Raw genomic sequence first — 126,688 nt, 5'->3', positions numbered from 1 at the left:
TGATCACCATCAGAGAGAATTGTGCAGGAGTAGATCACATACCCTTTGGGATGCAGGAGTAGATCACATACCCTTTGGGATGACTCTCTCTCACCTGGCCTTTAAAAATGCTTTGCTGAAATGCTTCAGGGAGGTCGGGGGGGTTTTGGGCAGAGCCCTGCAATAATCCCTTCTCTGCTCCAAACTCCAACTTTTCGGTTTGTTTGGCCTCACTGTGTGTTGGGCACACAAACTTGTGTTCGGTAACAAATCTACCATTTTAACCATTTGTAACTGTACAGTTCTATGGCATTAAGTGCATTCACACTGTTCTATAACCATCACCATCATTCATTTCCAGAACTTTTTCAACATCCCGCAATGAAACTCTGTATCCAATAATTTCCTATTACCCCCTTCCCCAGTCCCTGGTAAACACTAGCCTACTTTCTGTTTTTTTGTGTTTGGCTATTCTAGGTATTTCATATAAATGGAGATCTTTATTATTTTATTTTTAAAATAAATTTATTTATTTATTTTTGGCTGTGTTAGGTCTTCGTTGCTGCACACGGGCTTTCTCTAGTTGCGGCGAGTGGGGGCTACTCTTTGTTGTGGTGCGTGGGCTTCTCATTGGGTGGCTTCTCTTATCGTGGAGCACAGACTCTAGGCGCACAGGCTTCAGTAGTTGTGGCACACGGGCTCAGTAGTTGTGGCTCGCGAGCTCTAGAGTGCAGGCTTAGTAGTTGTGGGCTTAGTTGCCCACAGCATGTGGGATCTTCCTGGACCAGGGATCAAACTTCTGTCCCCTGCCTTGGTAGGTGGATTCTTAACCACTGTGCCACCAGTGAAGTCCCTGGAGGTCTTTATTTTTTGAAGTAACATGTTATTTCTTTAAACATTAAAGTAAGAAAATATGTTCTTACAGATAGAGTAAACCAAGAAATGTTTTTAAAGAATAATTAATGTTGGAATGCATGTTGATATGTGCAGATGAAAGGCACTGAAGTAACAAATTATGACTATTACACATACATATCTGAGGGAGATGATCACCATGAAGGTTTTTCTTTACTTTTTAAAAGGAACTCTATGAAAATATATGCACATGAATATAAATTAGGACGTCTGCATAAGACCATTGCTCATAAATGTCATAAATAATCAAAATGTTCATGAATATCAGAAATCTCTCTGGTTTACAGATCCTTGGGTTCCAACCTTGGCTGTGTCACTAGTGTGCCATTTGGCCTAAGCTTAGGACCTGATCCTCTCAAGTCCCTCCTATCTTCATCTGTAAAATGCAGATACTAATAGCTGCCCTTCCTACATCATAGGGTTGATGTGAAGATCAAACAAGATAATCAAAGTGAAAGAGCTTTGAGAATACAAAGCCCTGTAGAAATGCAAGGCATTATTAAAGACTGTGGAGAGATTGCTAACACAATTTGATTCAAGGCCAAAGTTTTGTACTTCCAAAAGTTAAAAAGATATTCAGCATTTGCAAGTTATTTAGAAAACCAAATTCCTGCTGTGGTGACCCAGTACTATGACTGAATTATATGCTAAGTGCTGTACATTTGATACCTACTGCTTGCTATAAGTCACATAACCACATTACCACACTGGATGTAATTGTACGGCATTTTGCAATATCTTCCATTTTTGGTGGGTAAGAGGTTATAAATCAACATAGCTTAAAGACAAACTCATGTCTTCACTAGAAGATTTGGTTTTTAATTTGTTTTACTTTTCCATGGTGGCAACAGTGCTACTCTCTGTAACATGTCTACTATGAGATGCAATTTAGCAAGCATTAATTAAGTGCCTATGGTGTACAGTCATTTGGGGTAGAGATGGGGTTGAAGGAAGGGTGGAGGTCACGAGAAGAAACACAAAGCAAAAAGGGGTCCTTGAATTGGGGGAGATTTAAAACTGGTGGGGAGTGGCATATCCTGTGACAACTAACTATAAAGACACAATGAAATCAATGCCAAGAAAAGGCTTAAGGGGCTTCCCTGGTGGCGCAGTGGTTAAGAATCTGCCTGCCAATGCAGGGGACACGGGTTCGAGCCCTGGTCTGGGAAGATCCCACATCTGCGGAGCAACTAAGCCCGTGAGCCACAACTACTGAGCCTGCACTCTATAGCCAGCGAGCCACAACTACTGAGCCCGTGAGCCACAACTACTGAAGCCTGCGTGCATAGAGCCTGAGCTCCACAGCAAGAGAAGCCACCGCAATGAGAAGCCTGCGCACTGCAATGAAGGGTGGCCCGTGCTCGCTACAACTAGAGAAAGCCCACGTGCAGCAACGAAGACCCAACGCAGCCAATAAATAAATAAATAAATAATAAATTCTTTTTAAAAAAAGAAAAAGAAAAGGCTTAAGTAATACATCATGCGGGTTCAAAGGATTGATTGAGATGTTCAAAGGATTGATTCATTCAACTAGGAGGGCAGAATCTTGTGAGATTTGTCCCTGGTCCTGATGCCTGAGAAGGATTCCTTGGGTCAGAAATAGAGGTGAGGATGTCCTGAGCCTGCAGGAACCATACCTAGCCTATCCCACAAATATTTACCCGCTAACTGGCTGATAAAACTAAACAGCTTGGCAATGTGCCTGTGACTCTACAAAGTAACAGCTGGGTGGTGTTAGGGGTTAAATCCCAGATTCTCATTTGAAAGCAAGAGCCTTTGGAATTCCACCATCCCAGGAGGCCTGTTCAGAGGGCAGTCATACACACCTCTGCAAACAACACTTCATTTTATTTCAGTTCCATAGAGTTGCAAGAATTTAATCTTTGTTCAAATGGAGGTTCCAAATTTAAATAACCCACGCGCAGCTGGAGAACTCTCCAGGCCTAAGTTCCACCTGCTTGTTTCTAAGCTAACTTCTGCTTGTGTCCCAGTCAGTTTTCACAGATCCAGCACCAACCTTTATGTTTGAGTTTAGTTTGGGTGGAGGGATTACACTTCCCCTTCCAATTCATTACTGTTAGATTACTTTTCCCTCTCCCCAAAGTATAAGAACTCTCTTCTAACCATTATCATACTATTAGCTAACATTTATTGAGATCTTACCTTGGGCCAGGCAGTGTGCTATGCGTATTACACATCTCCCTTACACAGGACAGGTAATATTACTATTTCTATTTAATTGCAGAGGAACAGAGGCTTAAAGAGGCTATGTAACTTTTCCCAAGTCACCTGGCTAGTTTAGCGTTGGAGTCCAGTGGAGTCAGGACACGCACATATAACCACTGCACTGTATTATCCCTACCCACTTGTCTTTCTCTTCAATATCAACAGAGAATTCTGTGAAACTTAAGTGTCACTTGTATGCAAACCATTTTGAAGGGTGGCAATCTGTAGGTTAAGAGGAAGAAGCCGTCCCTGACTTGCTAGCATCATGTTAACTAAGATTTATTCAGCACTCTCTATGTGCAAGACACTGCTAAACACAGGCACTTTCTCATTTTAACCTTCACAGTAGCCTTAGAGAGGGGCATAATTATCATCTCTTTAACAGATGAACAAACTGAGGCACAGAGAGGTTAAGCAACTGAGCTCAGGTCCTCTTAGAAAGTGGTGGGGACAGTATTTGAACCTTGGCCGTTTGATGTCAGAGCTCTAGCTTTTAAGCTCTGAGCGATATGGCCACTTCGGATGAGTTGAGGGTCCCTGACAAGACCCTACTTCAAAATTTCTCCCCCACTTGCCTGCCCCAGAACTTGAAGTGAGAAGCCTTAGATCCTCCTTTGCAGTTGGGAGTTGCTGTTTGTTTGCTGGAGAGGAGTGACACTGGGAGTAGCAAGCATCGGTTTCCCTCAAAGCCCTGTACCAGGTGATGCAAGGCAACGATGGCGGGGGAGCGGGCAGGGCAAGACCCAGTGCCTGCCCTCTAGGCTGGAGAGGAGCAGGAAGGAGATAAACAAGGCAGGTGCAATCGATACTGAAATTGAGGTACCAAAAGCAAATGAAGTCATGCCACTCCTTTGCTTAAAATCATTCACCAGCAGTCATCACCAAGAGGATGATGACAGCCTGCTTCCCTCAGCAAGACAGGCACAGCTACTCCTCCTGCATCTGTCTGTCTTCCTTCTTAGCTTCATCTCTGCCCCCCTGTCACTCACTCTGTGCAATAGCCAGGCATATGACAGGCATCTTCATGTCCTCTTTGCGTCCACCTGACCTAAGTTATAGCGCTTCTTCAAGACTTATCTTGGTCGCACTTGTATTCAAGCTTTTACTGCTCTCCTCTCCCCAGTGTATGCGACTCTATAACACTTTGTACACCTATTATAGCAGTTATTACCCTAAATTGAAATCGTTTACAAATTTGTCTCTTCAAAGGCTTAATCCTCTTTTGCATCCGGAGTGCTCACTCAGCACGGGGGACACACTAGGCTCTCAAAGCTAGGGTGAAAGCCAAAATACGCACATTAACCCCATGCAAGGATTCCTAGGTCGATTAGTAGTCCTGCACCCAGCGCTAAACGAAGGCACTTGGGGATCAGTACTTGTAAGTTCGGGAGAAGAAAGATCTTTGGAAGGACCCAAGGCAGACCTGGGCTACGCTCAACTGGATGTTCAACAGTAACTGGGGAGATGATGAGGAAGCAGAAGGCCTTGAAGTTCACCAATTTCGGAAATCTGCCGGGTCTGGCTCCACCATCGGTAACTTTTTTTTCAGCTGGCCTTGATACAATATTGTATTTATATGCGTGCCTGCCTTTCCACCAGCCAGCACCTTCCAGGAGTTTACCAGTCCTCACTCCGCACCCATTAGGTGGCTCAGGCCGTACACATCACCCTCACCGTTTATCCAGGTATTATTGTATTAGATATTTTAAAATCATCAGCTCGTTTAATCCTCTCAACAACCTGTGAGATATTTTTGTTTATTTTTCTCGTGAGGAAACTAACGTTCGGAGTGCTGAAAGCACCTTGTTCCGTACCACTGCGCGCCCCTTTCCACTGCGCCGGGGCTGACCCCGCTCTCTGAGTGGAAGAGGTCCCGGCGCTCCACGCTCTCGGGCTCCAAGGACCCCTAAAGCAGAGTGGTCAAAAAATGTATTGCATTCTTTATCTGCACAGTGAAAAAGTTGTTTCGGGGTAAAAGTTGTTGAGAAGGAAGCCAAGATGGGGAGCTAAGGGGTAGAGAAGAAGCAGGAGGGGGGCGGGGAGGAGTGGGAGAAAGACCCGAGAGAGGACTGGAGTCCAAGGGAGCTGAGGTCGGGGCGGGGCGGGGCGGGGCGCGGGGGCGGGCCGGGCGCGGGCGCAGAGCTATTGGCCCGTGCGTCGGGGAGTGGCCCCTGAGCGCCCGCACGCCGCTCCACGGGGAACCCGCACGCACCTCCCATCGCTGACAGCGGCCGGGCGGCACCTGGACCGCAGGGCGAGCAGGTCGGGCAGAGCCGCCAGCACCCCGCCGGGGGAGAGGAGGCTCGCAGCGCCCAGTCCGGAGGAAGGTAACGCGCCGCACCGCGCTCGGGGTTGCGGGGTTTGCTCCAACCGGCCGGGGTCTGCGGCCAAGAGGACGAGGGAGGCGGCGAAAGGCTGTCAGCGCGCCCGGCTCTAGCCTCGACTAATCTGCCCACTCGCTGTGTTACCTCGGGCAACTTTCTTTCCCTCTCTGGGTCTGTGTTTCCTCCTCCGTTAAATGAGGGAGTTGGTGTTGAATGGTGATGCTTTTCTGGTCTTCTGAGTTCTAAAACGTGAACTTCGTTTTGACACCCGGCAAGCGCCCTTTCTCAATTTCGCACTCACGAAAGAGCCGGCTCCGCTGCCCAGGGGGCGGTCTCCAGGAAGCCGAGGTGCTTGGGTAGGCGGCGGTTCCGTGGGCTGTCGCGTTTCCTGGGGCTTTCGAGGACTGAGCCTGGGCTTGGGACTGGCTGCTGGGTGGCCCTGACTACAGAGTAACTGTCCCTAGATTGCTCAGGTGGAGTAAGGTAGGGCGTTAGGACCTATCTGCAGGCGGGGGGTTGGGAAGGGGGAGTTGGGTGCCGATGATTTCTACCTGGAAAATAAGCAGATTTGTTTTGGAGTTCTCCTCCTACACCCAGACCTTGTCCCGTGGTGAGTTATAAATTACAGGAATGAGATTTATTATCTTTCAAAGTAGAAAACCAACTGCTTCAGCAGCTAGGACATAGGGCTCTCCCAGCATGTAGGAAGTGGGCCTCTCTCTCTGCAGCTATCCTCCTCCCTCTTCCTTTTCCTCCCTCCTCCCTTTCTAAATCCCCTTTGACTTTGAGGGGCTCCACTTCCTGCCTGAATGAAAAGTCCTCATTTTCGTGGAGTGCTGGTTTGTGACCAGCAGCCTCCAGGGCTTTGGGTTCTGGGTTGAGATGGAAGCCTAGATAAGAACAGACTATGAATCATACTGTCAGCCTCTACCATGCAAGGATGTGCAGAGGAAGCCCCATTGGGTTTCAGACAGACAGACAGACAGAAAGACAACACTGGAAGGTGGGATGGATTCCAACTGCTGTTCAGCTTCCCGTCCCCTTCTTGGCAGCCATCCTCAGCTAGGCAGCCAACTGTCAGAGGAGGGTGCTTGAAAGGAGCAGAGGACTTTGGTGGGTTCTATGGAAGGTCTCCAGCAATTCTCTCCCTTCTCTGTCCCTCAGCCCTTAGTGTGGGATCCAGGTGAAAGTAGATTCCAGGGTCCATCAAGAGCAGCGGAGGAGGGGGGCAGGGCAGTGGCAATATTGACTTTTTTGGGGGCACTTATGGGCCAGACACTCTTCTTTGCATGTAACACGTCCTTAGTTCTCACAAAGCCACGTGAGGGCTGGTATCCTGATATCTACCCCATTTTACAAATGAGAAACTGAGGCTCAGAAAGATGGCTTCCCTTAGTCACATAGCTAGTAAGTGGCAGAGCTGGGATTCAAATCCAGTCTTTGTGACTCTAAAACCTGTGTTCTTTTCCCTTTTTTGGTGCTCCTTGAGTAAGGGCAAGTTGGAATAGTGACAGCAAAAATGATTGTTATTGAGTTCTCACGAGGTGACAGACTCCATTCAAAGCACTCTAGAGGTGTTATGTCATTTATGGTGCAGGCGTTTCAGTCATTCCGGTGGGCATCAGTGATGCCTTAGCCTCTCTCAAGCAGCAGTCCCGTTCCAGAACGCCTGCCTGATCCCACCCAGCTGCTGGTGAGTGGGTTGGGTGAGGACCCTGTTTGCTTTATCCTAGAGGTGGTTTGAGGTCTCATGAAAGATTGATTGTCCACAGCTGATCCGTTAGACCTGACCGTTGGCTTGTGAATGATCCCACTGTCCCCTAAGAGGGCTTTCTCAGGCTTCGCTCAATAAACATTTGTGGAATGAATGAATTAGCACCTTGTGCAGAGTGGTCTGCTGTCCTGAAGAAATGTGAGGCGGCCCCTGGGGCAGCCCGGGCCCTCACCATCCTCAGAACCCAGGATGCCAGGCCAGATCGTTCTCCCCCTCGGGCAAGGAAGGTAGGGTGAACTGTGCCCCCGTGGACTTACAGATTTCCCTGATAATGTGTTGGCTGCCACCTGTTTTATAAGGGAGTTTTTAAAGATAGTAGATGAAGGGCTTCCCTGGTGGCGCAGTGGTTGAGAGTCCGCCTGCCAATGCAGGGGACATGGGTTCGTGCCCCGGTCCGGGAAGATCCCACATGCCGCAGAGCGGCTGGGCCCGTGGGCCATGGCTGCTGAGCCTGCGCGTCTGGAGCCTGTGCTCTGCAACGGGAGAGGCCACAACAGTGAGAGGCCCGCGTACAGCAAAAAAAAAAAAAAAAAAAGATAGTAGATGAAGACAAATTTGACTTTTGAAAAACATTAAAAGGAAAAGTGACTTAGTTTTAATCAGGTTTCTGCTCTCTCAAAAAGGGGGGGAAATAAGATGGTACTATTTGCCTTAGGGCTTCCCAAACTTCTCCATTAGAAGAGCCTCTAATAGCAAAAGAAGCCTGACAAGTGCTCCTGGGGGTTGGGTTATAGTTCAGATTGGCCCCAGCGAGCATGGAAATTGTTTTAAGGATTTATGCAGGTTTTTTCATTTGATTCCATATGTCTGTCAAATTTAGTTTTTCTGATAAATCTTTATGTATAGTTTTCTTCTCCAAAATATTTGTGTAAAATTGGTGTCCTGGCATATTGCTTTATATTCTTGCGGGGCTGAGAGTACCCAAATGGAGAAACAGGGCAAAGGTTCTGGTCTGGGAACTTTAAGTATTGTTTGCATTTTCTAGTCACTTGGTTCATAGTGACAGAGCTTCCCAGCCTCCTGTGGTGATAACCTCTTTTCCTATTTTTCAGAGTGAAGAACATACTTAAAAAATAAAAACAATCATTGTTTTCCCTCCCCCCAGACTTATTAAGATATAAAAGACATTGCATAAGTCTAGGGTGTACACATGATGATTTCATACATGTATATATCACTACTATTTTTCTTGTAGTGAGGACGTTTAAGATTTAGTCTCTTAGCAACTTTCAAGTATGTAATACATACTATAGTCACCATGCTGTATATTAGATCCTAAGAATTTATTCATCTTATAACTGGAAATCTGTATGCTTTGACCAAGGTCTCCCTATTTCCCCCACTCCCCAGCCTTTGGCAATCATCCTTTTACTCTCTGTTTCTATGAGTTTAGCTTTTGTAAGATTCCACGTGTAAGTGATATCATTATTGTTTGTTTTCTTATTACCAAAACTATACCTATTTGTTGTAGAAAAAGATAAAATACAGATTAGCATTAATAATAATACATCTGTACTCAGAAACAACTAATGCAAAACTTGGGATACAGCCTTCCAAATCTTTTCTCTGTACGTTAAAAAGAAAAAAACAAATGAATATAACCCTTACTTTTGATTGTATTATTGTCAGGGCTAAGAGCCATCTCAGGTTACTTTTGAAAGAATGTTGAGAGTAAATCATGAATAATTAAAGACATCATAAAGGTTAATCCTGTTTGTGAACCCCAAAGTTCACCCCCTATAGTTCCCCTGTGTCATTTAGTTTCCAGCAGAAAGAAGTGCCGGCAGTGGGGCTGCTACTGAAGTTACGGGGTCAAGTTGTGCTCCTTGTTAAAGTGACTCAAGTATCTTAAATGTCTCAGATGTAACAAAAAGGTAGCTCTTCAGTGTTGTTGATGTGCAACACGTGAGCAGAAAGTTCTAAAGCTAAATAGCACAGTGAGGAGGAGAGAGCCTTAGATAAGGTCCTTGCTCCAACATTGCATTTTAGTACCTGTGTGACTTTGGGTAGCTTCTGTGAACCAGTTTTCCCTCCCGTAAATTGGAAATAATGACACCTACTTGATTTTTCTCTACCGAAGTCACTAGGAGGACCAAGTGGCAGGTGTTATTGTTTGTTACTTGAATCGCATGTCAGTGTGTATGCAGTTTAAAAAAAATTTAAAGGTAGAATAAAACAAAAACATTGTCGGTCTTTATAAAAATGCTGAAATCTAACTCCTGGGCCTAACGTTAGTAGGACTTAATTATGATGCAGATGCTCTGTTGGATCCCTACTCTGTTTTCTTCAAAGAATATAGGATTCCTACGTGGCTGGTGTCTCACTGATCTTCATCACAGTCCTGAAGCGAAGAAAAGGACGGAAAATAGTCCCATTTCACAGAATAAAAACAGGCTGGCCATTCAAGGGAGCTGTTCCTTTGCACAGGGAGTCCCAGAGCTCCTGAGGGCTGTCTCTAGATGCCTAAATCAAGGCCGAAGCATGCTGGGAGGAAGCAGTGAGAGCAGCCGGAAAGGTGATGATGTACCCCTGGCGGCACTCACCCAGCTCGGAGCAGCTCTGCGGAGAGGAATGGGCCCTGTATTGGGAGGCAGGTGGCTTGGCTTCTACTCCTATCTCACAGATAGGCTGTGAGCTCTGGGTTTAGTCATGTCCTCTCCCGGAGCCTTGTTTTGTTTTTTTTTAATCTATAGAGGGAGTTGGACTAGATGAAGTTCTTTCCAGTCTTAAAAATCTATGATTCTGGGTTATTTTTCATTCACATTTGCCCACATAAAAGTTTGGTAGAGCATCTAAATGAATCAGGTGTCAGAAAATGTTCCCACTTCCTGTTGCTTTCAGTGCGCCCTCATTATTTTCTAAGGGTCTCCCCAGCTGACTGCCCTCATGCAGAACACATGATCCATAGATCATTGAGAGGAGAATTGTTTCTGCTCATCTATTTGTTAATGTTAATCTAGAACATCCTCAGATTGTAGGAGGGAGAACTGCTTTGAGGCAACTTTTGGGAAGGTAGGTTGACAGAAGCCTAATGAAAGCAGGTTATTTATGTTAATAAGGCTGTGTGTGTCACAAAGTACTCACTTCTGAAATCACTAACTACAGTACTTTTCTTTAGTGCCCACTGGGTATTGGTCCTGTGCTGGGACTCTTGCAGAACGTGAGAGAGCACACTCTAGAGTGGTTTAGAACCATAGGCTAGGACGAGGAAGGGAGAGAGGAGACTGGAGAGAGGAGAGAGCGCCAGGTGTGGCTGGAACACCTTGGAGATGAAAAGGCCAATTCGGGAAAAGATTGAGGCTCTAAGGGCTTGGAATCTCTGGTTTAATTCTTCATCCAATTGCCTGGCACTCAATGGGAACTTAGTATTTTCAATGAATTAATAAATGAACAAATGGAGGAATGAATGAATCACTCTTCTGAAATGAAGTCTATGCTGAAATGTGGTGTAATGATCCTCAGGTGGTTGCAGTGACTTTACATATGTGAAGTACTCACCACTTACAAAAACACGTTGCTATGCATTATCCCTCAAAATGTTGATAGAGATTAAAGAAAGCCAAAATAAAAGCATTTCCTAATGTCATACTTTCTAGATATTTTGCAGCAACTAGTAGAACAGATTTGGTTTGCTATTTATAGATAAGTCTTCTTTCTATAAATGCATCAAGAAATGTTTGAGAGGGGGGTATAAGACCTAGTAAACAATTCCACAAATTTGCATTGTGAGTTAGAGGGAGAAAGAAAGGCATTGCTTAACTTCTGAGTGAATAGACATTCTTTTTTCCCTTGTAGAGCATTGTTTTACTGTAACTCCTGGTGTAACTGACACCATCAGCTTCTGATTAGACAGATGTGTTTTGTGCTGCCATTATTCACGGCCACAGGCGCCTGGTCTCTCCTGCCACTGGCTGAGTCAGTTGATTAAAACACAGGGCTCTGAGGCTGAGGGCATGGGCTGGATCCCAGGCCAAGCCAAGGCGCCCTGTCATATCTGTGCCTCAACCACTCTGCCCCCTCTGCCAGCCATCTGCGCTAGGAGGAAGACTGAACTCTGGCATGTTAGATTCTTTAGGTCAGAATCTTCACCACTGCTGGTTTTAGACTAATCATTTGAGTTTTAGAAATAAAGGGTCTGGCTCACAGACTTAGAAAATGAACTTATGGTTACCAGGGGCTAATGGTGAGGGGGACAGATAGACTGGGAGTTTGGGATTGACATGCACACACTACTCTGTGTACACACACACACACACACACATACATACATATATATATACACACATATATATTTTATTTTATTTATTTATTTATTTATTTTTTGCGTTACACGGGCCTCTCACTGTTGTGGCCTCTCCCGTTGCGGAGCACAGGCTCCGGACGGGCAGGCTCCGGACGGGCAGGCTCAGCAGCCATGGCTCACGGGCCCAGCCGCTCCGTGGCACGTGGGATCTTCCCGGACCGGGGCACGAACCTGTGTCCCCTGCATCGGCAGGCGGACTCTCAACCACTGCACCACCAGGGAAGCCCAACATGCACACACCGCTATATTTAAAATGGCTAACCAACATGGACCTACTGTAGAGCACAGGGAACTCTGCTCAATATTCTGTAAAACCTAAATGGGAAAAGAATTTGAAAAAGAATTTGAAAAAAAAGAAATGAAGGGTCTGGGTTTTCAGTTTAATTCTTTAATTCTTTATAGAATGGATTCTAGGGTTGTTTTAGGTCTGCCATCTTGGGACATGTTGAAGGGCGCATCCTGAGACCTTGTGTCCCCCAAGTCTGCAACTATCACCATAGCATATCACTTCCTCAATGTGTCTGTAAAATGGGAAAGATCAGACCTGCCTCACAGTTTGTTCAGAGGATTAAATGAGGGCGTATATTTAATGGTCATATATTTAACGTGGGGGGCTGATGCCCAAAGGTGAAACCAGGCTAAAAACTTGTCCCTTATCTTGAAGGCAGCAAGGAACTAATGGAAGTGTCTCAATATCGTGTGTGAAATAACTAGACTTTAGGACAGTAACACTGTCCACAGTATGGAAGGTGGATTTGAGGTTGATCGAAGGCACGCTTGTTTGGACTTGTGGGAACAGATAAGATATTTTAAAGCTTTTGGTAAAAGGCACCTGTAGGAGCAGAGATGGTGCTGCTGTTTAATTCAAGACTTCTGGAGGAAGGTACACATGTGTTGGAAAACAGTGGCTCCATATACTAATTTATGGGCTGGACCACATTGGGGCTGAATTCCAAGATGATAACTATGCCTGCCTTGGAGTTAAGCATATTTATCACTTTTAATAAGGACCCAGGTGTCCTTCTGGCACAAACGATTGAAGCTTGGACCCAGTAAGAATGTGTAAGGGCCGTATTTCCAGAATTGAAGTTCTCCAGAATTGAAGTTCTGGGAATTGTTGAAACCCAGTACGTGCTGAATTTGGTTCGTGCTTTGCAGAATTTCTCATGCTCAGCAGGCACTGCTGCGGTTAACAGTCTCTGAGTTTCCTGGTGGGGGAGGAGCAGGGAGGCGTGGGCCACAAAACTCTCATCTGTGGGCAAATCGCAAGAAACTGAGTGGCCCTTTTCCCCAAGCCGTCAGCGTCAGGCACAAGTACACACAAGTGTGTGTTTGTTTGTTTCTGGGCCTGTGTTTCTGTTTCCCTGAGTGTTGTCGGCTTTATCCAGACCAACGGGAAAACCTGACATATACCCGGAGTTCCTCAGGGAAGAGCCCCTGGGGAGATCAGCCTCCGTTGCTAGAGTTGCCTAAACGTGGAGAGGATCACCCGCTTCCCACATGAACTGGGTGGTGGCCCGAGCCAAGGGTGTGGAGGAGATGTGGCTCCACCTGTCAGAAGCTTCCGGGAACAGATGTTCGTGGAATGGAGCACAGGTGTTTGCTTGGTGTGTGAGGAACTGCGGATGCAGTGGACGTGCTCCCTTTCTCCCTTCTCTGGTAACCTTTCCCCACGATCACTCTGAGTCGTCGGGAACTGAAAGCTAGTCTCAGGCTGACAGGTGGAACACAGGTTGTAAGATGTACCCTTTAACTTCGTGGAGGTACCTTACTTTGGGCTTTTGGATGTGAGACCTTTGAACCTATCTTCCTCACGTGCCAAGCCCCAGGTCCTTCTCAGTGGGTTAATCAAGCGGAAGAGGAATCCTTTGATAGATTCGGGTTTGGTCTCTCTCCTTTGAGACCACAGGCACCAAGACAGATGAGCTGTGGGTGGGAATGGTCAGCTCTTTGAAGGGTGTGTTTGTGTGCTTCACTCCCTGTAGGTACAATGACCACGTGTTTAAGTTTAGTTTGATATTTAAGTATAGTATGACTGGTTGATCTTTGGTGAAATTTTGTCGCTACTCTTTTTAAACTATTATTAAACAGCGAACGTTTGTTGATAAAGGGGCAGCATGCTCTGGGGGAAAGAATATCAGACTTAGAGACAAGAGTTAGTTCATTCAGTAAATACTCAGTGTTTACTGTGTGCCAGAAATTGTTTTAGGCTCGGAGTCCAGTGGGGAAAGCAGATGTCTATAATTACACATGGTGTGATGTTAATAGTCAGATGTGAGTATAGAAGGAGGTGGGGTGGTGAGAGGGAAGAGGGAGCAAGTGCCAAGAGCTTCCTGGAAGAGGTGACACTTGAGAGGAGACTTGAGGGATGAATAGGGATCAGAAAGTTAAGAGGGGCAAGAAATAGTGTGGCGGGCACAGTTTCACATTCAAGGCAAGGTTGGCAGGAACTGAGGCCAGGGAGGTAGCGGGTGGGCTGAACGTGGAGAGCTTTGTAAATCTCATTAAGGAGACTGGACTTTATACACCCCTAACTTGTATTCTGCACTGTGTGAAAATTGGGCAAGTATTTCCTCTCTGAGCCTCAGTTTCCTCATTAGTAATACGGAGATGATAATGATTGCCTGGCTTTATCTCATGACATTATAGTGAGACTCAAGATAATAATAGTGGCCAACAATTCTGAACACTCACTATGTGCCAGACAGACTTTGCATTAAGCTCTTTACATGAGTTAACTCGTTGAATCCTCACCACAACTTTATGAGATAAGGTACTATTATTGAGCCCATTTTATAGATGGGAAATCAGAGGCATAGAAGTTAAGTAACTTGTCTCAGATCAGAAAGCTAATACATGGTGGAGTCAGGATCTGAACCGAGGCACTCTGGCCACAGAGCACTTCTCAGTAGTGTGCACATGTGTGTGTGTGTGTGTGTGTGTGTGTGTGTGTGTGTGTGCGCGCGTGTGTGTGCATGCTTATGTTTATAGTGCTCTCTGTCAAGCTTAAGAGCCTAGTTATGTTTGCTTGAGGCAGAAGAAGTGCATAGCTCTTGACTTGCCGCGTGTAGTGTTTGGCTTCTCCTCTGCTACAGCTGAGCCTCTAAGCTGGCTTCCTCCACATTTGCCATTCAAGTCGCCACCTCCTTCCTGAGCACTGGTTCCTCATCTCCACTGGAGTTCTAGACACAGCCACTGAATTTTCTGCCCTGCTGTTAGTTTTTACCTTTAACCTGGCTGCCCTTCCAGGCACTTGTGGTTGAATGCACTAATCCTGCAATTGACTTAAGAACTTTGAGTCTTGTTTGATTCCTGCATCTCCTGAGGAGCATTGTTACTGCTTCCTTCTCAATGTTGTTCCCAGATGACATTTATATTTCACCTCTTTGCACCTTCTAGCTCTCTGCGGCTTTTGTGACATCTGTGGCAAAAGCCCTGGTCCTTTTGATTATAGTGACTCCTCTCATTCATGCTAAAGTAACATGTTTAGAAAAGTAACAAAACTCACAGATTCCCCCATTACCCACTGCATAAAACACCTTAGTTTGACATTTGAGACTCCTTAGTTTGACATTTGAGACCTGTGTTTTAGGTTCATATCCTCCACTGTCCCCTTCTATGAACTCAGTCTTCCATTCAAACCGTGTTCCCCTTTCCCTATAGCAGCCTCTGTGCATTGTTCACATAGCTTCCTGTCTGTGCCTGGAACGATACTTTTTTTTTTTTTTTTAAGATGTTGGGGGTAGGAGTTTACTTATTTATTTATTTATTTTTGCTGTGTTGGGTCTTCGTTTCTGTGCGAGGGCTTTCTCTAGTTGTGGCAAGCGGGGGCCCTCTCTTCATCGCGGTGCGCGGGCCTCTCACTGTCGCGGCCTCTCTTGTTGCGGAGCACGGGCTCCAGACGCGCAGGCTCAGTAGTTGTGGCTCACAGGCCTAGTTGCTCCGCGGCATGTGGGATCCTCCCAGACCAGGGCTCGAACCCGTGTCCCCTGCATTAGCAGGCAGATTCTCAACCACTGCACCACCAGGGAAGCCCTGGAACGATCCTTTTATTCCCCTTCTTGAGCTCTTCCCTGCCCTGCCACTTACTCTCAAAATCTTACCTGTTCTTAAAACTGCAGCTCTGTGGTAATTCTTACCAAAACCTTCCTGGTTCATCACAGCAGGAAGTTTCCTCTCCCTTCTCTAACTGGTTTAGTGTTTGGCTTATACCTCTTTTATGGTCGTCATCGCATACCACCTTGTGTTAATGCTCTTTGTGTACTCATCTTATCGTCTCTATTGGTCTGAAATGTCTTAGAGGGCAGGCACTTATTGTTATTTCCTTATTGTCTGGAGCCCAGCAGGCTGACACAGTACAAATGTGCTGAATGAATATATTTTGAAGCACTGAGTTATATTCACTATCTTTTTTTTTTATATACGAATTTCAACATGTCAATTAGCTATAAGAATTTAGCGGTCATAGGGCAGTTATTAATTAGATATTTGGGTTTTCGTTTTGTGTGTGCGGGAAGGGATGAACATAGTGAGCCTGAGACTGTTTGTCCTTAGAAATGCCTGCTTGCAAGGCTGGTCTTTGACTGGTATCTGAACTTGGATTGCAGAAGGGTTCCCACCACTCTAAATGATACCAGTAGCTCACTGTATCTAAACTGTGCAAACAATGCAGTTTATGTTCAGCACCTGCTTTCCCTCTGGGAGTCTGGAATTTGGGTACATGCAGGCAGGGGGTATCTACATGACCAGTCCCCAGTAAAAACCCCTGGACGCTGACTCTCTAATGAGCTTCCATGGTTGTTAACATTCCACACATGTTGTCACAACTTGTGTGTATGACTCAGCTGAGATAGGCCTCTTCGAAGCCCATGCCTGGTTTTCCCCAGACTTCACCCCATCTGCCTCTTTTCCTTGCTGATTTTGCTTTGTATTCATCACTGTAATAAATCACGGCTGTATGATTGTATGCTGTCCTATGAGTCCTCCCACTGAACCATGAGAAATCTGGGGCTGCTCTTGGGGATCCACTCAACACACCATGAAATGCCACAAATGCAGACCCAATCCTTTTTGTTTTCTTGTTTCTTTTAGCTAAGACTTCAGAGTTATTAAAGTTTTGGAGAGGTTATTGGTCCTCACATAAGAGAAGAACCCAGTTCTTAAGACTGCATGCATATGGGCATGTGAATGAACATAATGCTCTGTGAGATAAAGCTGAAGGCTTCTTGACTGCTCTCTGTAAAATTTGGGTGAGAAAGAGCTATTGGAGGAGGCTTGGTTGGATTTTTCATAACATCTCAAGTACTGTCAGAGTCCTAAAAGTATTAGTTATCAGAACTAGGCTCTTAGAAAAACTAGGGGCAGTATTAGCCTGGGATCCACGCATTCTTATTATTCCTCTAAATCAGGAGTTGAGTTCCTTGGGACATTTTTCCTGCCTGAAAATAAGGGGTGGGCAGGAGGGCATCCATAATGTTGAGATTCTATTGTGTCGGACATCAGCTAGGTATTTAACATGAATCATTTCCTTTAGTCCTCACAAAGATCCTCAAAGGTAGGAATTTTAAGCTGTACAAATATAGTTAAGGAAAATGAAACTTAGAAGAGGTGAAATACTTGTCAAGAGTCGCACAGCTAGTGAGTGCTAACCCTGGAGTTCAAGCCTAGGTCCAAACTCCCAAGTCAGTGCTTTTTTATTTTTTCCCCATTGTGCTCCCTGAACACAATGGTGTGACTTCATAAAATAATTAATAATCAGTCACTATATCAGCTCTTTTACAAGTGGCTAAGCCTTACCTGGGCCTCAGTAAATGTTAAGTTTTGAGAAGTTTTATCTTCTGGTGCCTAGCTGGAAGGTTTAGAGAAGGAGAAAGTTTCCCTGGCAATGGTGGCTCCTGTGCATGCCCTAGGCTTGTGTATTGCCTTTCCAGGGTCCTGGCTCTATTCACAGGGCCCAGGAGTGTGCTGCAGTCCATGAGTGGGTGGAGGCAGGAATGGCCTGCTCTGTCATTTTGTCAGTTTCAGAGCAAGTGTGCCTGAAATCTTTCTTTCTGATAATCTTGGATAAAAGCTTGTCTGGGAACAATCTGCTTTATGAAATTTGAAAGTAAATGGAGAGTTGTGTTTTTTTTAAAGAACAGAACTAGAAGGAGGAAAATAGAAATAGGTGATTTGGGGTACCCTCTTCTATGCTTATTAGTTTCATCCTAGGAAATGCTTTTATACCACATTGCTTTTAGATGATAAGCATATTTCAGTAAGGAAACAAGGCCTTGGGCTCCACAGAGTACAGTGGGAAGCGCTGGGTGTGAGCAAATAAATTTAGCATCCGGTACAGGGCCCAGCACAGACTAGGTACACAATGAACATTTGTTGAATAAATGCAACTGGGGGTAAGTGTCTTACCTCTTTTGCTGCCCAAAGGACAGAGTACCTTGGGCCCCAGTTCCCATTAGTGTGCTCCTTCTGAGGAAGGGAAGATTCACTTTTTTTAGATCAGATGTTGAACCTGGGGCCAGGCCATCATCATTTCAGAGAATGAAATGCCAATGGTTTCTCCTTGGTGGGATGAGATTTTATTTGTGATGCTGAGAATAGATTTAGTGGTGGAGGTCGTAATAATAAGAGCTAGTACTTAGGTAGTGTTTATTATGCGAGACTAAATGCTTTACACATACAAACCCATCTCATCCTCACATCATACCTTTAAGTAGATATTTTACCAATGAGGAAGCTGAAATGCAGAGAGACTAAGTAACTTGCCCAAGGTCACATATAAGTGGTAATTCTGAAATGTACATGTGGATACCAAAGAGCAGCCACTTAACTGCTCTTCAGTGATAGAAAGGAATAGGAACCTAGGCATTTTCCCCCCATTTTTTTTTATTGTGGTAAAATACACATAAAAGTTATCATCCTAACCTTTCCTAAGTGTTCAGTGGCATCAAACACATTCACAATGTTGTGCGGCCATCACATCATCCATCTCGTAACTCTTTTCATCTTATAAAACGGAAATTCTATACCCATTGAACAATAAATCCCCATTTCAACCTACTCCTACCCCCTGGCCACTACCATTCTACTTTCTGCTTCTGTGATTTGATTACTCTAAGTACCTCATGTGAGTGGCATCATACAGTATTTCTTTTTTGGGGACTGGCTTATTTCACTTAGCATAATGTCCTCAAAGATCTCCCATATTGTAGCATATGTCAAAATTTCCTTCCTTTTTAAAGGCCAGTAATATTCCATTATATGTATATACCACATTTTGTTTATCCATGCATCTATCAATGGATACTTGTGTTGCTTCCACTTTTTAGCTGTTGTGAAAAAATGCTGCTGTGAACATGGGTGTATAAATATCTCTTCAAGTCCTTGCTTTCAGTTCTTTTGGGTATGTACCCAGAAGTGGAATTGCTGGATCATATGATAATTCTACTTTTAATTTTTTGAAGAACTGCCGTACTGTTTTCCGCAGAGGCTGTACCACTTTGCACTCCCATCAACTCTGCACAAGGGTTCTAATTTCTCCACGTCCTTGCCAACACTGGCTATTTTCTGTTTTTTTTTTTCTTTCATAGTAGCCATCCTAATGGACGTGAGATGGTATCTCATTGCAGTTTTGATTTGCATTTCCCTAGTGATTAGTGATGTCAGGTATCTTTTCATGTGCTTATTGGACATTTGTATATCTTCTTTGGAGAAACATCAAGTCTTTTGCCCATTTTTAATTGGGTGGATTTTTTGTTGAGTTTTAGGAGTTCTCTATAACTTTTGGATATTAATTCTTTATCAGATATATGTGATTTTCACATTTTTTTCATTCTGTGGGGTGCCTTTTTACTCTGTTGATAGTGTTTTGATGCACAAAACTTTAAAATTTTCATGAATTCCAATTTATTTTTTTCTTTTGCTACCTGTGCCTTTGGTGTCATAGTCGAGAAGTCACTGCCAAATCCAACGTCATGAAGCTTTTGCCTTATGTTTTCTTCTAAGAATTGTATGTTTTAGGTCTTTGATCCATTTTAAGTTAATTTTTGTATATGGTGTTAGGTAAAGGGCCAACTTCATTATTTTACATGTGGATATCCAGTTTTATCAGCATTATTTATCGAAAAGACTGTCCTTTTTCCATTGAGTGTTCTTGGCACCCTTGTCAAAAATCATTTGAGGGAACCTAGGCATTTTGAAAGGCCATCTAGTCCTTGCTATTTCTTTGCTTCATTTATTAAAAGAATAGTACGGGTGAAAGGCTTCTCTTTCCGTGAATTCCTGGAGCAGTTTCTGGAAATTCTGCTTTTCTTTTAGGTCTATATAAACCTTAAAAAATATTTTAAATTTTTAATCAGAAAGAAATGAAAGTTCATGTTTGAGTCTTTTCATACTTTTCCCCCTAACATAATGTTGTTTTCTTCTTCCTTCAAATACCAGGCAAATAGTAGAAATCGAGTTCAAACAAGCAGTGAAGACTTTATAAACTCAAGTTCCCCCACTGGGAGACCAGTTCATGGAGAAATATGACCGGTTGGGAATTTGGATTCTTTTGAGTTTTGTGATATGAAAGTCTATTCTGTGACCTTGAGGAAATGGCAGATTTTATTGCTTGTTCTGTTGTCTTTTAGAGTTGAATGTGCATTTTTGAGTCATTGGAGCATGGGGGTTGAGGAACTGTGAGCTCTTTTCTCTAATGAGTTTCATAGCATCATTAATTAAAGATGGCAAAGCGTTAACTTCTCATTTGGACATGTTTCCAGTTGTGCTGGACTTGTTTTTCAGACCACATAGTTTTAATTAAATATTTTGTGGTGTTCATATTTGCATTGAGGGAGCGTACTGACCAAAACAAAATGGAAATGCAATTGCTTGCCAGATTCCAGCCACAGATCCTCCAATCTTTTTTTGGTAATAGGATTTTTCATTTGTGCAGAACTAAATAATATGACAGCTGTGAGGCCTTAACCATGGAAATGCCTATTTATTTGCCTGTTGGAACAATTTCCATGACAGAACGTGTTGAGAGCATGCCCTTGATTTTTAAGGACAGGTTTATAAAAACATCAGTTATGAGATATATCAGCTTACATTTCATGGATGTTTTCAAAATTTGATGTGGCTGAAACTTTTCTCCATGTCTGTCTCTTGGAGAAAGTTTATAATTCAAAATCCTTGAAGAGAAAATAGAAAACTGCTTATCTCTAAAACACAGAATTTGATTAATAACAGTTCTCAAATTACTTTCTTCCTTATAGGTATTTGTATTTTGTAATGGAACAGGGCAGGTGGAGTAGCAGTTTATTAACAAACAAATAGCTTTTGTGATTACTTCTCTTGTGAAATCATTTTGATTCTTTGGTTTATTTATTTGGTTTCTAAAAGGTAGTTGTTTGAGGAGGAGGAAAAATCCTTCTGGAGACTTCAAGGTACTTAAAGTGACACATTTCATAGGAGCCCCATTTGGCGATGGTTTGCATTAAATGGACTATTAAGTTAAGCTACAGGTTAAGAGAGAAATGAGCAGCACTGACTGAGAATAGAACACAGAAGGGCAAGGGACATGTGGCTGACAATGGCCTCCACTGCCCTGTCAGATAACCCTTTCTGATCTATCCCAGAAGGGTCTGAGGGAGCTCTGTTGGTAGAGCCCAGGGTCACCCCTAATTTGAAGAGGTTAGAGACTGGGTTGGTGTCATTTTCCCTGGTGAGTTGTGTCTTTTTCAATGATTCAGAGTCCAGTCTATAGAACAACGGGCTTTCGCTGAAGCAGACTATACCCCACATCGGACCTTGCTCATCTGGCTTCTTTTGACTCATACTGGGTACATACCCAAATTTAGCACATAATAATAATCTTTCCTATAGAATTCACCAGTTACATACTGTGTGTAGGTTCGGTCTCAGCTAGACTGTCAGCATGTCAAGGTTATTCATCCCCTTCTCCTGCAGCTTTTGTATTCCTGTAACAGCTGGTAGGATTCCCAGGGAATGAGGTTGAGAGTTATGGGTCTTTCTCAATTTCAAGAAATTGAGAAAGCAAACAACTATTTGCTGCATGTATTCCCTTATTTATGAGCTCAAAGTTTAGCTATATGACTCCACATGAGTTACTCCCAACATCTTGCTAACCACACGACTTAAGCCAGAGAGAGGGATTGAAGTGGGCACACATGAGAGACTTCAAGTATGTATTTGAAGAGCTGTTTTAGGCGTGTTGGAAGACAGCTGTTTGCTGTGTCCACAATGGACGTGTAAAAGGGAACAGATGGCAGATTAGATGGTAAAAACTTAGATGATAAAGGGCTGGTCCACCTTTAGGATAGGAAAGGAACTTAGAAGTTGTCTATCCCAGTCTTTATTCTACAGATGAGGAAACTGAGGCAAAGGCAGGTTGAATGATGAATCCAGGCTCACAAAGCTACTGAGTAGCACAGTCAGTGTTGAATTAATGTCTTGAGGCTTGCCATTTTCCCATAATCCCAAAACAGGCTTGCTGTTTTCCCATAATCCTCTACTCCCAATCTTTAATCATTGCAAACGCTGTGACTAGATGCTCAAGTGCTCTACCCAGCAAAACTGAGGTCTCTTCCTTCTGGATTTTTTTAAATTTAAAAGACTAGATGACTATCTTCCTGGTGGAGGGGGTGTGCAAGTAAAGACCAGAAAAAAAGAATATTTTCTGGAGGTCACTGTGAGCCAGTATACTTACTGAGAGTTCTTTGTTTTGGAAGATGCACATTTGTACACACGTACCATTCCGCTGCCACGCCATACTTTATCTCTTCACCCTGAAGTAGTTTCTAGGGCATTTGGTTTTCCCTTATGCTGTGGAATGGTGATGGGACAGGAGCTGCTAGCATCCTGTGGCACCTGCCAGTTTCCCTAATCCTTCTAGACAGCACATTGATTTCTTTTTCCCTGAAATCTGTGGGTTATGCCATACGTTTGTTGTCTAACTTGGACATATCTTTATATTCTATTTCATACACTTCTGCTGGTTATAGGGAATATGCTTGGAAGACCTTGGCTTTGACAAAACGTGCTGTTGTTTCATGCAAGATCATCATGGTAGAAGTAAAGCAGACATGTGTGAATATGCAAAATTAGACCAGGATCTCCATTAAGGGACGGGGTCTCTTCTGTAACAGTCATGCATGATTCCTCCTCAGTTTCTAGCTGAGGCCAGGTGTATAGTCAGGGCTCAGAATGACTGACCAACCGACTAAGTGTATTCTTCTAAAACCTGGACCCTGGAACTATATCCAATGTTTGTCCATCTCTGTCTTATGGGTCAACAAGTATCTCTACTGCCTGGGCTTGGAAACAGCCATGTGTAAAGTGTTTCTCATAGAACTCTTCATAACCCAGTGACACATCCAGAGCAAATATGTTTTCAGACAGCTGCATACTTAGGGGAAAAGTTAATCACCCTCTGGTTAAGAATGTACTAAGGCACTCCCAGCCCTGAGAAGGAAGCAGTAGACTTACCCTGAAAACAAATACTTCCCTGGCAGAGAAAATAAACAGAAGCTCTTTCTCCTTCTCTTCAGTACCACCAGCCCACTATTCTTAGGGATCGTAGACTTTTGGGGTGTCTTGCCCTAGTGTCTGTGCTGCCTTTGGACAGGACCAAGGCATGAAACCAAGGGGAGGAGGCCATGCCCGAGGTAAGCCTTCTTCCACGGTGATTTGCGGGGAGGGGTACTTGTGGTGCACTGTCCTAACAGCTACCGGTAAATTCCCTTGTCAGCTTCCACTTGAACTGGTCTCCTCCCGTTTCTCCATCCTCTATCTCCATTTACTTTGCACACATTTCTTTTGCCGTTGTAAATGGAAGTAAAGTTCGATCTTTAGAGAAACGTGCTACGTGAATAAAACACTATTTATTGAAAAGGCAGAAACTTACTAAGAATTGGCCACCATTTTGCACAAATAAGCAGTATCCCCCATTTTACAAATGGGAAAACTGAGGTTCAGAGAAATGAGCTGGCACAAGATCACACAGCAAATAATCAATGCAGCTGCTACTGCAGCCTCAGTGGGAGGTGATCTTTAACCTCACTGTAGGCCTGTAAGGCTGGGGTGGGGAGCACAGCTTTCACAGGCCTTTCAGAGTTGAGAAAATTGGAGCAAAAGGATTGTGAATTACTGGTTTACCCAGCTCTACTATAAGGAGTAGAAAATGTGTACGTTCCTTCATTCACATATTTATTAAAACCACTTTTATTCAGTCTCTGCTCTTGGTTCAACATTGTGCTAGGCACTGAGAGGGTATCAAAGGGCTAGAGGACATGGCTCCTGTTGCAGGAGCTTTTATCCTATAAGGAGATAAGAGTCCTGAAACACCTGTCCTTAATGTAAGAAGAGGAGTTTGATTATGTGATAAAAACAGTCGGTGCATTTAGAGGCGGGAGAGATCTATGTAGGTGGTGAGGAAAGATTTCATGTGTTAAACATTCAGTCTCAAATGGTGGTGCTTATGGTGGCAGAGGAGAGACTTCTTAAGATTTTAAAAAAACTTTTAAGATAATTGTAGATTCTTATATAGTTCTAAGAAATAATACAGAGAGACCTGTGTACGCTTTACCCGGTTTCCCTCAATGGTAACATCTTGCACAACTATAGTATAATAATCACAACTAGGATAATGACATCAGTACAATTCAGATATCCTCAGTATTACAGGTACTCACGTGTGTGAGCACAAGAGTGCTCACCTGGGTGTGTTAAGTGCTGTACAATCTTATCACGTGTATCCACCACTATCAAGATGCCGATCAGTTCCATCCCCACAAGGATCTCTCCCTTTTTCCTTTTACAACCATCTCCATCTTCCTCTTGCCTCCTCTATCCCCATTCCCAACCCCTGGCAACCACTCTTCTGTTCTCCATTTCTATAATCTTGCCATTTCAAGAATGTCACATAGATGGAATGATAGAGTATATAACCTTTGGGATTGGCTTTTTTTTACAGTTAGCATAATTCCCTTAAGATTCATCCAGGTTGTTGTGTGTATCTATAGTTCTTTTTATTGCTTAGTAGTATCCCATGGTATGGATATACTGCAGTTTAACTCTTCACCTCTTGAAGGGCATCAGGATTATTCCTAATTTCTGACTATTACAATAAAGCTGCTGTGAACAAGATTTTTTTTTTACACTATTTATGTAGCATAGTTGGGTCTAACCTCAGGTAGAGCATGAAGTGGGAGTCACTGTCGTGCCTTCCCTGGGGATATTTTGTTCTTTCATTTAGCAGTCATTCAGTGAGTACTTTTTTGAGCTAAGCATTATACGACTTACATTCTACTAAGAAGTAGGTGAAGGAAAATTACCTTTGTTGACTCTTGGACTTCAGTGGCCTACGGCTCTCAGTATATGGCTTCTTTGGAAAATCAAGCTGGAAGTCCAGGGTGTGGACCTCATTAAGCTCCTGTGGACTCTGACAGGCCGCAAGAATTCAATTTTCAGGCTTTTACTCTGAATTCTCCTGGACCAAGTCAGACTTTCTGTAGCATTTAATGATTAAAAATTTAATTGAAAATCTTACCAGTCAGCCTTTGGAATTATTTTGGAAACAGAAGAATAGAAGAAGTTTCTGCAAAAATTGTTTGCAAATCTGCTCTTCCTTAAAGACAAAAATTAAAAAATGGGACCTAATCAAACTTATAAGCTTTTGCACAGCAAAGGAAACCATAAAAAAAAAAATGAAAAGACAACTTACACAGTGGGAGAAAATATTTGCAAATGATGTGACCAACAAGAGCTTAATCTCCAAAATATACAAACAGCTCATACAATTCAACAAAAAAAAACCAACCCAATAAAAAATGGGCAGAAGACTGTAATAGACATTTCTCCAAAGAAGACATACAGATGGCCAGTAGGCAGATGAAAAGATGTTCAACACCACTAATCATTAGAGAAATGCAAATCAAAACTGCAATGAGGTATCACCTCACACCAGTCAGAATGGCCATAATTAAAAAGTCTACAAATAACAAATGCTGAGGAGGGTGTGGAGAAAAGGGAACCCTCCTGTACGGTTGGTGGGAATGTAAGTTGGTGCAGCCACTATGGAAAACAGTATGGACGTTCCTCAGAAAACTAAAAATAGATTTACTATATGATCCAGCAATCCCACTCCTGGGCATATACCCAGACAAAACTTAATTCAAAAAGAAACATGCACTCCTATGTTCATAGCAGCACTATTCACAATAGCCAAAACATGGAAACAACCTAAATGTCCATCGACAGATGAATGGATAAAGAAGATGTGGTACATATATACAATGGAATACTACTCAGCCTTAAAAAAGAATGAAATAATGCCATTTGCAGCAACATGGATGCAACTAGAGATTATCATACTAAGTAAGTCAGAAAGAGAAAGACAAATACCATATGATATCATTTATATGTGGAATCTAAAATATGGCACAAATAAACCTATCTACAAAACAGAAACAGATTCACAGACATAGAGATCAGACCTGTGGTTGCCAAGGGGGAGGAGGGAAGGGAGAGGGATGGACTGGGAGTTTGGGGTTGGTAGATGCAAACTATTACCCTTAGAATGGATAAATAATAAGGTCCTACTGTTATAGCACAGGGAACTATATCCAGTCTCCTGGGATAAACCATAATGGAAAAGAATATTAAGAAAGAAAGAATGTGTGTGTGTGTGTATACACACACACACACACATATATATATATGTATAACTGAGTCACTTTGCTGTACAAGAGAGATTGGTACAACATTGTAAATCAACTGTACTTCAATTTAAAAAGTTAATTAAAAAATCTTCTTTTCTTTTTATAAGACTGGTAGACAAGGACTTTGACTCCTAGGAAGATATTAGACATTTGCCAGATAAAAGCTAGTTAAGGGGAAAGTTGAAATCCCACTTTTCCTTCTGTTTTACATCCGTGAAGGGGGTTTATTTCCATCTGCCCTCAAATGAGCTGTGTTGTTAGTTTGAGCCCATACTGGAAGTCTGTTCTATCCCCTCTGTTATTTAGCATATGTCATTTCATTTGAGTTTTGTTCAGAATTACAGAAGCCTCTGTCCTCAGGTGAGACTGAGTCCCACAGAATAGACCTCATTGGTGTTTTGCCTTCTAGCTTTTAGGGGCCCCCAGGTGCTTTTCCCTTTAGCGGGGACCATACATCGTATATAGCTGTGATTTCAATGTGGAGTGGGTGTGGGATTTCTCTTGACTCAAATTGCCCTTTTCTCACCTCCTACTTCTTTCCTCCCTACCTTGAAACCTCTTCTGACTGATCCAAGTAAGAAGTAACACCCAAATAAGAAGATACTGCATTAAATACATGCAAATACGGGTGTGTTGTAGCAGGCAGAAGGCTGTGATGTGAGTAACTAGAGAGTCCAAGGGCTGATAGAAACAAGTTTGTAAATGTAGATGATGGAAACATTTTCCCCCTACCAGCTCTGTGGGATCGTGGGAAGAAATGAAACACTAAAATTTAAGGTGGTGGGGTTTTTTCTGTATAATTCTTTTTTTAATGAATGTTGAAGGATGGTAGTTTTCTGTGCTTCTGAGGTACATGAATGTAATACAATGAACATGTAATAAAGTGAAACCCCATGATGATATCATTTATTTCCCTTGTATCTCAGCCTATAGTGGTGGCATTTGAAAGCTATTATTTTCGGGAATAATATAATTATGGACCCAGAATTTGAAGTGAAAGAGCATTGCAGGCTGACTAGTTCTCTTTGATCTCCTCAGTTTTTTCTTCCATTCTTTTTTCTTCTCTTGTATCTAAGATGAAAAAAAAAAATCAGGCAGAGAATATCATATCTTTAGATAAGATGTTTTTTCTTCACATCTCTATTAATTTACTTAATTCCTTTTTGCAACGCAGTCATGAGGTTCACCACACTCCTCTTTTCTTCTTGGTGGCTTTGGCCTTCCAAATGGACGAATAAGGCAGAAGGAATTTGAGGCATGTGGTGGTTAAGGCTGCCCTTAAAGCCCAAGCTCTATTTTCAGACCATTGTGTTGCACCATCTCTACCATTAAACTTTTACAAAGTTTAGTCTTAATTTATCTGAGTTCATTAAATGCTTTTCCTGGGGAAGTTTTTCTTTTCTCCTCTGACTTGTCTCTTGGTGAAGGTGAGAGTTCTCCCTGGGTTTCAGAAAGATGAATTTTCAGTTACCTTGTGAAGGCTGATTTTAGGACATTGTGTCAGGTCACCAAGAAGTTTGCTCTGGGACACATGACCCATGGCTGTTGTGGCTGAATAGCGTCCACTAGGCTGCTGGAGGCCTTCTGGCTCCTCCTGTCCTTGGGCTGCTTCAGAAAGTTCAGTACGAGGAAACCTGTGGGCAGAATCTGCCGGAGACTAGAAAATGAAACAAGCCGGAGAGTCCGCGAGGGTCAGAGAGAAAGGGGCAGGAAGAGCCAAAGACTTATAAGGCTACAATCCAGGCATCTAGAGGGTGACACCGTTGTCCAAGAGGGGCAGGGTGGCATGGAGGTCAAGCGTGTGGACACTGGTGCTGAACAGCTGAGTAGAGTCCTGCACCGCCACTTACTAAGTTACTTAGTCTCCCTGTTTCCTTATCTGTAAAATGCTTACGTTGGCATATAGTTGTGAGAAATTAATGAATTAATGATATAAAGTGTTTAGAACAATGCCTGTCATATGATAAGTGCTGCCTAAGCCTTTGATATTCTTATAGTTATTATTAGTCAATAATAACGAATTTTGCCTAGTTTGCTATTTACTGTCAAGAATAAGGGCTATTTAATTCGGTTGTAAAATATCTTACTCTTTAGAGGAGCCTGAACGCAACTGAATGACTATGTTAACTTGCTCCTGCCAGGTTAGGATGGCGTCATTCTGGGCTTTGAGATGAAAAGTGTTCTCGTGAGTTTTGGGGCCGTGGCCTATTGTAGCCAAATTCTGCTGTGGTCTGAATTTTGCTCTTCTCACCAGTATGAATCAGAGCATTTTATTGCTGCCTCTATGAGATCCCTCTTTGGAAAAGAAAGATCATCTTTTTCAGTGCCATTATTTTGCAAATGAGGTGAACAAAGACCCAGAAGGTTAAGTGACTTGCCCAACATCACATAGGTCAGGAGTGTCTGAGCTGGGAGAGAAACTGACCTTAATTCCCATGACAGTGTTCTTTTTCCAGTACATTCGGGTTTTCCTCTATCACAGCCCTCCTCTGAAGTGTAACGTACCTGATAAGTCTCTCTCACACAGATGTCCTTAGGAGGTATTTATTGATCAGTCTTCATTGATTAAGAATTTATAAAATGAGTGCTCATCTTCTTCTGTAATCAAAGTTATGGGTAAGATTGATTTACCTAAATATTTTCAGCTTTCCATTATAGCTTGACCATTTATTTAAGATCTACTACCTCTGCTAGGAAAAAAAACAGTAAAATAAGAATTTATAAATATTACCTGACCCATATGTTTGTAGGTTTTTTTTTTTTTTTTTTGCGGTACGTGGGCCTCTCACTGCCATGGCCTCTCCCGTTGCGGAGCACAGGCTCCGGACGCGTAGGCTCAGCGGCCATGGCTCACGGGCCCAGCCGCTCCGTGGCATGTGGGATCTTCCCGGACCGGGGCACGAACCCGCGTCCCCTGCATCGGCAGGCGGACTCTCAACCACTGCGCCACCAGGGAAGCCCTGTTTGTAGTTTTTGAAATGAAAACTTGAAATTCTATTATCAGTTTGTAGAAGGTAACTGTTATCTATACCCATATACCCATATCTGTGTGTGAATTAGTATTTAAGAAGACAGACGGGGGTGAAGTTTCTCCACTCCTCTGAGCCCAGTTCCTCTTCTGTAAAATAGGAATGATAATGATACTTTCCTTACAGTGTATGTACGTCTTCTAACATGGTGGGTCTTCATAGTTACTTACATAGTTACTTACAACAGCAGTAAGTAACTTCACATATAATCCTGCTAATCTCCCCGAAAACAAACAAAAAAACCCCAACTACATCTGAACCAAAATAAGCCTTGTTAGGACGTTGTTTTACTGGGGAGAGGTGCCTGATTTTACCCCCTACCTGGGCATCAGAATCCTGTCTTTATAGTCACTTAGCAACAGTTTTCTTTATATAACAATAGGATGAGGAGTTCTCAGGATTTCATAAATTGGTTGCAAATGATTGAGAAGTAAATATATATATGTGTATATATATATTTGTAGCATATATTCATGTATACAAATGCTGTTATATTCAAATGTGTATATATATTTGAAAATATCTGTATATATACACACTATATTTTAGATAGGTGGATAGGTAGGTAGATAGAGTATATGTGTGTCTATTCTTGTTCCTCCTCACTAAACTTAGTCATTACTCGGCACTTGCTCAAGGACAAGTCTTCAAGACTCCACTGGTAGATGTCTGTGGAAGGCTCTGCCGCCTTCTGATGAGCTCCTCAAGATGCCAGAAAGGCTGAAAAGATGCTGGCACTGGTTCTGCTGTCCAGTTTGGAGCTCTGTTTGTCTTTGGTCATTGTATCCACTCTGCAAATAGTACTGGGTTCATGTGATGGAAGAGAAGGTTTAAATTCCCTCTGATTGGAAAAGAGTCACTTTCAGCTTCAAGTCAAAACTCCAAAACCGTTTCCTGGGTACCATCATCATATAGTCCCAGCCTCCATCCCATCCCCACTGCTTTCCAGTTGCTTAGGGTTGGAGATGAGGGGGGATTTGTTTAATATCCTCTATTGTGTGAATTACACCTGTGAATTCCATCTCAGAGCCCTTGATGAAATAGGTATTGTTTGAAATGTTACCTGATGAAATAAAATTGGAATCAGAATTCTGGAGGATTGACTAAAGTCTTACTAGTAAGAAATAAGATCTACAATTCTACAAAGAGTAAACTGTAGAATTCCTGTCCCCTAAATCCCTACCCCAAATAGGTCTGTGGTTTAACTTTAATCTCACTCTTCTTTGTGTCCAAAGTCTCCCCTCTCAAGGACCTTTATCCTGAATCCACAATCTCCCCAATTCCTGTTTTTTGACTTAAATCCCACTCTCTCTGATATACAGAGCCTGGGCCTGTGTTATTACACACTTAGGTAATTTTGAGGCTCTATCATCACCTTGAAATCTTTCTCAGACATTCTCCTCCTCTTGCTTCCCACTTCAGGACCGGGTCCAGGTTGCTCATTAATTACATTCTTGAGCCTAGGTAGCAATGAATGCAGTTTGGGAAGGTAGGCAGGCTGTACAAGCAAGCATGTGACTAGTTTCACTCACAGAGAAGAATACCTGACTGAGAAGGCCAGTTCGCTCAGGTAGTTATTGTAATGGTCAAGAGTGCCAAGTTCAAGGATTTTCACCCTGGCTCATTGGGTACAGATCCCATGCCCCTAACGCCACATGGCCCTTTCCCCGATGCCCACTGCGAGTGCCAAGGGAAAAGGCTCAGAGCCACCCATTTCTGCTCCTGAGAAAAATACTCAGAGCACACACACGCTGATTACTGATGGTGGCTAAAGAATGTCCACTTCTTAAATGAAAGACAGTGTGCTTCTGTGTGTGTATAAGTATAGACATCCTTTTGTTTTTTCTGCACTCCACCCTCTCTAAAGTAGTATTATGCTGTCTTCTGCCTTGAATTCAGTGAGTGTAGGTTGTGAATTGTCTAAATCTTATCCCATAGTCAAGGCTCCACTCAAGTTTCACCACTTCCCAGTTCTTGCCCTCATCTCTTCACTTCCCCACTCGTCACACAGTTGTCACAAATATACCCCTTTGTCTGTAGTCCTTTTCCTCCTCTGCAGATGTGTTGTCTGCCCAGCTCTGTCACTTAGCAGCTGTGTGACCTTGGACAAGCCACTTGACCTTGCTGAACCTCAGCTTTCACATCAATGAGAGAAGGATTATGATGATACTTGTTCCTACCTGCCCTCCTGCCCTCCCAAGGTTGTTGTGAAGAGCGCATATGCCAGAGTATAGTGTAAACCCCCAACCTTGTACAAAAGGGAGCTGTTATTATTGCTGGGAGCCAAATCTTCTTGACAACAGGAACCAGGTCTTACTACTTAATAGTTGTATCTGTAGTGCCTCACCCAGTCCCAAACAGGGAACACTCTGAATGAGAGAGGAAAGGAGGACGGAGGGGCAGAAGGAAGGGAAGGGCGACTTTTGTCAGTTTTTATACCCTATTTTACTAGTTATCATTCTCTCCTTCAATATAGCTATATCTTATGAAAGATTTTTTTTTTTCCCAAAAAGACATTTTGCACTGGGCAGAAGGATGACTTTTTTTTTTCTTCCAATATTCTTCCTCTACATCTCTTGCTCCCTCAGCTAGCTGGGTAGTGGTGTTGGAATTTACTCTGATCATTTGATTTTACGCTCATGAGAAAAAAACTTATACAGTTGGAAGCTATCTGAGAGATCAGAGATCAAATGCCTCATTTTATAGGTGAGATCACCCAGGGAGGTAAGTGAAACCACCAAAAGTTTCAGTCATTAGCAGCAGAGAAAGAACTGGTTTTCAGCTATTCCTCCAGGCTGACTCTGAATAGTGAAGTATCAGTGATCATTTTTGCCTGACTTTGGAGGGTATCTTAAGTGTTGGCTGACACTATAAAGCTCTTTCTCGGATCAGTGCAAGGATTTTTTTTTTTTTTTTTTTTTTTTTTTGCGGTACGCGGGCCTCCCACTGTTGTGGCCTCTCCCGTTGCGGAGCACAGGCTCCAGACGCGCAGGCTCAGCGGCCATGGCTCACGGGCCTAGCCGCTCTGCGGCATGTGGGATCTTCCCGGACCGGGGCACAAGCCCATGTCCCCTGCATCGGCAGGCGGACTGTCAACCACTGCGCCACCAGGGAAGCCCAGTGCAAGAATTTTTGTTGTTCAGGAGGGCTTAGGAAAAAAAAAGATTTGCTAATGCTGGATCATCATACTCCCTGCCTGCTGTCCACACTTTAGGAGTTTATTTATATATGCTGATAAACTGGATCACATAAAGCATAAAAATCCCTTTGTAACTAGTTGCATTACACGTCAGGCTTAACAACATTCTGTACTGCAAAGCTCAGTGTCTTGGGTGTGTGGGCATTGAGGGAAATGCAGCTCCTCTTTGCATCTTTGAGTTCCTTCATAGGAACCTGTATGCCTGGCCCTTCCTTCCACTTTTGCCACTCTCTTCCTGGTGTGTCGGACAGCACTTTGGAGCCAGGCAGACCTGGGTTCATATTCTAACTCTGTAGCTTAGAGGCAAGATATGTTTAGGCAAGTCCCTTAACCGCCATGAACTTCAATTTCCTCATCTGTGAAACACAGACAATACTGCCTACTTTGCTGGTTCACCTTATGGTGTAGAGGTAATGTGTGTAAAGATGGAAGAAGGTATTGAAGGAAGATAAAATGTCTGTTTCTTCTCCAACTTTTCCGTCAAGTCCAAGTTCTACCTATTAATTTCATTAACTTAGTTTTTATCTTTTATAACACACATACCTTTCAATATTATTAATAAGGCATTTTGCTTTTCTATACAAAATCACATCCTTTCATCTGATTTTTCCAGGGTCTGGCTGAGAATTCTCAGAAGGCTTAGTGTATAATTTATCTCTTTTGGAGATTTTCCTTCCTCTTGCTAAAAAAAAAAATTTTTTAAACCCCACCCCAAACCAAAACCCACCAAGTTGGACATCATTTCTAAATTTGAATCTCCTTTTAAAAAAACTGTGGTTCAGTTAGTTTAAAGAGAGGTTTCTCAGAAACACACGTAGTGTATATTTTTCATCTCCACGAAGATTATGTCACAATTCCAAACCGCTATATATATTTTTTCCTAATAAGGCAAAGCCTTGCAGATAGTTTACTTTCTTGCTTTTTGAATAGAGAAAACATTCCTTTAAAAAAATCAATTTCTGGTCCTTTGTAACAACGCTTTAAAATGCATGTGGTACTTCAGTGGAATTTGGTCCAGTGTCAGCAAACACTATATGGCAGGCACAGAGTCAGGTAGTGGGAATACAGAGGAGATGGACACGATGTCTCTACCTTCAGGGAGCACCCAGGGTCCTTGTAAGGGAGACTGACAAGTCAGCAGGCAGTTGCTGTATCATACAGTCCTGTGAGACCACAGAGGAGACGACTGTAGCCAACTTGTGAGGAAAGGACTCACCTTCTCAGAGGAGGTGACAACTGGACTGTGACTTGAAAGATGAAGAGGAGTCTAAGAAGCTGGGAAAGGGCATTACAGGCAGAGGGAGTTCTGTGTTCTAAAGGCACAGAAGTGTCAGAGGTAAATTTAAGGACCATCAGGGTATGATGTTGGGGCAAATGGAGGGGAAGGCAGGGGCCAGATCTGGAGGGGCCCATGTAACCCTGAGGGGTTTGACTTTTATCCTGAAAGCAATGAGGAGCCGTTGAATGGACCTCCCAGGGAGTCTTACACCAGAAGGAGACCTTAGAGGTCAGAGTCTAGCATTTCATTTGACAGATTTGGAAACTGAGGCCGAAGAATGGAAATTGACATACTCGTGGCCACACAGCTAGTCAGTGGCTGATAACGTACATCTTTGTATAGACCCAGTGGTGCCTGGGGAGTAGGGTAGAGGGGAGCCTTCACGATGAAATTCCAGTGTTGACCTTGTGAAGGCAGATTCTCATAGGAACATTTAGCCAAAGATTTATCATGGGGACTGCATGATTTGGGCTAATGACCCCAGCATGCCTTTTTTGCATATCATGTCCTTTAAAGGAAAGGCCATCACGAGCTAGAAATGCTCTTTGACTATTTTTAGGCTGTGTGGTAGGGGGAATTAGTGGAATTCTTAAGGTCAGCTCCAGCTGTTTTTCTCCAAAAGACCAGCTGAATTTTTCATGAGATTTGCTCATTAGGGCTTTTACCCTTCAGTGAGGCATTGTACTGAGTCTGAGTCAGCCTGTCCTGGGAAATAAGGGACGAGAGTATGGGGAAAACTAGACTGGAGTTGGGATGGCTGCTGCCCTTTTTTTAAAATGTTAAGCACTAACTAATATTAAGTGCTAATTAATGTTAAATGCTGTCTTAGATGTGGTTGATCTCATACCTTCACATACCTATGTGGTTGGTCTCATACCTTCTCAATCACAGTGAAGGTCCTTCTGGATTACAGCAAATACCTCAAAGGATTGTGGGGTTTTGAAGATTCAGGGATGCCATGTATGTAGAGTCTGACATGATGCCTGGGTAGAGTTCTGACTAATTGCATCCTAGTACACTGAGTAGCACCTTTCATTCAGGACTGTCACCTTGGAACACTCTACAGATATCAAGTCAGATATTCCTTAAGAATCCTGTGAGGGGAACCTGCCTGTGGTTATTTGGCATCTACAGTTACAATACTACCTCTCTATTGTGGGTCAGGGACTATATGAAGGCAGGTGAGGTGAAAGTATTCTTCATTTCTTCTGGAGTGTTTTGTGAACCCTTACTCCTATCTAATCTTATGGGTGTCTTTTTGGAGCTCACGCTGTGTTAGAAGGTAAATGGATAAATATAGCTGTAAAGCATTTTTGCAGTTCACAAACTGTCTTTCCATGTGTGGTCTCATTGGCCCCCTGTAGTAATTCAGCAAGGGAGGTGGGCAGTGGTTAGAATCAGTTTTAGAAAGGAGGAAATGGAGACTCAAGTAAGTGCTATGTTCGTGGTCACCAAGCTAGTCAGTGGGTGACTCGTTTTCAAACCAGATGGTATGACTTTAAATCTCATGTTCTTTCCTCTTCATGATGCTGCCAACTAGATTGAGAAATAAAGGGCCAAGTTTCTCCTCTAGCATAAAAGTGGTTTAAAGAATGCCTTTAAAGGAAGGTAACTGTCGCATACCCAACTGAGGAATGAAGGATCATGTCCAGCATGGGATTTCTAGACATGATGGAGTAAAAGTGAACTTTGTCCCGCTGGCTCCGGAATAACAGCTATTTTCTGATCTAGAACTCAGTGACATTAAAATAACAATGTATAACTTATGCTAATGAAAACAGTACTCATTTAAAATCGTTGGTAGGGTTGAAGAGTAGTTGAGAGGCATTAACCAAAGAGAGTAGGTCTTACAAAATTTCTATCTTAAGGATTCTGTCTAACACAGATGATCCGAAAGAGAACCAGAATACTTCTCCCCTTCTCTCTTAAATGGAGAAAAATGAGGCCATCCTTACTATTCACAGAACAGGAAGCCTGAGGAGATACTCCCAACACTTCAGTGAGTTACTTAATATTTAAGAGTTGTTTTTTTTTTACTATTACTATGGGCAAGGTACTGTGTGGCTACAAAAATGAAGTGGACATAAATCTTTCCCTTAAAGAGTCTAGAAGTGGGAATTTGATATGTTTATAAGTTTCTGTAATGTTTATGTAATTGTTGAATGCTTATTGTGTTGGGCACTTATATATGAGCTTAAATCTTCTCAACAACCCAGTAAGACAGGTATGATGCCCATTTTACAGATGAGAAGCCTGAGGCTCAGAGAAGCTAAGTAACTTGCACAAGAGGGTCAGATTGTACCCAGGTCTGACTCTGGAGCCTGTGCTCTTTCCTACTTCAGATGACAGATGTACAGATAAGAGCCTATGAGGGCTCAGTGAAAGAAGTAATTATTGCTAGCTTGTGGAAGGGATATTTTTGAGGGGCAGGGCGCTGCAGGAGCAGCTTCATGGAGGAGGTGTCATTTAAGCTGGGGCTTGAGTGATTGGTAAGGTTTGGATGTGTGCAGAAATAAGGGAAAGACATTCTAGGTGATGAGAACAGCAAGAACAGAGATCTGGTGATGATAGTGTAGAGCTGATATTGAGGAGTGATTTGGCTGGAATTCACGGGGTGAGAAAGGGTCCATGGAAAATAAGATTAGATAGGGAGCTTGGGATGAGAAGTATGTCAGTACTAGGAATTTGGATTTACTCTGCCATCAGGGAAGAGCTAGGGAAGGTTTTTAAATTGAGTATGGCATGCTCGAAGTGGGGCTTTGGAGTATGAGTCTAGCTGGACTGTATACGGTAACCAGAAGTGAGGGTGAACCAGGAAGTGAAGAAGCCACGTTCACTTCATGTTCCCTTCTAAATGAGTGGTAGAAAAGGAGAGAAGGGGTTGAATTGGAGGGAGAGTGCAGAGGTTCAGTCAACCAAACCTGGAAACTGACTGGCTATATGGCAAGGAGAGGAAAGCATCCACTCTCAGTGTTGCTTTTAAAGATGTATTTAGTCAACAGAGTTCCAGGCAGCAAACTGGGGGTTCAGAGGTGAATAAGGCACATTATCTATCCTCAGGCTGTATTAGTTTCCTATTACTGCAGTGCAAATTACCACAAACTTAGTGGCTTGAAACAACACAAATTTATTATCTTACAGTTCTGGAGGTCAGAAATCCGAAATGAGTCTTACAGGATAAAATCAAGGAGTTGGCATAGCTGAGTTCCTGCTGGAGGCTCTGGTGGGAGCATGTTTCCTTTCCCCTTCCAGCTGTTAGAGGCTGTCTGCATTCCTTGGCTTATGGTCCCTTACTCCGTCTTCAAAGCTCATCACTCCAACCTGTCTTCGTCCTCACATCTCCTCTCTCTCTTCTAGACCATCTTGCATCCTTATGAGGACCTTGTGATTCCATTGGGTCTGCTGAAATAATCCGGGATAATTTCCCCATCACGATATCCTTAATCACATATGTAACGTCCCTTTTACCGTTTACCATATTCACAAGTTCCAGGAGTTAGGATGTGGTCATCTTTGGGGGACCCTTATTCTGCCTACCAGAGAGTTAACAAACACATCTACGGAAGGTAACTTGACAAAGCTTTTTGTCCCTGCAATCTCTTTTTTCTTCTCTTTATTCAATCAATGAGGCACCTGTTGTAAGTCAGGCACCGTACTAGGTGCTGAGGACACGGGGATGCCGAGACACCTCGCTGCCCACCTCTTGAGGAAGAAGAATTAGAGAAGGGCTGTTAATGTAGAACCAGAGACCAAACTGTCAGGCTCTTGGCTCTTGATTTTCTAAAGCAGAGGTCCAGGCCTAAGACGAGAAGGTTTAGAAGAATTTTGGTAAAATTTCAAAATGGGATCTTCCTACCCACCTCTCTACTGCCAAATCCCAACCCCCAATTTAGATTTTTTTTATCTACTCAAAGGCCTCTGGGGATGGAGGTGTTTGCAGAAACCAGGAATTTGACTCCTTACAATAGGGTGGGAGGTTAGAAGAGGGAGACAAGTCTAATGAAGAAAATAGAAAAAGCAGCAGCAGTAACATTCCAACCTCAAGGTAGCCTAGAAAGGTGATTGAGTTGGTGACATGTTGAAGATTTATTGTCAGCTGGTGTTTTTGAAGCCTTTACTACGTCCCAGACCATTTAACCTACAGCCCAGTGTCATCCTCACGGTAACCCTGTAAGGTAGGCCTTACTGGCTATGTAGCACAGACCAAGAAACAAACCCAGAGCCCGTAGGGGAACTGCCAAAGAACTAATGAAAGATCAGTCCCCTTCCAAGCATCTTTTGACCCTAAAACCAGAGTGTCCTGCGCCATCACAGCAGCCTCTTACGTCAAGGGGTATATAGTTAATGCATGTGGTCGGCATTATTCACCTGTATCCATTTCAAAACAAGTGTCTCGGGCTTCCCTGGTGGCGCAGTGGTTGAGAGTCCGCCTGCCGATGCAGGGGACACGGGTTCGTGCCCCGGTCCGGGAAGATCCCACATGCCGCGGAGCGGCTGGGCCTGTGAGCCATGGCCGCTGAGCCTGCACGTCCGGAGCCTGTGCTCCACAATGGGAGAGGCCACAACAGTGAGAGGCCCGCGTACCGCAAGAAAAGAAAAAAACAAAAAACAAGTGTCTCTTGGAGAGGAGCAAGAAAGACCTTGCACACAGTTAGGAACATGATATGTCTTACACTAGGTTGGTATTTCATAGAGGAAAGACTATGTGAGAACATCGTGGGAAGGTGGCCATCTTCAAGACAAGGAAAAAGACTCAGAAGAAATGAAACCCTCTGACACCTTGATCTTGGACTTGTAGCCTCCAGAACTATGAGAAAATAAATTTCTACTGTTGAAGTCGCCCTTTTTTTGGGCATTTTGTTATAGCAGCACTTTCAAACTAATATAATGTATGCAGAGTATATAGACATTCTTTGTGCCATTCTTGCAGTTTTTTATGAGCTTAAAATTAATTTTTTAATTTCAAAATAAAAAAAGGAAAAATTAAAAATGGCACACATCTATCTATTCTAACATAGAAACAAAAACATTGAAAGAGTATGATTAAATTTTTAAAACCCAAGTCACAGAAACAATATCCACTTTTTTGTTGAGCTATGTGATATGAGTATCTGAATAGAAAATGCCTGAATTGACATATAATACAGTGTAAAACAATGATTACTTCTCTGAAATGAAGTTGGTAAGTGTGAGAGAAAAAGAGGTCACTTACTTTATATCTTGTATGATTTTGTGATTTTCAAACATTTTTTTAACAAAGAAAATATATGTTACTTAATGATAATCATAATAGTATTAGTAATACATTCAATGAAAAAAAAAAAAAGAACTTGATGTATCTTTGATGGGATAATTAATGGCCTGACCAGAGAGATTTGAGCAGGTCTGGGCCAAGGGTGAGGCACATAAGGCACCCAGGGCACAAATCTATGGAGAAAAGGTCACACAAGCACTGGCACTGCACCTGCCATGCCCTGCAAGTGAGCGTCCGCTTACATCGTGTGCCTGGGTGCCTGACTGGTAAGGAGGTCTCACTCTCAGGGTGCTGCAGTGCAGTGTGGTGTGCTCACACAACCTTGCCTCCTTGAATTTTGGGCCCTGGGCATCTTGCTTGCCTCACCCTAGGTCTTAAATTTGAGCAGGGGCCAGAAAGAGGAGAGGACCAGTGAGTTCAGTGACCTCAGTGCTGGCTGCACATTCAAACCCCCTGAGTAGCTTAAAAAAAATATCTCGGGTAAGGTCTGACCACAGACCAGTTAAATCAGAATCACTGGCACGGGGTGGAAGGAAGGCAAAGAGGCCTAGGCACGGATATATTTTTTTAAGGTTTTTCAGGTGATGCTAATATACAGCCAGGTTTGGGAACCCCTGAGTTTGTACATTTGGAGAGAGTCCCTCACTGCCAGGCTGAGTAGGAATGTACACGATTGTACCAAAAGTGAGGGTTTATGTCGTCCTTTTAAAGTCAGAGCTGAGGATTGCTACAGTTCAGTTAACTTTATGATCCTGGGTTTAATTCCAGCCTGGTTAATAAATCAGCTGGTTCTTCCACTCCCTTCCTCTGAATTTGAAACCTAGAAAATAATTAAATCTAGAATTCATCTGCAATGCCTGTTGTTATCATCAATGTGCTGGTTCCAGGGGTGCTGGGAAATGTATCTCAACCCATTTTATTAGCCCGTTTGCAAATCCTTATGTGGGTTGAATCTGTATCTGTCCCGGAAGATAAAGGAGGTCTCCTCTGAGTGTCCCAGCTCTCACATTAGGTAGCTGTGTGACGTTAAGCAGTTGGTCTAACCCCTCTGTGTCTCAGCTTCCTCATCTGCACAAAGAACTGGTTATGACTCCATGATTCAGCCATTACTTCATTTTTGCGTTTGCTCTTGTTACAGCTGGAAAACAACTGATGTACAAATGAACATGCTTAATTTTGCTGTACTCTTTAACCAGTCGTCAGCCATTTCTGACCTACTGGGAATCCTTTATAGCTGTGATTGCCAAACCTGGCCAAACATCTGCATCCTGTGGGAACATTTTAGAAAATGCAGATTCCTGGGCCTTGTCCCTGAAGATCTTGATTCAGTGGGTCTTAAGCAATGTCTGGGAATCTGTGCTCATCGGCCGTATTTTGATACAAGCAATGATAAGTTTGATTAAAGTGGTAGAACTCCCAATTTAGATATCACTGTAGAGTTGACCATTGACAGAGATCATAGTTCTTCAAGGAAGCCTTCCCTGGCCCCCCGAAACTACATTATAAGCCTCCTGGTTAAAAGTTTTAAGGCACCCTTCTCTTCTGTTTTGTAGGACTTCTCAGGCTTGTTCAATATCTGTCTTCCGTTCTGGAATATAAGTTCTCTAAGGGCAAAGACAGTGTACACTATTCCAACGTTTGGGACATACAACCTAATCTCTTCCAGAGTTGAGATCTGTGGTGTATGCTGCAAAGGGAGAGGAAGTTTCCGTCTGGCATTTTGAACTGAGGCAGGGCTCCAGGTGCTTCCCAAGGTGTGTAACCAATAAGAGCCCATAACTGTGTTTACACTGTGTTACAGCAGCTCCGTGCGATGTCCGATGAACCTTGTCATACTGTCTTAAAGCTTCTGGATGTGTTGTAAGTCATCCCTTTCGTAGGTTGTCATCCCTTTTTTTAGATTTGAGATGTCAGCCCAAGTGTGAAGATTAATACGAATTTTCAGCCACCCATTTCCCCAGCTCCTTTCTCTTTACTGTTTTTATCTTTTGAAATCCTGATATTCCAAGACAATACAGATTAAAAGGGTGGTTCAGGCACATTTATCGAGACTGAAAAATGTAAAAAATTCCAGTTCCAGTTCCCTCTCTTGGCATTTCAGGCCCCTCAGGGTCTGACCCCAGACACTGTTTCCCCACTTGTACCCTACACTCCAGTTACCAGCCTTCTTTTTGAACACCCTACCTTCATGGTTTCATGGCCAGTGCACTTGCCCAGAATGCCCGCTCCCTTCTTCTCAGCCTCCAGGGCTCTCATCATTTGATCTCCTTCCTAAATCCCTGTGGCCCCTGACACTTGGTTTGTGCCTCCTTTATTAGTACTTGACATAGTACTTGTACGAAGGTAGGTTGTGTGTGATACTGTCTTCTTCACGTGGCCCATTATCTTACCCTTGACTGGGACTTGATTAAACTCTTTGATTCCTGTGGGTACCATAAGTCTAAACTTGCCTAGGAATGGCAGAAGGTGAGCTTTTCTAGAAATCCAGAGACATTATCATTAGGTTTGAAGAGGAGATTAAGGTGTAGGGAGCATTTTCACATATGAGTAGTCTTTCCTTCTCTGCACTTTCTTCATCCTTAGTTTGAGATCACCAAGTCAGTCTATGGGAAATGTTACCTGTCAGTTGCATCAGCCCCGGGGCTGAAGGCGGTGACTGAAGTAGAAAAATTTCTTCCACTTTTGGAAAAATCCTCACAAAAGTGAAAGCTTTGTATCTTGCGGTGCCTGTCAATTTTGACTTTCAGTTGTTCCCCTGTGAAAAAATAAAACAGAAACTTATTGGATAAATTATTCTTTCTTATTCCATCTATATTTTTTCATTTGTTCACTTCTTCCTAGATTCATTTCATTTATTCATTCAACTCAGGTTGTTTTTGAGAAGCTACTTTGAACCAGTCACAAGACAATTGTTCTTTCCTCTCAAGAAGCCCAATTTAGGCAATTTAGAGTAAATAATTTACATGTTTTTTAGTAGACTGATGAAAGCAGAGACCATGCAGAAACAAAATATTCACATAGCCTTGTTTCCTGACAGTGCTGTGGACAAAGTTTGCTGTTCACATAAGCACATTTCTATTAAAAACAACAACAACAACATTCTGAGTGAGTTTAAACACATCTGAAGAAACTTTTTTTTTTTTTTTTTTTTTTGCGGTACGCGGGCCTCTCACTGCTGTGGCCTCTCCCGTTGCGGAGCACAGGCTCCGGACACACAGACTTAGCGGCCACGGCTCACAGGCCCAGCCACTCCGCGGCATGTGGGATCTTCCTGGACTGGGGTACGAACCCGCGTCCCCTGCATCGGCAGGCAGACTCAACCACTGCGCCACCAGGGAAGCCCTGAAAAAACTTCTTTTAGTGATAGTTTCTGGTTCCTGGGATTGCTACCATTCTCAGAGTCTAATGAGCACATATAAACACCCGCATATTGACACAGGTGCCTTTTTTCCTCTATCCATGCTTGTCTTCTTTTCCATGTCTATCCGTAAAACAAACCCAAAGGGCCCAATCATTTTCCTGTTGCTGATAAGTTCTGCAGAGCATGCCGTGCTTTGAGGGCCAGTGCAATTCACTCATAGGAAATGACAAAGAAGAAAGTAGGGCATCCAGAAGGAGGGACAGCTGGGTGAAAACAGGACTGGGCTGGGCATCAGGACACCTGCGGGTCTAGTTTCATCTTCGTGCCTAACTAGCTATGTGACTTCTCAGAGAATAAGGGGGGGAGGGGTGTAATGAAAGATTAAAAGCGGCAGCTTTAGAATCCTACAGCCCTGGGTCCAAATCACATTCTGATTGAACGACTGTGGACAAGTTACTTAACTCCTCAAGCCCCATGTTATCTGCACGATGTGGAGAAGACCTGCCGCACTGGGTGGGCAGAGTGATTAACTGACCTCCTGTGTATGAAGTGTCTTAACACCACCTACTCACTTTTCAGCCCAGAGAAAAATGACCAAGATAGTGAGAGGCTTAGAAAACATCATGTGAGGAACCCCTGAGGGAAGGAGGAAGTTCATCTTTCTCTCAACAAAGCAGACTCAGGGAGAACATGAACGCTGTCTTGCTTTCAGACTGTTGTGATGTCATGGGGCTGTCAGAACAATTTGCTTCTCTTCTGAAAACCTCATCATGTGAGAGTCACTACTTAAGTTTTCCTTCCCTTCCTTGAGGCCCGCAGGCTTTGGTACAGCAGCAGCCATCTGGGAAAGGAGAAGGTGCAGAGAGAGTTGGGGGAACGAATGCTGCTGTTAATCAGATTTTAACCTGGGTTTGGTTGGCAGAATGTTGGAGATTAGGCCTGCAAGCCTAGCTCTTCTCTTTGCTGCTGTCAAAAGCAAACACCAACTGTTTGAGGCCTTTTGGACAGCTGACAAAGAGAAGAGTATAGGCTTTTACAGATGTGGCATAGCAGGGCTGACACATGCAAAATATTTTGTTTGTTTTCTTCCAGTTTCAGTGAAATACAATTGACATACAGTACTGTATAAGTTGAAGGTGTACAGCGTAACAATTTGACTTAAATACACCATGAAGTGATTATCACAGTAAGTTTAGTGAACATCCATCACCTCATGTAGAGACAAAATTAAAGAAATAGAAAAAGTGTTTTTCCTTGTGATGAGAACTCTTAGGATTCACTCTCTTAGCAACTTGCATATTTAACAGCCAGCAGTGTTAATTATAATTGTCAGGTTGCACATTACCTCCTTAGTATTTATTTATCTTGTAACTAGAAGTTTGTACCTTTTGGCTGCCTTCCTCCAATTGCCCCTCTCCCAATCCCCACCTCTGGTAACCATAAATCTCTTTTTCTGTGAGTTTGTTTTTGAAGTATAATTGGCCTACAATACTATGATAGTTCCTGTTATACAACATAGTCATTTGGTATTTCTATGCGTTTCAAAAGGAGGCAAGGAACATTTGAATTAAGCACACTTTGCATTTGGAGCCCTCACATTTCCCTTTTAGCCGCTGTTCCTATTGCTGCCCATTCCTTACTTGTCCTCGACACTTTCTTCCTTCTCGCCAGAGCCTCACAGTATTTCCATAAGGAAGGGAAGGTAGGAGTGAAGAGACCCATCATACAGGTGAGGAAACTGAGGCTTGGAGAAGTCAGGTAATTTATTTAAACCAGACAGTCATGGTGAAGGACCTGGAGCTGGAACCCAGTGAATAACATGGACCTGCTTTTTCAATGATGGACCCTAGAGCCAGGTTCACGTTAAGGCGGAAGTGGAAGCTCAGTCCCCTTCCACCCGTGTTCACGTATGAAATACCTGAGTGCCTCGTACGTGGATGGGTGCCACAGTGGCAGGTGATGGGTGGGCATACAAAGCACTTAGAGGCCCTGGCCTTGCGCATAAACTAGTGGAGGACAGATGTGAGTAGATGGGATTCGAGATGGTGTGGTGAGTATCCTGAGTGAGGAAGTTAGGTGCCCATGGAGCACCCCAGAGGGGCACCTAACCTGGCCTTGGGAGGATGGGGAAGGCTTCAGTGCAGTAAGTGACATCTCACCTGAGACCCGAGAGGTATTTTCTCAGGAAAGGGTATTCTAGGAGCCAGGATAAGCATATGAAAAGGCCTGAAGGCAAAAGGAGCTGAAAAAGTTCAGTGGGGCAGGAAAAGAGCTTGGAGAAGAAAGCAGGTGTGAGTTCACGGAGAGCCCTACAGGCCACAGTAAGGACTTTGAGCCTTAGCCAGTGGACAGTGGGAAGTTGGTGAAGGGTTTTAAGCCTGGGAATATGGCTTTGTCGTATTCATATTCAGTAGCATGAGGAGGATGGGAGGGAGGGCTGAACCTAAGGAGAACTGTTTGCTCATCCCGGGAGCTACTCCTTCTGTAAACACGTCAGGCATCCCTGTTGCCAAGATTCATCCCTCCCGAATTTTTGCACTGAGGTTGCCTCCATGCTGACAGCCAGCTCTGGGCCAGTGATTCTTTTATGCTTAAGCAGAGAAGGTCCACAGCCAGACAGAAGAGCGTTTTTTCTGCTTCCCCAGTTTGAGGATCTGTGTGCAGGGGAGAATTAAATGAGATGTCAGTATCGGAGTGACCTATTCTAACAAAGCCACTGGCAAATGCCAGCCCCGCCACACACAAGCTTGGTGGCAAACACCTCCCTGGGCCTCATGGTCCTCATTTAAAAAAAAAGGTAACAAAATACCTCCCTCAGATCTTTGTGAGGATCCAATGAGATGATATATGTACAGTGCCAGGCGTTAGGAGGTGCCCAGTGAATATTTATTACCTTCTTTTTTTTTTTTTTTTTTTGCGGTACGCGGGCCTCTCACTGCTGTGGCCTCTCCCATTGTGGAGCACAGGCTCCGGACGCGCAGGCTCAGCGGCCATGGCTCACGGGCCCAGCCGCTCCGCGGCATGTGGGATCTTCCCAGACCGGGGCACCAACCCGCATTCCCTGCATCGGCAGGCGGACTCTCAACCACTGCGCCACCAGGGAAGCCCTATTACCTTCTTTTTTTTCTGCCCTCCCTTATTGCTGCTGCAGGAATCTTACAGTCCTTGCAAAGCCCGATACAGTCTGACCTATTTCCTTTCTGGCCCGCTCCATCGTTTTCTCCTCCTGGCACACTGGCCTTCCAGCACTGGCTCCCTTAAAGTTTGTTGAACATGTCAAATACACTCCCACCTCAGGACCCTCTGATATCTGCGTGGCTCGTTCCCTCATCTCTGGCAAGTTTTTGCTGAAGTATCATCTTCTCAATGAGACCTACCCTAGCCACTCTCTGTAAAACTCTAATGCCCCTCACCTTATTATTCCCTTCCCAGCTTTGTTTTCCTCCAGAGCTCTTATCACCTTCCCAAAAGTTACATAATTGTTTTTATTTTTTATTTATGTTTTTATTATTTAGTTTGATCATTATCCCCTCCAACTGACATATACACTCTACAAGGACAGGAAGTTTTTAATGTCTTATTCATTAATGTATCTCCAGGGCTTAGAACAGTGTCAGGCACATAATAGGCTCTCTATAAATGTTTGTTGAATGAATGAATGAAATTGACTAGCTCTCATGATAGATATCATCCAGAATATTGGGAGTTGGGGGTCACCTGGTACTGAAGAGGCTTGATTGCCATCTGAGGGCTTTCCCACGATCTGGCTGGGTAGTAACTCCCCACTACCCAATTAGGAGTCAAGGGTTCGAGCCCTTCACTTCTTTGTAAAATAAGGACATTGCCCTTTGCCTCACCAAATAGCCTAGTTTTAGGAAAAACTTAACCCTAGAAGCTTTTACACAGAAGCACTCGTTAGCTTATAGTTCTATTTGGAGGTGTGGAAACCAGCATTTCTCCCTTTAGCCCCCCTGCCAATTACCACTGCTGGAAAATTTAAGTTGTTTTTCTCCTTTGTTCTCTTCCTGTCCTCGACTCACTGAACTTAAAAACAATCTCCCATTGAACCTGGGAGGCAGTGTGATGCCTCACGAAGGACATGGTTCCAAGAATGTGGCCTGAATCTATTTCCTTGCCAGCCTTTGAGATCTAAGGAAGTTACTGCACATGAAAGGAAGCTACTGTGCATGAAAGAATTGAGATAGCCATCCCGTAGTGAAGTTGTCTATTTGGATTAGGTTCACTAATTCATTTACTCATTCACTTATTTCTTTTCTTTTTTTAAATTAATTAATTTATATATTTATTTTTGGCTGCGTTGGCTCTTCATTGCTGAGCATGGGTTCTCTCTAGTTGCAGTGAGCAGGGACTACTCTGTGGCAGTGCACAGGTTTCTCATTATTGTGGCTTCTCTTGTTGCGGAGCATGGGCTCTAGGCGCGCAGCCTTCAGTAGTTACGGCATCCGGGCTCAGTAGTTGTGGCTTGTGAGCTCTAGAGTGCAGGCTCAGTAGTGTGGTGCACAGGCTCAGTTGCTCCATGGCATGTGGGATCTTTCCAGACTAGGGCTCGAACCCATGTACCCTGCATTGGCAGGCGGATTCTTAACCACTGCGCCACCAGGGAAGTCCCAACTCATTCACTTATTTCTTCACATTGAGAGACTCACAGTCAGATGGGAGAGATGGAGAGCAGACAGATAATTATAACAGTGGAGATACGTAGGTGGAGGAGAAAATTTTTGTGTTAGTCAAGTTCCTGCTACAAACGTGTTCGTTGTATAACAACCCCAAATCTCAGTGGCTTCCAACAAAAAATATTTACTTCTTGCTTCAATACCTACAGACCAGCTAAGGTGGCCCTGCTTCAGGTGGATGAGGTTCTGGTCTGTTCTTGTATCTCTTTTTCTGAGACCCTGACTGAAGAGGCAGTGGCTACCTGGGGCAAGCTCTTCTTGTGGTCTATGGCCAGAGTACAAGAAGCCAAGCCAAACCACACAAGCATATCCACAGACTATGCTTGCATCACATTTATAACGTTCCATTGACCAAAGTAAGTCACAGGCCAATCCCACCTCCAGAAAGATAGGGATGAATACTCTGCTTACTGTAGTGGCAACATGATTGTATAATTCTGTTTCAGGGAGGAAGTGAAGAGTTAGTAATAATTGAATCTACTACAGCATTTAACTCTGGCTATGGGAGTGAGGGAAGGCTTCCTGGAGGTGGTGGCTTTCATCTTGAAGGATGAGTTATTTTTCAAGACAAACAAGCAGGCAGTAACATATGCAAGTGCGTGCAAATTAAAAAAAATAAGTGTGAAGTGTTGTCTTAATATTTATTTGAGTCGTCACTGTGGGCAATATGCAAAGAGCTACAGGAAGATAAAATAAAGGTCACCTGAGTACCTGCCTACGAAGTCCAAGCTTCATGGGGGACATCAGAAAGATACAAAAGAGAAAAGGAAATTATGTAACCAGTACACTCTTAATCAGCTGGATGGGACAAAAGTGTGAACTCAGAAAGGAAGCTAGAATATATTTTTAGCTATTTTTGGTACAGGATGCAAGCTATGCGCTCTTTTATATTCATTATTTCATTTAATCCTGACAACCTGTGAAGGATGTCCTAATGAGAAACTGAGCCTCAGAGTGGTTAGGTAACTTGCCTAATGGATTGTAGTTAGCAAGTAGTGGTGCGAGTACTTCTTAGTAATTCTGTTTTACCAAAGAGCAAAGAATTTATTCATAAAAATCACTAGTGTACACACTGTATTTTCTTAAGTAGGGCTGCTTTAAAATTTATTAAACCCATGTTTTTTAGTGTCTACTGTATATACAGTACTGTGCTTGTTAAAGGGCCCCGATCCTGGAGTATCTCTGAAGTTCCACCTGGCTGTGGCATTCTGTAGGTCTCATCTTCTCACTGCTCATGGATTTAAAATGCCTCAAAGAAAATAGGATTCTTGCCCATGGTCCTATGCAAAAATGCTCACTTTGAATGTTGAGGAGTTTTGAAATTCTGCCTCTTCCATTCCCCCAGATTATATACACAACACCAGTAAGCGTTCTTTCTCCTTGGAAATGAAGGGAGACAAGCTAGGTGAGTTGCTCCAGGTTGAGCAAAAGTTAGAGGTGGGACTAAGTGGAGAATAACAATTCCCATTGTTGTGCAGATTACCTCTACCCAATACTAATTCTCTTGTCATTACGGAGCACAGATATACTCTAGTAGAATGTCCCTATGCAAGAAGAAGTGAGCATTTTTGCAACCATCTCTTCCCTCTGTGGATGGTTAAACATTGACAGGCGTTTTTGTGCACTCTCCATCTTGGCGGTCCGGAATTGAGTTGAAGTATGTTTCATGACCCATTTTCTATTTGCTCAAGAAGCTGGCAGAACTGGTTTCCCTGATCTCAGACACCATCTCACATGGTCAGTTTTCTACCCCCAGACAAGCTTTAAATCTTAAAATAATGAGCAATGCTTATAGGAACTGCCTCTCACTGTGTGGTGTTTACTGTCTCACGGTTCTGCAGGTAGGTGATGCTCAGATGCTGTTGCCTCTCATCAAGTTGACGTTGGACGGAAGGAGAATAAACTGTGCTCAGACTGGTCCAGGAGAGGGGGCGTGAGCAAGAATGCCGCTGTAGGTACAAGTGACCTGTCTGGCAAGGAATGCAGCATCCCGAGAGCCTCTTCTTGACATCATCCCACAGACCACTGCTTCCTCGAGGGAAAGGGCGCTGAGGATTTTGCTATCAGCCACCTAAAACTTTTACCCAGCCAATAGAAGACTTTTGCTGAAGAACTGAACAAGATATCGTTTCATTTCATTTTTGCATCTTCTGATCATCTGGGCTACAGTAACTGTTGTTTAGCCTTGAGAATTTTAAGTCATATTTGTTTCTGTCATTTTTGTGTACACGTTTCAAAATGATCGACTTAAGCTTCCTGACAGAGGAAGAGCAAGAGGCCATCATGAAGGTTCTGCAGCGGGATGCTGCCCTGAAGAGGGCTGAAGAGGAGAGAGTCAGGTAAGAGGCCGGACGGGTCCTCGGGCATGGGAGGATGGGCAGTCTGTAAGAAGATGGGACACTTTTCTTTCCTCAACCTTAAGTGGTAGTTCTGACTTGGAGCCTGACTTAACGGATTCCAATTTTAAGTTTATTTCCTGGACAGAACTTTCTCCTCCGTATCTCTTTTTTTTTTTTTTTTTTTTTTTCTGGTGCATGGGCCTCTCACTCTTGTGGCCTCTCCCGTTGTGGAGCACAGGCTCCGGACGCACAGGCTCAGCGGCCATGGCTCACGGGCCCAGCCGCTCCGCGGCATGTGGGATCTTCCCGGACCGGGGCACGAACCCGCGTCCCCTGCATCGGCAGGCGGACTCTCAACCACTGCGCCACCAGGGAAGCCCCATATCTCTTAATTTATCCCATAGGACTCCTGCCAGAAATAGTTTTGATTAAAAACCTAACTAAACTCCTTTAAATTATTAAACACTGGATTAAAAATGAAATAATGTATACAAACACATATATACATCTACCTCTCTCTCTCTCTCTCTCTCTCTCTCTCTCTCTCTCTATATATATATATATATATATATAAACACACACATATATATCGACTTTTTTAACTGAATCTACTTAAAAAATGGATCATGTATGAAATTAGAAAAAAATTTTAATTTCTAAAGTTTTCAGAAGAAAATAAATTGAGAAGTAGCTCACATTTTTGCCCATCTTCAGAAATGTTTGAATTGGTTTCAACAGCAATTGAAATTAGTTCTGACTGAGCCAGTTTTTCATTTGTGTTCCATAAGAAGGAGTGGCAACTTTGACACACTATTCACTTTGGGAGGAACCCAAATGTTCCACATCAGCATTCCCACCACTTTCACTCACGTGCGGGGCTGGAGGAGCGTGAGGTCAGAATGCTGAAGAAGTGGGCTTGAGTCCAAGCCCTGCCATCTATTGCCTTTGTGATCTGGGGCCTTGAAGGCAGCGAAAGGTTTCCTGAATGTGAGTTAGTCATAGTAACTGCATGATCCCCAACCTAGGAGTTATCCAGAAGGAACATAAGCCCTGTTCTTACTTCTTAGGATAGCAGGATCATGAATAATGGAGTTCTTTGTGCCCATATTTCGTTATCCATATTTTGACCCTAATTTGAACATGGGTGCTTTATAAAAGAACATGCTGAAATTCACTTCAAGCACTCCAGAGTGTCTAACTATGGCTACTAACAATTCATATATCGATAGTGTTTAACAGATCGCAAGGAGCTTACATGACTTTTATTTCTTCTGATCTCACAACACTCGTGCAGTTGGGGGTGCAGGGTGGGATGTAATTACACCCACTTGATGTGTGAGGAAATTGACCTTGAGACAGGTCAGGTGACTCACCCAAGCTCATGTAGTCCGTAGGTGTCAGAAGTGAGACCTAATTCCTGGCCCTCAGGTACTCATTCACTAACTCCACCTCCCCTCCCTAAGAAAACTATAGCAGACAGGACATCCTGGGAAGACCGTTAGACCCATTTTAGAAAGAAGGGGAGGGGGCAGCACAGAGAAAATATTAGTTGATTTTTCAAGCATAGTGGGAAATGGGAATTCCTTTAGTCTCTCAGAATATAAGATGGAGAGGATGGAAAAGAAAGCAGTGGAGCTGGGATTGCACCGGGTCCTGTCCCTCTTCCTGCCTCAGGATGTGGGGACTCTGAATCCTGGCGAGCTGCGATCTTTGATTCCTCCCACTTACAAGACCTTACATGTGGTCTGTAATTCTGTTTCCTCTATCTAGCCAGGTTACGAAGAGAGATTCATTCTCCCTCCCTTCTGTATTTACTTGACCCCAGAGATTCCAGGCTGCTGGGTCTTCCCTGTAGTTCTCTGATTCTGTATGAGATGAGTGGAGGTGTTTCTCAGGCATCTACAGTAATTGCTGAAAATATACTTAAAAATTCAAAGTTCTGGGCTTCCCTGGTGGCGCAGTGGTTGAGAGTCTGCCTGCCGATGTAGGGGACGCGGGTTCATGCCCCGGTCGGGGAGGATCCCACATGCTGCGGAGAGGCTGGGCCCGTGAGCCATGGCCGCTGAGCCTGCGCGTCCGGAGCCTGTGCTCCGCAACGGGAGAGGCCACAATGGTGAGAGGCCCGTGTACCGCAAAAAAAAAAAAAAAAAAAAAAATTCAAAGTTCTGCCTGGAACTGGGCCTTGTAAGGGGTGTGTGTGTAGCCACTAGCACCAGCCAGTCTGCAGCCACAGCAGGAATGCTGTGAGTCGGCTTGTAGCAGGGACTTCGCAGATTCTCCTTCCATGCACTGTTTCTGAGGATGCCTCGGAAGCTGCTGCTGGTGCTGCCCTTGTTTCTTGCTTTTGTAAACTGATAGGAAGAAGGCTTGGGGTGGTGAAAATCTCGTGTGAGTCAAGTCCTGTTTACTGCTACCATTCTGGGGGCCTTCCTAATTAGGCACCAAGCAGCTCATGTGGACTTGGCCACAGGCAGGTCCGGGACTAAGTGACTGTGTGCGGGGGGCACAGATGGGCATGAGGCCCATAGCCTGTGGACACTGACAGAGGCCCAACCCGTAACCTGCTCCACACAAAAGGAATGGAGCTCTGGCACCCTTGGTTTTAGGACTGACGGAACCTGGGTTGGTTCTGAGGCTGTCTGCTCCTGGGCTGGTAGAACCATGACTAGGTTTCTGGTCTCTGAAAATGCTATTCTATGGGCTTTTGCTTTTCAGCCCCGTCACCATCCCGCAGCTGTTTGTCTCTAGCTCTTCCATCAGAGTGATAGCCTGACAGCTCTGGAAAGATTTTTGGGGTCCATATCAGTCACTTTACAGATAATGAAGGAAAAGCCCAGAGAGGGGAAGTGACTTTCCCAGGGTCACACAGCTAGTCAGTGCTAAAGCCATGATAAGAAAAGCTCTTGGTCTACTGCTTTTCCTTCTGCCCCATGTTGCACACTGGTATTGCTTTTTCAGAAGAACAGTAAGGGCCCTAGCGTGGACCTTGAGTCAAAACTTAGTGAGTTTGAATCCTGTCCTCACCATTGATCAACTATGGTTCATTCAGCAAGTTACTTGACTTCTCTGAGCCTCAACTCAGAGACTGGGAATGACCCTAGTACCAAACTCAAAGAATTACAGTCAGGATTAAGTAAGATAATTCTTAATCTTCTTAGCACATAGTAGGTGATTGATACATTTTAATTCCCTCATTCACCACTCCACCTATGCCTCTAAAAAAGGACAGAATTCTCTGGTCAGTGGTCTGATTCCTTAGAAGGAAATTACTCCTAAAACTCTCAACTATTTAATACAGTGACATTTAATTGAGTACTCATTAAGTCTAGGGAACTTCTCTGAACAAATGGAAGGAATTTTAGGGTAATTGAAACATGGTCCCCGTGCTCAAGCAATTTACCATTTAACCATTTAATGGATTATCAATCGCAAATTTAAAATCTCAACCTTGTTTCCCTAACGTGATTTTACAATGCCCCAGTCCTCCTCCAAGTTAGTATATGGCTTTAGAAACATAAATTAGATAATTCTAATATTAGCCTAAGGAAAACATCATTAGCAAGGCAATCTGCCACTAAAATTCAGACTGCTATTTCAAATGCTAATTCATTATGGGCTTTGGAGTAGAACCCTCCTGTAGCCGTGAGGACATTACTCATGGATCATAGCACTGCTGCCCACTAAGACCAGACACTGCCTCAGAGTCCTTTACAATATGGCTGTTGATGAGAGCTGGATTTAAATTGAAATCTGTTTGCCATTCCTGATTTATCCAGTGCTTTGACTTGTTCACATCCAAGCTCTTTCAGGGCACTTTGGAGATGATTTATCCTTTATGCTACCTCCCATCCTGATTTCATGGATGACAAAATGAGTGTCAAACAGGGGAAGCGTCCAGTTCCCAAATCACTCAACCTGTTGATAGTAGAATGTGGGTTTGAACCCAAGGGAATATCTACTGTGGTATCTCGGGGGTTCTGTTAGAAGAAAGCAATTCCAGGTCACTGTCTTTCATGCTGCCTCCCTACCTGTACCACAGTGCTAGGCCCAGTTATTACCATGCCTCACTACCCAGCTTGCTTTCCTAACTACCACCTGGAGACATTTCACAAACCAGCAGTGAAGCAGACATCAGGATGGATTCTTTTTCTAGCTCCCCGCTGCCTCCTCCCTCTCTGTCCTCCTTTTTTAAAGAAACACCACCATACATACATAGATGTAACTTTAGTCTCTTAGGGTTTGAAAGTGACACACTCTGGAGGTGGTATTTCCTGTGCTTTGCATCACACTGCCAGCAGGAAATCATTGCCCCTGTGTGTCTGTACACCGCCAGCACCACGTCCTCCATCCCATAAACACACAACCACATCTAGGGTGATGGGCGTTCTTGCAGTAGACACCATCTCAACCACGACCGCATCTTTTTTTTTTTTTTTTTTTTTTTTTTTTGCGGTACGCGGGCCTCTCACTGTCGTGGCCTCTCCCGTTGCGGAGCATAGGCTCCGGACGCGCAGGCTCAGCAGCCATGGCTCACAGGCCCAGCCGCTCGGTGGCCTGTGGGATCTTCCCGGACTGGGCCACGAACGCGCGTCCCCTGCATCGGCAGGCGGACTCCCAACCACTGCGCCACCAGGGAAGCCCATGACCACATCTTATGATCCTCAGCTGCTGCCTTAAGACCTACTTTCTTTTAAACAAAGGCAGTTGTCATTGAAGAACTGCTTTCTAGGACCTCTGATGGCATTTTCTGTGAAAGCAAAGGGGAAAGGAACCAACATTTGTCCAGGATTGACACTGTACACAGAGCTTCACGTTTTCCCCTTTCATCCGCACAGTAGTGTAGCTGAACCCACTCAACAAGGGGGAGGAAATAGAGTGGAGAAGTTAAGTGCCCTGTAAGATTGAAACCTTGCTTATGCAACTGCAAAGCCTGTGCTTCCCACACACTGTGCTGCCTCGCAGCAGATTGTGGGGATCTGTGGTGTGTCCACAGCACAAGTGATGCATGTTTCTTCTTGTTTTCCGCTATAAAGAACTTTTGCAATTTATTTCATTTTCACGTGTTTGTTTTCAGATTCTCTATCAAAGGTTGAATGCCTTTGTAGAAAGAGTGAAGTGTGATAGCCATCTTAGAAATCAAAATCATGTTTGGCTCTCTCAGGCAGGATGATGGGGCAGTGGAAAGAACGTTAGCTAGGAGTCAGGCTGGCTTCCGGTCCCCGCTCTGTGTGACCTTGGGCAAACCTCTTAAACTCTCTGGGCCTCATTTCATCTATAAAGTGAGGCCATTTGTAACTATCTAAGGTCCATTCAAAACAAACATTCTCTCATTCAAAACAGACATCTAAGAGTACTTTCAAATCTCGTAGTCTAACCATCTTGCCCAGAATATACTGAAAGGTTAAAAAAAAAAAAAATCTGGGAATGGATCAATCAACCTCTCTGGCCAGTCTGCTGATTCTTACTATGCATAGCTGAGCAGATAATATCGACCAGGTCCTGTCTATGATGTTAGGCCTTTGCCTCATCATGATGAATAGCTAGAAGCTGGGGTGTGCTACGTGAGTACAAGCAGGAAAAATGTTGAACGCAGGATGAAGGGCGCCACTGCTCTTCTGGCTTTCCTCTGAAAGTGTTCACACTCTCTCTGCACCGCAGGAGTTGATGTTAGCAGTTAGGGCTGTGGACTAACTTTTTTATGTACAATTCCAAGCATATGCCTGGTATATGATAGGGAATTAATGAACTGTTGAACGAAAAAATGAACAGATATGGCCTTTACCATACAGAGAAAGCAAGATGGCCATCTTTTGCAGTTGACTGAATTCTTTGTACATCATGGTGAAATTGTAAGGATTAAATGAGATGAGGCATGTTAAGTGCCACGCGTGAGGCCCAGTACCGAACACATGCTTTGTATGTATTAGCTGAAAGAATGGGGTGTGACCAGCATGTTCTGCCTGGAGGACCAACTGGACAGTGTCTTCTCTGGGTTGAGTGTTCTTCTGCCTTCACTTCTGCCCAGTGGCAGCCCATGGGTGTTTATTGAGCATCTTCTCTATCCTTAGCTCTCTATTAAGTACAACATGCACGTGTGGAGAGGATGGTAAGGTATAAAAAGTGTGAGTGTCAAGAAACTTACCGTTTTCCCACTTCAACTAAATGGTACAACAACGAGAGAATCAAGTGCTAATTTGGTTGGTACAATTAGAGTTCAAGAAAATTGAGAGATCAATATGGGCTGGTAGAGAAGATTTTATTTTAATCTTTTTATCAAAGTATAGTTGATTTACAATATTATATTTCATATTATATTAGTACTGCATTGTGATTCAGTATTTTTATAGATTATACTCCATTAAAAGTTATTACAAGATAATGGCTATAATTCCCTTGCTGTACAATATATCCTTGTTGCTTATCTATTTTATACATAGTACTTTATATTTCTTAGTCCCGTACCCCTAATTTGCCCCTCCCCCATTCCCTCTCTCCTTTAGTAACCACCGGTTGGTTTTCTATGGCTGTGAGTCTATTTGTGTTTTGCATGTACATTCATTTGTATATTTTTTTAGATTCCACATGTAAGTGATATCATACAGAATTTATCTTTCTCTGTCTGACTTATTTCACTAAGCATAATAGTCTCTAGGTACAGAGAAGATTTTTTTTTTTTTTTTTTGCGGTACATGGGCCTCTCACCGTTGTGGCCTCTCCCGTTGGGGAGCACAGGCTCCGGACGCGCAGGCTCAGCGGCCATGGCTCATGGGCCCAGCCACTCCGCGGCACGTGGGATCTGTCCGGACCGGGGCACGAACCCGCGTCCCCTGCATCGGCAGGCAGACCCTCAACCACTGTGCCACCAGGGAAGCCCCAGAGAAGATTTTGACAGCACCACCTAGATGGCCGGATTTCTTTTTTTAATCTACACCTTCATAAAACTTGGGCTTTGATGTCATACATATGGGTTCATCTGTAAAATATTCCAAATGACTAAGCTAGAAAAAGAGATTGATTTACCCTAGTAGTGATTATCATGATAGGAGATATATAAATAGCACTTACTGAATTTGAAAGAATTTCCTATTCTTTTGCCACTTGAAAAGAAATGAGCCAGAAACCCAACCTCAATTCTTTACTGTAACGGCTTTACTATGAAGGGCCATGTGCTTCAATGAGCCCGCCTCACATGGTGCGGGCTTACTGTGCACTGAAAGCTTAATGGGATCAGAGGCTTGCAGACAGTCAGTTAGGCAGAAGCAGATCAAGAGTTGCATAAGGACCCTTACAAAGCGCCTTTCCGGTGAACAACAAAGATAAGCGAATAAATAATCTCATGAAGAGAAATTGGGAGTTGTTATGCTGTGAGGGTTTGTGGTCTTCTTCAAGACGATGGTGGCTGATGCCGTATTTCATCATGCTTTTCCCTAATCCACCAAGAGCTGAGGTGGCCTGCCTCATTAGCAGGAGGCACTGCCATTGTGATGGAGCGTGGTTCACTGAACCCCAGCAGCGACAGGTTCTCTCTTGTCTCTTGTCTTTACTCAGACTAGGTTGGCTGCTGAGCATTTATGTGTTAACTGATTTATTCACTCAACAGTGTCTGGGTATCAGCTCTGTGCCAGGCTCCGTGCTGGATGCTGGTGTTACAAAGGTGTTTATGAGGTAGTCCTTGCCTTCAGGGAGTTTGCAGAGTTCACGGATTAGTGTGTAAGACAGATGTGCAAATAGATCATTGGAACACAGTGTGGTGAGTGCTGTCGTGGAGGAGCTGTGGGAGCACGGAGAAGGGCAAGCCACACAGTGCCCTCAAGGATCAGGGAAGGCTTCCCTGGGGAGGTGCTACCTAGATCTGAGGGATGAGGGGCCACGTGCTGGACAGAGAAGTGAGGGAAAGACATCTGGAGAGAATTCACATTTATTGGTCTCTCACCAGGATCTGGGCACTGTTAGGTACTTTCAGGTAAATACCGCATTTAATCATCCCGGAAGTCCTGCAGAGTAGGTCTTATTTTCCCCTATCTTTATAAACAAGGAGACTGAAGCTTAGAGGGGTTCAGTAACCTGCCAAAGATCACATTTAGGAAGGGTCACAATGGGGAGTTGGACCTAATTTGGGGAGACATCAAAGCCCATAGTCTTTCTGCCACACCTTCCAGCCCTTAATGTCTACAGAGGTCATGTAAGAGCAGTGTGGAGATCAGTAAGAGGTCTAGTGTGCTGGCCCGTGGGGGAGCATGGGAGCAAGTGCTGGGAAATGAATCTGAACAGGTATCCTGAAGCCAGGTGGTCAGGGACCTCATATGATATCCCTTCACTCCAAAAGCGCTGAATAAACACCCACTGTTTTCCAGACACCAAGAAAAGCTATATTGAGTACAGGCCCTGCCCCTAGGGGCTCACTGTCTAGTCAAGGAGAGCTGGAAGGACTTCTCTTTTCTGGAATTGAACTTGAATGTGGTCCTTTTGGGAAGAGAAGGCAAAAAGCTCCACCAGCAGCTCAGGGTGGATTTTTTGCTGTGCTGAAAAGCTAGGCAGTGGTTCCACATATAAGTGATATCATGTGATATTTGTTTATCTCTGTCTGACTTACTTCACTCAGTATGACAATCTCTAGGTCCATCCATGTTGCTGCAAATGACACTATTTCGTTCTTTTTATGGCTGAGTAATATTCCATTGCATGTATGTACCACGTCTTCTTTATCCATTCCTCTGCTGATGGATATTTAGGTTGCTTCCATGTCCTGGCTATTGTAAATATACACACTACTGTATATAAAAGATATAACTAATGAGGACCTACTGTATGGCACAGGGAACTCTACTCAATACTCTGTATAACCTATGTGGGATATATGTGTATCTATAACTGAATCACTTTGCTGTACAGTAGAAACTAACACAACATTTTAAATCAACTATACTCCAGTAAAAGTAAAAAAAAAAATTTAGGCAATGGGAAACCATTAGAAACATTTTATAAGAACCATGACCCCTCTGGTGATTCAGAACCATGAAATGAAGACACTGTCCCTGTCTGGATTTGATGATGGGCTGTCACAGCAAGGTGTGTCCAAGGGTTGTGATTGGACATGTTTGGCGTAGGGTCACTTCTTTCTAGGTAACTGGGGGAAGAGAGGAGTTTCCAGCAGAGAGTGCGACTCTGGCTGGAAAGATCTCTCCAGGCACACTTGGGAGAGAGAAAACGTACTTGCCAGAACCCAGGTAACTGCCCCTCCTGCCTTCCCCGTTCCCAGGTAGGCCTGCGTGCAACCCTCACACACAGCCCTGCCACCACCTTGGGTGTGGCTGCCATACACGTTCTCTGGCTAAAACACTTAGACTGGCTACTTTAGGAAGCGTGCATATTGGCTCGAGTGACAATCATAAAACCCTCTTGGATTTTTGTGACACATTACCCTCCAAGAGTTCAAAGTCCCCTTAAGGCTTTTATTCCACTTTATCGTAAGTACAGCTCTATCAAAAAGAAAAGATAGGTTTTTTGATTCTCATTTTATTGACGTGGATAGAGAGATGCAGAGATTATAAGACTTGTCATGTAGAACAGTGTTTTCCCCTCACTGTAAATGAGGGAGATTTTAGGAGGGTGGCACTTGGCTTGTTCTTTAGGTTTTAACTTTTCAATGAGCATGAATGACATGGAACACTTAGATGCAGTATCTGCACAAATGGAATTTATGTCTGCCTCCACTCCCCACCCCATATAAATATTATCTTTCCTGATCCCAGCCAGTCTTGTTGAATTCATTTCTTGTTGAATTCAATTCATTCATAACATTAAGAACCAGGGACCTCATGCACTGTCCCCTACAAGCTTCCAGGAAAGTCTCTGATAAGCTCATTTCAGTGAAATGGCAAGAACTGATGAGCCAGTTATTCAGTGAGTGTTTATTAGGTGCCAGGCACGTGCAGAGGTGGTCTGCATGCATTAGCTAATTTAATCCTCATAGCGACCCCGTCAGGTGGGTTACTATTATTAACCCCTTTTTAAAGATGAAGAAACCAAAGCTTAGGGAAGCTTAATATGTCATCTTTCTCTGGGGTATTTACATTTGAACAGTGAACAACAAGCCTGCAGCCAAAGAGTGAATTTGCTCTTGAGAAATTTCAGGCATCATCTGGGGATCATGGCTTAAATCTTTGAATTTTTAAAAAGTGTTGGCCTCGGCTTCTCTGACCTTTCAGTCAAAGCATACATTTGTTAGTCATCTGGGAGGTTTGTGGGATCTTGTAAGATATTGAGAACTTCATTCTGGCTGTATGTTTACAGATTTCTTTATGCAGTGTCATAATAAACTCATTTATTTACTGCGGGTTCTTAGCAAAGTAAAGCTTTTTTTTCTTTTGTAGACATTTGCCTGAAAAAATTAAGGATGACCAGCAGCTGAAGAATATGAGTGGCCAATGGTTTTATGAAGCCAAGGCAAAAAGGCACAGAGAGAAAATCCACGGAGCAGATATCATCAGAGCATCCATGAGAAAGAAGAGGCACCAGGGAGCAGGTGAGTCGCTTGGGCAAGTACTTTTAGAGCCAGCATTTGTCCTTGGGAGAAGGTGTCCTTGGGAGAGAGGAAGGGTGTCAATCATTTAGGGGTGTGCTTTGCACCATGCATAGTCCTCTAGGTCGTAATCTCCTTGCCCTGGGTTTGGATGGATGAGGGCAGGGCTAAGTGACTTATTGTGGTGAAGAAGGAGGAGGGAAGCCCCTTAGATGCCATGTTGAATTGGAGTAGCCTAGACAATTGGGGGTTATAAGGGATCTACCACCTCCTCTTTCTTTGGCTTTTAATTCTGAAAATTCGGCACCTTTTCTCCTGAGTAGGGTGACAGGAAGAGATTAGCCTCCCTGTTCAATGACCTTGACACCTGGTACTTCTTTAAAAACCAAGTACATCATTTAAGGGACTGTGAAGACAGCATTTTGAGGGCTTCTTTAGAATTCTGTTGAGTTCATCAAATATTAACCGAGTGTCTTCTCTCTAATTAACTCTGCACTAGCCAGTATAAACCTTTATCCCTAAGAACAGCCATTGTCTAGTTCTAGCCTGTACTCAGTAAGGAAAATAGCTGTCACCTCTTCAGTATCTAATGTATGATAGGCGTTTAGTCCGTATTATTTCTAATTGTAGTAGCAATCTTGTAAGGTAGGTCTTACTATCCGCATTCTATATGTGGGGTATGTGAAGTTCAGAGAAGGGAAGTAACTTGCCCAAGGTCATATAGTTGGCAAATGACAGCTCCTGGATTTCAGTCTTTCGGACTCAGAGCCACGCTCCTTACAGATGAGGGCTGACCTCTTATGATGTGCTATGTATTGCTCACAGCCCTCTTGATTTCCAAAACCACCCAGACCTTCAGAAATCTTGAAGGGTGCAAGGGTGCAAGTTAGTACTGTGGACTCCGTTTTGCAGCTGAAGAAAATAGACTTATGTGTAAAGAGACCTGTGGATGTGAGTATTTGGAAATTGGGAGCCCTTATGTTGCTTCATCTTCTTAACACCGATGAAAGTATTCCTGGCACTTACTGGCTATGTGGCCTTAGGCAAGTTTCTTGAACCCCTTGATCCTCAATTTCCAAATCTGTAAACTTGGAAAATAGTTACCTCCTCATAGGATAATGCATGCAAAGGACTCAGCACTATGCCTGGCACTCAGTCATCACTCAGTTGATGCTAAGTATCTAAGAGGTTCAGGTAAAGAGTTCTGGGTGTTCAGAGGCAAAAGAGGTTATTTCCTGAAGAGGGATCACAGAGGTTTTAAGGGGGCCCTGGCATCTGAGCTGGCTATTAAGAAAGATATAGAATTTGGATGTGTAGAGATTGGGGGAGGAGGAGGCCATGGAGAGGGACATTCCAGAATAGAAGCATTTGTTCCGCTTTGTGTCCCAGAACCCAGCCTCAAGTTGGGCCCATTGTAGCTGTTCAGTAAATACTTGGTAATGATGGTGTGTCTGTCCCAGTGAGGACTCCCTGCCCTGAGCGTCCCCTGGCCGTACACATTTGGTCCTGACCCCAGTTCAGGTCAGAATCACCTAGGGCAGTCGGAATTTTGCTTTAGTCATCTCTGCACATTTAAAGGTGCACCCATGCTCTCTGGAGACGGTACTTGTAGGGAGGTAACAACATGGGAATCTACTGACTTCTCTCGCAGATGTAATTTTTTTTTAATTACGTGATTTCTTTTATTTTAATTTTATTTATTTATTTATTTATTTTTGGCTGCATTGGGTCTTCATTGCTGAGTGCAGGCTTTCTCTAGTTGCGGTGAGCGGGGGCTCCTCTTCATTGTGGAGCATGGGCTCTAGGCGCGTGGGCTTCAGTAGTTGTGGCACATGGGCTCAGTAGTGTGGCACGTGGGCTCAGTAGTTGTGGTGCACAGGCTTAGTTGCTCCGCGGCACGTGGGATCTTCCTGGACCAGGGCTCGAACCCGTGTCCCCTGCATTGGCAGGTGGATTCTTAACCACTGCGTCACCAGGGAAGTCCTGCGTGATTTCTTTTAATTTTCACAAGTGTCTTCTTTTTAAGAAGAGGAATATTAGGCTCATAGAGCTCAAAAAACATTCCCTCTGCCTCAGAGCCACTTAGTAATATAACTAGGTCTTGTATACAGGTCTTTGTGGGGTTTTTTTGTTTGTTTGTTTCTTTGCGGTACGCGGGCCTCTCACTGTTGTGGCCTCTCCCGTTGTGGAGCACAGGCTCCAGACGCACAGGCTCAGCGGCCATGGCTCACGGGGCCCAGCCGCACCGCGGCATGGGGGATCTTCCCAGACCGGGGCACGAACCCGTGTCCCCTGCATCGGCAGGCGGACTCTCAACCACTGTGCCACCAGGGAAGCCCAGGTCTTTGTGTTTTGACTCCTCTTGCAGTTGCAATTCTGATCCCAAGTGCTCAGATTCATTAGTGACTGCCTGGGCACTCAGAGGAGACCTGACGTCCAGGTTCCAGCCTTCAGTGATAAGAGCTGATATGAGAGTTGTAGGTCGTGGAGGTAAGAGATAGATAACCTTCTTGTCTTTATCGTTTCCTGTTTCAGCTGAGCAGAGTAAGGACAGAGCAAACAGGGCAAAGGAAAGCTGGGTGAATAATGTCAACAAAGATGCTCTCCTCCCCCCGGAGCTAACCGGTGTTGTAGAAGAGCCAGAAGAAGACGTAGCACCTGCAAACCCAAGGTAAGACTGAGCTCTTGGGGAGCACTGCTGCACGTGGGATTCGTGGCTTGGTCCTGCTATGTGAGTGCAAATGCCAGACAGGTCTCACGGGCATGGGAAGGGGGCATGTACGAGAGAATTCTGGGCCCTGATGTGGACAAAGCCTGCGCAGTACTCTTTCTCAGCTTCCAGAATTTCTAACAGATCTGCATAGTAAATAAAACTAAAATGTTAAGTGGTGATTTCTTCCAGCACCAACAAGAGCTGTTTTTTTATTTGTGCTAAGGATATCTCCATAGAGTCAGTGAAGAGATACTCCAAAATGAATGTAGGGGAATAAGTCATTCAGGAAAGAGATGAATGATGATCAAATTGTAACAGCTTGGTGCACTAGAAGAAGCTCAAGCACAGGAACCAGGCAGACATGAATTCACATCCTGACTATGCCACTTATTAGCCATTTGACCATGGGCAAGTCACTTAATCTCTCTGAATCTCTTTTCCTAACTATAGATAGGAATCATACTATATAGGAAAGGTTATGGTGAGAATTAGTGGTAACGTATGTAGAATACCTGGCACATGGTAGGCACTCAATAGATGTCTCTTAAGGATGCAGATTACCCTCAATATTTCAGTCTTGATTTTTTGTGTTTTCCATACATTTTTATCATCTGGCCAATCAAAACGTGCATTTGTACAGTACATGGTTCCTGTGATATAGCTGATTATGGGGTTTCGTTGTCACAGACCTTTTGGAACCATGATGATTTGCTTTTAGGTATTTAAGGATCTTCCCATTGGTATCTGTCCCTTGGTGGTATAGTTGTTACCCTTTGGTGGGAGAGCAGTTGCATTTTATCTCTACTTCCTCAGTGAAGACAACTCAATTCAGAATCTCTAACTGGAATGAAGTCAGTGAATTTGCTGGTGGGACAGCCAGTGATCCAGGATCCAAGGCTGAGGCACCTGGGGAATAGGGATGTTTCCAACATAATTTACAGGTGAGGGAGAGGGTCTATACTGTAGGCACCAACAGGCATTTCAGAGTCAAATATAAGTAAAGTTATGTCACATGGATGATGGAATACTGATTCTATTGTTCCCCATTATTTATCCATTTCCCTTTTGGAGAGGACTTGCTTTGTTTTCCTGGGTGGTAGGTGGCACTATTTCCCCTCTAGGATGATTTGTAATGTTCTGTTATATCTGTAGAGGCCATGTCGGCTAGAGGTTGAAACACCTTAACAGTAGCTGTGAATTGACTCTGTGACCTTGCACTAGAAGTGACTTAACTTCCTGGGCCGTTGTTTCCTTGGCTGTAAAATGGGAATGAAATAGTTTGCTAGCGGGATTGTTGAGACTCTAATTAGCTTGTACATGTAGAATTCCTAACACATAGTTCATAGTGCATAGTAGTTGCTCAATGAATGGAAGTGTGGGCTCTCACATACATACAGGTATTTCAGGGAGCTCAGGAAAGGATGTGAGAACACGTTACCTCTTTCTCCTTGTGCCTCCCCATGTTCCAGCTGCCTGCAACTTCCCTAATGGGATGAAGGCCTGCCTTCCTTCCATACAGCAAGAGGACACCTTAAATATTAGAAACTCTGGGAGTGAGAACACAGGCATTTAGATTCCCCTTCAAGGAACTGAGAGCAGCTCCTAAGAGCTGGGTTTGGTGGGGACACCAGAGCGCTGACTGACTGAGGGAAGAGGTGGACAAGAGAAGATTTGAGGGTGTCAGACACAAACTTAGCTCATTGTACTCTTTTATCTGGGTCAGACTTCCTGTCCTTCTCCCAGGAACTCATTTCATCTCAAAGGACCTAAGGGACCGAGGTGTCACTGCCCTTAGAGCATATAGTGTCCACATTTGCATCTCCATCGTTTGCTACATTTCTCACGTGACCTCAGAAGAGTCTTTCGGGTTTCATCTGTATGTACATCAGAACTAGGCTGCCTCACCAGGATGTTATGAGACTGAATGAAATGAGGTATGGGAACCACTTGGCATTTCTCAGGAAGAAAGAAAATTGGCAATTTGCAGGTGGCCTCATAATTATGTTATTATAACATAGATGAGGTAGGTTGAGAAGGCAGGAATAAAAATGTTAGATGTATCCAGCACGCCTTGCTCATTACGTGGCACGGGTGGTAATCACCCAGAACTGTAGAAGGAGCTGTTGTTTAATTCCTCCTTTCCGTGTCAGAAACTACTGCTTTACTCAGTATCAGGTTCCAGCATGTTTTTCACCTATACTTTAACATTTGGGAACTGGGTGTGTTAAGTATATTTTGGGGCCTGTACTTTTAGACTAAGTGAACTTCAATAGAATGACTCAATACCTGTCAATATTTTGTTAGCCAGGAGTCAGGAGTTGGGGAGTGTAAGCCAGCAGTGACTGGATATTGGAGCTTCTGAAGGAGTTTTTTCTAATAAACTCTGGGGCAAGAGTCCTTCTTCCGTTGTGGGTACAATTCTGTGGGCTTCTGCCTGTGAATAGTTAAAACACCGTGGGTATTCAGTGTGTATTCAAGCATGGGAAGCTACCTGCGTTATTTTGGAACTCATCTTTGTTTGCATCTGTAGCACGGGGAAGCAGAGAGAGGTTTGATGAACAGAGCAGCAGAGAATGAGGTTCCCTTTCGAGTGGCAAAGAAAAGCACAAGTGATCCCAGCTCTAGTTCTGGTTACTGATTTTCAGCATGGTAGTATTGGCACACACAGTGGTAAAGGACCAGTGTTTGGGGTTTTAAAAAAAGGCATAGCATATTTTTGAATTTGCTTCACTCAATCCCTGAGCCATTTCTTCATGTGTTTGTTGATGTGTTGAAGCCTCATTGAGCGTAATACGTGTTAGCACAGCACTGGGTACTGGGCATGGGCACAGCATTGGCTGCCAAGGAGAAAGGGAGAAATCAACAATCCAAAGGGAGAAACCAACCACAAAAAACACGGGGGAAAAAAAAAGCACTTGCAAAATTTGCTTCTGATTCCAGACACAGTTCATATTTAAGCTGAAAAATACCTCAGAAGAGGGTATGTCTGGTGTTATTTGTAACTGCTTTATTTATTTTTTAATTTTTTGGTCGTGCCACAAGGCTTGTGGGATCTTAGTTCCCCGACCAGGGGTCACACCCGTGACCCCTGCAGTGGAAGCTCGGAGTCCTAACCACTGGACCTCCAGGGAATTCATTTTTAACTGCTTTAGAGGGAAAGGCTAGTTAAGGTTCAAAAGCTTTAAAAGTTGCTGCATGTGCTTGGAAACATTTTATGGCTAGGCATAGGAGCAGATGGACTGTCCCACTGCCCACGTGGTGTAGTTCTAAGACTGCTATAAAGCCCTCCCTCTTCCCCAGATGTCCCTACCACGGTACCTAACGTTATTCTTCTTTTTAGTTAAGTCTTCAAAGACTTGTATTAAAATGCAAACACTTTGAGGAGGGGAACCCTAACAGTAGTTTCGTAGTCTAATATTTTAATAATCTTCTTACGGAAGTAAACCCATTTTGGCTAAGTGCTACATCTAGTATTGCAGGTAGTTTTTGAAGGGTACCTGAGGGAAGAAATTACAGAGCTCAAGGTGTGAACCTTGGCTTGCTGTACAGTTTTAAGAACTCATCACATGGAATGTATTGAATATCTTATATATGCAGGACACACCCTGCGAATAGAAATCTGATCCCTCTGAGAGGGATTCTAAGAGACAAAAGACACAGTATCTGGCTATAAAGAGACTATATTCTCTTAGGAAAAATAATGCTTCCATATATGAATATCTGATCACATGATAATAAATAGTACCAGGCAGAGAGCAAATCCCAATCCCAAGGTACCAATAAAATGTGCAGTAAGACTTGAGACAAGGAGACCCACTTCCAGCTGAGCTGATAGGTGACCAGCATCACAAGGGAGGTGAGATTTGGACTGGGCTTGGAGGTGATAGTGAGGATTTGGGTCAAGAGAGTAGAGCAAACGCTTGAGGGAAGGGCTGGGGATAGGTTGGGGGAGACAGCAAAGAGGGACAGTGAGTCATGTTTGGCATGAGGGTCAACAGGAAGGCGGAGTGGGAGGGTACAGTGGGGCAGATGGTGGAGCGTCTCCAATTCCTTCCTGAGGAGTTCAGACTTCAGCTTCATTCCACAGGCCTTGAGGATCCAGGAAAGGTAACGAGCAGAAGAGGGACATGATCAAAGTTCTGTTTTAGACCATCCCATTTTAGAGGTGGAATGCTGAATGGATTAGAGAAGTGGAACTTTGGTGTCAGGAGGTCGGATATGAGGCTAGTACAGATGACAGAAATAAAGGAGGAATCAGTAGGGGTGGAAAGGAAGTGACAGATGTGAGAGTAACTGGGAAGGAAGAAATCGCCCAGACTTCACTCCAGTCCTCTTGCCATAAACCACTGCTTTACTCATGTGAGAAATCAGAGGCAGTAGAGCCCAGCCATTACAATGATTGTCTTTGGAGTCAGGGTCAGACACATCTGGTGCAAATCCCTAGCTCTTTCACTAACTTAAGCTCTCCAAGCCTCCGTTTTCTCGCTAGTAAAATGGGGAGAAGGATACATACCTCACAGGGATGTTGCAAAGATCAACTGAGAATAAGATGGTTGCTGTATTGATGGTTGTGAGTTAAAAGACAGGCAAACAAAACATTGATGCATTCCTCAAGAGAAGCAAAGCCGGAGCTTAATTGAGGAAGTAACTATATTTTCAGAGACAGTGTGAGGCATAAGACTCTTGTTTTATTTTTTTCTAGTAAGCAGACTTGTGAACTGTACTTAACCAAGTATCTCACCCTCATCCCATTTCCCGCCAATCCCAACCACAAGGTAACCCAGTGAATACTGTATGTTTCTGGTGTTTGATCGCGTGCTCTGAATACCTCATTTCTTCTTCTCTTTTGATTTCTGAATAGCAGGAACAAAGACATTTTGTTTAAAACCTAAATAATGCGCCTCATTGTAATTTGGCAAACAACGTAGATATTTTTAAAAACCATGGCACCTGTGTGCTGCTGCCTTCCTTGGCACTGGCTCAGTTGGCCTTCAGTTATTCAGTCGTTCACCAGTTGTGTACCAGGCACTGTACAAGGCATCGTGGGGAATAGAAAAATGGTCAAGATACTCTTTAAGGATCTCCCAGTTTACTATGAGAGATAAGATATGTATGCACAGAATGAGGTTGCAGAGCAGACATGAAATCCACAGCTGCATGGATTTAGTTTAGTAGAGTTTAGTAGAGAGAGACTGGTTTCATCTCTGGGCAGGAGGGGACAACATGATATGCAGTGTGGACAGTCGTGGGCCTGGTGGCTAGAGGCGCAGGAACTGGATTTCCAGGGAGCAGAGGGAGGAGAATGTAGAGACTCTGCTTGTCCTTTGTTCTTGGTGAGTGGGAAGGAGAAAGGAGGAAGATGACAGGAGAAGATGGCTGTTCCATGGAGACCCCAACCATCAGCATTTGGCCCAGGTCCTCTCATTGTGTGACTGATTTATTTACTAAAGGAGATGATACAAAACACTGAGAAAACTGAACGTGGCATCCGCTATAAGCTTCCTCATATCACTCACTGGCTTCTTAAAGTGACACTCAAGAGACATTACTTTCTAGTCCTGAGCTATTGGCTGTTTTTACTGTGAGTTCTATCAGTGACCAGGATTCTTTTCTCATATTGGCCGCTAGATAACTTGATTCAAGTTTGTGCTCACCTGTTTCAAGAACAGAGGCCTCCTGCCATGTGTTTTTGTATTAGCCTTAATTCTGGCTCCATTATAAGTTCCTCCTCTTGTTCCCTGCCCTTCCCCTCCCCATCCCTTTCCTCCCCCTTTCTCACAACCCTGCGGTCAGGCTGTATTCCATATACAGCTGCCTCATCTGCTGTAATTCCTTTCTGGAACAGTGAGGAAGGCAACAAAAGGGAGCATGGCTTCCTCAAGTGTTCAGCCTGTTCCTGGGACTACAAAAGTAGCAATCAACGTGCAGAGGGAAGGAAAGGAAATGAATTTGCAAGAACATCTAGTCCATAATTTTAGTGACAACTATCTTGGGCAAGGCTCTGTGGCCTTGGGGGCAAAATGCTCCCCTCCCCCCCTCCAGTTCTTTAGCTTCGTGGTAAAAAGCCAGCACCTTCCGAGGTACTTCTTCCAAGTCCTTGACTCTGTGATGCCACTAGGAGAACTGGTGGAGTTTAACCAGGCACGGTGCTTTCAGCCAATAGTGACTTCCCCTCTTATGCCTGAGGCAGGGCCACTGGAGCAGGAAGTCTGAGTGGGTCGTTTTCCTCCCTCTTGGGAGCCACTATGACCCTCTTTGCCCTTCTTACTCAACAGCCAAGGGAGTAGTTGTTCAGGAGGGAGCTGGCTCAACTCACTTTTCTCCATTCACCCTCCCTGCACTCTCACCCTAGGGCTGCCCTGTCCCTCCGGTAGGGAATCATGGTCTAGAGAATTCTCCTCTCCCTTCTAAGCCAGCTCCAGGCTTCTGACCTCCCACCATCTTCTGGATGCTCTGCTTGTCTTTACTCCTCTTGTATTCGAACGAGAACTCACCTGGCCAGCCTGTAGAGTTGGGTTGAAAGTTCCCAGTAAGTTGCCCCAATCCACCATCCTCCCGGCACAGCATCTCTTAGATCTGCTGTTTCTTCTGTTCTACTGCCCAATCACTTGTCTCACCTGCGTCTTTTCTTTAGCTATTTTCTACCCGAGTTAGAGTAAGCAGTGCCCTTCTGGTCCTGGCCTACGGAATCTCTAAAATGCTCTGGGGCCTTATTTCAGCAGGGATGTTCCCTTCTTGAGAACAACCGCTCACTGTTCTAGTCTGCATCTGATGTTAGGTCCTGACTTTGAGGTGAGTTTATTTGTACAGATTTAAACTGTGAACCTCCTGTGTGCCTGGTACCGTGATAAAAACTTCAAGGCTTCTTCTGATGGATGGTTTTCGTCTTGTCTCATGCCTGTTTTCATTTCTGTTCTCCCATTGCCTTTGCTTCGCTGCTTAATCATCTCTAGGCTCCAACTCCCTCTACCTTCCTGGCAGTTTGATTTTACAAACTTCCTCTCCTATCCTGCCTTAATAGCTTCTGGCTTCAGAGGCGTGATTTACGCTTCCTCAAAGGGTAAGTTTTTATTGGCTGAATTGTTTCTTTTGCAGTTCCAGCGTGGTAAATCCAGCTTCCACCATGATTGATACATCCCAGGAAAGCACAAGGAAGTCAGCTGTATCTCCAGCCAAGGTAGATTGAGCTCAGACTTTGAAAATCTCATTCGGGGAAGGAGTGCCATTTTTCTCATTTTTTCAAAGCACCGTGAAATAAAGAGAATTTCGTAGTACTTTTTTCCTACCAAACATAGATAATTTTTCTGTTTAATATAAGAAATCACTCTTGTGGTGGAAAATTTTATGAATATCATGTTACTGCATTGCTGAAGACCTAGAGTTTTTGTCCTAAAGAATGAAAAGTCTAATGCTGTTGGGGGCTGCTTCTTTGAAGCATAAGAATGTGGCTTGTTGGTTCCATATCATGGAACCAACTTATTCCTATTCATGGCTTCCTGAATCTCTGTTAGAGGTCTGCTTGGGGGAGGGAATTGTCAATTTATGAAACAACAGATAGCAAATATTGATATTCAGTCTTACATTAATAAAAAAATGCTGGGGGGGAGGGATAAATTAGGAGTTAGGGGTTAACATATTCACACTAGTATATATAAAATAGATAACCAACAAGGACCTACTGTATAGCACAAGGAACTATACTTAATATTTTGTAATAACCTAAAGGAGAAAAGAATCTGAATAAAGAAATATATATATATGTATATGTATGTATGTATAACTGAATCACGCTGCTCTACACCTGAAACTAACACAACATTGTAAATCAACTATACTTCAATTGAAAAATATTCTATTTACTGATACGCTTTTCTGTCATTAGAATTGATGATCATGATAGTGACTATGAACCACTTCAAGATACCTTGTCTTTTAAATCCTTATAGGAAAGGTCAGTTACAATTATATTTAGTACAGCTTTAATCTATCACAGTGAGTCTCATACAGTAGGAAGAGCATGGGTGGGAGTCTGCCCTAATTAGAGTCTCAGGTTTACCCCAACGTTGACCACCTCTTTGATATGTTCAGGCCCATGTTTTCTCACATCTGTAAAAATTTCACTTCTGTGAGATTTAGATTTGAATGCCTGGTTCTGGTTTAACTTTGGAGGACTCTGGAATTGAGTATACTTTATACAATTTTGTCCTGTGTTTTTTTTTTTTTTGGTATGGCATATATATGGTAATTCTTTGCTAACCAGATTAATTAAGACCATCATTTTTCAAACATGCCAGATAGAATTTACTGGATAAAACTACCAACTATTGGAGATAATAAGCATTTGCTGACACTGAGTTGCTGCTGTGACATTTAAAATGAGTTTAATAAACAATATTTTTCCCCAGCAAAGGAAGAATCCATTTAATAGCTCCATGCTGCCAGAAGATCACTTATCTCAACAAATCAAAAATGAGCAGTCAAAAAATGGAAGGGCTGGTTTCTTTCAGACTTCAAAAGAGGGTAAATATTATTTTTATGGGGTAGATATTTTTATCTTTGTTATCTATGGACTAAGGGAAATTCTCAGAGTTCCTTTAACCAAAATAGCTTTCAAGAGAAAGTGAAAAGTCCTGATGGTTTTCTTCTACTTTGCCCACTGGTTTCCTGCCTGAGGGAAGGAAGCAGAAATTTTAGAAACCGGAAGTTCATGCATTCCAGTCTTGGAGCTGACACTTGTGTGACCTCCATGTCTTGGGTCCCCCCCCAGTGACCTGGGAAATTTTTTGACCAGAGGCATTCAGTCATTCATTTAACAGTCTTTATTGGATGTCTACCAGGTACAGACACAGTTCTCTGTTTAAAATGGAGAGTTTGCCTCAAGATAAAAAGACCACTTGACAATGTTACAATCCTCTAATCTGTAATTATCAGCCCAGTCTTCCAGGAGCATTTGATCAGATTTGTTGCTTAACTGATTGAAGTCTGCCTCTTAGGGAATTTTACCATTCTCACCATTAAGAAGAAACATTAGACAATTTAATCTCTTCAAAAGCAACTGTAAGAAGATTCCACAAGCATCAAAGATTGGACAAGGGGTAGAAAATTAACAAACAGTAGAATTAGGAGTTTCAATTAGCCTGTTTTAATATTAGTGTATTTTTCTTCTCCATTGGATACACTTTAGATAGCATAAAATGCTTTACAGAAAAGAAGTCACTGGAACATTACCTGTTTTTTTTAACTTTTTAACAAAATTAATTTTTGTTTTAGGTATTGAGATTTTAAAAAATTGAGCTCCCTTTTCTGGTTTCCATACGTGAATTTTTTTAAGTGACTTCTGTGTTTTTTCTTTACCCTCCTTGAGGAATTTTTAAAGTTTCTTTTTTAAAAAAAATTTTTATTGAGTATAAAATACCACAAACTATGTATGTATGTAAAGCACAGCAATCTTAAATTTAATGATGTTCATGCATGAATTTTTTAAGGCTTTTTAATTAGGTCTGTATTTATGCTTCATGCTTCATTGTCTTTAATACTTAGTGTTTTTGCTAAATGTAGATTAAGTTTATGATAGGTGTTTTAAATTACAGAGTTATTCTGCATTTGGTATATCATCTAATATGTTTTACTTTTCAGGTGAATTGTCAGAGTCCAAAGAAGAGTCATCTATCCTGGATATTTCAAGCCAAAAGTTAGAGAAAACAAAGCAGACTTTTCCAGGCCCTGAGAATGGGTCCCAAATCAAGGCTCCAATCCCCACAGCCAGGAAAATGATCTATAAATCGCATGACTTAAAGCAAGATGATAACCAGTCTTTTCCTAGACAAAGGACAGACTCCCTGAACACAAGAGGGGCTCCAAGAGGGATCCTGAAACGCAATTCCAGTTCCAGTAGCACAGACTCAGAAACTGTTCGTTTTCCTCAGAACGTTGAACCCAAAAGCAAAATTGTGTCACCTGGCCTAACCATCCATGAGAGAATTTCTGAGAAGGAGCATTCTTTAGAAGATGACTCCTCCTCAAACTCACTGGAGCCATTAAAGCACGTGAGATTCTCTGCAGTGAAGGATGAACTCCCACAGAGTCTGGGGCTAGTCCATGGCCGGGAAGTAGGAGAATTTAGTGTTTTAGAATCTGACAGATTGAAGAATGGAACAGAAGATGCAGGGGACATAGATGAGTTTTGCAATGATCCTAAGCCTTCCCAATACAGAAAGCCTTCGCTTTTTCAGCCATCAGCCTCAAGCCCGAGTACATCAAAAAATGAAACGCATCAGCCAACGACTTCTGGTTCCTTTCCAATGAATGAGCACCATTCTCCCAAAGAAGTTTTAACTACAAGAGCACAGTCCACTGAGAATTCACACACCATCAATGAACACAAAGCTAACTCATCAGAATTGTCAAGGCTTGAATCAAAATTGTCCAGAAGCCCTGCTGGTAAGAGATTCGTCACTACCAGGCTCTAAAAACTGAGCCAGTGGGCTTGGAATGGCCAGGCCAGCCAGCCAGCCTGGTAGAAACCCATTTTGCTTTCTAGGTATTCCCGCTAAAATTCAAGCGGATGCCACTGGGGAATGTTTATGCCTCTTAATGGGTTTACATGTTTTCCTCAATCACCAATAACTAAAAGAACCAGGATAGCACACTTTCCGGCACATTATGCTTAATCCAAAAAAAAAAAAAAAAATCATATCAATAATTTAACTAAACAAATTATAGCACTTTGAGTTAAATCAAGGTGTATATACAGAGTGAGAAATAAACATATGCTAATACCTTTGTACAGAGTAAATATATTATTACTCACCTAATGCAAATTTATCAATTACGATTTAACCAAACTTCGGTTTCTCTTTTAATTTCAGGAGAACCGTCACCTTCTTAGCCTCAAAGGATGGGAAACTAGACTTTAAATTCTTACTATGAAAAAGCCTCATACTTTGGCCTGCCCAGGGCCTCCATCCATTTGTTCTTAGACTTTAAATGCTCTGAAGGAACTTTCTCCTTCAGCTGGTGTGAGCTGAGAGGCAATGAGAGTACTGCTTTTTCCTGCTAACTAGCTGACTAGTCCTCTCTTGAAGGTCTTAGAACTCTCAGGGGATGCCTCAAACTGCTTTCCTATGCCTATATGATTACTTCACAATTCTTATGTTTTAAAACAGAAGCAATGGGAAAAATCATTTTGTGTACTCTCTCCCATCTTCACTAAGTCCTAAACTAACTCTATGATAATTTTTATAGTCAGGAAAATTCATAGTAGCAACAGTCAAGTTTCTAACTCATTTACTCTCCTCCTCCCTTATTAGTCGATACTAAGTTGACCCTGAGTCACTTTTGCTCAGCTGTACGCTTTCATACTTATTCAAATCAATCCACTTCTTAAAGGACAAAGCATTTCCATCACCCCTCTCCCTGGGTATTTTAAATCATTTGAACAGAAGAGAATATTTTTTTTAAAAAAATTAAAAATTAGCTTCTTCAAGATATAAAGGAACTCATTTTAAGGAAACTACTAAAGTTTGAATAAACATTAGCAAATAATTGGGTGATGGTTACTTAAATGTTTATCCAAAAGATGAAAAAAATTTCTTTGGTAATATTTTCCTTTGTTATAATCCATAGAAGAAAAATGGTAAACCTTTCCTGATTTTCAAAGTGCACCTGCTTTTCCACAGACTACCTTTATAATTTTGTATTAACTATTTATTTTTGCTTTCTGATTTTTAAATCTCAATCTCAGCTCACCGTGAAGTCTGGGGAGAAGCCGTCATCAGCTAAACCCATTTTGGTTGACAGACAGGCCTTCTGGTCTCAGAGCTTATATACAAAGTTCTGCTTACTCATTAATGCCCTGCTTTCCCCCCTGCTTACCACAGAAATATATACAAGTAAATAATGGAGCATAAGAAGAAAATCAGGACCAAAAAAGAATGGTAAACTCTAATTGTGTGAATTATAAGGGTTTGACTTGAGCTCTGAGCTTTAGGACAGTCATTATCACACTCGTTATATTATACTGGAAGAAAACAAAAGAATTTCTCAAAGGAAACAAAACATTATCTGGCATCAAATTTTTAAACTCTTCTTATTTTTAAGTAATATACTTTCATTTGAAAAGTGTAAAAACATTTGAAAAGAAGAAATGCATACAGAATAAAACAATTATCTGTGATATCACCCAGCAGTATCACTAATGTTTAATTGTAGGACCTTCCAATAATTTTCAGGCATGGATATAATTTAAATTATGTTTATACTGTCCAGACTGCTTTTTTTTTCACTGTGTAGTACAAGCATTCTTTTCATTATTAGTCTTCTGTTAAACAGACTAACAAAGAATTCTTAAAGATTTCTCAAAGGAACTTTATCATTACTGACATATATTTAATAGTATAATGTGTAGTTACGAAAGGAAACCAATATCCACTACGTGCCAATTATTGTATAAGCCTTTGTTGTTTTAGCATTTAGCCAGAGTTGATGATTAAAATCAAAGAGATAATTTTATTAACTGACATCTCCTCTGGTGCATTTCAGATGTAGCTAATGTCATAAAAATTCAGCTCACATAATTTTCAAGAACATGTATTGTGTAGCTTAGCATTTATAAGGAAGAGCAAGAAATGCTGAAACACCTTTAGTCTTAACTAAAGGGAAAGAATGCCTGAGTTCCCTCATCTACATGTGCCATGTGCCCTGTGAATAAGGCTCAGAAAGGTCTCTCCCTACTTTTTCTTTTTTCTTTTTTTTTTTTTAACATCTTTATTGGAGTATAATTTCTCCCTACTTTCTTGGTAGACCAGAAAGAATTTAAGTGTCCTTCCCTAGCCTCCTAGCCGTTGGTTGGCAAACATCAGGGAACAGGTAGAAATCCCATTCTCCATCAGTCCTCATTTTACTTTGTCTCACAGAGACTATCTCCAGCTTACAGATTGTAGAAGGGAAATAGGGGATCATGGGGGAGCCTCTTGAGACCATGGTCCTCAAACTGAAGTATGCAAAACAACTACTGGGATAGCTGGTAGGAAAGATTCCTGGACCTCATCTTCAGAGATTCTGGTTCAGTATACCAGGAGTAAGGCCCTTGGATGCAAATATCCTTCTTGTGCCATTCTGATGTTTTGGAGGGAGCTCCTTGTTTAATCTTCCTTGAACGTTGTTTTTCTAACTTCTGAAATCTCCTAAGTCTGTGTTTCTCGAACTTGAGTATAAGCCCTCTCTAGGGTTTATGAGTGGGCCAGTAGATAGGTGGCGTCATAAAATCAACATGATGTATCTTCCTGGAGTGTCTATTTTATGCAAAGCTTTGAGAGAAATTAATGTTTAAAATGTAACACAGGTCAGAATACAAAATCTACTTGATTTTTTAGAATAAAACAGACACTTGAAAGAAATTCCCCAATTCGGCTTACATCCCATACTTCCAGGGGCCTATGTTTACCTTCCTTTACTGTTATAGGGCATCTTTGGTAGAATATCTTATTTAGGATGGTTTACATTATAACTCCAGATAAATGCTGATATAAACAGCTAATGGTGTAGAAAATGTAAACACAAAGTGCCTTTTTAAAAGATAATGTAAGTGATTGAATAATAATTCTTTAAGCATTCTCTTTTCTTATTTAGAAAAGCATTTCTATGTTGCAGATGAACTGTCTCACGTTGAGCCTGCGTCATCTCAGGTGCCAGATCTCAGTTCTAGAGACCATCAGCAAGGTAAGCCCCCTCTTCTCAAGCCCCTAAAAGCTAAGACGTCCTCATGCTCTGGTCCACATGCCACTGAGATAAGGAAGACAACCGATGATTCCATATCTAAAGTCCTAGACTGGTTTAACCGAAGTTCTCATTCAGATGACAAGAAATCATCTCTCGAATATTCCCAAGAAATAGAGCCCAAAGAAAAAACAGACTCAAAGTCACGGATTGCTGTTGCCTTGGTGACAGGTGATAGCAGTCAAAAAGAAAATGACTCAAAGGCTCTGTTATCCACCAAAGTTGAATTGACACCTGTGGGATCTGATTCAACATTCCAGGTAGAGGAAAATATGCCTTTTGGAAATGGCAAAAATGTGAATATCAAACCCCAATCTATTAATTTGTCCCCACAAGGCAAGGAAAGTCCAGGCATACTGCAACCATTTGAAATCTCCAGTCCAAATCAAGAGAGTAAAACTGTGGACTATAGCCAAGGTTCAAAAAACGTAGGAGAAGGAATTGGGGTACTTCCTCCAACCAATAACTACTCCTACAGTGTTTGCAAAGGATCTCATGCAGAAGATCAAGTTCCATGCAACACTAAGGATGTTGACAGTTTAGGTGAAGAAGAGCCCAAGCTTTGTGTTTATGAAAAAAATAGAAGAAAGTCAGAAGTGAATTTTGACTCTTCAACAGTTACCGAACAATGGAGTTTGAAAGACAACGTGAAGGCAGAGAGAGAGAGCAAAGGAAGAGATAGTTACATCCTAAAAGCTTCTTCAGAATCAGAGACCGTTGAGTCACCCCCTGAGGCTACCAACAATAAATCTCCTTGGAAGGAGCCTAAGGTCCAACTACAAGAAGCAGGTGAGGTTCCCCAAAACCAAGTGCAAAGAGAGAAATACAAAAGAGTGAGTGACAGAATATCCTTTTGGGAAGGTGAGAAAGCTACTGCTAACTTAACTCATAAAGAACCGACATCTTCATTTTGTCAGGAACGACTTTCTGCTAAAGCATATCAGCCTGTGAAGTCCATGGACAGTTTATCTACAGGCTGTAGTAAATATAATAATCAAGTCACTGCCAAACAAGTGGTCCTAGATAAGGATGGTCAAGCAGCCCATCTCTGCCATTTTTATTCCTCAAATAAAACTAAAGAGACCAGGCCCCAAATATCAGGTCCGTCCAAAAATGATCCTTCAGCTGGCCAACCAGGTAAAGTGTCTCTGTTTCAGAGTAAGACAACTGAGCCTATAAGAAGATTACCAGTGACAGACAGTTTGCATTGTGAAAAGGACATTACTTTTCCACCACTGCAACTTCCTTCAAATGTTGGGAGTGAAATACATACCTCTTTGGAGAAAGACAGATCTCTGATTGGTGAATGGAATCCCAACTTTAAAGTTATATCCCTAAAAGAAAGAATGGATGAACCCAGTACAGAACAGGTCTATAATCACTCTCAATTTGAGAATTTGAGAAAGTTTTGGGGCTTAGGAGCCAATCCAAACAGTCAAGATAATATTGAGAAGAATACTACCACAAGCCAAAAAAATTCTGTGCCTTTTAATAGCCAGAAACGCGAAGAATTCAGTGACATTAAATCATCAGGAAAAAATACCCATGAAAGAGAGATGCTTCTAAGCCAGAAAAGAGTTCCGGAAAGAGAGGAAATAGAGAAATTAAATTCAAAGGGCACACTCCAGGTGTTACCAAATGAAACCACATTTCCATTGAGACCACCCAGAAAGTCCACTCATCAGTTGCCAGGATATGAGTCATCAAAGGAAAACATGGGAAAAAATACAGAAGGGTTTGTTACTCCAGTGTTCAAGGAAGAAAAGGATTACTCTGACCGAGAGATTCAAGAGATTCAAGAATCCCTCGTGAAAACAAGTGTTTTCTCTAAAGACTACAGAGACGCGTTTAGTGACAGCTTACAGAAGCTGCTTTCAGAAGCCTCATCACCAGTCATCCAGCCCTGTGGTGGAAAAGTTCATAAAAAACAAGCGCTTGAACCAGGTATTTCTGAAAATAGGACATGGCCTCGAAAGACAGACTTTGCTGATACCGAGGAAGAAGCCAAAAGACCTAAGGAGATCGTTAATGAGCATATAGACAAAACAGTAGCTCCTCCAAAGGTCAATTCGAACACTTTGACTGCTAGTCTAGACAGACTCCTGAAGGAAGCCACTGGACCTCCACCCTCTCCCTCGCAAACCAAATGTGAACCAGCAACCACTAGGATCGACTCTGAGTCTGAAGAGAGTAGAGTTTATGAAAAAGGGATAGAGTGGAGTCAGAACACATCAGCCTATCAGAGAGAGATACTAGCTTCTTTTCCAGAGGCAGGAACTTTGGGAAATTCAGCTCTCTCCCAGAAAGCTCAAAGCGGTGAGTGCCAGCTAAACACGGAGAACTTGTTTCAGATGGCTGCAGAAGGTTCTTACCCATTGGATCAACCTTCCTATCACCACAGAAAGGGTTCTTCTGGGGATGTGGCCAACACTCCCCAAGGTGTGCCTTCTTCTAAGGATGCTCATCTTGTTCCTCAGAATAAGGCACTACCTTCTCAAAGGGAATTTCTGAGACTGTAGAAAAAGTTCTTCTTCTACCCAAACCTGCACTGAATGATGTAAAGTCTGTATTACAAAAGCTACTTAGAGAAGCTTTGTTGACTTATCCAGTTGGGAGGGAAGTAGTTTCTGGAGAAGTAAAAGCAGAATTTCCTGAAGGCGTGCAGGTAGAAGGTAGCCCCTCAAATTCTCTGGGAGTTATCCCATCACAGACTGCAATGGACAGCATAGTTCCAGACAGAAAGGATTTGTATTCCTTCAGTGTAGTTCCTGATAAAACTCATAAAGTTGGATCTTATTTAGCTGCCCAAATGCCTCCATCAGAACAAACCCTTAGCTCATCTGCTTCTACTGTTGCTCAGGATGGCAAAGCGTTATCTCAGGAAGTGACAGAAACTGTGAGGGAAACAATTATTCAACCTAAATCAGAGCTCCTTGAATTCAGTGCTGTTTTAGAAAAACTACTGAAGGAAACAATTGAAACCCCCTGCTCAAAATATGACAGTGATACAGGGACTCTTTATTCATCAAAGTTAATAGGTAGTACTGAGGTGCCCAGGCAGGCTGCTTCTGAATTCCATCCTAAGGAAATAAAAGAAACAGTAGAAAAGCCTGAGGCTCCATCAATTACTGGGAGTGCTTTTGGGATTGGCTTTGAGAAACTCCTTAAAGAATCATCTAACGGTCCTTCTTATCAGCTCCAAGTGTCAGTGAAGGAAGAAACTCCTGAGAAGGAGCCTTCACAGTCAAAGCAGGCCAGGTTCTTGGGGAAAGTGCCCTCTTTTTACTGGACAGCCTCAAAGGCCTCGGAAATGAAACTTAAGAGTAATGTTTTCAAATCTCAAGTCAGGCAACGTGATAAAGTGTTGGGAAGAGACAAAGCTGGCTGATTTACCAATAGATCTCTGTGGTTTTGAAAGTGGGGTTGAGATCCCTGGAACCTCACAACTTTCTGTGGACCATGAAATAGGGACCACTGAAACTAAAACCCCCAGAGGACAGGAATTATGAAAGTGAGGTTGCAGTAGTTTGAGACGGGGCTTTTCAGGAGCTTGGTTTCAAAGAGGCTCCTGAAGCAATGAACGTGCCCAGAAATAGGCAACCCATTCCTCTCCTGACAAAGAAAACTCTACAAAAATAAGTAAAGTTGAATTGATTCTGGCATCACCATATAAGAGACAAGAGAAAAAGGAAGAAAAAGAAGGTTTCTCTGACTCTGATATTTCAGATGGAAACATCAGTTCTAAGGCAGAAAGCTGCAGAAATACCTCCAGCGAGCATTTTGAAGTTTTTAACTGATTGGTTAATGAGTTGATTTATGTAATGCTGACATAAAGGATGGTGTCGTTTTTAGAATTGGGATGAATTTGACAATCCCAAATAGTACTAAATTCTTCTTTGTACTTCAGTTCTCCCTAGATTTTCTTAATAAAAAACTACATTTCCTTTTATCTTCTTTAATCAAATGAGTTACCTAGAGATAGCTTTACCCATCAGGCAGTGTTTCAGAATCTGACTTTATTCTCACTGATCAGTGATAGAATTTTTAGGTTTCAAAAATATTTTTTAAAGAACTTTTGGGGTTTAGAGAGTACCTCTAAAACATCCAAGTGTGCTTTTCTCTTGGAGCTAATTAGAATTTCCTAATTGGCAGTCCATACAGGAGTCTCTAGTAAGATTTGTGGCAAGAAACTCCCATATTGGTCACACATTTCCCTTTTAAGAACAGTAGTTTACCACATTAGCGGCTAAGTACCAGGAACAAAGTGCAAGGCTGGAAGTTTCCCTGAGATACCTTGGGCTGTGGTGTTTCTGTTGCCACTCTCTCCCTCTTGTTTGCAATTATCTGCAGGATCCTCCCCTTCTAGGGTATGCCTCAGTCTGACGACCTCACCTGATTCTACCTATAAGGGCATTGCCTGGCCTGCTGCTGCATTTCTTTGGCTCCAGCCTTAGCTAAGTGGATGGAGATCTTAATCAATTACCATATTCACCTAAGTGGACTTGGGCTTCTGGTTTCAGCCAGGCTATAAAAGATAGGGCTTGTCTCAGTTTGCTATTCTGAGCAACCTGGCTATTTTGGGAGAGAAACCCAGGAACAAATAGGGATTAGAAGTTAGCTGATGAGAATGATGAAATGATAAAGGATGCTCTCTGGCTGGAACATTTTAACCAAAATTGCATAACGACTAATGTTGATCACCTTCCTTAGTAGAAAATTAATAGAATTTGTCATTTTCTGGCTCCCTTCAGTCTCAATGAGAACAAATGAGCTTTACTGAGTGGCTGATTGGTGAGGTTTGGGCTCCTTTGCAAGTAGCTGTAGCGCCTATTATTGAAAAGTGACCAAAGAATCCACCTTTAATCCTAAGTAATCAAGCTGAAGCCCCTTTAACATTTATAACTGGTGAGAAAAGGAAAATGAAATACCCGTCTCTCAAACCAGACATATGCAAGAGTGTTAAGGCAACATCTTAAACTTGTTGAAGTAGACTTTTACTAAGCTACCCCATGAGTTACTGGGCCAAATTGACCTATAGGAGGTGAAGGGCTTGTAAATTTGCACTTACTTTACAGACTATTGCTTAATGTATATGGCTGTGTCTAAGTATACCGGCGTAACTGATTGAACAGCAGAAAAGCCTATCTAAAAAAGAAATAATCAATATAAATAACCACCCAGACAGACAGAGCCCAGAGAAGATATTTTAAAATTATAAGCCAAGTAGGAGGTATAACATAGTACATAGTTTTGTATCTTCTAACCTAAATTATTATTTTTTAAATAAATGGGTGGGGGTGGAGTGAGAGTAGGGAAGAACCTGACAACAAGGCACCATAACTTTGATGAGCAGCCTAACATGTTTGACTTGTGGCTGAGCTCTTAACCAACCAATACCTCAGTATGTTCCTTTAAAAGGGGGGAGGGAATGCTGGGAGATCGTGCACATGATTAGTACACTAAAGCATATTAAAGTCACTAAGAAGGTCTGCAGTAAGAAACCATTTAAGTTTGAACACAGAGCGTCCCAAATCTAATTCATCTTAGGATCCATTTACTGGAGAATGCCTATTAACATTGGGCAGAACTGGGATGCATTTCAGGAAAGTATTGTCTAGAGAAGTAGTTCTCAAATTCATCGACTCATTAATGGAATCATTCGTTGATTTAGCAAACATTTTCGAAGTGCCTGTTGCCAGCCACTGTTCTAGTCACTGAGACTACAACAGTGATGAATGAGAGTACTCAGACCAGGGCTTATCCATGATGGAGTTTCCACTGTCAAAATGGAACAATTAAGGACTATCTAGAGAAAAACTTTTATAAAATTAGATGTATTTAAAGAACTGTTCTTATTTTCCGGTTATGTGCTTTTTCTTCCTTTTTTTTTTTTCCCTTGTGGTCCTAAAATGCCTTTCCTTTTATAAAATAAAGGCATTAGTAGATAATAGAGACCTCCCCCCCACACACACAAATGCCTTAGTAAAATAAAAAGTTGACTACCTCATGTCATTACCCAACATTTTGTTGGAAATTTCACCAGTTCATGAAACCCAAAAAGCCTACATTTGTTGATCTGGAGAATTCACCCATCTGTGTACCCAATTATACACAGATGTTAAAACATCTGAATCCTGCCTTCTATGGTTTTCAGCTAATTATTTTAATGCTCCTAAAACCATTTTGTGGCTGTCTTCAAAAGCTAGAAGTGAAGGGGAAAGATTCAAAGTCTGGCACAGAACAAATCATGTGCCTAAAATAGAGGTGTAAAAGACTAAGAGAGCACATTTCTATTAATGTGGGAATCTTGTTAATCTTGTTTCTGTATCATTTATGCTTACAAATATTTCTTGACCAGGAAAGTTATTTAAAGAATATACTAATATTCTTTAGTGGAGAAATTTTATTTTCTTCTGTTGGAGTGCTTCATAGAGTGAATAAAAGTATAGAGGCTTATGGCATAATGCCTCCTTTCAACCTACCATTTCAGTGTCCATTGATTATTAAGAGTTTGGTTGTTTTCTTTTTTCTTTTGTGCAGTATTCATCGGTTTTGTCTTGCAACAGGTTCAGAAGAAGAACCCAGTCCTGTTTTGAAAACTTTGGAAAGGAGTGCTGCTAGGAAAATGCCTTCCAAAAGTCTAGAAGATATTGCATCAGATTCATCAAGTGAGAATAAAGTTTGCCCCACTGTTCATGCCCCCATCTCAGCTTAAAAATGCGTATGTGCTCTTCTGTGGCCTCACTGCATGCTGTTGTGCACTGAAAACCCTAAAGGGGGGTTAACAGATGAGAATAACTTTTCCCAAGTGAGCTGAAGAGGCTCAGCCTAAAGTGGCTGGAACTTTGCTTTTAAAATAACGCGTGAGGTTTGGTTACTAGAATACTAGGTTTCCTTGAAGAATCCCAGTTTGAGTGTTTATTCAAGTACAGTGAATTTTAAAAGAATGTGGTAGCTAGTGGTTCTAGTGGTAATAGCTAACATTGATTGAACACTGTGTGCCAGGACTTGGCTAAGTGTTTTACATGCATTTTCCCATTTAACTGGCATAGGCAACCCTGTGAGGGACAAATTGTTACTCCCATTTTACAGATGAGGAAAGTGAAGTTCACAGAGGTAAAGTAGTTTGCTTCCTATCATACAGCAGAGCTGGGACTCAAAATCAACAGGCTATTAACAAGAGCATTTATGAAGAGACCATGTTACATATGACAGTGTTGGATGTCTGATGAATTTTTGCATGATATAGAGATGAATTAGTCCCTGGCTTCAAGGACTTTGCTTTCTCTTTTATCCCTTTTCATGCATTTCTTTTGGATAGTGGAATTATAAGCCCAAAGGCTATCTGACATGCAACACTTCAGGCACACTATTCCCCACTGGCTGCTGCTTTAACTGGTGAAGGATTTCTAGAGTACTAACATACAGCATAATGTATATAGGGACTTAGAGATTGTGACTTCTTGGGGTTTTGTTCTTAATATTTTTAAGCTAAAATGCACCCCTGGGATTATAGATGGTCATGTGAAAACTTAGTGCAAGTTAACCACTGCCAAACTCATATGATTAAAATTGACCATTGTCATGTTGAGAATATTTTTACGCATCTGCAATTGAGACTGAAAACTCAGATTTTAAAAAAGAAAAAACTACGCCACTAAACAATTCTTAAAATTCAGAGATTTTCAGGGCTCTGGGGGCAATAGAGTCCCAGTTTGGAATGCAGTCCTCACCCTACCAAAGATCTTGGAATCTCAGGGTTGGAAGGGACCTTGAAGGTCACCCATTCCAAACTCCCCCCAGTGCAGGAATTCCCTCTAAAGCCCCCTTAACAGGTGGCCAACCCCCCACATCCGCCTGAATGCTTCCAGAGAAGGCGAGTCCAGTCCTTTGTTGGACAGCCCTGATTGTTCTTCCTGATGTTAGTGATGGGCCCTGAGGGGAAAAAAAACCCCCAAAACTCAGCAACAATTGTCCAATTTGGCAGACCTCTTGCCTGAGAAGCATGTGGCTATTTCCATGGTGCAGCTCTAAAGTACTCAGGAATGCGCAGAGTTAAAATAAAAAACACCATCAGCTGACGGGTATTCCTGCATGCTCCTTTCCAAATACCGATACCCACTCTCACACGAGCCTGCCAAGATTCCACTTAGCAGCTGGTCCCCAGTTACATCTCTTCAGTTGACTTCCCAAGCAAGGCTCCCAGAGGCATACACAAATGATGATGCACGCACAGAAATATTTGTTAATGACCATGGGTTTGAGAAGGTGTTAGTCATGGCTAGCATCTTACCCTTTCCAGAAGAATAAAGAGGCTGTTGCAGCCCTGTGCTTTCTCCTGCTGCCAGCCGATTGCTTGCTCTGAGCTAACCCTCTAACCCTTGGGAGTCCGTGTGCAGCAGTGTGCTGATGTAAGCTGCATCGGGGCTGAAATGGGAGCTCCCGCTATGGCACTGGCTCAACTAGCTAATCTAAAGGGAAAGTATTTTGGGGAAGACATCTTGGTTGCACCCCTCACCGCATCTTGACTAATTGCTTCCAACTCCGGGGGCTTCCAGGGACAATCTCACTGTTCTTTCTCGGCAAGGGTCAGTCGTTTTAACCATTTGTTAATTTCTCCTGCACAGATCAAGCAAAAGTAGATAATCTGCCAGAAGAATTAGTGCGTAGTGCTGAAGATGGTAAATATCTTTATGTATTTGCATGTCTGTCTGTGTATTAGGTTCTGGGATGGTTTGGGCAGTCACCGGGATGCAGCTGTTAGAGAAATAGAAGAACGTCATTTGCTGCTATGTGATGAATTGTGCCTAAGTTATTATAAAATGGTTCTGACTTGGTGCATTTAATACTGCTTGTATTTTTAAGGTTTCTGCTGGTGATACTGTTGTGAGGATCTCATCAGAGACCCTTGGGAAGCGAGGGTTTCTAAAAATAGCAAATTGTATTTCTATGGGTATGAACAGATTTTTGCTACTCTGACTTGCAAAACTCCTTGTGAAGGCAGGGAGAGTGGAGTGGGTTCCTGGGTTAAGTTATTCCTATATTTGATTCTCAAGTCTCAGCATTTAGATCTCTCTAGGTGTAACTGGTAAAGATTTAAGGTCAAAGGAAAGGGTCCCAGAACAGGAGTGGGGATCCTGCCTCTTCTCAAGTAAATAACTAAGTATAGACCAAGGGTGAAATTAACTGATTCTGAATTTTTAGGAGCCAGGAGGTCTTGCAGCTTGTCAATGGATCAGGTGTTACTTGGTTCAGTTATAAAATGAATAGGGTAATAGTGGTGGGAGGGATGGAAATGAGTCTGATTTTTATGGTTCAGCATTTATGCAAACATAAATATAATTTATACTTGTATGCTAGAATTTTGTTTTCTAAGTTGCCTGCACTATAATGATAAAAATGTATATTAACTGAGCTTTCTCATGTAAAATGCAGCAACAGAGCTCTTCAAAGGTCATTCCTTACTTTTATGTAATCGTTTTGTCATTCTCATTTTATGTTTACAACCACCTCACTGAAGTAGGTGGGGCAGTGATTTTTATCTTCATTTTACAGAGAAAAGCTCAGAGAAATTAGGTGATCTGTCTAAGCTCTTGTAGCTAGTCAGTCAGTGGGAGGGTGGGGACGGGCATCTCAGCTTCACCACTCCTAGTACAGTGTTCGTTCCATTTTCCATGCTGTGGCTTATTGAGTGAGAGGAAAGACACTGCACATCTCCTGTGCTGGATGTTGGATATTTACTTGAACAGGAGACCTCAAAGAGGCTAATGAAGAATTGCACTGGGGAATGGAGGAAAGCAAGCTGAAAAACTGTCAGATGTATTCTGCAGTCTTAGTAGTGAAACTGACATTTGAGCTTTATTTTCGTGTCTCTTTCATCTTTCTGTTAAAATGGTATTTATTCTCAATGTTGCTCTTCTGAGTAGATCAAAAAGCAGATCAGGAACCAGATACAAATGAATGCATTCCAGGAAGTGAGTAGCAGGATCTTTCTCACAAATGACTGAATGTTGCCGCTCTACATGGTGTTAAATGTGCTGAAATAACTAACCCCATTAATGTAGCATTTATTATTATACTAAACTCTTGCAGCTTACAAAACTATTTCATTCTGACAAGGGTTTTATTAAAAATATTTTACTACTATCTGTGTTGAAAGATTAATTCATGATTCCACTGAGGGATAGTTATATATATTTAGAATTTTTATGTATACATATGTATATGTATTATATATACACACGTTATTGCTCAGTACTGTTATACTTTTGCCAGTCTCTCTGCTTTTTGAATCTTTACTTAAAATGAAGTTGGCACCTTCTAATATCACTTGGCTTTTATGTTGCAGTATGGTCTGGAGTACTGGATCTCTTATGGCCTTTACGCAAGGCTATAGACATGAAGCAATTTATAATGTATCTGGACCTAAGAAAGAACTGTACTTTGACGATTAGTATGTAGTATGGTCATATATGCCTCTCTACATTATCTATAGGAGCAAATTTTATAATGCGCAGGGTTTAAGCTCTGAGGTTCAAAACTAAACTCTAGTATAGTTCAATATGAAGCAAGTGAACATCTGAATCTCAAGTCGTAAATGTGTGTGACAACATAGTTGGATCTAGGGGGTATTATGCTAAGTGAAATAAGTCAGAGAAAGACAAATACCATATGATCTCACTTATATGTGGAATCTAAACAAAACAAAACAAAACGCAAACTCAAAGATATAGAGAACAAACGGATGGTTGCTGGGGGGCATGGTGGGTGGGAAAAGGTTAAGTTTATTTTATAACTTAACCTTAGAAGGTTAAGTTATAAAATAAAAAAGCTGTGGGGATGTAATATACAGCGTAAGGAATATGGCCAATAATATCGTAATAACTTTGGGGACAGATGATTGCTAGACTTATGGTGATTATTTTATATGCAAATGTCAAGTTATTAATTAGTACACAACATAATATTGTATGTGGTAGCTAATATGCATCAACTAATTAATATCCACCATGAAGAAAAGATAATGATTATTTACCATTTTCTGTTCAATCTTAAGACTGCTGTTCTTAACTGTGACTATTGTCTTGAGTACAAATAGTGCATTAAAAAGGTGTTTGTGGAGGCTAGCAAAGCATGCAGATATGCATGTGTGTCTTCTTGACGTCCCTGTTTGAGGTGGTTTCATAATCCTAGGCACTGGAGGGTTGAAGATAATGATACACACACCTGCCCTCAGGAGTCCACATAATTTTTAATAACAGTTTCCCAACAGTCTTTGGATGTGCTGATGATTCTTAAAGAGAAGAGCAGCCAAAGGAAGGAGCCATTAGGTAGAGAAGTGCTGGTGCTTGAAAGCTGTGACATCTCATCCGAAATCTGAAACTTTGCTCATGAGGTTCTCCTGCCAGAGATGAAGGAGCTGAGCTTTGGCACATGACCTGACAAATTCTTAAGAACCACCTACGAAAGAAGTCAATCCAGGCTTCAGCCCTTGGTGTGTGTTCTCTGTCCGGCTGCTGCAGAGGAAACAAGACTTCTGTCCCTCAGGGGTGTTGGGTAAAGAGGCTTTTCCAGTTGCTTTTGAACTGGCAACTGAATACTTAAGTTTGGGCATCCTAGTTTATCTTTCTGTGTTTTGTTCAACATTTAACTTGAGGAGTGAAAACAAAACATAGGCATAGACAATGTATGCCTATATGTCTGTGTCTTCATATGTGACCTCCTAATTAGCTTAGTTATTGGTCAAGGGAAATAGGCTAATCGTGTGCTAAATTCTGGGTAAATTAATTTCTCTTTTTTGTGATATTTTCCAAGATGACTCTTAACGTCTGGGCTGGGGTTATTCCTTTTCTCTAGTAAAGAGTGTATTCTTACCACAAGACAAAATGAAATGCATGATCAAAACACAAATAACTAAAGCCCAATAAGTGTAAAACTGACTACATTTGAGTAACAGATATATACTTTTTACATACTCATTGGGCTACATTGTGCCCTTGTGGGATCTACTTTTATACTGCTTCAGTATAAGTCACCTGAATACACCCACACATGTGTTATTGTTTAATGGGAAGTAATTAAAGTAGGTCTCATCTTGTGAGACACCATGAATGTATTTTGATGCATTTGTGAGCCTAAAGCTAGGTGAGAACTATTATGTGAATGAGCAAATATTTAATATGTGTAGTTCAAGTTTCTGTATTCCTTCACTAGATTTCTTTTAACTAAAGATGAACTTAGCTAATGCTCAGGACTAAATTTGAGCCTTTTGAGTTATATGTAGAAATACAATTTGATTTTTATTTATCTGTTTTCCTAGTATCTCTTTCAATGAGAAAGTCAAGTCAGTATATTTATATCACATTGAAAAGATAATTTAAAGATTTCCTATCAGATAATGTTTATTTGTTTAGCAAATATTTACATAAGGCCTAATATGTGCCAGACACTGTTCTAAGTGCCTTGAAAAATATTAAGCCATTCAATATAGAAGCTCTGATTCACCATAAGAAAAGCTTAGACATTGTCATTCTTAGGCAAAGAAGAAGAAAGTTTTCTAACTAGAGTTACACAAACGAGGAAGCAAATTCATCATCTTATTGTGACTTCCACACACATACTTACTGTATCAGAAAGAAACCATATGCTACATTTTCATAGTAAATTCTTAGAGTATCTTAAATTGAACCATTCAAACTTGCCTTGGGATATCTCTATTGAAAACTCTCTGAATTGAAAGGTATCTAAATAATTTCCATTTTCAAAAAATAATTCGTTTTGAAATTGTAGTCTTTCACGACTTTCTGAGGGCGAAACACTCTTACAGGTAATCCCAGCAATCACTAAAGAAACCAACCTCCTTTTAGACACTCAATAGCCAGAAAACTTTTATGATTGAATTGTGTGCAAAGATCCTTGCTATCTGATGAAATAGTTTTTCAGCCTGCAGCATGTTAAAAATGTAATATATCTCAAGGAGATGAACCAATAAAGTACAGACCTTGCGGTTCAAAGCTCTAATGTGAAAAAATATCAGTTAAAACCAATTCACATTGGTAGTAGGTTTCAGTATAATTCAAATCCAGTCCTGCAGTCCAGTAAACCTAGTGGTTTTTAAATTTTTGTTTTCTATTTGGTTCAACTCCTTGCTTAGTTCTCTCTCTATAACTGCATGTTGCTTACCTTATGGTCCTGTGCATGTGAACTACTATTCCTTTAACCAATTTACAAAAACATCTCTGTTCATAGACGAAAGAAAAGTGTGTTTTCAACTTATGCCTTATGTTTGTCTGACAACTGTGAGGATAATTTTGAATGGAAATGCTACTGTTTAGTTTCCACAGTGCCTTCACAACCTGATAATCAGTTTTCCCACCCTGACAAACTCAAAAGGATGAGCAAGTCTGTTCCAGCATTTCTCCAAGATGAGGCAAGTTTGTCTTTTGTACCGTCCGAAAAATGGAACCAAGTAGGTGGATTTGCTATGCCAAGGTTGGTGTATCTGTATTCAGCCATAGCAGAGACCGAAGAGGTCAGCAGGACTGACCTTCGCCTCGCATGTCAATAGAGGTAGTGTTGTTAGTCCTGGAACAAGGCAAGGCACATCTCATTTGACTCATACAGTAACTCTTATTGGTGGTGAAGTCAAAGTGCATAGATTTGGGAATGTGACTTTGGTTTCAAAGTGGGTACAAAATAAGAAATCCAGCAGAAAAATGTTGGCATGAGCTCCTCTGTAGTTTTAGAGTACAGTTGATTTGTGAAAGCTAAGTCTAGGTAGCATGACTAGCTTGAAAGCATATGTTAAAATAGTAGAGTAACAATGACATAGCAAACTTTAAGGATATCAACTGGGGGTAAGCACTTTACATACATTATCTCATTTAATCCTCCATTAACCCTGGGAGGTGGGCACCATCATTATCCCCAGATATTACAGATGAGAAAACTGAGAGTAAGAGAGGTAAGGTAACCTCACTCAGCTAGAAAGGGGTTAAACCAGCACTGGAGTACAGATCCGACCCCCATGCTATTAACTACTATACCTACTGTCTCAAGTAAGAACATGACTATTACCTATTATTCATTTGGTACCTAGTAAGTACCAGGCACTTGATATTCGCTCTGATGTCTAACTCTCACAAACAGAGTGTGGTAGGTACAAATTTCTCCATTTTATAAAAGAAGAAAGAGCCTCACAGAGGTTAAATAACTTTCCCCAAATCCAACAGCTACTAAAAAGTAGATTTAGGATTTGAACTCAGATCCTGTGACTTAACTAAGATTCCATGTTCTTGCCACCAGCTAGTGAGGAGCCTGAGCTTTGAGGTTAGGCACTCCCAGTTCTGGCCATGCTACTAATTTGTTACGTGATTATGGACAATTTCCTTAGCTTCCCTGAGTGCTTTCCTAGTACCTACCTCATTAGATTGTGAGGGGTCAGTGAGATAGTGCAGGGAAAACACATAGCACAGTGCTGTCACAGAGTACCTTAATGTTAGCTGTTCCCATTTGCAGTTTTGGTCTGATTTTTAATGGCGAAATAAAAGCTTCATCCTTAAGTGTTCTCTTAGTAGATGGAATGTAAGGAAAGCTCTGGACAATATATAAATTACATCCCTTCTCCCCCACCGCCTGGGCACCGTTCTATCTACTCTTGAGCCTTAGATGAACTATAGTTGCAAGTATTCAGCCCCTGCATTTGCTTAAGAGCCCACATTACAGTTCCTTTGGAAAGAATCACTCATTCTTTGAAACTAACTCATTAGCTGGAAACCAGCATAGGCACCTCATGGAGTTCCTATGGTTTTATACCTTTGTAGATATGCTTTGGTCTTGGTTGGTCATATGAATGAACCATCTAATAATTTGAGAGGCCAATGATACCTGATTGGCCTGATTTTTTATTTTTCTCCTCCCTTCAGTTTTAACCTGCTGCCTCACTTGCTCCACACAAAAGACAGTCCAAATTGTTTGAGTTTGTACCTCAGAGATACCAAATTAAGCTGCATCATTTTACCTTTCAAAGTACCTGGGGTTGGACTGAATGTTAAAGGAAGTGGGATGAAATCAGACATTGCTTCTTTGTCCACTGTCCCTTTGAGGCTTAGTGTCAGTCACATTTGTTGAGTACCAACTTTATGAAAATCAGTGTTCCAGGTCATCAAGACAAGGTCCTATCCTTCCAATAATCACTAATGATCTGATGTACCAGGTAGAATGTATTACGGCTATGATAGGGGGAAATGGTCTGTAAGCATGTGGGAAGGGAGTATGATAATAGAGTCATGAAAAATGTATGGATTTTTTTTCACCCTTGAGGAAGGATTCTTTTCTCATCCATATAAATCATAATTTTTTAACCCTTTTCTTAATCTGCGTTAGGATTGGCATCTGTTATATTGACATGTAATTGCATGGGCCCTGGAATATGTTGGCATGAACTAATCACTCCCCCATAAAGGTGTTTCCCTAACCCCAGGAGCCACTGAACTGCTCCATAAACTCTCTAACCCCAAAAGGAACTCATTCTGAAGCATAAATTCTTAAAGCTACCATCTAATAAACTATAGATCTAAATATAGTAAAATTTATTATTGTCACTTTTCTTTCTTGACCCAGGTAAATATTTCCTGGGACATATTTAAAATAAGTATCTTGTTGCTATTTTTTTTTTAATTTGTTAAAATCTAATGTGGGCAGAATGTACAAATCAGTATACTTCCCTATAGCAACACAAAAGATAAGCACAATAGCACTATAGAAATACCTAAGAGGTGGTTTAAAATTATATATACACACATATATACATATGTATAAAAAACTTGAAACACAGATCAGATTAGCATTTGTTTCCCCTAGTTTAATAGTGTCTCAAGTAAAACGAGACACTATTGATTTTTAGGGAAGTTAAGCCTATGTTAACGAGAGGAATGAGGCATGACATTTTAGATTTGATAGTAAATGTTAGACCATTTATTGTCTAGGTAAAGTTAATTTCTCATATGTATCAACAAAGTTTTCCAAGCAATATAAATGTATAATATTAAGAGAATGCACCCTGGGGCCACCTTGTAGGTGAAACAAATCGCTTTGTTATTTCAGTACCTAACCACTGCTCTCCTCCTACGATGAGGTCCAAGGCAGACCACCCACCCCATCTTGAATACCATTCCTTGGCAGTTAGCACTTTGACCTTGGAAAATGTCATAGATCAGTGGGATACCAAGATATTATCTTTATCTAAACAGATTTTGATCTTGACTCATTCTGAATTTAAATTTTGTATATATTGTATGATGTTTTGTAGAGTGATGACAGAGAAACAGATACAACATCAGAAGGCAGTTACCAGCTCAGCAGACACAAGAAGAGCCCGAGCTCTTTAACCAATCTTAGCAGCTCCTCTGGCATGACGTCCTTGTCTTCTGTATGTAAACAAAGGCTTCATGTTAATATCCCTCTGCTTCTGCGAACCTTGCTCCACCATGCTCCTGCTACTGTAAAAGGGCCTTTTGTTGTATTTCTCAGATTCCAGGGGCATGAGAGCTTTTTCTCTAACCCACAGTTGGCTTCTGGCTAGCCAAATCTTCCTTTTTCTCTGTTTTAATCACAAGAGAATTCATATCCAAAATAAATAAATATGGTTTTTTGGATGTAAGTACTTAAAAAATCTAAATTACCAACAAAATGAACCACTAAATTTTTCTGTGCAACAAATGGGGTAACTATCACAAAGTATGCTTATATCTGATATGCTTTTATATACTGTGTGCAGGTATAGAATTGTACCTGTCTTTTAGCAAGACTTTTATTCTGATGAATGAAAGTACTGATTCACATAGAAGAATAGGAGAGGCGATTCTTTGCCCCATAGAGGGATTCAGAATGGAGTTTTCAAAGGAAAGCTCCCTAAGTGTAGTTGCTCAGATTTGATTTAGAGAATTTGACTTTACACAGAACTTTCATAAAGTGAGGTAGTTTTGTGTGTGCATGTAAGATGTGTGTAGAAATATATATGTAAATATGTCCTCAGACACTTATCCAAATATCTCTGATACATATACACATGCACATATCTCACCAGGTCTGCTAAACAAATGATAAATCTGTGCTTAAATTCTTACTAGCCTTGCATTTTTCAAACTCTTTGTAAAAAAATCTATTTAAATTGAATTTCTGCTGATGACAATCAAATATATGGCCTTGGGAAGGCTTTAAACTTCCTTCATCAATCATCCATTTTCTGCCCTTCCTGACCTCTAAAAGTGTATGGCTCAGTAAGCATTTTCTTAGATTCAGCGGATGGGTAACATAGTAAAATTCCTTTTTAGTGCCTTGGAAATTTGATAGAGCAATGTGTCACTGTGATTTGTGTGCCTGAGGTTTCTCACATCCTCTTTCTTTAACACTTTAAACTCTAAGCATGCCTAAAAATGGAACTCTGAATGCCCCCTACCATAAAATCACACTGCTTTGAAATGAGTCAGCATCTAAAAAACTTTGCATTTCACTTTTCATCTATGTCTCTTAGAGGCAATTTTTGTTAAACACTAGTCATCATGTCATGTATATCATGTCAGGTTGTCTGTGTTGGTATGCTTTTTTGATGCCATATTAAATTAACTGCTTTTATGTGCAAACTAGAGAAATAATGGCAAGCAAAGATTACATCCATGATCCTTGTGTTGGGTTCAAGAATGAGATAGAGACAAACACTGCATGTTTCCGACGCTTTCAGGTGAGCGGCAGTGTGATGAGTGTTTATAGTGGAGACTTTGGCAATCTGGAAGTGAAGGGAAATATTCAGTTTGCAATCGACTATGTGGACTCACTGAAGGAGTTGCATGTGTTTGTGGCCCAGTGTAAAGATTTAGCAGCAGCAGATATTAAAAAACAGCGTTCGGACCCGTAAGTACATTTTGGAGTCACTATTTTCTCTTAGTTACTCTTAATCTTATAGAAATTGGGAAGGAAAGAAAGTAATTGAAGGGAGGGTATGTGTGTGACTGTATTAAAAGGAACGTTTGGGGAAAAAAGTTGGGGGGAAATGCTGTTTACTTTATAGATTCATATGCCAAACCTACTAAATTATAAAAATATCAGAGAGGCACAAAACATTTCAAGTTGGAAGGGACCTTTGAGGTCATTTTGTCCTGATTCCTTCTTTTTACAGATAAGGAAACAAGGGACAGAGAAGATAAGCGACTGTTTACATAAATTCAGCAGCAAAATGAGGAATGATGGATTGAGCCCCAGTCTCTCTCCACACACTTTCAAACTTTCTCTAAGATTAGGGACACGTGGGACATACTTTATAATGCTCTGCGGTGCAGAAATAGTTAAGATTCTAGAATAAGGTAGTTTCCATATATTTAAATTATATTCTATAGAACTTTAGGGGGAATTACCAACTCATCTTTGAAATCACAGGTTTAATTGCATTTCAGTTTAGTTACAAAGTTGAATGGTATTCCCTACTTATCCCTATGCAGAAGTCTGATGCTTAATTATTTTGCTAGCATAAGCCCAATCCTAAAAGGAACTGGGCTTAATAGCCTTTTTGTTGTTTTTTCTTTTTCTTCTTTTTTTTTAACATTCATATGGCTTGATAGGTATGTACCAGATTATTTTTTTTCAAAAGACAGTCACAAAAACTTTTTTAATTCTGCAAGCATCAAAGCCTTTTCTTAATAGGAAACTAGCCAATAGAATTAAGCATCATGTTAGAGGTCTGTCGTCTTCCCTCTGCCCCACATTAGTTAAGGTCAAAGGAAGAAAGGAATTCAGGAAATATCCCTTAAAAATCTTCAAAACAATATAAAATTATCAATTCCACTGAAATCACTTTAAAAGCTTAAGCGTAAAGGTGTTGGTGAGGGCATTTATTACGTACTGCTTTTCCTAGTGTCATGAAATAATTATTTCTATCAATTTCCAGTGCATTTTTTAAAATGGAGGTTAGACACATCACTTTTATTTTCTCTGACCTTCTTGTCTGTTCAATTCTCTTTTTAGATATGTAAAGACTTATCTGTTACCAGACAAGGGCAAAATGGGCAAGAAGAAAACGCTTGTGGTGAAGAAAACGTTGAATCCTGTGTATAATGAGATACTGCGGGTATCTATGACCTCTCTATCTAGGAAAATCCTAAATGGTGACCTATGCATTTAAAAGGCCATGTCATCTTGGGTAGTGTCCCTACAGAGGAAGTCAGTCACCAAGAGAGAAGGAAATGAATAACCATTTTCTGAGAATCTGCTTTGTATAAGATGATACACCATGACTGTTGTATGCATTATCTCATGCATGTCCTCCATACCCTGCCAGGGGGATAGTATTATCTGCGTCTCACAGATGAGGCAAATGAAGCTTAGAGAAATAAAGGAAATTGCTCAAGGATACACAGCTGATAAAGTTGAGCATTGCTGCCAAAACAATCTTATAAAAGCCTAATTCTGATCATGTTGTTTCTTTGCTTAAAATATTTGAGGATTCCCATTATCCTTAGGGTCAAGTACACCCATCTTAACACGCATACCACTCCCTTGATAACCTGAGCTCCAGCTTCATCATTCCACTTTCATAGTCTTTCTTCAGGTCACCCTGATTCCTTTCTGTTCTTTGGAGGAACTACATTTTCTCACACTGCTGGGACTTTCTGTTCCTTCAGACTGGGATATTCTTCCCCACATTCTGTCCATAACTACTTCCCACAGCCTGAAATGCCTCTTCCTATGAGAAGCTGTCCTTAACCCCTAAGTTTCCCTGCTGTCTGCTGCCTCAGTCTCCTTGTTTTACAATAGGCTGTGTTAACATTCAGCACTTTAACTACTGGTTTAATTGTAAGTTCCATGAGGGCAGGGACCAACTCTGTGTTGCTTGTAAACTGCATACCCTTACGCAAATGATTTAACCCATCTACACTTCAGATCTACAAAAGGGAGATAAGAATAGTACCTACCTACCAATATGTATGAAGTAATTAGTATGCATTAAACACTTAGTAAATGCTGGCTCTTAGCACAGTGTCTGGTATAGGTACTTAAAAAATGTTTATAGATGGAAGGATAGATGGATGGATAGATTAATGAAGAGTATACCTGGCTCAAATGCCCATATTCCTTTTTCCTTCAAACTTTATTATGCTGCCTTAGTCATGAGTAACAGATTATTTAAAACTACAAATATGAGAAGGATTATTCATTCCCTCTTTCTGAAAATTCTGTCCAAGTATTTGGTTATCCTCTGAGAAAAGGAGCAACATTAAATTAACCCTCAGTCATCCATGGGTGAATTTTCTGTAGCAAGTTTTTAATTATGACTTGACTACAACATACTTCAGAACCCTAGCTATTTCTAGGTCAGCTACTTCAACCCTATACTCAGGAAAAGCCAGCTAGTTTAAATGGTAAACTCAGAGAAAGGCAAGTCTGCTACAACCAAAATGGACAGTCAAGTAGTATATCATAAAGCCAAATAGAGATTATTTTTAGATTAGAAAGACTATTATCCCTTCCATGATTATATATAATCAAGGATTGACTACATTTTAGATTAAAACTATTAGCATGCCAAAAAAAACAGGTTGAAAAATATCTTGTCCTTGCAGGATAATGGTGGGAGAGGTTGTATGTATATGGGGCAGGTGACATATGGGAAATCTTCTGTACTTTCAATTTTGTGTGAATCTAGAATTCTAAAAAAAGAAGTCTATTAAAATAAAGTCTATTAAAAAAAAATACTTTGTCCTTAGGTAGAAAACAGACCATTGGATTAAACTTCATTTGTATTTTTAGACTGAATTTGATTTATGTTATATCTAGTTAGAACTAAAAACATCCAGTAAAAATTGAATAATTGGCTTTTGTTTTTAGAGCGCTATTACCAGCTATGATATTTGAGCCATCATTTGCTTTTCCAGAGGGGGAAAGAAAAATGAGCTTTTGTGAAAGATGAATTTGAGCTCTTTGAAACAAGACACTTAGAATAAGATGACTTTGCAATATTCTTGAGACTTGAAACCTAACAGATGAGAAAATCTGATCTACACAGATGACTTTTTTCTTCATCTCTATGTCATAACTTTGGCATAAAATAATATTATTTACCACTTTAATTTCCTTCTTTGAACTGCAGTATAAAATCGACAGGCAAATCTTAAAGACACAGAAACTGAACCTGTCTGTTTGGCATCGAGATACATTTAAGCGCAATAGTTTTCTAGGGGAAGTGGAACTTGATTTGGAAACTTGGGACTGGGATAACAAACAGAATAAACAATTGAAGTGGTACCCTCTAAAGCGGAAGGTAAGTGCAGAGCTTTTTGTTTGGTTTGTTGGTTGGTTGGTTTGGGGCCTAGGATACAGGAGAGAGCTGTTGTATAATTGCGTTTTCATTCAGAATGCTTACCCATAGTTTGGGGTCATTATGTCTTTTCACTCTGTCCCATATGTTTCTTATGCTCTTTTCTATTCTTTTTTTTTCTCCTCTCTATTCTTTGGGCTGGCTATTTTTTGCTAACCTATCTTTTAGTTTAATAGTTTTCTTATCTGCTGTGTCTAATCTGCTGTTACACCCAGCTACAGGTCCTCAATTATACTTTTCAGATTTACATTTTCACTTCATTCTTTTTTATAGATTCCATTTCTCTGCTAAAATTCTCCATCTTCACATTATCTTTATGAATTTATTAATCAAAGTTATTTAAAGTGTGTATCTGAAAACTCCAATATCTTAAACGTTTGTGAGTCCCTCTTATCTAATTTTTTATCTTAGTCTGGTCATTTGGTCCTTTGTTCTGATACGCCTGTTCATTTTTTATTGCGTGCTGGACATTGCATATGAAAAATTCTAGGGATAATTTGAGAGGGTTTACTTTTGCATCTGACACACAGAGTAGGGACACACCGCCTTAATCTAGTCTGGTAATGAACTGACTAGAAGCTGGGGTTCAGCTTCCACATGGTCTGATCTAGTTTTTCTTTGCCCATATTCCTAGACTGTGGTCTTTCATGGGTTGCAACTGAAAACCTAGGTAGTACTCAAATTTTAGCAGGTATCCAATTCACCTGAAGGACTTATTAAAACATAGATTTCTGGCCCTGTTCCGAGGATTTCTGTTTTGGTAAGATCTGACCCAAGAATATGCATTTCTAACAAATTCCCAGGCATTGCTGATGCTGCCGGTCTGGAGACCATACTTTGAGAACTACTGGTCTAGAGTATTTTCTGAGACCATCTCTCCTTAGCCGGCCAGTTTTTGCCTCTCCAGCACTGTGAGAAGCCCTGCTCAGCTTCTTAGTCTCTTTCTGCTAGGCTTGTTGTGCTCTCAGTTGGCACTACTCGAAAATCAGCTAATGCCTTAAAGTGGAAAGCAGAGAATGTCAGGCTCCAACATCTTGTCCATTTGAGTCCTGTCTATCGTAATAATTCTTCATCACCTTCAAATATATTCTTTTAATCCAGTTTTTTTTTTTTATCCTCATCGGGAGGGTTGGTGTGATCCCAGCTAGTCCATCATAGCTGCAAGTGATACATACAATTAATACAAACTATTATTGATACAAACTATTATCTACACAATAAAACAGTTCCACTTAAGAAACGGTTCCAAAATATCACATCAGAATCACCTGAAGCACTTATTTCTAGGTCTACCCATGACTTGCTGGATGAGAATTCCTCAGAAGTTGTCAAAAGCATCTCATTTTTAACTAACTTCCCTTATGTTTCTAACATGTAGCCAGGTTTTGGAAATAAGGCTCTTAAGACCAGAATTTGAAAGTAGAACTCTCTCTCTCTTATAATAGATATGTTTTAAAATTATTGTTCAGTCTTTGTTATTCTTACAGGCATCTCCTCGTTTGGTCTAAAATAATTAGGTTAATGCAGCTTTGAAAATGTAATATTTGTTCCCCCCCGCCCTGCCCCCCACCCCCGACTCTTCTTACGCCTTCAAAGAAAGAGAATACAAATAAGTTGTTTTATGTGCTGGCTGAATGATTGAAAAAATGTATGTGTTTTTATAAAAACCAAAGCATCCCAGAACACCACTCCTGTCTCCAAGAAAGCCATTCTGATTTCTCTGAACTAAAGGCCTTGAAATGTTTTCTGGGTACCCCACAAAGATACACAATATAAAAGCAACAGTCTGGCTCTGATGAGGAGGGAAATTTTAATCCAGGGCACTCATGAGTGATACCTAATCCGAGCAATGAGGCAGATATGGTCCCGTAACAGAGCACCAACAAACAGGGTAAATGGTTTGTGTCTCATACCTGCTGACATTCCTTCATTTTCCAGACAGCACCAGTTGCCTTTGAAGCAGAAAACAGAGGTGAAATGAAGTTAGCTCTCCAGTATGTCCCAGAGCCAATGCCTGGTATGTAGTGATTTTTCTGTCCAGATTTATGTCCTTAACCTTATGTCTCCCCTCTTCAAGGATTTCTTTGAGTTCTATGATTTTTTCAAAGGTGAAGCCCTAAATAAACTTACTAATTTAGTAATCGTATAGACCGAATGAGTCAATCCACAGTTGTAAACTACAAAATTTTCTTTTTTTTTTATTGTGGTAAAAACACATAACATAAAATTTTTCTTAACCGTTTTTAAGTGTACCATTAGTAGTGTTAAGTATATTTACAATGTTGAGAAGCAGATCTCTGGACTTTTTCATCTTGTATATCTGAAACTCTATACCCATTAAACCACAATTCCTTTCTTCCCCTTCCCTCCAGGTTCCCCTTCCTGGTAACCACCATTCTATTTTCTGTTTCTATGAGAAAAATTCTCATTTTTTTTTTTCAGTCCAGCTTACAGCCCTTGTTTTAACTTTTACCTCACTCTCCCAAAAGTTTGTATCTCCACGGCGTGAATGGCCTTTCCTGTATAGTGCTGTGATACAAATGGAACTGGTGTGTTTTTTTCCCCCATAGGTGGGAATTGGGAGAATTCATATGAAGCCCCTAAGAAATTAGAGCTCATTTGTCCTCTACTCTCAAGGTCTCATTAGGGGAGAAAGCTTTTTCTTCAAAATTTTTAATTGCATCCTTGATGTTAAGGCCTCAGTTCTCCCGCACAGTTAAGGAGCAAGAGACTGTCAGGAAATCTGTGCTAACCCCCCTCTCATTTCCCACACAGTTCCCCAAGTTGTCCTCCTTAAGAATCTATATGAATGTTAGGACTGAAATCAGGGGTTGCAAACTCAGGTGCTTTCAGTAGCCTATCCAAGTCTTAGATGAAGTCCCATCTCCTCCCTAAAGCTTTTCCTGAATGTTTTTACCCTCACTGATCACATCATCTTCTAGAACATTACAGTAATAACTTTGCAGACCATCTTTAGGTTGGCATCTTTGGATGCAGTACTGCCAAGAGAGGAATGGCAGTGGAATTTCATTTTCTCTCTCTTTTTTCTGTTACAGGTAAAAAGCTTCCTACAACTGGAGAAGTGCACATCTGGGTGAAGGAATGCCTTGATCTACCACTGCTAAGGGGCAGCCATCTAAATTCTTTTGTTAAATGGTAACAGCATTGATAACTCTCCACCCTCAGTTCTACAATAGCCTGGCCTTTGCTGCTTGGTTTTACTTTTCTGTATCTGTGATGCTGAAAGTCGTCATTAGTAGTATAAATAAAATAACTTGAGACAGTGGCGACTTGAGCTAGAGGGATCTTTGACATGAACCCTCTCCAAGGCTTCATTTAGTTTTTTGCTTTGGGGGTTTTTAAAATAAATTTATTTATTTATTTTTGGCTGCATTGGGTCTTCGCTGCTACGTGCGGGCTTTCTCTAGTTGCCGTGAGCGGGGGCTACTCTTCTTTGTGGTGCGCGGGCTTCTCATTGCCGTGGCTTCTCTTGTTGCGGAGCACGGACTCTAGGCGCGTGGGCCTCAGTAGTTGCGGCACGCAGGCTCAGTAGTTGTGGCTCGCGGGCTCTAGAGCACAGGCTCAGTAGTTGTGGTGCACGGGCTTAGTTGTTCCGCAGCATGTGGGATCTTTCCGGACCAGGGATTGAACCTGTGTCCTGTGTCCCCTGCATTGGCAGGCGATTCTTAACCACTGCACCACCAGGGAAGTACTTCATTTAGTTTTAAAATCATAAAGATAAGAGGGAATATATACAATCGAAACCGGAGATCACATACTCAGATACGTAATGTCTTCTAGGAGGTACATCTGCTGATGAGGACAATATTCAATACTAAGGAGTTTATGAAATGGCTAATGGTGATGCCACAACTCTTGGATCCTTTGTGGAGCATCTGTTTTGTGGCCCATTTGCAAAAGGTCTTTTGCATCAGTCTCTAAATATCTGGGAAGTTATTTGCTAAATAGGCCCATACTAATAATTAACTCATAAGAGTTTAAGACAATTTGGGTTTTTAAGTTGCAACCTTTTTCTCTGTTGTAATATAAATGCTTGGCATCTTACCTAAACAGATATTATTGTGCTGTCCTAACTCTCTCTGACTAATTTTATCTATATAGATTCTACCAGAAGACCAATTGTAGCTATTTAAGTTTATATGACCTTATTTATGATTTTCCCTATACATATTCTTCATAGATGTCAACTGATAAGTTTTTCAGCTCAGGTCAGTCTCCCATTCCAAGACTAGTCCCGGCCCTTCTTGTCTGCACAAGAGACATGGTAGGTTAAATTAATTTCACTTATTACCATAAAGTAAATATAAATAATTGCAAATATGTAATATAATTCATTCCCAAAGTCAAATCTAGCAAATTGGAGAGGTTTCTCTTCTTTTGCAGTTCTGTACAAGACTGATTTCTTAGGCTATCACAGATAATCAGGAATAGATTTTAGAGGAATCCACAAACAATTGCTACATAGTAAACACTAAGTGCAGGTACTGAACTAAGTTGTTTGCTTAATATGTAATTCTAATATTAACCTTTTGAGGTAGGCATCACCATTCCCATTTTATAGATGAGGAAGCAAGTGTCTAAGAGGTTAAGTCAGTTTCCTATACTACACAGCCACTAAGTGGCAGAGTCAGGATTCCAAGCACGTGTGGTCCACTCTGGTGCAGAGAGTCTTTCCGGCAGGATGCCCCACCATCGCCATCACCATCACCATCTCTCTACACTCTTTTTTTCTTCCATTTCCTCTCGCCAATCCCCAGTAGCTGAAGCACACTGAAAGCATGAGTTTACTGTCTTATTAAAATGTTCTCACAATAATGTTTCCTTTCGTAGTACCATCCTTCCAGATACAAGTAGGAAAAGTCGCCAGAAGACGAGAGCTGTGGGGAAAACCACCAACCCTGTCTTCAACCACACCATGGTGTATGATGGGTTCAGGCCTGAGGACCTGACGGAAGCCTGTGTCGAGCTTACTGTCTGGGACCATTACAAATTAACCAACCAGTTTTTGGGAGGTCTTCGGATTGGCTTTGGAACAGGTAACATTTGTTACATTTTTAATTCTCCATGAGTCAAATGCTTCTGGAGACACTAGAGATTGGTTGGTTTGTTGTTTTGCTTCTTCCTAATGAAAACAGATATTGTTTCTGTTAAGTATAATGAAATGAATGAGTGAAGGAATGTCAGGCTGTGTGCCAAGGACTCTGGATACAAAGATTAACGGGATGCAATGTCTGTCCACACAGAGCTTAAGTTATTGTGGAGGAAACCAGAAAAGCCTTCATCACTACTCTTTCCTGAAAAAACATTTGTGGCCCTTCATGGCTAAAAGTGTGCTTTGCATAATAATAGTAACTAATATTTATGGAGCACTGATCGCTGTACTAAGTGCTTTATTTGCATTATTTCATTTAATCTTCACAGCAGTTCTATGAGTTGTTTCTAATGTTAGCCCCAGAGAAACTGATGTTCCAAGAAATTAAGAAACAGAGCTAATAAGTGGCAGAGCCAGGATTCAAAATTGAGTCTGTTAGACACTAAAGCTGTAACCACACTTCCCTAGAGATCACGTACTGTCACTTCCAACGCAATGCTGGAATCCTCCCTACTATCCCCTTATGCACCTGACAGATTCTCATCTAACTTTTATATGGATGTGAAGAGAAATCATTACTCTGAGAATAATGAGAATAATCCCAATTGTGGTGGGTCCCATTATTGGATATTTCAGATGGTTAAACAGTTCTTTCTCTGCCCTCCTGGCGATGTTAAAACTCTTCCTAGCTGTTTCCATTGGTGATTATAATTAGGGAATGACTCAGTTTTTTCCCAATGAGCTATTCCTTTCTAAATGCAAAGCTTCCCTTTTTTTCCAGGGAAAAGCTATGGTACTGAAGTGGATTGGATGGACTCTACTTCAGAGGAAGTTGCTCTCTGGGAAAAGATGGTAAATTCCCCCAACACTTGGATTGAAGCAACCCTACCTCTTAGAATGCTGTTGATTGCCAAGATTTCCAAGTGAACCCAAAGTCCACTGGCTCCTCCACTGAAAACTACTAAACACGTGGAATCTGATCTTAAAAATGTTACTATGTAGACAGAGATCCTCACCTTCTATCTATTGCCATAACAAATGCTACACAGCATGTTAAAGTCAACCTGCATGTACTTCTTTGGTTACAAGGCCCAAGAGACTTAAATGATAACAAAACATGTAATGTGTTTGTGACTCCAACATTAAAGAAGATGTTTGAGAAAGTTAAGAAAATCAAACCATTGCTGCTGCTTCAAAGAAAAAGCTGCCAAAAATAATTAAATGTGGGGTGTTGTTAATGAAAAGAGTTTTCCAATTTGCCATCATGTGTTTCTTTCTTTTTTTTTTTTTCTTTCATTTTTTGGCCATGCCACAAGGCTTGTCGGATCTTAATTCCCCGACCAGGGATCGAACCCACGCCCCCTGTACTGGAAGCGTGGAGTCTTACCCACTGGACCACCAGGGAAGTCCCACCACCATGTGTTTCAAACCACAGTTTTGTGCTACAGTTAGAAGGGCCTGCCACTTGATCATTGAAAACCCTTGCATGAACTGAAGAAATGTTGGTTTGTAGAAGAGTGACTGAAAGATACTCCTACGAGGGGAAAAAAAGGCAGAATATCAGTGATGATGAAGAATTTGTTCATAAGAAAGCTATTTACTCTGTAATCTCTATTGAAAATGGAATTCCATGTTAGGGCAATGAGACTATATTTACTGCGTACGTATATTTTTTGCCTTGAGAAACTTTCCCTTTTCCCAGTGTTAAAGTCCCAAATGTGCTTTGGTGCCACCCACTGGCCATAGGTGGAATTTAGTTTTGGGCTTAATTTTCTCCTAAGATAAGTCTCAAGCCTGTATTTTGTACTAGAGTGCCGTATATAAAACAAAAACCTTGCATATATGAGATTCTGTTTTTCTTATAACTCTACTATATGAAAAGAGCATGAGAGTGGTCTCAGACATGCCTTGCAACAAAGTTTTAATTAGAATGTAAATTGTTAAATTATACTGTACTTCCTGTGTCTGTATAATTTTCATAAAGTATTTTGTAAAAACCCTTAGAATAAATTATTATATGATTTAATTGTCAAATTAATCTTACTTCTTGTTTTAAATGAAATACTTTATGTTAAGAAACCTAAAATCTAAATTCCCTAGCAAAGCTAAAGAACTTTTGGGCTAATATTTCTCCAGAGTCTTTACTGCAACTCTGGGCATCATTTCCTCTAAATGGGAAGCTTCAGCTGTGTTATTAAGAGTAGAACTTTTATTTTTAAAAAGTAGTTGAGGGACTTCCCTGGTGGCACAGTGGTTAAGAATCCACCTGCCAATGCAGGAGACTCGGGTTCGAGCCCTGGTCCGGGAAGATCCCACATGCCTTGGAGCAACTAAGCCCATGCACCACAACTGCTGAGCCTGTGCTCTACAGCCCGCGAGCCACAACTACTGAGCCCGCGAGCCACAACTACTGAGCCCATGTGCCACAACTACTGAAGCCCGCGTGCCTAGAGCCTGTGCTCCACAACAAGAGAAGCCACCGCAATGAGAAGCTCACGCACTGCAATGAAGAGTAGCCCCTGCTCGCCGCAACTAGAGAAAAGCCTCCGTGCAGCAATGAAGACCCAATGAAGCCAAAAATTTAAAAAAAAAAAAAAAAGTAGTTGAAAAGCTTTGAAGATACATTAACATTTATTCTTAAAGTTTTCCACAAAGACATTTTTGGGTCATTTGATACATAAAGCATTACTCCCCCTTAGAACCCCACTAGCTCACCATCTCAAAACAAGCCCTGATTTAATATAGGTTGGGGGAAGCCTGGGTGGTGAGGGGAGGGTGAGATCTTACAACAGGTATCTAACGAATGTCATTGAAAACATCTGGAGTGCTTGCCTCCTTTCCCCGAAACAGATGCTAGAACCTTCGACCCACTGGCCAGTAAGAGCAACTAACCTAAAACAACGCCCTTCCCTCATTGTCTCTCAAGGTCTTTTAGGAGGGTGGTTAATCTAGCTGTATTTCCTCTTCCTGTTCTGGCTGCAGGGAGGGACAAGATGAGGTGAAAGGAGGCACATCTCCAAGATCGGCTGGAGCCATAGCAGAAGTGCAAATCCTGTTCCAGCTCCTGCCACTTCATAGTACAAGCTACTTTCTCAGCCCTTTTTTCAGTTACCTGCTCAGCCATCTGCCAGCATCCAGCCAGCTATGAAGCATGAATGAGATGAGTCCTAGTATCTCCCCATCTAGGACTAGGAATGCCCGCCTCCCACATCCCCAGATCCCCAAGACACCAGAGGGGACAATAGAACCATCCTTGCATCTGCCCACAGAACTTCCAACTGCCTCGGGTCATCCAAGGGGATGTCGTGTCACATTGTTTTTCCGAAAAAATCTATAAAAGCTTTAATCTCACCTGGCTACAAGAGGAAGGCTAAATGGGATTTTCATGCATTATAAAGTGTAGGCAACCTGAATTCTTTGGTGAACTCAAGTTGACAGACTTTTCATCCAGTGGGATTTTTAGGCAAAGTGCCTGCTGAAATTTTTTATTTTCTTAAACTGGAGGCATTTCCTTGAACTGCATGTTTTAGGGCTCTTTTTCTTTTTCCAGAAACCCAACCAGAAATAAGCCCCAAAGGGAGATTTATTGGAAATAAACTGTTAGCCCAGAGAATTAAGGAAGCACTACAGGAACTAGATTACTCTGGGGACTCGTGGGCTGGAACCAGGAACTCAGATACTGTCTCTCCTCTTCCTCAGGGACAGGCAGCTCCAGCATCACAAGCTCTCAGCTAAAGCACTTCTCTTTCCTGGATTCAGCTTGAGAGAGCTCTGGGAGAAACTGGCCAGGCTTGGGTCACGTCCCCACCTATTGGACCACTCACGGTAGCCAGGAATGGATAGGGTAAGATCTTATGCTTGGCCCTGCGTGGATTATGTGTCCGCCCTGTGGCCAGGGAGAGGTGATCCATTTTCAGAAGAATAGGGTATCATACACATGGGCACTGGAGAAATCAAGAGCTAGGTAGCCATGTAATTTGTTTCCCCCTTTGGTGAAAATGCTTCAAAATTCCATTATTTAAAAAATGAAATAATATTCCAAAGAGTCACTGCTGACTGTTTCCAGGGAGGCCGAAATTTCCCCAACCATCATGACTGCTGCAGCTTTTAAGTAGATGGTGAGGATCCTGGGAACTGCATAACCTGTTCACATGGCCTAGGAGCCCACCAAAGCATGATTACTGTTAGCCTAGGCTTATGTCCAGGGAACTTGCTTGGACTTCTTTGTACATCTCTCATCCATACTCACCATCTAAGTAAAAAGTCCCCGAACATCTGCCTTCTCTTGTACTCTTAGGCATTTGTACATCTTCTCTCATTTAATTCTGACAATATTTTGAAACATAGGCATTATTATCCACATTTTATAGTTGGCAGGGAACAAAGAAACTAAAGCACAGAGAGATTAAGTTGTCCCAAGAAGAATTCTTGTCCCAAGAAGAATCCCCATTCTCCTTTGGGATTACTCTCCTATTTCCTCTCCTGTCTCCACTCCCCCGCAGGCTCATTCACTAATTTCACTAGTTTGTTTTACAAAACAAATGCTCCCACACATTTGATCCAATCACAGAACATTCCCTCCACTTCCTTGGCTGACTTGTTCCTAAAGAACTGGTTCTTCTTCAGCCTTACAAAAAGAAGACTCTCGCTCTTCACATTCAACACCTCAGTCAGGATGTGGGATCAGATTTCAGATCATTGTGCCCCTATTTTTATTCTTTGAGAAGAGTGATGTGTCCAATTGATCCATGATTATGTTAGCAGTTATCATACTGAATTGCTGTTTTTCTATTATTTGTCTCCATCATTAGATGGTAATTATCTTAAGAACTGGGACTGCAAACCTTGGACATAACAGTTTCTCAGTATGTGAATTGAACGAATGAATGATTAAGCAAATGAATGAATGATGAACTAAAGACCATGGGGTTCAGTATCAAAAAATCTGGGTTTGAATTCTGTCTCTATCACTTACTCTCTGAGTGACTTGGGACAACTTAACCTCTCTGTGCATTAGTTTCTTTGTTCCCTGCCAACTATAAAATGTGGATAATAATGCCTATGTTTCAAGAATATTGTCCGAATTAAATGAGAGAAGATGTACAAATACCTAGTACTATGTAGGGCATATAGAAGAACTCTGTAAATAGCAGCTTTAAAAAGGAGATGTTAAAAGACTTAACAAAGACAAGTGGAGGGAACTCGTTGGTCACCACTAGGGAGAACACTGGCCAAGGCTCATGACTTGGACCTCTGGAATATATACTGGATACCTTCAGGGTCAAAGGTAGGGGGGAAAATGGCATAACAAAGAAAACCATGGCAGAAAGGAGCCAAAAGTCATTATTACTAAACTGAAAGTTCTCTGAGAAGAGTGATATACCTAATTTATTAATGTATACTTAGCATCTAGCGCCGCACCATACATTACAAATGTTTGTTGAATAAATCAGTGAATGAATACTGATTAGGATCTTTTGAGATTCTTAACCTTGACAAGTGATCTATGAATTTAATATTTAAAATAATTTTAATGTAGAAGAGATATATAAAATATTCCTAATGTAGAAAATGTATTTAATCAACAGATTTCATTGAGCAGCCATTATGTGCAAGGGACTTAGGTACAAAGAGAGGGGAAAGCGTCCGTAAGCTCATCCTCAAGAAACAACTGCTATTAACATCTTGAGTATTTTTCCTCTTTTCTTTTCTTTTCTTAGGAAACATATTCTGTGAATTCACTTTACTACATCAGACAACCATATATGATAATCAGCAAATAAAATTTTCAATGTATGTCTGACCCTTTTATTTAAATGAAGAGGACTATTCTAATTTTCTAGTCACTTGCCTCAACTTTTCAAGTTCCATTTCAGTATACGAAGCTTGAAATTGAAGGAAAAGTGAAGAAGAGATGTGAGGGGGAAATTAAAAATAAGTTTCACTCACATTTTTTAATTCACTTTCATAAACCCTAAATAACCTACAATTTAAGTTATTAAAATTTTAGTTCAGGAGATTTTCCGAGCCTTTTGCTGGTGAAAGCTTTCCCTGATAAGACAGATTCAGGATTTGGGACAGGAGATCCTGATCTTTGAGACCAAAGCAAAAATCTCAAACTCTTCTTTCAGATCTATTTTGCTCTAAGTGAAACCTGAAGCATTTAAAAATCCATCCATGTATAGTAACACCCCAGGCTTTTTCCTTATCATCATGACTTGAGAAATTAAGTCTGACCATAGACTTAACAGTGATTGCAGGAATAGCTAACTCTTTGCTCTGTGCTTAAGTTTTCACATCATTAAGATCATTCTAAATTTTAACTCTTTTATCTCTCTTTTTTCAATTATCTTTCAAACACAAGTATTTCCATGCCATTAAATTACCTATAAACATGATAATGTTTAATGTCTACATAATATTCTATGAAAATATCATAATTTTCTTTAAATTTTTTCTTTTTTGGACATTTTGGTTTCCAACTTTTAGCCGTTATAAACCACACTTGGAGCAAAACTTTTTCTTTCAGAAAAAGGCCTTTCTTTCAGCAAAGATCTCCCCCAGACGGACAATCATTAATTCAAAAGGCATAAAGGTGTTTTAAGTTCTCAATACATCAATTGACTTTTACCATGGTATAAGAGAGCACCTATTTCACTATACCCTTACCGGGTATCTTAAATAATAATACCAGGTATCTTAAATACCAGGTATCTGGGTCATCTTAAAAGAAGGGGAAAATTTTTGACTAATTTGATAGATGAAATGATATCTAATGTTAACTTATATTTATTGGATCCCTGATAGGGTTCAATTCTTGGCCATTTCTGTCCCCTCATCTGTGAATTCAATTGTTTATTTCTCTTTTAAGATGTTAACGCTTTATTGATTTGTACAGGCTCTTTGTAAAAATATAAATCTGTTGTCTGTCATATTTATGGTGGATAGTTTTCTCTATTCGATTTTTGCCTTCAACATCCATTCAACACATATTTATCTGGGTCTCCCCAAGGCATTGGTCTAGTCATCAAGGATGAAACAGACACAGTTCCTGCCCCTAAGGATCTCAGAGTTTAACAGGGGAAGGCGGGGGAGTAAATGATGAGTGCAGTAAGGCTTTCAAATGCTCTGTTGGAAGTACAAATAGACTAGAGTGGCCGCACTAAAAGAGGTGAGTGGTCACGTCTACACTTACCGGCTAGGAGAGGCTTCACAGAGGAGGTGATTCTTATCTAAGTATAAAATGCTGGGTAAATTACTAGAGCGACAAGGGACAAAGTGGAAAAAAGCATTCCAGGCAGAGGGAACACCTACAGACAGGGCCTGCTAGGGAAACGTCAATAGCTGGTGTTAGGCTAGGGAATAAAACTAAAACGTCAGGCAGGTCTTGAGAAAGAAGGGGCTCCAAACCTCAGAGTCACATAATTTTTTAAATTATATATAACTTTAGATGTTTAAGTCAAATTGAGTGTTACCTTATTCATCTCTTACATAATATTTAAGCTAAGAAAGTCCTTCCTGACCCAGAACTTTAATACTTACCTTTGTTTTCCTCTAGTTTCCATTTTTAATACTTCGTTTTCATTTTAGTCTTTACATTTAACTGTTTCATCCATCTGGAATTGACTTTGGTGTGTATAAGGTAAGCCTCATTTGATTCTTTTTTCTGTTTTAATGTTTATCACGTCTATATTGTCCATTAAGCTTTTCTCTGTAACCCTATTGTGCCAGTGGGTAAAACAGGGAGTGCTGAATAGCTAATAAAATGTATTCCCAGTTGGGGACAATGCTTCGGGAAACGAAAGAAATTTCTCTGGGGTTTGCTCTTTCTCTGAGGTGTGTTAAACACTACAGGTACAAACTCACAGCCATTTAGGATCACCGCTCTCAGAGTACTACTGCTACTTTGTATTTATAGATTGCAAATTTTTTAAGGAGCCAACACTTTCCACAGAGAGGACTTTATTCTCATGACCACTGAAGCCGGGAGAGGGAAGAGGACTATGTCACCACTGCTTGATTTGTTTACTCCCACAAGAAATTATGTGGAGTCAGACTTGTTCCCCTGATGCTGGCTGGAAATCAGGTGGGCTTGGCATCTCTGTACAGTACAGGCCAGACACTGGGCTGAGAGCTGTGACTGGTTAGATAGGCAAGTATAACCTGACCAGATTGGTTCTGGACTCACCGGAGTCCCCCTGTGGTTACTTCACAGCATTCTGAAGACCTGTCCACCAATCACAGGGCTCCTTACTGGGTGAAAAAACGACTGCTAGACATTGCCAGGAGTCCCTAGCAACACCGTGGCTTTTGAAATCTGGAGGGGGAGGCCGTGCAGTCAGCCGACAGTAGAGGAGAGTGCTGATGCCTCAGGAAGAGACGGCTCTCAGGATGGACACCCCACCCTCTGAAGAACCCTTAGATAAGCAAAACAAAAGTCTAGAAAACCAGGAAGAGGAGATGGAGTTTAAGGAACTGGATGGTCTGAGGGAAGCCTTGGCAAACCTCCGGGGACTGTCCGAAGAGGAGAAGAGTGAGAAGGCGAAGCTGTACTCCCGCATCCAGGAGCAGTCCCAGCTCATCTGCATACTGAAGCGGAGGTCAGACGAGGCCCTGGAGCGCTGCCGGATCCTGGAGCTGCTCAACACAGAGCTGGAGGAGAAGAGGATGCAGGATGCTGAGAAGCTGAAGGCCAAGAGCGAGCAGGCCCAGAGGCTGGAGGAACGCTTTATGACCCTGGCAGCCAACCATGAGTTGATGATCCGCTTCAAGGACGAACACAAAAGTCAGAACATCAAGCTGAGAGAGGAGAATGAGAAGCTGAGGATGGAGAATGACCACCTCTTCAGCCAGGCTCTGAAGGACCAGGAGGCCAAAGTATTGCAGCTCACTGCCCGGAGTGAGGCCCTCACCAAGGAGCTGGAGTCTCTGAAACAGAGGAGCGCTCAGGAGGCCTGCCAGGCCCAGGCCCGAGAGAAGGAACTGCTGGAGCTGTTCCAGAGCCAGCAGGCCTGCGCCCACACCAAGGACACAGAGCAGCTGCGCAACCAGCTGCAGAGCCTCAAGCAGCAGCACCAACAGGCCATGGAGCAGATGGCCAAGGCCGAGGAGGCACACAGCCAGCTGAACCAGGAGCTGCAGGCCAGGCTGCAGACCGTCACTTGTGAGAAAGACGAGCTGTTGCAGCTGTCCATGGAGAGGGGCAAGGTGCTTCAGAACAAGCAAGCAGAGATCCGCCAGCTTGAGGAGAAGTTGGAGACGGCCGATGTGGCCAGGAGGCGTGCGCTAGAGCGGTTTGAACAAGAGGCAGTGGCCGTGGACAGTAACTTGAGAGTCCGGGAACTCCAGCGCAGGCTAGATGGGATCCAGAAGGCCTACGATGAACTCAGGCTGCAGTCAGAAGCCTTCAAAAAGCACAGCCTGGATCTTTTAAGCAAGGAGAGAGAACTCAATGCCAAACTCCGCCATCTCTTTCCATAAGGAAGCTTCTGGTTCCTCTGGCCTCCAATTTAGAAATCAAGTATTTGTGCCTTGTGGCAAGAGTAAAGATGGGATTCCATTTATTCTACTTTTAAGTACAAGAGACCACTCAATGAAAAACTACTTTACTATGACATTGTTGTTGCCATTGTCAGGATAACACCAGTTTTCAGTCCTACCACCTAGAATACACGAGATTAACCAAATTTCTTTCTGTGCCTTTGAAATCTCCCTAAGTTTGCTATCAGTATCTCCACCTCCCCCATAACTCATTCATTCTCAACCTCAGGTATCTTCATGTGTCCTAAGTTTTAAAATTAGCAGCCATTATGGACTTGAGTGAATCTTTTTTTTTTTTTAATTTATTTATTTTTGGCTGTGTTGGGTCTTCATTGCTGCACACGGGCTTTCTCTAGCTGTGGTGAGCGGGGGCTACTCTTTGTTGCGGTGTGTGGGCTTCTCATTGTGATGGCTTCTCTTGTTGCAGAGCACGGGCTCTAGGCACGCAGGCTCCGTAGTCGTGGCTCGAGGGCTCTAGAGTGCAGTCTCAGTAGTTGTGGCACACGGGCTTAGTTGCTCCACGGCATGTGGGATCTTCCCGGACCAGGGATCGAACCCATGTCTCCTGCATTGGCAGGCGGATTCTTAATCACTGCGCCGCCAGAGAAGTCCCCTTGAGTGAATCTTAAAAGTGCAATGGGATGTGTTACTGTGAAAAGAAAAAACTAGCATAATTAGCCCTTGTAGATAGGTAGGCTTGTAATCTCCCGTAGTTGAGACTGTAAGCTATAACAGTTAATAGCATATTAATAGCATGGATAACTTGCAGAAAGGTGTCTGATTTTGCAACGGACCAAAGAGTTGCTTGCTTCACCTGCTTTATGGCAGTATCCTTTCTATTTTATTTTAGTCGCACTAGCTCGGAGAACAAAAATTGAGCTAATTAAATTCTTTTCCAAAGTAGGCAAACTTTATTATAGTCAGTTAAATTCTTTTCCAAAGTAGGCAAACTTTATTATAGTCAGTCTATATGAGCAATAAGATTCAAGTAAGTAAAATCAACCCATTTTAATTTTTCCTGCAAGCTTAGATCACATTCCATTTTCTTGGTTTTTCTCCTTAATAAAAACAGGATTTAGAGGTACAAAAAAGCAAATATCAGTAGTTTCATTTAATATTGCACAATATGCTAATAGACAAAAGTCCCCAGTTTGGGGTAATAGATCATAGCACACTGGATATGATACCTATAGCAACACATAGTGATTGTTGTGTTTCTATTAACATACTTTCTTGCAACTCTTTCATTTTATAAAAAAACCCATCTAAATGGAATGTATATATGTATACTTACATCATTTTTGTAGGAATACTTAAATGTGTAATGATAAAAACAGATAATAGTTATTATATTTATGCAAAGTTCTTAAAGAGGTAGATGTAAAACTACACTTTATGCTTCCTTATTTCCCTGTATTTAGTTGACATAGAAGCATTATTATGAATACTTCCCAAAATAGATTGCAGTGTAGTATTTTTCTCACCCATTTAGTGCCAAGAGTGCCAAGAGTTACCTAATGATTTGAATTTATTAAAAAATATTACTTGGTACCTTTTTAATAAACAATTTTAAGCATCACTTGCCTTACCTAAAGCAATTTTTAAAACCTATTTTCTCACAGTTCTATTAAGATTGTGGTATTAAATATAAATTCCAAGGATCCACCTTGCTGGCATGAAAGGACTATTTACTTCCTCTTACACATTACCAAGAATCAGAATATATAGGAGCTGATTAAGGTTACCCTTTACTGAGTCCATACTATTTATCATTGAACTGAAGCACTTTCAATATATTGTGTTATTTAATCCTTAGCAACACTGAAGAAGGTAATAGTGTTCATTTCTGTTTCAAAGAAGAGGAAATTGAGATTCAGTAATTTGCTCAAGGCCAGTTGGTCCCTGGGGAGCCGGGATTTTGATGACAACATCACACTGAAAGATTTATTGACTGTCTACTGAGTACCAAGCTCTGGGGGTGGGCACTGAGAATAAGCATGAAGAAGCATGTTTTCTGCCCTGGAAGAGCTCCCACACAGTCTAGCCCAGGGGCAAAAGAGCAGTCACATACAGTGTAATGTGTTTTCACAAGGGGTGTTATGAGATCACAGCGGGTAAAACACACACACACACACACACACACACACACACACACCAGTTAAAAGCCTGAGGGTAAGGGTTGGGATGGTAGAGAGGATTGCCCGGGATGACTAACACAGAAGTTGATATATAAGCTGGTTCTTAAATAACTAGTAGAATTTTATCAGGTATTGAAAAGGGAGAAAGATTTCAGACAGCATCGAGGTTTTAAAAAATGTCCAGAATACTTGGAAATCATAAGTAGTTGGGAGGAGGTGCGGAGAAGCATCTCTACAGATAGAAATAAGAGAAGAGAGGCGGGAGGAGACTGGCAAGTGCACAAACAGGAGCCACAGACGAGCCCTCTTCTGCCTCCCATGCAGGTTCGGGCGGATTAGCGAAGAGACTGGTGCGCATGCGTGCCAGCCTCTCTTCCCGCCCCCTCCTCCACCCACGCTGGCCCGTGCAAGCTCCGCCCAAACAGCTGTCGGGTGGGGTGGTGATCTCTCCCATTCAACTTTTGTGCCCAGCCTGCGAGGAGGAGGAAGAGGCTCCTGGGCAAAGGCCAAGCGGGTCCTGAGGGCCATTTGAGCAGGGAATTCTAGGATCCTCGTACAGGAGTGTGGGCTAGTAGAGGACTTGCCACCTGGGCTCTTCATTAGGAGGGAAGGGTGCGTCTGGAAGAGCATGGGGGATGGGTAAGGTGCATGCTCCCTAAAACGTGGGCGCAAAGAAAGGGTCTCAGTTGCCCGGGTCTAAGGACAATACTGTTCAGTCATGCTAAGGAGTCTGTGTTAGGTTGAACCATATAAAATTGCCACTTTGTAGGTTACAAATGATTAGATGTGGGCCATTTCATAATGCTCACTCTAATACCCTTTTGAAAGATATTGAAAAGAAAGTGGGTAATGAGAATAGAAGGTTAAAGATGGATGCCTAGAGAACAGCTGAGGAAAGGAGCCCACAACACAAAGGAAGAAAGTAAGAGTAATGTGAACCTATCATGTGTCAAGTGCTTTTCATGTCACCCTCATACCAACTCTTCAAGGGAGGTTCAGTTATCACTATTTCATAGATAAAAATGAGACACAGAGAGAGAGGGTGACTCGCCCAAAGCCAGCAAGTTTTGGGGTGGCAGGGGTGAGATTTGAACCCAAGCCCCTCTGGGAGGACCGGCTTCATGGGCGTGCCACCTGCACGGGGACCCTGCACTTGGTTCTACTGCTGCTGCCTTGAGGTTCTTAATAATTGTGTGGCAAGGGGCTCCACCTTTTCATTTTATGCTGGGCACAGCAAATTATGTAGCTGGACCTGCTTTCTGGCTCTAAAACCCATGCTTTTTCCCAGTATACAAACCACCTTCTAACCAGCCACAAAAGGGCAACGTTTTTTGTTTGTTTGTTTGTTTGGGTTTTTTTCCCCCTCTGTGCTCCACAGCACTTTGTAATTCCACTCTCAGTGCTTATCTCGTATTTAATCTGTGACCCAGACCAGATTAGGGCATGGGCAACTAGATTAGTTATTGTGGTATGCTCATCTGTAAAGCCATGCTTATCATTGGAACAAACTGTCAAAATGTAAATCAGCCACCTCCAAATTACTGCCCTTGAGGAGAAATTTAAAAACAAAACAACAAAACTTTCTAAAGCAGACCTAGATCCCCAGTGAATTTGTCTGTGGCATCCACAAGCAGTAACCCTAAAATGAAAATCCATAGAACAGAGATTCTAAAACCAAATAACGTGTGACTAGTGCTGTGTAGCTAAGTGTGATCTTTTGTGTTACCTACACTGTAAGCCCTTCAGTGTGCCTCTAAGGAACTTGTCTGGTTCAAAAAAAAATCAAAGAGAGCTAGAAAAGGAAGGAGAACTACAGGAAAAATGAACTGACTGGCTGATGTCTTCACAACACTGTCTCTGTTTCACTTAGTGAAAATTAACTGAAGTTAATTTGTTTCTAATGAACAAAGTATTGATAGAAAATCTATTTCTCCCCAACTCCACTACATTGACGTTAAACCTTTAAAGAACATTGTTTGAAGGAATACCTGCGCGGGTGCTTGCTGTTCTATCCAGCCCTCATTGACTCAGATACCTGTGGAGTAGCGGTGGCTGGGTTGGGGCAGGAATGATTCTCTGTTCCCCACTATGACAAGATGAAGAGAACTGGGCAGACATTTGAGATACTACCTCTTGGCACATGAATAAAGGAAAAAGGGCCACGACCCTAACTACTCTCCCCAAAGCTGACCAGATGACTTGTCTTCATTATTATTGGCCAAAATTGGGCCATATGCAAATACCCCAACCAAACATCTTCATGGGCAATGTTGCCACCATGACTGACTTGGACCAATCAGGATCTGCCTGGATCCTGGATAGGACAGGAATGAAGCCAATCTCTGTGGTATATAGCACATGGGGCTACCTGGCAAAAGCAGGACTTTGCCAGAGAGGATGAAGGGAGATGGATGTTGGGTGGGCCACCAACAGTGTCTGCTGTACCACATCTACTTAGATTGACAGGGCTTTATCAGGCAGGGAGTCTTTTTTTCTTTCAATCTCAGCCTCTTAAAAAAGTTGTTGGAATTTTGGGAGGTGGCCAAGAATGGACTTTTCTAATCATTTTTCCATCTCCTTAAGGACAAACTGGATATTATTTTCCAAACATTAAGAACATCTTATTAAATGTAAGGGCCTAGGGCTACTTGATGTTGTTCTTTTCAAACCTTCTGTTTATCCCATTTGGCAAAAACTAATCCAAGAAAAAAATTTCCCCTTGGACAGAACTCCCTGGTCATTCATTACACATTCAACTAACTACAATGCCCCTTCTCCAACCCCCTCACTCCTCAGTTCAACAAAGGGACTTATCCTAGCTATTTGTCAGACTCTCCCTATTTAATGCTTCTAATCCACTCTTATTTGCACTGGTGTAAAATAATCTTCCCTTTCATGTTTAAGATGATTCATTACGGAATTGTTTGTAATAGCAAAAGATTGGAAATACCCTACATACCATCAATATGGAAACAATTAAATAAACTGTGGGCCCTCCATACCTTGGAATACATTGCAAATGCAAAAAAAAAAAAAAAAAAGAAAAGCAAGAAAAAGGAAGAAAGAAAAAGGAAGCTCGCTGTACACTGATAATAGAAATATCTCCAGGATATATGTAGGGGAAAAAAACAGGGTGCAGGGACTTCCCTGGTGGTGCAGTGGTTAAGAATCCGCCTGCCAATATAGGGGACACAGGTTCGAGCCCTGGTCCGGGAAGATCCCACATGCCGCAGAGCAACTAAGCCCGTGTGCCACAACTACTGAGCCTGCGCTCTACAGCCCAAGAGCCTAGAGCCCGTGCTCCACAACAAGAGAAGCCACCGCAATGAGTAGCTCCTGCTTGCCACAACTAGAGAAAGCCTGCGCACAGCTCAAAGACCCAACACAGTCAAAAATAAATAAATTTATTAAAAAAAACAAACAGGGTGCAGAATATCTATCATATATTACTTTGTGTAAGGGGGAGAGAATGGGGGGGATAAGAATGTAAACATATGTACTCCCATCTGTATAAATAAATATTGGAAAAAAGAAATGCTAAAAAGAAAGTGTTTATTAGTGGTGTGGATGAGTGTGGGGACAGGGCTGGTAAAGGATGGGAGTGTGAAGGAAACTTCTCAACTTATCCCATTTTGTATCATTTGACTCTTGAACCATGTGAATATATCACCTCTTTAAAAATATAGTAAAATTGGGAATTCCCTGGCAGTCCAGTTGTTACAACCCTGTGCTTTCACTGCCGAGGGCCTGGGTTCAATCCCTGGTCAGGGAACTAAGATCCCACAAGGTGCACGGCACAGCCGCACCCCCCCTCAAAAAAAAATATATATATATGCACATGTATATTAAAATTAAAAACAAAAAATATCTTCTGCATAATTGCTTCCCAATAAGCTGTATTTCTGAGCAGATGACTCAAAAAGCCTACAGATTTTTCTTTCCCCAAGAACTGAGTAGACAAGACATATTTTCTATAGAGCCAAATATGGCCTGACAGATCTGGGTCAGGCCATTCAGCTGGAAGCTGCTGATTTCATTAATGTTCAGCCACATACGGCTAATGACAGTATCTTTTTCTACCCTAAGAAGTGCCTCCTATGATTCCTATTTCTCTCCTAAGTATAAAGATTTAAATGTATTAACTTTTCTCATGGATTTTCACATGTCTGTGTGAGACCTAAATTTTAGATTTTGGAAAGCCTATTTTCTCATCTATTCAAGTTTTTAGGCTTTGGATGTTGGTTTTTGGTTTTGCCCTAACAGACAAAAAAAGATGTAGAGGTAGGACAGGCCAAGCCATTCTGATATTCAATTTTAATTAATAACTAATTTATTTAATATATCTCATTAATGTAACAAGTATTTATTGAGAGCCTATTATTGTCTAGGCACTATGTTAAATGCTGGGCACAACGTGAGCGACGCAGAGACCTTATCCTCGCTGAATCTGCATCCTAGTGGGTAAGAAGAAAATGCTAAAGGATAGGATGACATGGGAGTGCATAGCAGGGTTTCTTAACATAAGGTAGAAGAGGTTAGGGAAAGCTTTTCCTAGAAGTGGCATTTAAGTTAAAGCCTATATAATGTATAAGAATTGTCCAAGAGCAGAGAGGAGGAAAACATTAAAAAGAAGTTCAGAAGCCTTCATAGCACTTCCTGTTCTTGGTAAGAAAACTGCTTTCACAATAGCCACACCATCTAGGGCTGCAGAATAAGCACTCACAGTAGACTCTACCAAGAGACTCTGGCTACATTAATCCAATTATGCTCACATCCAGATTTATCTCCATCCCTGTCAGAAATCTTAGCTCAATCCTCCCCATGCCCTATCCCCACTCAAATCCTTTCACTACGCCCTTTAGAAACCCAAATCTGTGATCAACAAACTAGTCAAGGTATTAGTGCAGTGAGTGAAGGGGAGCACTGGCATCAGACTGCCTTGTTTCAAATCATGTCACTTACTGGGTATCCTTAAATAAGATCTTACTGGGTGAAGAGGAAATCAGAGAGCTAAAGCTTTCAGTGAGTGAGCATTTATCCTACTTTTCCTATCCCCTGTATTTCACAGGGGAAATGGCCCATACGTGGTGAGATAAAGTTGCTTTTCACTGAAAAATCCCAGATAATAAAAGAATCCCAGGTAATAAAAGTAGTGAAATAATTTATTCAGGCACTGATCATCATTAGATGAAACCATTAGGAGAAAGGTTAATGGAGAATTTTACTGTCACCATTTGAAAACATTGATCAATCTTAGCATCACTAAAAACAGGAAAGCTAGATGTTATATGCCTCCTGAGGTGACTCACCATGAAGAGCAGCGCCTTCTTGGAAGTATTCCGGCCAAAAATGTTGAACCTTAAGCTAACTAAGCCCTGAGAACTAACTTCCCGCTTACAGGAAATATGGGGATGAGGGGAAAGTAAAACAGTACCAGAAAGCAAACAGACAAATATAGAATAATGGGACATTGAACAGGACAACTGACCTGGCTTCTTCAGAAAATCAAATGGCATTGGTGATAAGGGGTGGAGGAATGCTGTCTTAGATTAAAAGAGGTTTGAGAGATATAAGGAATGTATTAGAATTCTTTGGGTCCTTATTCAATCAAGCCATCTGTAGCTGGAAATTTTTGACACAATTGAATATTGACTGGGGTTAGATGATACCAAGAAATTCATAATAATTTGACTAGTTGCAATCATGACACTGTGGTTACAGAAATAATGACCTTATTGTTAAACATGTATAGTGATGTGTGTAGGGATAAAATGACATATGTCAAGGATTTTTATTTTCCAATATTTCAGGGGGAAAAAAAGGCAGGGGGATGAAGCAAGTGTGGCAAAATTTTAATAATTCTTAAATTTGGAGGAGCATACAAGGGATTCAGCATACTTTTTTCTCTAGCTCTGTATGATTGCAGATTTTCAATATTTAAAAAATCAAAGTTAATAAAGAGCTCAGGTTTGTGAAGGAGAGAGGAAGAGAAATGATTTGAAACTGGCAATGGGAAGCAAGAGCAGCTCAGCCAAGGTCTGGCTCTGGGGTGCCTGGGGTGAGAGATAAGACCATTTCCCACCTGAGAAGTGGAGTCCTTCCCAACAGAACACGAAAAGCTCTGGTCCTACCCTTCCAAATCTCTAATGCCCAAACTTCCTCTACACCTGCTCTCCCTTTCCCCAACAGAGCAGCAAATCTCAACTTCAGGGGCTGCAACTGTGGGGTTGATTAGTTGGGAGGCATACCAGTAATTTGTTACTATTTTAGTTGGTTACAAATGTTGGTCATTTTAAAATAAAATAAATCAGATTCCAGATTAGTCCACAGTACTATAATTCTCATTCATTTACATTCAGAAATGGTTTTTTGAGAGGAAAGGAATGGAAATACAGCTAGCACACTGAGAATTGAACATAATCCATGCAAATATGTAGCACTTGTAAACATAATCCTATAGTACCCTAGACAATGTCAATCTTTTGAGTCTTTAATGTTCATCCAATCACAAAAATCCTCTCATGGTCTTAGTTCCTACCTTTTACAGATTATACTTCATGAGTGCATAGGCAAACTATATTAAAATGAGCACTCCGGCCTCTGTAGCACTCTTATCCTTCTGCTGTATCTATTCAGCAAAATCTCAACCCTGATTCAGCTGCATTCCCTACCATCTCTATGCCAACTCTCTGTTATAGGAAAGCCAATAAATGTATGTATTGGTGATGAAGTACCATAAAGTCATGGTCTTTGTGGAGGATTTGATAGATTGGTACTCATAATGTATTTCAGTCCCTCTTTTAATGTGGGTGCTTTTTTTTTTGAATTTTTGAATCTTATTTTATTTATTTTTTTATACAGCAGGTTCTTATTAGTTATCCATTTTTTAAATACATATTAGTGTATATATGTCAATCCCAATCTCCCAATTCATCATTTTTATTTATTTTTTTTTAATTTTTATAAATTTATTTATTTATTTTTAGCTGTGTTGGATCTTCGTTTCTGTGCGAGGGCTTTCTCTAGTTACGGCGAGCGGGGGCCACTCTTCATCGTAGTGCACGGGCCTCTCACTGTCGCAGCCTCTCTTGTTGCGGAGCACAGGCTCCAGACGCGCAGGCTCAGTAGTTGTGGCTCACGGGCCCAGTCGCTCCGCGGCATGTGGGATCTTCCCAGACCAGGGCTCGAACCCGTGTCCCCTGCATTAGCAGGCAGATTCTCAAACACTGCGCCACCGGGGAAGCCTCCCAATTCATCATTTTTAATGTGCTTTCCTGTATGGCACAAATGGAAAAACTAAAACAAAAGAAACACAAAAACAAATTATATTTGCCAGACACCTCTGCAGTTATATTTGGAAGATGCAAATGAGGCAGGGATCCTTTCCCTCTGCTTTGGCTGTTTTTGCTGCCAAGCACATTCTTGAAGACATTGGGTTTTCATTCTAGTATTCATTCACTAGTTCTATCTATCTATCTATCAATCATCTATCAATTATAGGTGATTTACAATATTATATTAGTTTCAGATGTACAGCATAGTGATTCAATATTTTTACGGATTTTACTCCATTTAAAGTTATTACAAAATAATGGCTGTAATTCCCTGTGCTGTACAATATATCCTTGCTGCTTATCTATTTAATACATAGTAGTTTGTATCTCTTAATCCCATACCTCTATCTTGCCCCTTGCCCCTTCCCTCTCCCTACTGGTAACAACTAGTTTGTTTTCTGTATCTGTAAGTCTGTTTCTGTTATGTTATATACATTAGTTTGGTTTACTTTTTTAGATTCCACATATGATTGATAACATACAGTATTTTTCTTTCTCTGACTTATTTCACTAAGCATAATACTCTCTAGGTCCATCCACATTGTTGCAAATGGCAGAATTTCATTCTTTTTATGGCTGAGTAATATACCAGCCATAAATATGTATATATTATATATCCATCCGTATATATATGTATATAGCCATTCATCTGTTGATGGACACTTAGGTTGCTACCATATCTTGCCTGTCATAAATAATGCTGCTATGAACAATGGGGTGCATGTATCTTTCGAATTAGTCCTTCCTTTCTTCCTTTTTTTTTTTTTTTTTTTGCGGTACATGGGCCTCTCACTGTTGTGGCCTCTCCCGTTGCGGAGCACAGGCTCCGGACGCGCAGGCCCAGAGGCCATGGCTCACAGGCCCAGCCGCTCCGCGGCACGTGGGATCCTCCCGGACCGGGACACGAACCTGCATCCCCTGCATCGGCAGACGGACTCCCAACCACTGCGCCACCAGGGAAGCCCCCTTTCTTTCTTTTGATGCTTCCCCCAGGAGCAACCTGTCAGCCACCTTGGAAGTGGATCCTCTAGTTTTAGCCAAGCCTTCAGATGACTCCAGCCCAGGCCAAAATCTGGCTGAATTCCATGAGAATTCCAGAGCTAAGCTGTATAGCCAAGGCACTTACAGATTTCTGACTGATAGAAACCACCAGAGATAACAAATGTTTCTTGTTATTTTAAGCTGCAACAATAAGCACATGTTTATTGTTGTTTTATTGATGTTTTTAGGTTTGGGGTAACTTTTTAGGCAGCAATAGATAATTAATACAACAGGTTGAGAGTTTTGGCAGCAGCGGTGCTCTTGAAGCTAACATTCCAGCTTTCTATTTACAACTTTCCCAACTGGGGCAGAGATAGCAGTGACCTATCAGGCCTGTTTGGCCACATTGTACTGAGAGGCATTCTTGATCACCCAGCCTAATGCCCACTCCTCCAGTCCTTCCAATTACTTTGTAAACACCTTCTCTGTATTACATCTTTTTCTGCTTAAAATAGCTGAATTGGTTTCTGTTACCTGCAACTGAGCTTAACCAAATAAAAATACCCATCTCAAAGCAACAACTAAACACTAGAGGCATTCCTGCTAAAGTCAGGAATAAGACAAGTAAGTTGGTTATTAACAGCATTATTTGATATCGATCTGGAAATGCTGTATCATTATAAGTCAAGATAACGAAATAAGTATTGCAAAGAAGGAGCCAAAACTGTCATTATATATAATAAGGTGATATAATTGTCTACCAGGGAAATTTGAATGAATAAGCTAAAAATAAAAACTATTAAGAAAGTTGAGTGGGTAAGTCAGTTAAAAATTTAACAAAAAAACAATAGCTTTCCTATGTAGCAACAATAACCATTTAGAAAATATAAAAGAAGACAAAATTTAGTCCAGTAGGAAAAAAATGCATGAAGTCACTGGGAAAAATAAATTCATAAATTTAATGCAATTTTCATGAAAATTCCAGCTTTTTTTTGAACTTGGAAAATTTTATAAAGTTATCTGGAAGAATAAATATTCAAATAGAGATTAAAAATTCTGAGAAAGTAAGACTAACCAAAAAGGACTTGTCCTATGACATATTAAAATATATTATAAAATTGCATAAAAATGTAGTGATTTTGCTTCCAGAATGGTTAGACTGATCAATGAAATAGAAGAAAAAGACCAGAAATAGATTCAACTTTATGTAAGAATTTAATATCTGGTATACATGTTGGGAAATCAGTGTGGCAAGTATGAATTGTTCAATAAATTATATTGTGGCAAATAAGTTTTTGAAAAAATTATATTCCTATGTCACATTTTATACTAGAATAAATTCCATTTGGAGCTAAATGAAATAATCACTTGTTAAAAACTCTTAGTAAATTATAAATAGAAGTAATTAAAGAAGTTCTAAAACATATAGGTAAATATCAGTATTATTTAGGCTAATAAAGCCTTTTTAGGCTTAACATCAAAGCCAGAAACCAGGAAGAAAATTTTGATAGATTGACCATTTAAAAATTATAGCAAAACAAGAAGTTTTTACCCCTTTCCTCCCCCAGTAAATGATCAACTGGGGGAAAAATTGTAAAATATATAAGAGACAAAGGTATGTTTTCCTTATAATGCAAAGAGTTCATATAAATCAAGAAGGAAAAAGACAGATATTTTCCCTGAAAAACATTTTCTCCTACCTCAGAGAAAAATGGGCTAAGGAGGTAAAAAGGCTATTCACATTAGAAATCAATTGGTCATGTGAAAAACATTCAACCTTCTTCTAATAATCAAAGAAATGCACATTCACAAAAGGATATCACTTTTAATTTTCGGATAGGCACATTCTAAAAAGAACAAATCCACTCTCATGAATGCATAGGAACTACATACCGTGACCACCACTGGGGAGAGATACCTTCCCATATGTAATAAGGGCCTATGTATAAAAAATTAGCCAGGGGCTTCCCTGGTGGCGCAGTGGTTGAGAGTCCGCCTGCTGATGCAGGGGACACGGGTTCGTGCCCCGGTCCGGGAAGACCCCACATGCCGCGGAGTGGCTGGGCCCGTGAGCCATGGCCGCTGAGCCTGCGCGTCTGGAGCCTGTGCTCCGCAACGGGAAAGACCACAACAGTGAGAGGCCCGCGTACCGCAAAAAAAATAAAAATAAAAATAAGCATGTGGACCTGTATTTAGTTGTATGAAAGATGTCCACAAAGTATTCATACCAAAAGAGTAGAGTTCAAAGAACTAAAATAAACAATGTGTTGTTCTATGTCTGTACATAGAAAAACTCTATTATACACCAAAATTTTAATAACAGTTATTTTGAGGTAGATTATGGGTAATATCCTTCTACTTATTTGTACAGTTCTGCACTATCTGAATCTTTTGCAATGATCATTATAACCAGAAAAAAGAAAAACCACCTCTGAAGAAGGAGAGAATGAGAAGAATGAGGAGAAGAAAAGGGAGGAACTGTGAAAGGGAGGGAAAGGCATTTTCTGCGAGTTTTACCCTTGCTTCAGTTGCTTTTTTTGTCTTCTGAGGCTACGTTGTAAAAACTTTCTTCTCTTTCAGTTTCCTACTTTCCTCTTAATCCAATTGGAGAGGCTCTTAAACAATGTATATTTAATCCAAAATCTTGTAATTTAGGGAAAAAATGATAAATCAATCCATGATCTTGATTTTGCCCAAGGAGAAAATGCAGTTCGATGGGATTACCAGCCACACAAAACACCTGTAGATCAAAATATGCCAGAATATTTATTATCTCAAACTGTTTGCTGTTCTACTTTAGCAAAACCTTTCCTAATGGGAAGGTTAAGAAAGACATGGAGGCCACTTATTTCTTCTTCTAGATACCATATGTTATGCTTATTTGTGCCCCTTGAAGAATTGTTTTCATTTGGTTGAGCTTTCTGTAATGCCTTCAGCTAAAAGTTGGAGACCTTCTTCATTCATTCATTCAACAAATATTTATCGAAGCCTCTCCTGTGCCAGGTGCTGTTCTGGAAAATTGGAACCTATCAGTGTCTAGCTTTCCTGGAACTTGCTTTCTATCGTTCTAAGAAACAGCCATATAAAGGTAGCTATTGGTGAGGCTATCTGTTACTTTATTCAGTATCCCATAGAGAAGTTTCTTTAAGACATGAGAACTGGAAAAGTAGTTGAGGAATTCATGTATACTTTACTCATAAGCAAATAAAGGAAAGTTTATTTATTTGTTTGGGTTACCAGGAAGCTTAGTCTATTGTTAGCTCAACTTGAGGAATTGTGTAAGATTTTATGTCCATCCTATTATAATACAAACTTTTCCTCCTTTCAGAACTCCTTATCTTCCTATTTCATCTGTATTTTCACTGGCCTTGCTCTGTAAAAATTTGAGTTGTTTCACTGTATTCTAATGTATTTGTGAACTGCTTCAAATTTGAAATACCTTGTGGGACTAGAGGAACAAAATAACACCATGAGGAAACAGACAAATCCAGAATGTGGTGCATTTTTCAAGACAACTGACCTTGTCTCTTCAGAAAGCCAATATTAAGAAAAACTAAAACGTGGAAGGGACTATTCTAGTTTGACAAATGGGGGAAAAAACAATCGAATGCAATAAGTGAGCCATGATTGGATCCTGGTTCAAAAGAACGTTATCTGCTATAAAAGATGATTTTTGAGGAAAGCTGAGCAAATTTGAATATGGTATGGGTAATAGATATTAGCAAGATTGTTAATTTTCTCAAGACCTGATAATAGTATTATGACTATGAAATAGAATGTTCTTATCTTTAGAGGTGCATACTGCAGC

At 41.6% G+C, this 126,688-nt stretch overlaps 2 protein-coding genes across 7 annotated transcripts; both read left to right on the top strand.

Moving 5' to 3' along the window:
• The first annotated feature begins 5,317 nt into the window (after positions 1–5,317).
• SYTL2 (synaptotagmin like 2) lies at positions 5,318–105,152 on the top strand. Of its 6 annotated transcripts, XM_079930846.1 has the most exons (20): positions 5,318–5,447; positions 48,899–49,396; positions 59,770–59,921; positions 62,454–62,589; positions 69,727–69,808; positions 71,037–71,151; positions 72,268–73,071; positions 76,282–76,350; positions 82,974–83,075; positions 85,035–85,088; positions 86,334–86,381; positions 89,742–89,836; positions 92,717–92,836; positions 94,148–94,317; positions 95,425–95,527; positions 97,547–97,717; positions 99,713–99,791; positions 100,831–100,930; positions 102,626–102,831; positions 103,669–105,152. In XM_079930846.1, exons 2-20 carry the CDS (start codon positions 49,296–49,298, stop codon positions 103,812–103,814), a joined length of 2,853 nt encoding a protein of 950 aa, XP_079786972.1. In that variant the 5' UTR covers positions 5,318–5,447; positions 48,899–49,295; the 3' UTR covers positions 103,815–105,152. The 6 variants fall into 6 exon arrangements, with proteins under 6 accessions (XP_079786972.1, XP_079786973.1, XP_079786974.1 ...); XM_079930847.1 differs by lacking the exon at positions 86,334–86,381; XM_079930848.1 differs by lacking the exon at positions 92,717–92,836.
• A 5,908-nt stretch (positions 105,153–111,060) lies between these two features.
• On the top strand, positions 111,061–112,367 carry CCDC89 (coiled-coil domain containing 89; the record flags this gene model as incomplete). The annotated part of the gene is made up of 1 exon (XM_079929891.1): positions 111,061–112,367. Exon 1 carries the CDS (start codon positions 111,252–111,254, stop codon positions 112,365–112,367), a length of 1,116 nt encoding a protein of 371 aa, XP_079786017.1. The 5' UTR covers positions 111,061–111,251.
• Positions 112,368–126,688: the final 14,321 nt, after the last annotated feature.

The sequence above is a fragment of the Stenella coeruleoalba genome, assembly GCF_951394435.1.
Source record: "Stenella coeruleoalba genome assembly, chromosome: 8".
Lineage (NCBI taxonomy): Eukaryota > Metazoa > Chordata > Mammalia > Artiodactyla > Delphinidae > Stenella > Stenella coeruleoalba.
The sequence above is the reverse complement of the archived record's forward strand: the minus strand, read 5'-3'. Positions and strand labels throughout refer to the sequence as shown.

Coding starts and splice junctions, on each gene's coding strand:
- SYTL2 (XM_079930843.1), top strand. CDS start 76,680: ATGCCTTTTGGAAATGGCAAAAATGTGAATATCAAACCCCAATCTATT. Junction 83,076..85,034: donor TATTGCATCAGATTCATCAA/GTGAGAATAAAG, acceptor TCTCCTGCACAG/ATCAAGCAAAAGTAGATAAT. Junction 94,318..95,424: donor AAAAAACAGCGTTCGGACCC/GTAAGTACATTT, acceptor TTCTCTTTTTAG/ATATGTAAAGACTTATCTGT.